General features: G+C 44.8%; 6 protein-coding genes across 9 annotated transcripts; 3 read left to right on the top strand and 3 right to left on the bottom strand.

Annotated features, from left to right (window-relative positions):
- Nucleotides 1-11,258: 11,258 nt before the first annotated feature.
- TMEM114 (transmembrane protein 114) lies at nucleotides 11,259-27,096 on the bottom strand. The gene is made up of 4 exons (XM_079320797.1): nucleotides 26,890-27,096; nucleotides 25,518-25,598; nucleotides 16,774-16,911; nucleotides 11,259-13,760 (listed from the first exon to the last, which is right to left on the bottom strand). The coding sequence occupies exons 1-4, from the start codon at nucleotides 27,071-27,073 to the stop codon at nucleotides 13,528-13,530; spliced, it is 636 nt and encodes a 211-aa protein (XP_079176923.1). The 5' UTR covers nucleotides 27,074-27,096; the 3' UTR covers nucleotides 11,259-13,527.
- A 5,124-nt stretch (nucleotides 27,097-32,220) lies between these two features.
- METTL22 (methyltransferase 22, Kin17 lysine) lies at nucleotides 32,221-40,956 on the top strand. Of its 2 annotated transcripts, XM_079320792.1 has the most exons (10): nucleotides 32,222-32,524; nucleotides 34,268-34,615; nucleotides 34,936-34,976; nucleotides 35,062-35,206; nucleotides 35,648-35,719; nucleotides 35,815-35,868; nucleotides 36,406-36,486; nucleotides 37,457-37,559; nucleotides 38,328-38,496; nucleotides 40,155-40,956. In XM_079320792.1, exons 1-10 carry the CDS (start codon nucleotides 32,326-32,328, stop codon nucleotides 40,188-40,190), a joined length of 1,248 nt encoding a protein of 415 aa, XP_079176918.1. In that variant the 5' UTR covers nucleotides 32,222-32,325; the 3' UTR covers nucleotides 40,191-40,956. The 2 variants fall into 2 exon arrangements, with proteins under 2 accessions (XP_079176919.1, XP_079176918.1); XM_079320793.1 differs by lacking the exon at nucleotides 36,406-36,486 and having other exon boundaries at nucleotides 32,221-32,524.
- A 3,640-nt stretch (nucleotides 40,957-44,596) lies between these two features.
- On the top strand, nucleotides 44,597-93,127 carry ABAT (4-aminobutyrate aminotransferase). Of its 2 annotated transcripts, none has more exons than XM_079320736.1 (16): nucleotides 44,597-44,707; nucleotides 66,894-67,011; nucleotides 75,321-75,418; nucleotides 76,147-76,176; nucleotides 76,746-76,863; nucleotides 80,702-80,751; nucleotides 83,409-83,489; nucleotides 83,603-83,695; nucleotides 84,068-84,130; nucleotides 84,447-84,510; nucleotides 85,091-85,239; nucleotides 86,399-86,536; nucleotides 87,663-87,830; nucleotides 88,544-88,690; nucleotides 89,671-89,782; nucleotides 90,981-93,127. In XM_079320736.1, the coding sequence occupies exons 2-16, from the start codon at nucleotides 66,942-66,944 to the stop codon at nucleotides 91,100-91,102; spliced, it is 1,503 nt and encodes a 500-aa protein (XP_079176862.1). In that variant the 5' UTR covers nucleotides 44,597-44,707; nucleotides 66,894-66,941; the 3' UTR covers nucleotides 91,103-93,127. The 2 variants fall into 2 exon arrangements, with proteins under 2 accessions (XP_079176862.1, XP_079176863.1); XM_079320737.1 differs by lacking the exon at nucleotides 44,597-44,707 and adding an exon at nucleotides 52,999-53,131.
- Nucleotides 93,128-94,194: 1,067 nt separating this feature from the next.
- Nucleotides 94,195-95,788, bottom strand: TMEM186 (transmembrane protein 186). 2 transcript variants are annotated; one of them, XM_079320795.1, is made up of 2 exons: nucleotides 95,699-95,788; nucleotides 94,195-95,115 (listed from the first exon to the last, which is right to left on the bottom strand). In XM_079320795.1, the coding sequence occupies exons 1-2, from the start codon at nucleotides 95,705-95,707 to the stop codon at nucleotides 94,378-94,380; spliced, it is 747 nt and encodes a 248-aa protein (XP_079176921.1). In that variant the 5' UTR covers nucleotides 95,708-95,788; the 3' UTR covers nucleotides 94,195-94,377. The 2 variants fall into 2 exon arrangements, with proteins under 2 accessions (XP_079176921.1, XP_079176920.1); XM_079320794.1 differs by lacking the exon at nucleotides 95,699-95,788 and adding an exon at nucleotides 95,203-95,295.
- PMM2 (phosphomannomutase 2) lies at nucleotides 95,787-104,795 on the top strand. The gene is made up of 8 exons (XM_079320796.1): nucleotides 95,787-95,868; nucleotides 96,512-96,623; nucleotides 97,461-97,537; nucleotides 98,069-98,160; nucleotides 98,842-98,941; nucleotides 99,403-99,478; nucleotides 100,582-100,697; nucleotides 101,674-104,795. Exons 2-8 carry the CDS (start codon nucleotides 96,527-96,529, stop codon nucleotides 101,776-101,778), a joined length of 663 nt encoding a protein of 220 aa, XP_079176922.1. The 5' UTR covers nucleotides 95,787-95,868; nucleotides 96,512-96,526; the 3' UTR covers nucleotides 101,779-104,795.
- CARHSP1 (calcium regulated heat stable protein 1) lies at nucleotides 103,441-138,478 on the bottom strand. Its single transcript, XM_079320799.1, has 4 exons — nucleotides 138,281-138,478; nucleotides 122,434-122,623; nucleotides 116,673-116,795; nucleotides 103,441-105,088 (listed from the first exon to the last, which is right to left on the bottom strand). Exons 2-4 carry the CDS (start codon nucleotides 122,601-122,603, stop codon nucleotides 104,926-104,928), a joined length of 456 nt encoding a protein of 151 aa, XP_079176925.1. The 5' UTR covers nucleotides 122,604-122,623; nucleotides 138,281-138,478; the 3' UTR covers nucleotides 103,441-104,925.
- Between the last annotated feature and the right edge of the window lie 3,052 nt (nucleotides 138,479-141,530).

Genomic DNA, 141,530 nt, shown 5'->3' with positions numbered 1-141,530 from the left:
ACCAAGGTACCTTCTTCCCACTGGATTCCAGAGGAAAGCCAGACTTTTCCACATCATCCCTGGACCTTCAGAGGAAACTGCACCTTCTCCAGGAGCACTGCTCCAGCTGAACCACATCTGCCCCTGCAGGAGGATGCAGCCACCATGGAATGGGACTGCTGCCACCACCCTGACTGACTGATGGGTGTCAGCTTGGATTCTGACTCTGACAGGGTTGGGATTGTTCTTGTAATACTATATTTGTATTTTAATTTCCCTAGTAAAGAACTGTTATTCCTAATTCCCATATCTTTGCCGGAGAGTCCCTTAATTTCAAAATTATAAAAATAATTTAGAGGGAAGGGGTTTACATTCTCCATTTCAAAGAGAAGTTCCTGCCTTTATTGGCAGACACCTGTCCTTCAAACCAGGACACCCTCTCAGCTCTGCCTGGAGCACTGAAACTTTCAGTTTCCTCCTCTGTGGGTGCTGATGCCTGTTCTAGGGGAGCAGGAAATTCCAGAGACCTGTCATCTCCTTCTCCTGCTGCCATCTCCCCTCCCAGGCTCCTGGGGGCCCTGTCACCCTTTATCTCAGCTTCCTCTCTGATGAAAACCACAGCTGAAGAACCAGACAGGTTCCAGACTTGCCCACAGCAGAATTCTTTCACTTTATTCCCTAGGAAAAGGATGGGGGGAAAGTGGGGAGGCAAGGGTGAGTATGCAGATATGATATAATAGACAGCTACACCAAAGCATGAATAACTCTCCTGCTGGATTTTCTTCCTCATTAATTCCTTTCTCCATGTGGAGTTCAGGTATACTCACACTCCAGGCAAGAATTGTGGTCTCATAAGGGTTGGGCTGAATTAAATGCTCGACTTTGCAGGACTGAGAAATGGATTTTCATTCAAGGACCTCCAAACCTACATGTGTCACATCCATTCACGCCAATAACATCAAAACTGTGATTTACCTTTGTGGAGCCTGAATTCCCATTTACTCATCAGTTTTTCAGGTGCTCACCTTACATCAAAAATTTTCTTCTATTTAGGTATCTCCATGGAAACAAAAACACAGTCCAGAAGCCAGTGTTAGGACAGTGCCGGCCAGACTCTTCCAAATACATCCAATACATTAAATATTTGGCAAATATGGCTGTGCTGATGATGTTAAATCTTTTTGTGGAATCTAGCCATCAATAATAATTCATTACTTCTAAATCAGGACTTAATCTAATGTACAGACTTGGGGACAGTTACATGTCTCTGAGAAGATAAAATAAGATTTTGTAGAGACAAGGGTCAGTGAGATAAAGAATTCCCTCAAATTTTGCAGAGTGGCACTTGGACTGGCTAGAAGTTACATTAATCATTTTTCAGGTTCCCAGTCTTGGCATCACAACTCAAATGTTTTACTTTGATCAGATCCAACATTCAATGAAGGACTCTGCAGACACAGCAAACTTCACCCAACTGCTATTCAAAATAATGCTCAGCCCAGGTCTGCTCAGGATTCAGACCTCAGCCCCACATGACTTGTTCTGGGAGTTGAATGCTGTTTGCAGGGTCTAATCTTACAGCAGGAAAAGCTAAGGTAGAGAATGATACCCTTCTCTGAATGTCACTCTAAACCACTTTTTCCTGCTGCTACATTAAAAAAAAAAATAATAATAAAGGCACATTCTGGAGAATAGTTTGCCTAATTTAACAAAAAACTGTAAGAAAATGTTCCCTTCCCCCAGGATTATGTGAATTGGCTGGAACTACACTGTTCTTGTGAACAACTTGGTAAAGCTCCTGTTACCTTCAGTGGCCTTTGGATCTGATGCTAAGTGAGGCAGCATAAATAGATCAGTATTTGGAGGAAGGTTTAACTGTGCACCATCAATTTCATAGCACCTTTAAGCCAATATTTACAATAGCTAGCATCAAGTGATTCACTACTTAAAAGGCTCCCAAACACACTATTGACAAACCTGCAATTTGCCTTCCATTTCCAAACTCTGGATGGGTGTTTTTGGCATCCCTCCCCCACCTTTTCTTTTAAAATATATATTGACACTTAACTTTTTCAGCACAGAATGTCTATTGATGGAGCCATCAAGACAGCAAACACATTAAACATAAAACAACAGGAAAATAAATAAGACAAAGCTCTAAAAAATATAAAGCTGGACCAATAAGCATGTATGCTGAAGAGCTTTAGGCAACTGGGTCTGCACAGAGACCCTCAAGCTTCCATTTGGACTTTTATAGCAAACAAAACAAAAATAATTTTTGCAATTATACAGACAACAATTTATGGTGTCGGGTAAAGACCAGACTTGGCTTTGGCTCCAACCATCCAGGAGGTTGTTACTCACACAGAAATTGAAGCTGTTCAGAGCTGCCTTGCTAAAAACTTCACCAGCAAAGCTTCTGCAAAGATTCTTGTGCTGTAAAACCAGCTATTACTGGTTTAAATGCTAATTCTGGCTCAGCCAGTGGACAAGGCAAAGCACAGCTCTTCCCTTGCCCAGACTGGACCTGCAGTCAGGCTCAGGAGCCAGAGGGCAGCAGGGCTTTACTGTGCAGCATCTGTGGCTCCCCAAAGCCCCACTTTCTCTGCCTGAGAGGAGAATCTGGCCCCTGGTTTTTGTCAGATTTCTTCCATGTGTTATTTGTGGGAAAGACAAGAGCTGCAGGTCAGGGGCAGGGATCACCCTGAGGGGAGAGCAGGACATCAGCAGACACCTCCCTGGGGCACAGGGGAGCACACACAGCAGGACAGCATGCAGCAGAGTAAAGCTATTTTCTCACAATGCCTGAAGAAGGATGGACATTTTAAATCCTCTGCCTCCAGTTCTGCACTTTGATTCTCCTCTGTGCCTTTTCAGTCCTTCACTCAGCTCGGCAATCTTGAGGCAACAGTTTTGATTGCCAAGCTGTGTGTGTTTTCTCCTTTACAGATCATCCCTGTCTCAGCAGGGTGCAGTGTTACAGCCCAGCCATTTGCTCCAGGAAAGGGTTTCCTTCCCTCTGGCAGTATGATCTGCTCTCATGTTTGTGGATCTGGGCTTATGAAATAAACATTGGTTTTGTAACCTCAGAAACAAAACTCCTTGTTCCTGTGCTGCATGAGGAATTCTGGTCTGATTTTAGGCATCTCAAAGGATTAAGATTATGGCTGAAGGTTGCAGGATATTTTCTTTTTGGAATTTTCTTCATCTCTGTGACACAGGATCTATAGGTTGAGTGTGCAGAGACTCAGCTTCTCCATAGAGCCAGAGAGGTGCAGGTACTTCTGTGTCAGTGCAGGCACTCCCAGGATGGGAATTGCCAGGGCTCAACCCTGCAAAGTTGGCATCTGAGTCCTACTACCTTTAGTGTGGCCCTAGGGAAGGAGAGCAGAACGCTTTTCTCAGATTTTATCTCTTCTGCAGACTGGAGATGCGGGAAAGCATCTGTGAAATAACTGTAATCATCACAAATCAGGGCAGCAGTACCAGGAAAACACAGTGGCATGGGAACCATCCTGCACCACAAACCTGGCAGGAACACAGCTACTCCACACTGGAATGTGTCCCTCAGCTGGGTGGCTGGAGCTGGAGGCAGATGAGTAAACCTGGCTTGGGAATGTACACACAGCACTCCCTTCCAGAACCTGCCACTGAAAGTGCAGACATATTTCCAGTTCTTCACAACTTTTCCCCAAGTTTTCAGCAATTCCCACATTGTCTGAAAATTGCTGATCTTGCTGCAGCCTGACTGGCTAGCAGGGCAGTTCATCCTGTGGCTGGCAGTCCATGGACCTGCAGGTGAAGTGTGGCTTCCTCCTGATCCCAGCTCCATGCACTGCCAGCCACAGGAGGAGCTGCCCTGCTAGCCAGTCAGGCTGCAGCAGGATCTGGTCAGTGCAGCACTCACTGCTGGACTAGAAACACAATAGGAAGACCCAGGGATGGGCAACTATTGTTTTTACTGTGTTGAGTGCTGCAGAAGGTCTGTACTTGATAAATAATTTTCAGACAATATGGGAATTGCTGAAAATTTGGGGAAAAGTCGTGAAGAACTGGAAATATGTCTGCACTTTCAGTGGCAGGTTCTGGGAGGGGGTGCTCAGTGCTACACAGATTATGTGACACAACATAGCTGATAACAAAGCTTTCTTGGAGTGTTATGCTTCTAGAAAAACACCCTTCAACCTACAGTTATGCCAAACTTGCAAACTCTTTATTTCTAAAATCACAGCATAACGCTCCAAAACCCCTTTTGCTGCAAGAGAGAAAAGCTGCAAACCTAAGAACATGCTGCTGCTCCTGCAGTTATATCTGAGCCCTTTGGTCTCAGCCCCCACAGTAACAGCAGGAGCAGGGCATGGTGTCAGTGCTGCAGGGCTTGGGCACCAGTGGGTTCCATGCCTGCCACATTTGGGGCTGTGGAGAGCTGGCAATTCCCACAGGATCTCTGATCCCTGGCTAATGATCTCTCTCTTTTTATACCTTTAAGGGAAAAAAAGAGATGGATGGGGTTTTTCTGCACAGGCAAAGGGAAAGAGCAGCATGTTTGGATGGCCTCTGGTCTGGGGGAAAAGAACTCCCCTTTGGCTTGTGGCACATTTTCCTCCCTTGCCTGGAAAGGCAAACCCTGTCCCAGTGCTGCAGCCTGGAGAGAGGAGCTCTGGATCTCTAGAGTGGAGCAACAGTGACGTGCAGTGGCTGCTGGGGCAAAGCACAGGGCTGGAGCATCCCTGCAGCTGCTCCTCTGCAGAAAATCCCATTCACACCACAGCCACCACTGAGCTGGGCTCCCCACGCCCTGAGAGCTGCTCACAAATCAGTTTGGGGAAGTGCCAAGTTATGATTATCTGCCTTGAAAAGCCCATTTCAAGCACTAATTTGTACTGTATGCTTCTCTCTCATGTAACAGTGCTATTTAGAGGGTAATCACGTTTTAACCTAATTTCCAAATTAGTAGAAAATATTTGTATTGACTTGCAGTGTATGTATGGTTTACAGCTGATAGTGCAGGCTGAAGTCTCTACACAGAATGAAAGAAAATCTGATGAAAATTATTAAATCTCTAAATGATTTATTGAAGGAGTAGTAAAGCCAGTTATTCAGCTTTAGACAGCTGAGTAGGAACACTGCCATTAGAGGTGGTGAAGCACAGAAACTGATTCTGTAAGTCCTGTGTCAAAAAGATAGCAGCTAAGTAAGATTTTGGGGTTGCAGTTGTCACTTTGGAGAGACATGCAGCTTTCTAAGAATCTTTAGTGTTTTAATGCTTGCCATGTCACCCAGATTCCAAAGGAATCTGCAGCTACAAGGGGATTTCCTGTGTGAGAGGTTTGCTCTCTGTGGTTATTTTCTGGACTCCTTGGGGCACTGCTCCCCCAGGCAAACCCAAGAGGACAGGGTTAATCACAGGCTGAGCTGGTCTTTGGGAAGACCAAGGTTTTCCTGTATCCAATTCAATTCTCTTTCCAAATGGGTGAGTAAATGGTTCATCAGGCTTTTGGAGATAAAATGGCAGAGGCAGCTGTAGAAGGAGTGGGTGTGGGAGTTACTACTCCAATAAAGAATGTAGAATTGCTCAGGGAAGGATTGATGAGCTCTGGATGATGTGTAGGAAGAGGCCCTTGAAGTTAGAGAGGGCAGTTTGAATTATAAGACAAGTAGCCCAGTTGTTATGGTGACAGAGGGTCCCCATGCACTGCTATCATTGCCAAGGAGGAGTGAAAGGACTTTCTGGTGAGCAGGAAAGCAGGAAAGTGAGCCCCAGGGATTCTGAAGGACAGAGCTGTGTCCAGGAGAGGCTTGGAAGCAGGACAGTGGTTTTCCTAGTGGATAGCTGCATGGGAAGAGGACTTTTTTTCTCATTTACATTGCTGATGTTCCTGCCTACCCACACAGAGACGCCTGAGGGGGAATAACAAATCCTCTTCTCAGGGAAGCCAGCCCAGCAGAGCTCCCTGCACAGACTTACAGTCCTGTGTCTCTGCACAGCAATGTGACAAGCAAGGGGTCACTAAAGCAGGACCCTAAAGACCCTGCACTGCCCCTTTTTGTTAGCAGCCCATCCAGCAGTGGTGTGGATCAGCTGGATCAGTAACAGCACCTGCCACTGGCAGGTTCATCCAAGGCACAGTCAGGCAGAACAGGATGTTCCTAGATGTGACCAGCAGTGGTGGAGTTCCCTCTGCAGCTGTTTGCAGCTGTAATTGCAGTGGTGCCTCAGGACAGACAGACACTGCTGCCCCAACCCCTCCCTGCTCTGAGGACCCCAAAGGGACTCCAGTGGCTCTGGGTGTGCATGTGGCCAGGGGGCTGGATGACTGAAGGAAAACCTGCCACCAGCTCAGCAAAAAGAAACTCACAGCAGCAAGTGCTGTCACTTGGGTGTTTGTATACATTCCAGTAGGAGCTTGAATAATGAATAGCTGAGTTTGAGTCAAAAAAAGACAAGATTGGGAATGTCATGATTTCCATTGGCTGAGAAAGCAACCATTTATTTCCTTTGTTTTCATTAAATATTGCATTGTTCTTGAGTTCTGAAAAATAAAATGTTTACACTTTTTCACTGCACACTGTATTAAATAGGTGTTTTATCTGTCTGATCACTGAAGGAAACAGATCTGGGCTTCTCAGGGACTTATGTAGAATTTCTCAGTTTTGTCAGAAGTGCCTTGGAAATAATCAAGGTCTTGTCATCCATTAATTTTCCACAGATAAGAAGGAGATACAGCTGCCAAGCCTGCTGGCTACAGCTGTTGCCATGCCTGGAAGGTCCTGTTCATAAGGACAGAAAGACAGACAACTCAAAAGGCTTGCTACTGCAAGTACTAAAAAGTTTGTTCCATCTATGGATGTTGCTTGACAATTATAAAATTCTTTTTTATGATGAGTGTTCTTGTTTGGCTTTTTGGTGGGGTATTTTTGCATAATTAAATGTTTCACTGTATAATACTATTCAAGTGGGAACTGTGGCAATAAAAGGTTTATGATGCCAAAGGATTTTCACAGCACTGATGCAGTCAGTTCCAAAAGGCTGTGAAAACAGAGACTCCTCCACAGTGCAATTTAGTTCAGCCTCTCTGTATGCTACAGGCATTACATAGAACATTAGCTTATAAATATTTGAGAAGGCCAGGTTGGATGGAGAAATATGTTGGCCCCATCAGCAGCCAGATGTGTTGTCCAGAAGCAAAAGCCATTAACAAATGCTCTTCAGCTATTGGCACAGAGATTCTTTCAACACCTAGGGAGCATTACACCGAGAGGATCCCAGCCTTCCATGACTAGTGTTTGCTTTGTCCTTGGCTAAAATGAAAATGGTAAATTATGAGCCAAAAGCTCTTCAGGGAGCTGGTTCACATCCCTTCAACCCCAACCAAGGTGTCTTTCAGCTGTCTTTGAAATGAGGAAACAAGCAGATTACCACCAGCACTAAAGTGCTACTTTTTAATACTTCACTGCTCATCAGCTCTGGTCTGCTCCAAATGGAATATTAAACCAAATAACTTAAACCATGGTGTGAACAGGACCAGGCTGCAGAGATGCTGTGCTGAATAAATGCATTTCAACATCCAAGAGTGGTGGAAGGTGGCTTGGGAGCATAAATACATTTGATTGTGACAGCTTGGCTGATCAGCAGTAACTCATTAACTGGTGAAAACTTGCCTTCCTGAAGTCCCATCTCCCTTTCTTTCTGGCAGTTTTACAAGTGCTAACTTTAGTGCCTTGTCCTCAACATTGATGAAAGGTTCCTGTAAGATCACAGGGATGGGTTTCCTTTGCCTTGGTCACACAGAACAAGAGATTTCAATCTGTCAATGCCACTTCAGTTACAGTGGGGTAGGGCATTGCTTCCCTCATCCTCTCCCTCTAATACCTGCAGATCCTGAACCAACTGCTGCTCATCTGCCTGGGGACCACAGCCCAGGGATGAAGGAATTATCCCCAAAATCTGGTGAGTCAATGATGCACTACAGCAAAGAATTTTTTTTTTTTTTCAGGGGATGCTCTACCCTAGTCATTGGACTTGGAAGAATTACAGCTGTGTCTGAAGAGTCTGTGCAGAGATAACTTCATAGCTCTGAGTGGATAAAGCTGCCACATTGCAAGGAAAGGAAGACTGACTCTCATAAATGTGAGAGGCTAGATTTGGTCTCTCCTGCTGTGACAGTTGTTGCATAGTTTCAAAATTCAGTAATGTTGGGGCATTGCTCAGATCATACTGGGAGCACAACTTCCTGACTTTCTTAAAAAAAAATATATATGGAGAAAGGGTAAAAATTAAGAGCCACAATAAAATGTAGCACATTGTTTCCTCCAAAACTTCTCTTAGATTGTCTGGACCAATCCTGAAGGTCCAATTGTTCAATTCTCAGATAGTTTGTCATATAATGAAAAAAAGCCATGATATAAAACTTTTTTTGGTTTTTTATGGTTTGCATCCCCAGATATTCAATTTGATTAGCTACAGCTAATAATTTCAACATTTATGCCACGAATGTATTAAAAACCTGTGCTGCTGATCTAAATCAAAACATGACCATCATTGGAATAGTTGTATTGCCTAAGAACAGCAGCACAAATACCTTTAAGAATGTTTTGTGTTTAATTTGTTTTTAAAAGGTGATGGTTAACAGCACATTTTCCACACCTGACAGTTTAACTCCAGATGGCCAGCAGCTCAGAGGTGTTGCTGACTGGGGCCCAGCAGCTCCTGGATGAGAATCTCTCATCCTGTGTTTAAAATACAGGCTGTAAAGAGCAGGACAGGCTCCCCTGCTCTTCCAACCATACAAAAATGAGTACAGAATCACAGAGCAGTTTAGATTGGAGACCTTTAATGTCATGAAAGACCTCACAGCCTTTCAGCACCCGTGGTGGCTGTGCCTGCCTGGCTGCCCTGCAGACACAGAATGAGCAGCTCTTCCCAAGCAGAGTTCTCAGTGCAGCCATGAGATGTCAGCACAGACCACTCTTCTGTGCAAAGCCTCCCAGAGAGAAAAGATCTCTCAGTGAGAGAGAGATTCACGGTGATTAGCACCAGTACAAACCCCCAGGATAAACTGAGCACCCAAAATTGGGTGTTACAGGGATACCAGCTGCTGAAAACACCAGCAAAAAGGGAGGGCAAAGTTTGAGTGTCTCATTAGGGTTAAAGCTGATGTGTAAAGCAGAGAAAGCTACTGCAGTAAAACAGCACTATAATGCTTTAGTTACAGGGGAGAAGTGCAATTTTTGCAACTTAACCAGAACACCAATCCAGTAATTAAAGACCCATAACCTAAAGCATGGATAGCTAACACTCCAGGCAGAACCTGGCCTTCAAAGCAGGTTTACCTGAACAGTTTTTCCTGTGAGCTCATTGTTTCTGGGCTGACAGCTGTGCCCCTTTAGAAGCACTGGGGAAACTCTCTTGAGCGTGGTTATATCAACTCTGGAGTCAGCTGGACTCTAACATAAAGCCAGAGCATTTTATTCTAACCTTTTTTGTCCTGATACGGGGTAATAAAGTCTGTTAATATGAAACTTACAGTTAGGAGGCCAGAGGACATGGGGGTTTTTTATTGATATATCTTGGCTAACTAGGCACTGCTTCACTGCAAGGAACTTACAAAAGGAACCAGAATAAAGGGAATATTTATTTATGAAGCAGGCTCAGATTTCTCCAAATTTTGATTTTTTTTTTCTATTTTAAATAGTTGAACCTATTGAATTTCATTTGCAAAACAGTGCAAACAAGTGCTAAAATTGTTTGGTCTCCAACCTGGAATGCTTCTCCATTTGGAAGCAGGAGACTATGAACCACCTGACTGCACAGTCAATCGAGTTGGATTGGTTTTGGTGGCAAGGTTTTGGTGGTGGGAGCTGCAGGGTGGTTTCCAGAAGCTCCCCCAGGACAGAGCCAGCTGTGGCCAAGGCTGAGCCCAGCAGGGCAGGGCAGTGCCTCTGGGGTGGCAGCTTTGGGCCTGGGGCAGAGCAGCTGTGCAAGGGGCAGCCTGAGAGAGCAGAGAGAGTGAGGGCAGCTCTGCAGAGCCCAGCAGGGCAGGAGTGCCCAGGGACAGAGCTGAGGCTCCCTGCTGCTGCTCCCTTGCTGTGCCCATGGGGCTGCTCTGGATGCAGAGATCACCTGGAGCTGTGCAGGACACACAGCAGAGCAGGTGCTGCCCCAAGGGAAGACTGCAGCCCATGGGAAGAGCTCTCACTGGAGAAGCTCATGGCAGACTGTGTCCTTTGGAAAGGACCTTGTGCTGGAGCAGGGGGAGAGTGTGAGCAGCCTATTCCCTGAGGAGGAGGATGTTTCACAGCAATGTATGATGACCAGGCTGAACCCCCATTCTTTGTCCCACTGTGCCATTCAGGGGGCAGGAGGTAGAGAATTGCAGAAAGTTAAGCCTGGAAAGAAGGGAGGGGTAGGGAGAAGGTGTTTCTAAGATTTGGGTTTATTTCTCATTCTCCTACCCTGATTGCTAATAAATTAAACTGGTTTCCTCAAGTTGAGTCTGTTTTGCCCATGACAGTAATTGGTGAGTGACCTCTCCCTGCCCTTATCTTGTCCCAAACTCAGCAGATTTTCTGTCCCTGTCCAGCTGAGGAGGTGTGATAGAGTGACTTTGACAGGCACCTGGCATCCCACAGGACCAGTGGATCAGTGACAACAAATGCTGGGGCTCCTTCAGCTGCAGCAGTGTCCAAAGCAGTGCTGTCCCCCTGGCCATCAGAGGTGGGGACACAGACACTGCTCAGGAGCCAGCCTGGGGACAGCAGACACACTGAATCCTTGAGTTTTCATGTCTCATGACATTCACCAGCATGGCCTCTAATTATCATGTATATGTCCACATTTTTCACACTCCAAGATTCTCCTGTCCTCCTGTGCCACCCCTCAAGGAAGCCCTTGAAGCCCTGCCTGGTGCTGTGTGCACTCTGCCCCCTCACACAGGGATGCTCTGCTCTGCACATCTGTTTTTCCTCACTTTTGATGTGGCAAATTACCAATGAGTTTGCAATTCACCAGAAAGTAATGGGAGCAGCCTCTGTCCTCATCACAATAAAGTATTTTGGGGAAAACACAGCAAAGAATGTTATTAAATGAACATTAATTTCAGTATGAGGAAGAAGCTGATAAGGTCATTTGTTTCAAATTACATCAAGTCCTTTCTAGGATGTTTCTTCTTCCCAGTACAATTTTTCAAAATGTTCAATGCTAATTTGACTATTCCAAACCATCTTTTGTTCTTTGTATTCAGAAGGAATTTCAGAGAAATTCAGGGGTTATGCAAACATTCAGGAGCAGAAAATACTCTTTATTACCATTGTGCCATATATTGCAGGAAGTCAGAATGAGAAATTTAGGAGAGCCATGGAAATGAGAATTGCTCTAATTCAATAACAGATTCATTTGCTTTCTAATTAGATTTGATCACTTCAATATTTTATATTGTAGCAGTGTAAATATCTTTTAAATAGCTATCACATCTGACACAGAAACTCAAAAGCATAATAAAAACAGCAGAATAAATCTGTAGAAAAAGTTAAAGAAAAATAAATATCTTAGTTCTTTCATGTCTTAGTAAATAATTCCCACTATGAGATGTTATATTATTTAATTTTACAGCACTCAAAACCACTTTAAAAGAACACCTGTAATAAATATTCAAAAATAACTCAGATGATATTTTACAGTTACAGCTTACAGTAATATCTGAGTAACATCATACAAATTGCATTATAAACAGTTTCACCAGCACCAAAACAGAGAATTACATTTTACATAATTCACTTAAGCACATGGAATTTCGACTACAAAGGATTTTTTTCTCACACTTCTTACAGAACTGATTTGGTATGCTTTAATTTGGAAAATGTCTCAATTACATGGTCCCAACATAAGGCAACATGGAAAATACCTGAAAACTAAGAATTAAAAAATTATACTGGCTAGTCACAGAATTTCTACTGCTCAGTTCATTCAGGATTTTGAGCCTTATTTAATTCTGATAACAAGCAAGATGTGACAAATAAGGTCTTAGCCCAGGATTCAGAAGCTCTGGTTTCATGTGACCTTGGACAAGTTTCCTGGCTCAGTTCTCCATTCACAACATGGCATTGAATTGCTCCCTTCTGTCTCCAAAGACTGGCAGCTCTCAGGAGCTCCCTTCCACTATTTTTTCATCAAAGAACTGGTACTTTGGGATGAAGATTAGAGCTGAGCTCGGTAAGAGTGGATGTGCAATCTTTAACACAGGACACACTGATGAAATTGTTCTGGTGTTTAACCGAGGTAGGTGAATGATGCCCTTTGTGCTGCTGGAGAATGTCCAAGGGACTTGCCCAACAACAGAGTGCCTGACAGCTCCTGAGTCAGTCCTGCTCTGCAGTGTGCTGAGAGCCTCCAGAATACACATCTAACAGAGATGGAGTGCAGCTCTTACACCATTCAAGTCTCTATTCAGCACAGCAGTCAGGGAGAAATTTGTTCAGTAATTTCAGTGGGCACTGAAGTAAATGTCCTCTTAAATGCTACTAGCCAGAGGAAAAACTAGATTGCTTGGCACCCAAAATGAAATTCATGTGTCCTGCATGTTCAGTTTACTCAGCACTTTCAGCACAAGACAAACATTCTAGCACAAGGCCTGTGCACAAACTTCATGGAAAAGAAGCATCAAAACTGCAAAGTAAAAACTGGGAAATACATCAGATACATTTTCTGCATTGCAGAGTTGAAGAAGCAGCTAGTAATAAGCTGAAGGAGAAAAGTGTGTAGCCTGACCATTGAGAGAGTTGGGCTGTCTCCAGCAGCTAGTGAAAACATCTGGAAAACAGCTGTATCTTTCTCTTGCAGTGCACTCACCACTGCACTGCACTCAGGAACTTCAGCACCACAGCCACTACCATCTGCTGGACTGCAGGATCCTGGAATGGCTTGGGTGGCAAAGGATGTGAAGTGTCATCTAGTTCCAACCACCAGGCCCCTGTCCCAAGTCCCTCTCCAGCTCTCCTGGAGCCCCTTTAGGTGTTGGGAGGGGCTTTAAAGCCAGAGCCTTCTCTTCTGCAGGCTGAACAGCCCCAGCTCTCTCAGTCCATCTCCAGAGCAGAGGTGCTGAGTCCTCTGGAATCTTCATGGCCCCCTCTGGACTCCAACAGGTCCACATCCTTCTTAGAGCTCTCAGAAGAAACCAAAATCGGGCCTGTAAGGTACTGTGAGGCACTTTGCTGAGACAGCAGGAAAGAGGAAACAAAGCAAGAGATCTGCCTTCTTCTAAGCAAGGAATGGAGATGTCTGATGAGCCACCTGCTGAAATTATTCTGGAAATACAAACACTGCAATGCACTTTCTTCTAAGGACACAAGCATTTCCTAATTGACAACACCTGGAATGTTTTACTGATTTACTCCATCTCTGTGTTTTATAACCACCTGTGAGGAAAAAGGCTTGCCACAGCTGACAAGATACTTGGCCTTGCCACTCTTATTACCCTAGTGACCAGATGGACCAAGTAATCTGAATTTTGAGGCTCTGCAGGGCTCTGTTGAAGCAAAGGCACCTGCTGCTCACAAAGCCTGCTCGTGCTGCCGTTTCAGACCCACGACTCTTGCTGCCAGAAGGAACACAGCCCCAGTGAGCACCTCTGCCACAAAGGAGATCCAGACCAGTGCCAGGGACCAGCCAAACCTGATATCGATTTCCACCAGGAGATCCTTGCTCCTCAGGAGGCACACAGCTTCTTGGAAGGCAGCAGCTGAATATGCAATATAGACACTGATCCCTGTCAGGGTAACAAGAGCTGAAAAGAGAAACATGTTCAGCTACTTAGCAGCCACTGAAGAAATTAAAAACAATCAGTTGGAGATGTCTTAGGGCCTCTTTGCCACTCCTTCCTATTCTAGGCCAGATTTACAGATTATCTTTGAAACTTAGCTGAGGTTGGTGAGAGGGAGGTAAAGGCAGGGTTATGTGTGACCACTGAGGGCAATGTGATCCCATTGTTAAAGACTGAATCACAGCATCTAGCCTCCCACGATAAAAATTGACTCCTATTACAGGTACCTAATGCATGTGCATCTCTGTTTTCAGAATTGTATTATAATGTATCCTGATTCCTCACTGCTGAGCACCATGCACAGTTGTCTTCCTGTATGCAAGAAAGCCCCCAGAGACAGATTCTTGTATTTCAGGTCACTGAATTGAGGCTGTTTGCTGAGTATTGTCAGTTTTGAGTCTTTACTGTTAATTTGTTGGTCTTTACTACCACCTTCCACCAAGTGTTGTGCTGTCATGACTATCCATCACTTCCTAACACCTGAGTCAAAGACATCTTTGGGACAGACTTAAATTAATAAAGGGCACTCGAACAAGGAGCCAGATGTTTCCAGAATGAAAGGACTGTTCAAAATGTAGGGAATGGAACATCTGGAACAGGTACACACTACAGCTTGACATCCCAGTCAGTCAAAGGACAGGTACTGACAGAAATTACCCTCTACTGGATCAGCAGTAGGAAAGATCCAGTAAAAAGGCCCCAGATAAAAGGACTGCAGCCCAGGGAAAGTAAATACTGAAACACTTGCAGGATAAAATAGTGTCTTGGTTGATTATGAGGGAGAAAAATTTAGTATAGCTTTCTGTTAAATTGCAGTAAGTCTTGATGAGTCTGCATTTTTGCCAGAAATACACGTTTGATTAGAGGCAAACAAAGACAGAAGAGTATTGGGTTATCTATCACTCCAAATTCATACTCATATTCCCAATTTTAACCATCATATGGTGCCTGTACCTTATCCTAGTCCTCTGCAAGGAGGGGGAAGCAGGAAATTGCTTTGCACCTTTCATCAGCAGAAATAGCAAAGACTGATTTGTTGACATTATCAACAAGGTGCACTGTGATTCCCCTTTCTAAAAAATGGAGAAACATATAGGATGTCCTGACATGTGGAACATAGTTCTGAGGGGTTAAAAAGCCCCACATTTCTGGAACAGCATCTCCAAAGATCTCTTTCTGCTGAGACAGAGCTGTCTAAAGAATACTCAACTTTGTGAATTTGAGTGTCCTACAAAACTGTTCTGTACATCCAGACAGAGCAGGATGGGGGGCTGGTCTCAACCAAAGGCCACCCTGCAGGCTGTTCATGCTCTCCTGGGAAACTGCAGCAGCTGCAACCCCAGAACCTCCCCAGGCATCTCCTGACACTGCCCCTGCTCCATTCCCCTCCTGACACTGTCCCTGCTCCATTCCCTCCTGACACTGCCTGTGCTCCATTCCCTCCTGACACTGCCCCTGCTCCATTCCCTCCTGACACTGCCCCTGCTCCATTCCCCTCCTGACACTGCCTGTGCTCCATTCCCCTCCTGACACTGCCCCTGCTCCATTCCCCTCCTGACACTGCCCCTGCTCCATTCCCCTCCTGACACTGTCCCTGCTCCATTCCCTCCTGACACTGCCCCTGCTCCATTCCCTCCTGACACTGTCCCTGCTCCATTCCCTCCTGACACTGTCCCTGCTCCATTCCCCTCCTGACACTGTCCCTGCTCCATTCCCTCCTGACACTGCCCCTGCTCCATTCCCTCCTGACACTGTCCCTGCTCCATTCCCTCCTGACACTGCCTGTGCTCCATTCCCCTCCTGACACTGTCCCTGCTCCATTCCCTCTTGACACTGTCCCTGCTCCATTCCCTCCTGACACTGCCTCTGTTCATTTCCCCCTGCCTCTGTTTCTTCTCCCTACTTGCAGCCCCAAACAGCTCAGAAAGGCCCCTGCTCCACTCCTCAGTGGGATAATCATGCCTGGCACTTCACAGCTTTTCATTTTTCATTGACTATTTGGAGCAGTTTTCCACCAGCCTTTTCAGTGAATACAGCTTTCTGCTGTTCTGTGGAATTGGAACTTCTTTTCAGGAGACAATCATAATGGGGGATGGTTGGGCTGTGTTAGAGCATTTCAGACTAAAAAGCTCAGGCAAGGCTTTGAGACTGCAGCATTTGCTTCCAGCAATCTCTTAACAATTTCTTCTTAAAAATAGGACTGTATGAGCAGTTGATGAGATCCAATACTGAGGATCCCCTTTTCTGTCAGGAAAAAATTCTGTTTTAAGTTACATTGTGAAACAGCACTGAAAATCTGTTTGGAACAGAAAATGCAGATTTAAACACAGTTTTCAAACTTTGATAGAATGTTTTTAGGGTTTTTAACTCATAAATTACTTTCTAAAATACATTTGGTTTGGATACAGCAAAAAAATAAAAATAAGTGTAAAAGCATTTTACTAGCTTCAAATTGAAATGTTACACTCCAACTAAAATAGCTTTTGGGGGTTTCCTTTTGTAACCCACAGGTTGGGGACATCACTCTGGATCAAAACTAGCAGTTAGGCTAACCCAGGAATTCCTAACAAAACCCTTTGCAGGAGCTCAATGCAAATACCTTTTCAAAAAACATCAGTTTTGTTAATAGTTGCAAAATCTGTGCAACCCTACAATTTAGTAATTCCACAGTCACTTTTCCGCCACCCCATTACCCTGTCTGTAAACAATTTGTGCACCATGCTGAGAAGTTATTAAATCTTTTGTGTTAATGGGCACAGCAAACACAGATTGTTCAAAGGGTGACTCACCCCCCAAGGAGGGATATTTGCCTTTCCTAAGTAGATCTATTCCTCAATCAGGACCCCAGCAGACACCAGGTGAATGAACACCAGCATTATTCTGAAAGCAAATTCCTGCTTGGCTTTTATTCCCTGGGAAACAAAGTGGTGTTTCCCTTCTTTTCCAAAACAGTTAGACCAGGAGTTTGGTTTAGTACCTCCAAAAAGGAAAAGCAGTCCCGTCATTAGGAGCAGCAGGTAAGCCCTGGCAAGAATACTGATGAATCCAGTCATTCCTCCAAAAATCATCAGTATCAGGCTGAGGGGCATCAGGATGACAAATGTCCCATGCATGTCTGAAGAAAAATGAAGAATGTTAATATTTTAACATTTTATTATGGTGTTGGTGGATGTACCAGTAATTATTAAGTGCAGAGCCCCTGATCAGGATCAAAGCCTCATTCTGTGCTGCACAAACAAGAAATTGGACAACCCCTTGGGTTTTCAGTGTAAATCAGCAGGGCAAACATATGGCATGCATGAAAGGGCAACAAACAGAACAAACCCTCACAGGATCACAGCCTGTTTCAAACAGACACCACAGATATAGAGGATATGTCCACACAGATATTTATGAGCAATTAAACTGCTCTCAGCTCTTGAGCCAGCTGCATATCAGGTGATTCTCTGCATACCAGGTAGGCACTGGCAACCTTAATGAAATGCAGCCCTGTTATGTGAATCACCCTGCTCTGCTTGGAGGTGAGACCCAGCCATGGTTTGATTAAAGGTTTCTCTTCTTTCACGTGTCCTCTGCTGCACTGATGTAGCAAATTGTTGACCTTTTCCTTTGCTGCAGCTGACCATCAACTAGAGGGAAATTTTCCCATCCAGCTCTGATTCTCTGTCACTTTTTTCTACAGCAGCTTCACTAAGTGCATTAACCTATCTTGCTTGCTTCCTCCCATGCTAAATGTTTTACATTAGTCTTCCTTGATCCCTATAACATTTTAATAGCTGTGCAAACAGAGGGTTGCTATGTATTTTTTCTTATCACCCTGTTTTTTCCATCATAAACCATTATTGTGTCATTGTTCCCTCTGATACAATCTATCCACAACATTCAATCCAACCCTTTTTTAGAATAATAACCAAAAAATTAATTCCAGTATAAATTTGTTTCACAGCAGAGTAAAGTTGAGTAACTGAGAAAAGAAAATGGAAAAGGTATATTCTGAAGAGGTCTATGTTTCATTGTCTCATTTCATTTCAGAGAGGAACAATATTCCATTAGCTTAGGAAAAGAAATCACTTAAGAGTTCACAGCTGCTGTGTGATCAAATGATCAATTTTTTCAGGTCACTGTAACTGCCCATGGAATTGGATGTGCTGCATCTGCCACTGGCTGAGGATCCAGCTCATCCTCTGCACTGGCACTATAAAGATCAGACATAATTGTGTACATGTCTCTGTTCAGCTCCAGAAGCCTGGAAGGTTAGGAAGGGTCTGCATGGCATCAAGGCAGACATTGTTGATGTCTGTACTTGAGCAGAATGTGGTTTCCAGATATAATTACTTGTTTTGTGTAGCACAGAACATAGTAACAAAACCAAAAAATTGTGACAAATGACAGTTTTGGGAGGTGACCATTTTCTGAGGGTTTTTTTCTGCTTATTTACACTGGTTGTATTTTCCTATTCAATCCCACATATGGCCACATCAGGACCAGCTGATGCTCAGAAATCATGAATTCAACATTCTGCATTGAAGAGAGCACTTTCTCTCTGAGATTCTAAAGCTGAGGACACTCCCTGTGCCTTCCTTCAGCAAAACTGGCCATGGCTGCTGCTCCTGGCTAAAAAACACAGACCAATTCTCAGTGCTGACAGCCAGATCAGTCCTCAGCTCACTGGGAACAAACCAGCATGTCAAAACTGCCTGCAAATCCTGGCTGAATTCCAAGCTGAGAACTGGCCATGGAACTGAGCTCAGGAGTTTTATGTGGTTAGAAGCTGGGGATGTGATGAAACTCAGTGTGACAGGACAGAGACTGGGCACCCAGCTCAGTTCTCATATTCTAGAGAGGCAGCAGCAGCAGGAGTGTGGTATTCAGCCAAATTTGAGCTTGCTGAGGGTTATTTGGTCTCATTTTGGTTATTCCCCACCATTCTGACATCCATGTGTCCTCTTAGCTTTGCTCTTGCGTGTAAAAGGTGAAAAAGCCTTGGGAGGATAAAATCCTGGGAGGAAGCAATGAACATTTGAAAAGTATGAATGTAAGGATGGTGCAGTCTGTCCTCAGACCTGCCTTGCTGAGAGAGAACAAACATGGACAAGTTGGTGGCTGGCTCTCTGCCTTGTGATTTTCCAGGTGTCCCCCACCAGTCCAATCCACTGCTAGCAAACTCCACCCCAGCACAGCAGCACCAACTTGCCATGTCTGTGACTTATCCTGTCATTGTGTGATTTCAGCTGCTGCAACCTGAGCCAGGACATGTGGGTGAGCAAAACACAACTCAGAAGGGAAATTTGTGAAGGAAAGGGAAAAGAAAACCATACCAGACCATCCCTGGGAGTGTCCTAAATTATATAAATGATCTGCAACAGCTGCAATATCAGAATAACTCTGATTTTTATGCCCTCTTCAGTGAAAATACAGGGTTTAGGGATAGCTCAGCTGAAACCCACAAACCCCACTGTGACAGAGCCTTACTTTCCCTACCCACAGCTGGGATCACACTTCTCATTTTTTAAAATCAAATATTTAGTGAATTCTATTTGGTTAAATAGCACTTTTATAATCTCCAGTGTTCTAGCTCAATATCTAATACCCATTTGTACTATGAAATCTGCAACTGCTTGGGAAACTTATTCTAAAATGCTGCCATGGAAACCACTCAGGAATCTGAATTCATGCCATCTGGCATATGATATTATGCCATTATATTCCTTGATTAGAGGAACAGAATTAGTTTATAGAAGAACATGACTTAAAATATCTTTACTGTTTCTGTCTTCAATAATCATCTGTGAAACAAGTTAAAACATTAATTTTGCAGTCATTTAGTGTTTTTTTAGCTTCTGTTGAAATACATAGTTATGCGTTGTGTATTAAACATATAACTGTCTTCATATTGATGAAATTATTCTAGTATTGGAAAAAATACTCACCCTAAATATTTTGCACAAGAAGAGGCATGTGCACTTTCTTGTAAAACAGAATTCAGTTTCCCACATCTGTTTCTCAAGACCTGAGTTCTCTGTTAGTCCAGCATGAAATATCTAATGGCATAATCTTGATAATACTGAAACAAACTCATAAACTTTCTAAAATACTCCCTTTTTTGAAGCAAAAAAGAATCAAGTTGCTTAATTGTAGTCACTGGAGTTTTACATTAACTAGCCAAAGCTCTGTTATCAGAGGTCTGGCCAAGTATCTGTGAGAATGAGATCTGCACTGTGTCCAGAGCTGAGAATTTGGCAGGCATTTCTAAATTATCACCCAACACAGTTGTTGAGGAGCTGTTTGTGAGGGAAATCTGTGGAATGGAATAGAAACACTGAGTGGTGTCAGAATTAACCAAGTGCAAGCCCAGCAGTTTTGTTAATCATCTCCTGTTAACATCCTGGAGCTTAATTGCTTCAAACTAACTTTGGATTTGTTTGCACAGCTTACAATAGCAAATAGTGCCTAGAAATCTGTAATATCACCTCATCAGAAGTACTCCAAATGGCAGTGGTTCAGAAGAGCTTAATTAAGGGCCTGTTTATCTTACCCAGCAGTGACTACACCAGTTAGAAAGACAAAAGCCTCCAGCTGAAACAGAATCCTGGCAGTGGTTAAAACCAATGGGGCTGCTCCAGAAGGACCTGGCAAAGCCAGGAAGAAATAGTGCACAGAGAAAGTCTGACCTGCTTGCTAGGAAAAAAGCAAGGAAACAACTTAGAAAACCAAGGAAAAATTGAAAGAACTCTGTGGCTAAATGTGAGACTCCTGGGCTTGGGCCACAGGGACAGGAAGGCTGGATTCCCTCCTGTTCAGTAGGGAAAAGGGGATGGAGGAGGATTGCTCCCAGAGTTTGGGGTCTGCAGGATGATTAGTCAGGCTCTGGTCTGTGTGTTACACATTTTGGCTTCATGCTTTTCTGAAAAAATCTCTGAGCTAAATAGAAAGACCAATTGCAGATAGCAGAAATAAAATTATGCTAGACCTGGAGCAGTTGGCACTGACAAAACCTCCAGCAGCAGGAATGGGCAGAATGATGAATGTGAGCAATGCAGCATGGCTCAGATTCTGCTGCTGTGGTACCAATGAATCTGAAAACAAGAACATTCATCAGAACTTGCCTTGTTAGGCCTCAGCTGCAGTGGTGCTGAACTTATCTCAGATTTCTGTAAAAATTTACTGCCATATCTGCAGTAAGTACTGGAGCAGATGTTCACTGGCACCTCCCTGAACAGTGCACTGTTGCTCAGACACAGGTCCACACCTACCAGATCAATTAAGCCAGAATTTCTATGTGCATCATTTGGGTCTTAATTCACTTGGCCTCTGAAATGGCTCTTGCTCCAGCCCCAGCTGTTTCCTTCTGGCAGCTTAAAACCAAATGAAAATTAGCAAAGAACTGGAAATCCCTCAGGAAAAAATCTCAGGGATGTCAGGGTGGCTGAAGAATAGAGAATTCTTTATAACATTATAATCTGCAACTCAGTAAAAACGAGCAGCACCACGAGGAGCAGGGTGAAGTGGGAAAGCAGCTGGTGCAGGACTGTTACAGGGTCCACATGCTGTAAGGAAACCAGACAAGTTTATCTGTACTATTAAACTCCTTTTGTTGAGGAAGAAACCAAGGAGGCTGTTACATCAAAACAACTGAGGTATCAGAGCTGCCTCTGCTGCAAAGATTGTTTCCCTGCAGGAAGCACCAACTTGTCTGCAGCCACATGGTTCCAGTTACATTCCTGTCTAAGAAATAAAAAATAAGAATACTCTGGGGAGAATACTTTAAGCAGTTGTGCATGGGCAGCTGCACACACCAGTCTTGATTTCATAACAGGAAAAACAACAAGTGGAAGCCACATCCATTAAGCACTCATTTCTGGATGGGTCAGGAACAGAGGGGAACACTAAAAATGGACTCTGAAAGGAAACCAACCACTGGCCATGCTGCTCAAAACAATTTTTCTGACAAAAGATCAGGATTGCCAGGGGCTCAATCTTACCCTGTAGGCACCTACTGCAGATGGTTTGTGTGTCACACAAACAGTAAGAAAGATCAGCAGTTCCTCTCACATTATTTTTCATAATTCCAGCCTCAGCTCTGCAGTGCTGGTGGGACCCTGCAGAAGCTCAAATGCAAAGGTGAGATTCAAGAGAAATTGTCTGGTTTTGAATATAAATATTTTTCATTTTGCAACGATTACACTGGTGCTGCCTTCAGCTAGATCTGTACTGGTATTTACTCATTATTAACAACATAGGCTTTGGTAAATGGAAAATATTTATATAACAAAAATATCTAAGAGCAACTTTTCACCAGTGTGACATATTAAGGTTTCTTGTTTGGGTTTTTCTTTTCTTTTAAGAAATTCTTTTAGAAAGATGAAGTTTTTTGGGGAAAAGGTTTCAGCTGATTAACCATTTCTACTCAGCAGCTTTCCTCTTTCTTTGTGTGATTTTCAACATCTAGATCTGATTTTGGATGTTACACTCCTGTTGCTGGAAAATGGGAAAGCTGCTCAGAACTCGATGTAGCTGCCTTTGAAGCCAGTGACATCCTTATTTTGTCATTTAGAGAGAGATAGATTCAGCTCACCATGAAAAATGTTGCTCTTGCTGCTTGTCTGCCATTGCTGGCACAGGAGAACACATGGCAAGGCAAAATATCAGAGGTGTCTTTGCTGACAAATTTAAATTCTAAGGGGAATTTTCAGAGGGCTATCTTTAATCCTAGTAGTCACCAAGAGACTCTAATAACTGTCTATATTATATATAACTGTCTAATTATATATAACTTTCATTTTATTCCTGTTTGGGCCAGAGCAAAAGTGTATATCTCCAGTGAAAAAGAGTGTTATTAATGCAGAACTTTCAGAAAAGCTAGTGATGGGCAGTCAAGTGGTATTTTTCTTTAAACAATAGCTGATGTTTTAAAGAAATAAATAACCAGGCCATAATGTAATCTGTAATAGGGTAATATTTTATCCATAGAGGGTTTGAGGGGGAGAGAGGGTATACACTGCATGTTCAGCTGGAGGGAGTGGTAAGAGAAGAAATGGAAGGCTAATTAGAGGAGAGAGTGCTCTGTGTCTAATCCATTAGACATCACTCCTGTGTTGTGAAAATACATCACAGTCCCAGGTTTAACAAGCCCTGGGTAAACTGCCTGGGTAATATTGCTGCTAGCACAGTATTTTAACTCGTGCACCCAATTATTTTAATTTGCCAGGAGCTTGATTTGAAGTGCACAGTAATCCTAAAAGGAATCTGCTGGGACGAATAGGGGAGATATTGGAAATGGGGAGGAAAGGACTGGAGGCTTTTCATTCTCTAATGAAGGGTTTGTCTTCTGGCTGTGCCCAGCTTTTGTTTCTGCTCAGGCCCAGCTCTTTGCTCTCACATACAGACTTTCTCCCATCTCTTTGGCACTCGTGTCTAGGTGAGACATGCCAAGAAATGCATTCAAACTCTGAAAAATGGAGGGTGTGACCCACGTGTTATTAAGTGCCTACATTAGGAGACAGTCCTTTAAAGTCTTTTTAGGAATAATCAGAAAGAAACATGTTTTATGTTGCCAGAGCTCATGCAATTCAGTGCCAACCAAACAGTGAGAAATGCATGTGTACAGCCAGATGGAATGAGATTAAACTCATGTGGCTGTGCCTCACAGACACCTTCACAGGCACACACAGAAAAAAATGTAATTTTTTTTGTAGTAACTGTTTAGAGCTGTGCCATTAACTTGTTTGCCACATATAGCAGCAGGTGAAGAAACTGTTGTAACTAGACTGTAATCCATGATCACAGAAATTCCCTCTAAAATCCTTGTTAAAATGTGTTGCAGATGAAGATGCTTTGCCATGATCTACCTAAATATGATTCAGTAGCCACAGTCAGAAACATTTAAGAGAGAAGTGTAAGGCTGATGTAGAAGGTACTATCTCAGGACCTGATGAATCTAGATGTCACTTAAAAATATCTGTATTTCCTAGAAAGAAGAAGTATGACATGGTACTTTCTATGTTCAGCTGCTACTGCTGAGGATCTGTGGACTCACCACACTGAAACTGCATTGAAGCTGAGCAAAAAAATCAAAAAAGTTGACTCATTAGAGCATTCCAGTCAAATCTAGCAGGTTCTTTCAATTGAAGTATCTTTGATTTCTTCTCTCATCATTTTTAGGCAGACAGACTCTGTCTGTTTATAATAAAATATGCAAGTGTCTTTGCAGACCTGGAGTCTTTTTCCAGGAACATAAAAATAGTACTTGATGTGAAAACAAGAGAAAAAAAACATTCTCCAAGGCCCAGAAGAGTGTGTAAACATAATTATTAATCTAATTTTTATTCATATCCACTATTTTCTTACACTTCATGACTCACAAAGAGCCATCATTTGTTTCCAAGCCAACACCATTTTTATAACCAAAAGAGCATTGCTTTTTTGGTTTTGTTTTGTAATTTAACTGAAGAGCTGCAATCTCTCACCTGAGAAAAATAACAAATGTGCCTTTTGCAAATATGCACACAACCTTTGAAAGGCAAATGGTTTCATTCTGAAATGTTGGACTGTCACCAACAAAACAGTGGAGGTGCCAACACCTAAAACATGATCAGGCAGGTTCAGTAAATGCTGGCCCCTCAAAGGCTCGAGTGGTCCAGCAGAAAATCACTTCCACTGATTTCAGCACCATCGAGCAGCTGCTCTGTTTGGAGCATGGAAGATTAAAGGAAGGGCAATTCCTCTCTGAAAGCACAGAGAGATCTCCTGGGCTGTGAGTCCTGACCTGCTGATGTGTTTCTATGGCTGCTTCAGCAGCTGACTGGGATCTGATTCCTGCTGCACTGCCCAGTGCAGCTGTGGCACAGCCAGCAGCACCAGCACCTCCCAGGCTGTGTGCCACACCTGCAGCTGGACCACGAGATGCTGCTCCAAGCAACTAAACACACTCAAAGCCTCTCTGCAGCCCAGGGAATGGCTGGTTTTGAGGGAGGGAGTTCCATTTTAAGAAACAGGACAAATATATGTGTTCTGCAGGGTCAGGAAGAAGAGGTGAGTAAATAAAATTGCAAAAAGCAAGCCCATACATGAGGGTGTGTGAGGAAAGGACTGTGTCAAATATATGCTGCAAAGGTAGTAAATCGTCTCTTAAGAGATGCCTGTAAGTGTTTGAAAATGTTCAGTTTGGACTTCTTGAAAACATTCTGGCACTGACAAATGAATCTAAAGAAAAATAACTAAATATATTACAAGCTTAATGTTTTTGGACATGATGTTCTTCAAAGACTTTGAACACTGCTTTTGGTCATTGATTTATTTTCTTAAATTCTCATAAATTTAAGTCTTTTATCAGTGTCAGGAATCCCACTGAAATCCTAGGAAAGTAGCTGTTTTAAAGATTAGTTTAAAAGTGTTCTTAAGCATTTTCAGTGATCAGACTCCCTTGAGGTAATTGTGAACACTTTTGCCCTTTTTATTTAACAATTGTGTACGTCCTGTACCATTCCAATCAGAGAGGTTTTGCTCCTGTGGAAGAAATTAGCAGAACTTATCATCAAATAGATGGTTATTTCAACAGTAAACACACTTGAAGACCACATGCAGTGACAGACATTGTACAGATGCAGAGTCAAAACACTTTCTCAGCAAATTCCCCCTCTAAATCAGAAATTATTCCTTGTAAGTTGCCAGGCAGGGAGGGAAGGGTGGATGGAAATATAAAAAAATCCAAACACTACTCACACAAAAGCTGTCTGTGTGAATCGGTGATGTTTGCATTCTCATGCCAGAAGGGGTTTATCAAAGGGTAGCATTCACTCCTCACTGTTAGCAAAAGGGGAAAGACAATGAGGAAAAGATTACACTATTATATCTGTTTGCTATATATATATATATATATATAGGGTTTTTTGCAACTACATGTAATTCATATAATACCAGCTGCTTCTAAAACAGCCATTCCTAGGCAGGGAAGGAAATGAGAGGATTTTTAGCATGCAGCATCAGCTGCTCCCACAGGGCCTGACCACTGGAGTCAACAGGGAAACATCTGCTCATTGCAATGGGGCTCAGTGCACAGCAAAGAGAGAATTCCTGTAGCCTGCTCCTCTCCCTGCTCCTCTGGAAGCAATGTCCTTTCTTGTCTATGGCAGACATTGCTTAGCCCTGGCTTTTAAAAGTGGAATCAAAGCCAAAAGTTAAATGCCTAGCATATAGACTAACTACATGGGGGAAATCCTATATATTGATATATAGGATTATAATAATCTTATATTATGATACATAATAATACTTATATTTAAATTAATTGTATTGTGTATGTAAATAAACTATATAGTGTTTATATTTCAATTCATTATATTATTATTTATCATTTTAATGGCTTTAACCCAGAACTTTCACCCCTTAATTTCCTGAGCCAAATGAAAAGACATCTCCTTGCTTCTAAATGGTTAACGTTTATTAAATTATCTTGAATTAAAAGTTAATGTAAAATTAGGTTACAGTAGCAGAAAATTCGCTCTCCCCATGTCTCCTTCGGCGAGTGACAGGGAGATATCGACAAGGCACTGCCCGTGGGTCCCGGCACGGCCGGGGAGCGCTGATCCCTTGAACCGAGAGAGCCGGAGCTCCGCGGGCAGCGGGCACGGCCCCCGAGCCGGACCCCGCACCCGGATGGACTCCAGCACCCTGATCCCGCATCCCCATCCCCGCATCCCCATCCCTGCATACGCACCGCCAGACCCCCGCAGATGGACCCCGAACCCAGACCCCTGCAGCTGCATCCCCGCAGCCCCACAGCCGGAGCCCGCATCCCTGCACCCGGACCCCGCATCCCTGCATCCAGCCCGGCATCCCTGCACCCGGACCCCACAGCCGAAACTCGCATCCCCACAGCCGAACCCCGCATCCCCGCAGCCGAACCTCGCATCCCCGCAGCCGAACCTCGCATCCCCCCAGCCGGACCCGCATCCCCGCAGCCGGACCCGCATCCCCGCAGCCGGACCCCGCATCCCCCCAGCCGGACCCGCATCCCCGCAGCCGGACCCGCATCCCCGCAGCCGGACCCGCATCCCCGCAGCCGGAGCTCGCTGTCCCGGCCCCGCGCACTCACCGCGGCAGGTCCGCCAGAGCCCCGAGTGCGAGCTGAGCGCGTCCGTGCCGTTCCGGGACGCCTCCAGCTTGGAGGCATCGATGATGTACCAGAAGTCGGTGGCGATGGCCACCACGAGGAAGATGAAGCTCGAAAGTCCCACCAGGGCCACGAAGAGGGAGAGCGCGCCCAAGTTAACCCTCATGGTGCCGCCGCCGCCGCCGCCGCCGCGCCTCGCCCGGCCCCGCTCCGCGCAGGTGGCGCGCCCCGAGCCCCGCCCCGGCTGCTCCGCGCCCCCGGGCGGACCGGGCACCCCGAGGGCGGACCGGGCATCCCCAGAGTAGAACGGGCACCCAGAGGGCGGAGCGGGCACCCAGAGGGCGGAGCGGGCATCTCCAGAGTAGAACGGGCACCCAGAGGGCGGACCGGGCACCCCGAAGCCCCACGGAGCCCCCGCTCACCCCGCTGCCAGCCCCGAGCCCCGCAGGCGTGCGCGGAGCCCCCGCGATGGATCGGGCGCGCCCCACGGGAAGCGACAGCGTGTCACAACCACGGGCGTGGGATCCCGATGGCTCCGGAGCCTCGGGATGGGCTCAGCCCGGAGGGGACAAAGCTCCCGCGCTCCAAACACCACTGTCTTTGAGGGGAGGAAGCATGTGCTGGGGTTTGGGGAACACAGACAGGGTTGGTGTTCCTGCAGCCTGGTATATTTACAAAAGATTCCCTCTTGTTCCGTGCTTTCCAGATGCCGACCTCAAAAGGCCAGTTCTAACCTAATTTGAGTGGGTGTGAGAGAAGGCAGTAGCGTGGCATTTAGAGTGGTATTTACTGCCTGGTGCAGTGATGTCTGTACCCTGCTCGGGATCATTTTCCTGTCAGTGTCACCGAGGCTCCCTTTTTCAGAAACCATAGTTAGGAAGGTGTTCTTGTGTGAGCCCTAAAGCCACATTTCACCCAGCCTCCTGCTCATCTTCAGCCCGCTGAAACCTGTTGAGTAACAAAGTGAATTTCAGTAATAGAACCTTGTTTTCCAACCTCCAGAGAATTTACTCTGGTGTTTTACTGCGTCTCTTCACTGGCATAAAGATACTGTGCAGGTAGGGTCAATGGGGCATCTTGTTTTCTTCCTTGTAATTCACTACAGGCCTTCCAGGGAATTGCTAAGTAACTCTGAGTAATTAAAAAAGTCATTCTCATTTATTTTCTGGCATGGACACTGGGCAGAATGTGACATCATTACCCATCCATGGCAACAAGCTATCGTGAACCAGTAGGGTTTCAGCAGTAGGATCAGTTAAAAGGAACATCTTCCTTGAGACAGAGTGTCTAAATAAACACAGTGATCATCAATACTAGAGACCACATTTTGCTCTGCAAAACTACTGGAAGGCTGGGAACATAATAGTTTTTAGATTCAGGAATACACTGTTAAGCACCTAGAGCATTATTCTGAGCTCTTGCCATCTATTTCTCACATCTCCAAGTTGTGTTTGTAATCTGTGAAAACGCCTCTGTAGTTCCGCACACCAGGCAGCTGCTACTTCCTTTGCAATGTTTGGGTGATACAAAGTTAATGAAGCAAAGTGAAATGTTTTGTTAGACTAACTAAGGCCATGAGACAAAATGAACAAGCCGTGGGGCACCAGTCTGAACTGGGATCCCAAGATTGTCTCTTTTTTTCCAGCTATATGTGCACAGTTACTTGAGAGTTTAAATTAGCTCCATAAATACCATGTCTTAGCCAGAGGTTTTATCAGTTCTCTTCTCATAAATCTGAACCACAGGCACTCATACACCTGAATCATCACTCCCCTGCCACAATCTGCCACTGTCACCCCTCAGTTAAATCCAAGAGAAAGCAGAGTATAAAACTACAGGAACATTTAACCCAGTTGGATACAAGCTGTTAATCAGGTGTTGTATGAGATGCTTATCAGTGATACTCTGTGTCTTGGAGAGGTTTTCTTCTAATCTTGGGGCCCACAATGTTTGTACATATGCTTATTTCTAGAAACATTATTAACATTATTAGCATTATTAAATGATCTAGCCATCAAGATGTGCAAAGGTCCTTGTAGATTCTGTCTAGACTAACTTCACAGTAAACCTAAGTTAGAGCCTGCTAACCTCAGCTCCTTTTTTTTTTACCAGACTCTGGTGACAAACATTTATATCAAGAGTAAATCAAGTCTACATAAAGGTTTCATTTCCACATCAACATGATTGTTTTTAGGCATTCATTCCTTGCTAGGGAACAAAGAATTCCTGCAAAGTCAGAAAACTACAAACATAGTTTAAAAACAATTTAATGAACTCATTGAGAAATGTTTATAATGAAAGGGGAAAGCCAGCAGTACAAATTAGTTTCTCTAGAGACTCAGCTTCAATTTCCTGAGGTCTTAGAATGTTAAACTAGGATCTTTAGCATAAAAGATTCCAAATTTTAATCTAGACTTAGCTTTATGGAGAAGGAACGTTTTGCTTTGCATAGACTAGGTGTTGGCTGCATCTGCTAGTGTCAATCTGCTGCACAGAATAACAAAGATAATTCAGAATATGCTCTCAAATTTGCAGTCAATTATTAGTCCCCAGAGTGTGATGCAGCAAAATTATCAGTCTTCCAGGCTGAGCATGGCAAAGCTTGTGTAAGAAACTTTTACTCTCTCTGTTCTTGCAGGGTTACCTGGGTGCTGGAGGATTCAAAGGGCATTGTGCTCTGGAAATCACCAGCTTTGCTCCCATGGACTTTTCGCAGGTTAAATCCATCTCTAGGGCAGCTCCTTCTCAACTGTTCTGAACCTGTGTTGTTCAGGTGCAGCAGAATCCCACTGAATTCCTTCATTTTCCTCAGTGTTTATTTATTTCACTTCCTCTGCCCTGTCTGTATTTGTGAAGAGGTGACTGCATTACTAGGAGTAGATTTTTTTGTAAACTGGAGAAGGGAAGGATTCCCACAATGTTTACCCACCTGACTGTAGGAAAGGCAACCAGTGCAAGTGTGCACCAATTACTGTAATTGATCACTGCCATGGCAACAAGCACAATCAACACACCTAATTTCATCCACAATCTTTTTCCAGGAAATATCACTTTTTTTTTTCTCCTGGTTTCTTTTTGGAAGCTTTTGTTGTTGTTGTGGGGTTTTTTTGTTGTTGTTTTTTTTGTTTTTGTTTTTGTTTTTGTTTTTGTTTTTTGTGGGCTTTTTGTGTATTTGTTTGTTTTGGGGCTTTTTGGTTTTTTGTTTTGTTTTTTTTTTTTTTTTTAATGGAGAATTAAATTCAAATAGTTTTACCATTCAGCCTTCCAGTAAAGCTAATGGGATTCTGGAGTTTATTGTTCTTTTAAATTTACCACAATTACTTCCCCTGTGGTTCAAAAGAGAAAAGTTGTTAGACAACATACACAATTACAATTTTCAGATTTGCTGCCTTTGGAAATTAGTAATTATTGGCAGTTTGATCTGAGGCTGGGCTATTCCTTCTCAGATTTAATCTTTTCATCATGCACTTGTGCACATCCAGTTTTGAAGAGTCACAACCTGCAATGAATTTTTAAAAAGACTGACCAGTCACAATTCATCTCTGATGAGAGACTACAAGACATACAATGTCCTGACTTTTAGTATTACCTGATCTGCCAAAAAAAACCCCATGGAGTGTCAGCACATGACATTGAATTCAAAGGGGGATTACAGGAAGGACATAGCTGAAATAACCAGCATAGGCAACTTCTTGGTACTTGATCAATGATGAAACAGGCACAATTCATCATTTCAAACAAGCAATTATGCTTTGGCAAAGTTTTCTGGACTGTGAGGCAAATTTAAACAAAGTCCTAGGTCACATGGCTGTGAGGAAGAGAGGAAATGTAACTGAGGTGCATCCTTTAAAAAGAGATACATCTCAGGGATTTGTTGCCAAAGCCCTCTTGTGTGTAGCTCAGAAACTGCAGCTCCCTAAACAATTTTCATTATCACCCACGTTATCACACCTGGAGCCACAGACCTTCTGCACGAGATGTTCCTGCTTTGCCCAAAACGAGATATCAGCATTTCTTTAAAAAGCAATACCAGCAGCTCCATTTCTCATGCAATGCTCCTTTGTGTTTAAAAGTCCCCATGTAATGCAGTTTTTTAGCTACTCTTCTAATTCTACAAAGCCTGTGTACAATAAGTGCCTCTTGCTGCAGACTGGTGAGATTTTGTGACAAATATAATCTGCTTTGCCTGCTTAGCACTCCAGAGCAGTGAGGAACACCCAGCAGAGACACTGCAGTAATAATTTATGTGGCAGTGTATCACCACGGGAAATAAAATAATGTTCTGCTCTTTCACAAGAGCCAGATAAAAGGAGAACAAAGCTCTAAAGCATTTTTTCATATATTCATCCAACAGAATTCCCCACAGAAACTGCAATGAGGTATCTGAGTGGCTTCTGTGTTTTCCACTTCACTGCCACTCAAAACTCTTGACTGTAAAAAAGAGTATTTAATTTTTAATAATTATTTTAATAATTATTTATATTATTAGAATATTATTTATATTAATAAATATTAATGCCTTTGTTGAGGGAGGCAGATGATGAGGAGACATCTAGAAATAGATATAGACAATAATTTACATTCCAGGGCATTCTGACATTATCTGACTAAGGAAGAAACACCTATTTGCCTACGCAGAGGTTTCACACTTTTTTTTTCGTTTGTAGGTTTGGCATGGAATTACAGATGAACCGAGAGGGGGCAAGTGACGCTAAAAACAATTAATAAAAGAAGGCGAGTAGGAAACGCGTGTTGGAACTGCAAGTGGAGCGGGAGCCTCAGCGCTGCTGCCGCTGCCTCTCCCCGCCTGCCCCGCGGCTTTGGGCGCCCGGTAATTCCCAAAAACGGGCGAGCCCCGAGCGCACCGCACCTGAGGCGAGCGGCGGAACGGGCCGGAAGGGGCCGGAAAGAGACGGAAAGAGACGGAATGGGCCGGAAGGATCCGGAAGGGGCGGGAAAGAGCCGCCGGCTCCTCAGCGACAGCGGGGAAACGGTCGGAGCGGAACGGAAGAGGTGGGATCGGAGCGGGGAAACGGGGAGCTGGGATCCGAGGGGAACGGGAGAGGTGGGATCCGAGGGGAACGGGAGAGGTGGGATCGGAGCGGGGAAAATGGGGAGAAGTGGCACCCGAGCGGGGGACGCGGGTCCTGCTGTGGGTTGCCGGGACAGGTTTTACCATGAGACACGGGACAGGCGAGTGCCACCGTGGGGACAGGGACAGGCTGAGCCCCGCTGGGCCCCCGGTCCCGCCAGGAACGGGCAGGATCAGACAGTGTCAGGCTAGCACTAAAAGCTGCCTGTGTTTGGTTTTAGGTTGAACATCCTGATGAGTGACTGGTCTTGGAGCATGGTGGGCCGTGCACCGTCACACCTTCTCAGGAACGATGTGCTGAGGTTCCCTTGGTGAGCAAGACCTGGATGCCTGCGCCAGGAAGAGAATGGGATCGCTCAGCGGCAGCTCTGCACAAGGGGCTGTTTGAGCACTGCAGGGGAGCTCTAGCAGAGAAGCAGATGGATAACCCCACGTTCAGAAGTGACACTGTGCTGTCGGATGTTCACCTGCACTGCCCAAGCAAAAGTCACCTCATGGTACGGCTGAATGCAGTGGGACAGCCAGGTAAGGGATGCTGGCACTGCTGCAGTTGTGCTTCACCTGTACTCAGACCTTTGGGAGGCTGAATCCTCCTCTAAGAGCTTGATAGGAATAGTTACATATTTTATTCCACTTGTAATTAGGGTCGCCTCCTACTCAGTCTTTAGAAAGAAGGTTAGCTGTGTTCTTCCCGTGAAATTAACTCCAGAAATGAAAACTCGTAGAGAGCCCGCCTTAAAAATTAAACTTAAATTGCTTTTTGAGAAAGAGTAACCAAATTAACTCACTCGCAGGTTTAATTTAATGTATTTGTTCATTAAGCAGTAGAGTCAATATAGCACTTTGGGTATCATGATTAAAAATAAGGTTGTGATGATTCTTATACACAAACAAAAGGTGAGAGCCCAGCGTTTTTAAACAGTGTAACAAGTTTAAAATATAAACTATCAGTATATAATTAAATGTTTGTGTGGCTTGCCATGTATTCCAGGGGAGCATGTCAGCTTTCTTTAGGCTTTGTGGTATTTTTCTGGGTTTGATTTTTTTTAGGGAGAGGTGTTTGCTTAAAAAAATATATGAAAACTCAAAATACCAATGGCTTTAACTGACATAGAGTTTGAAGAGTCAAGGCTGTAGAGGAAATGAGTTGGCAAATGCCCCTGGCTGATTGCCAGCTTGTAGGTTGTTATAAATTGTCAAGGGAGCTGACCTTGAAGCTGCTGGCAAAATGTTCTGTACAAAAGTCCTGCTGTGACAGACGTGTTAATTGTTTTTTCAAACTCAGTTATGGCATAAAAAGAGTAACTCCTGCTGCAGCTATTCTGGTGTATGACAATGTGAAAAAATATCAAAATAGGCCTGACAAATAAATTAATAATAATTTTGACCCTGTTCAGGTCAAAACCCAGGTGATTAATGCTGTGGTGGGTCTTCATGCTGTTTGATGTGTTTGCTGTGATTGTGCATGGTGCAGAGAACCTTTCAACAGAAGGAAGTGACAGTGTGTTCCTCCTACTCTGAATGAGCTCTGTCTGGGAAATTCCTGTGATTATTGAGACAAGAATTGGATTGTAGTACAACAGCTTTTATTGCCATAACAATCTACCAGTGCCACTTTGCTGTGTTTTGGGAGAGTTTTAATTTTTAATTAATTTGTCATTGAGAAGAGCTTCAGTCATTTAATCTCCTTGAATAATCAGTTTGAGCCCTTAAAAAAAAAATTACAGAAGTTTCATCTTTGCCTCCTGTGCACTTATTTCTGCTCTTATACACTGAGCCAATTTCAAGGCTTGAAGTTGCTTGAATTCCTAAAGACTTTCAAAGCAGTAAACAAAAATTCAACTTGCATTTTACTACAATGTGCTTTTTTCTTTCAAGATAGGAATCTTAATCAAAATAAATTATTTCTAAGTTATATTAATTCTGCTTTCAACTTAGTTTGAACTTCTGTGAACAAGACTTTTGGAGGATGTAAGAAACATGCCCTCTGCCAATAATTAAAATTGATATTACTAAATCAGATGAATGTGCCCATTGTGGCTGTGCAGATGCTGAGTCAGCCAGTGGACTCTGAAAGTGCTTCATTAATTTCTGCTGACAGGACTTATAACAGAAATAGTTCTTCATAGCAAATAAAACTGTATTTCAAGTTACCTATATCATTTTTTAATACATGTAATGCATACCAAAATTTCATGCATGTCCAAGTTGTGCACAGGTTCTGCCCCATCTGTGTTTAACCTTTCCCCTCACACTGTGTTCTTACAGTGTTCCTGTCATGTTTCAAACTCCTTTGGAGCACAGAAGATTTGGCATCTGGGAAACACGTGAGAGAAATTACCCCAGGAAGAGAACAGCAGTGCAGAAGTGGAGATGAACTGTGTGACAAGGACAGCAGTAACATTAAAAAAGGAGAATTAAATAGTGAAGGAGTAGAAGCTCTGCTAGATGATGATGGAGACCTGGAAGTGGTCAGAAGGCCTCAAAGTGCCTCTGATTTGCAAGCAGAGGATCTTTTGAGGGATATAGTGTGTCCTGTAATTCTGATGAAAGGGAAAGAAGATGCTTTTGAGGATGAAGAGCAGGAGTGCACTTGCAGTGATGTTGTTAAAATAGGTAAATAATCCATTTTTCACTCAGGGAGAAATGTGACAAATACGTATCTGTAAAACAAAAGAAAAATAGGTTTTTTTTGAAATGGAACAATAGTTTGTTAAGTGAAAGAAAATAATGAACATAATACTGTGGTATTGCAAATAAAAATGTACCTTTTTTCTCTGTGTGTTTGGCACCATCTAGCATTGTTCTATAGAGTGAAGAGTATTTAGTTCTGTATTTGAAAGGGAAGCACAGCCTTAGTTTCAAACCTGTCACTGTGGAGCTTGATTTGAACAATTTTGAGGTAATTATTTTCTGCTCTGCTCTCATTTCCACAGAGCACACTATGGCAACCCCCTTAGAAGATGTTGGTAAACAAGTACGTGTTCTGCCTTGTAGTATCTTGATTTTCATGGGATGTGCTTCAGAAGTGACTCAGTTTTAAGTGGCTGCCTTGTCCCCAGGTCTGGCGTGCTGCCTTCCTTCTGGCTGATTACATTCTCTTTAAAAGGGACACGTTCAGGTGCTGCTCTGTGCTGGAGCTTGGAGGAGGCACTGGAATTACCAGTGTTATCATGGGAACAGTTGCCAAGAGAGTTTATTGCACAGGTAAGGCAGTTCTATTCAGTTAAATATTTCCATGAAACTTCCCAAAGCAGTGCTTTCACCCTGGTATTTTCAGACTCATCTGTTCAGTTATAGTTAATAATTTTTTATTAATGCATATCAGTTTGTGTTATTTACTGAAAAATAACAGGAATTTTTCTCAAGAGTTTAAAGCAGGATATGTTGCAGTGGACTCAAGACAGTGTGTCCAGATTAAAATAGGTAGTGTAAGGATCTAACTTCTTTCTTCAAGGGCTGCTCAGAGCTTTGAACTGAAAGACAAAGGGAAGAAGGATACTTGGGAAGCAATCATCAGTGGACAGAGTTGCTCTGAATTTTCCTTAATGTCATGGATTTGAGAGAAACTTTGATTATTAGTCTGAGGCATACATGGCCCATACAGAATATTCCTGTTATTTAATATCATTATAACTTCTTTTTCAGATGTTGGTGAAGATCTCCTGACCATGTGTGAGCAAAATGTTGCATTAAACAAACACCTGATGGAGCCAGGAGGTCAGTGCTGTATGGTCAGATTCTGACTCTTTACTTTAGCCCAGGTGCTGTCTGAAAGGCCATTTGTGACTGATGTGATCTTTCTCCACCCCCAGGAGGGGAAATTAAAGTGAAAGAACTGGATTGGCTGAAAGATGAATTCTGCACTGGTAGGTGCTTTTAATGGGTCATTTTAGATTGGGCTTGATGTTTGGTGTTACATATTCTAAAGCCTCTGTTAGGCCTCAAAGAACATTCTGGTTAATGATAATATTTGATACTGCCAATTGAAAAGGTTTTATGTTTATTAGACTTTCAAATAATGATTCTTTTAATGAAGAATATCTTTTTTAAAGCATGATAAAATAGGAAGATTAATCAAAAGTTATATAAGGATATATCTGGGCTTTTGTTTAAAGGTGTGCTTGCTATAATGTATTGAAAGCTGTCATCTTGCTACAGGATTGTGGATTTTGAAGTGAAAGAAAACTTTTGCCTGCCAGTCAGCCTTGGGAGGGTTGGACATAATACAGAAAGAGCAGAGGACTGGGGGACCTTCAGAAAATGAACAGGGAAGGTTTTGATTTCCCTTGAGGGGTGTGCTCTGTTTATGGAGTAGCAGCTGCCCACAGGAGCCTAGAAGTTCCTTTTCTCCAGTCATTTGAGACATTTAATCATTTACACCAAAACCTTATTCTTTCTTACAGATCCTGAAGCTCCTTATAGCTGGTCTGAAGAAGAGATTGCTGATTTGCTTGATCACTGTTCTGTTATAATGGCAGCTGATGGTAGGGAAATATAAACAGTAAGCTTTTAAATCAAACAATTGAGCATTATGAGTAACAATTTAAATGTACCTAGTTTGCTTTTAAAATCTAATAGGTCAGATCCTTACCTAATTTGCCAAAGCTCTACTTTAAATATTCCTGCCTGCATTTTTCTTTCCTAAGCACTTATATTTACATTCTGAATTAGCAATTATGAGAACAGATATTGCAAGCCAGTAGCTCTTTCTTTTCTTTGGTGTGTTAATTCTTTGTGACTAATTAAATTGCTCAACACAACCACAAGTAACTAAAGAGTCAGAAGAGTTGTGTTGTCCTATCCTTGTCCTGTGTTACATAACTTCTGTGCAAATAGTGATAAGTAGGTCGTTGGACTAGGATTTTCTATAATGTGAATAACAGCTCCAGATGCTGCACTTTCCCATCTATGCCTTTGGATATCACTTTTCAGCTTTTTTTCTTGCTTATGTGAAGGACTACAGCCTAGCTTATCTATGTAGGAAAACCATTGTTTTGATCTATAAATAAAGGAGAATTTGGTTTAGTTATGATATTGAAAGGAGTTGCAAGACTGCTTTCAAGTGAGATCTGGTTATAATGGTAAATTAATTATGGCCTGATGTGGGTTTTTTGTAAGAAAAGAGGCTCTCTACTCTCTCATACCCTGTTTTTTTAGCTTTGTAGTAAGATTATTTCCAGGCTGAAGGAATTCTTGTCAAAGCTTGTAAATTGTCTGACAAATTATTCCCCTCTGATGAGAGAAAGTTTAAAGAAAGCCTGGCATAAGTAGCAGCAGTGATACTCTTACAGGGTCAGCTGTTGCCATTAGAAATGTACTTTGCACTTAGATAAAAAAACAACTTGTTTGACTGGAGTAATCAAACTTAGGCTTGTAGTTGTTTCATAATGGGCACTTAAGTAAATTTTATCCTTAATTATACATAATTAATCTCTTTATCTTGTTTTTTTATAGTGTTCTATGATGATGACCTGACAGATGCCTTGTTCAGAACTCTGTATAGAATCACACACAACTTGAGAAATTCTTGCACTGTTTACTTAGCACTGGAAAAGAGGTATTACCAAGAACTTAATGTAAAAAGCACTAAACACTTTATGTGTTTTAATTAAAGCTTGACTTCTGATTTTCATTGTATCAGATGATCACAGGCTACAGTATATGCTCAGGACAAGCATATATGCTTAATTTTTATCAATTCAGAATTTGAGTTTAAAAAGTTTGCCTTCTGTTGTCCTTCCTTTGCCTCACCTGAGATAACCTCTGTGCAACTAAGAATAAATAGGTGGCTAGATTGATGTAGTCTATAATGCCTGACAACATTTGCTATGTGGTTTTGAAGTCACAGGGTGGAAGGCAGTGGTTTAGAATTAGGGTATTTATTTCCCAGCTTGAGTGACTCCAGAACAGTTTTTCTTGTTTGCTTTCAAGGAATCAATGACTGTTTTAAGTAGTTGTGTATTGGAGTCCATTCATAAGCTGATACACAAATAGGCTTTGCTTAAATCTCTATAGAGAGATGTAGGCAGTAATTCTTCCTGTGCTTTGTTGCCAGGTGCTTGTCCAGGAAGCCAAGCCAATGATTCTGTTGTGGCAAAGTGCCCTAAAATCAATAGAAAGTTTCATCCAAGAGTAATTGTGTATTGATGCTGACATAACATCTTTTCTGCTTTTCAGAAATGGGGGGTGTACATTTTTTTGGCTTCTTTTGGAGGGAGATAATTATGCTGAGAAGATCCATTTTTCCTTAGCTGAGGGAAGTTAACACACCTATTTAAGATGCCAGTGTAAGAGAGATATTCTGAATGAAATACTCTTTTGCCAGGCTGAATTTCACTTTAAGACATATGGATATTACATGTGAAGCCTACACTCATTTTAGAAATACTCTAAATGATTTGGAGAATCTCCAAGATGGAAAAATGAAATATACAGTGGAGCCCATTAAGCTTGATTTCTGCCAGTTCCTTGTTTATGAACGAATCGAGCAGTTGGTAAGTGGCATTCATGAAAATAAATGTAATGTGTCAGGCCAATCATCTCAAATTAGTTATCAGCTGTTTATGTAACATGAAGGAAGAACAGGAGAATAAACACTACCTTTTATTTCCATTTAGCTTTTTTGATTTAAAATGATCCTTGCTTGTACTTACATAACCTGTACTAGATTGACATGTCCTGGTTTTGGCTGGGACAGAATTGATTTTCTGTCACCAGCAGTAAAGTGGCTGAAATTGCACTCAGTTCTTCAAAGGGTAAGAGACTTTTACTTTGTAAAATGCCATTTTTGTGATTGAACTGGAAAATGGGAAATTTATTATCTTGTGGGAGAGCTTTCATTTCAGGTTTTTAGTAATTCCTTTTCCAGTTCAGAGTTCAGGAAATAATCTAATATCTGTGAAGAAGACAATTAGCTATAAACTTCTGTTATTGAGAAACATGTCAGACGTAGTATTTCTGATTATCTAATTACCTCTCAAGCACTTATGGTTCTCTTTCTCCATTTTTTTCCAAATTATCTACTCTTAGGAATATTATGCTGGGTAACTAACAGTTAACAGACTTCTAGAACAATCCAGTCTAATTAATCTTTTAGAGGAGTTGCAAATCTTGTTCTGGATTGCAAGTCTGGTACCAAGAAATGATGATGTTGTAGTCAACATACTGTGTGAATGCATAGTGAGATGACAGGGGCCACAGTTAGTTCATGAGACTGATTTATTTTACTTAATGCTGATAACCTTCAGGCATAAAACACGTGTAAAACTTGTTTAAATGTTTTACAAGGACACCTGGATTATAGATAAATATGTAAACTCATTCCCTGGCTGCTTTGAGGAAGGCCACTGATCCTCAAAATCTATCTATTTTTCAAATGCCTGTGTTTTTATTTATCATTAAGTATATTGCTACATTTGAAAGATCTCATGGTGAAAAGTATGTGATAATTTGCTTAATTATCCTCTGTGGAGCAGACAAGGCATGTATTAATATATTCTAAAGAAATGAAGTGATTAAGGATTTTTCATCCTTAGTGTCTGGCAGATTGAAAAAGGGATGTGTGTTTGTGTATGCTGTGCATTTGTGAGACACTGATTCCTCAGTAAATTATTTCTTCAGCTGTTTTATTTACCAGCATTATTGGAACCATTTGTCAACACAGGCTAAGAAAAATAGCAAGATTATCAGTGAAAATACTGCAGAAGATCATGCAGATCAGTGAAATGACAGAATCACAGAATATTCTGAGTTGGAAGTGACCCACAAGGACAATTAAATCCAATTCTTAAGTGAAGGGTCTCATACAGGAATCCAGCCCACAACCCTGGCATTACTAGCACCATGCTCTGACTAACTAATTTCAAACTATTTTAAAACAAATTACTTTATACTAAATGTACATTATTTTTTAAATCTTGCTACAAGAATGAAGCAATCATCTATAGTGCTCTGTTTCAAAGATAATTTCCTAATTGTCCCAGGAGATTACAGACATGGATTTGCTATCCATCCATCCATGGATACTATCTATAGATGGAGGTATATAGGGTATGTCTTAAAATATGTCTTACAGTCAGCATGTTGAACTTTTTCATAATTGCAACCTACTGATGTGAGAAAATACCTGTATGTATTTTTTCTGCTCCTGCAGGAATTGTGGAAGGTCATGGCTGAACACCTAACATGACAGGCCCATGAGAAAAGAGATCTTTACCTAAGGAGAAGGGCTGTTTTGATGTTCTGTTAAGGATCTTCATCCCAAGAAAAGTGGAATTGTGTTCTCAGAAAGTATTGCAATGCTGTTTTGCTTTACTTTTTTGGTTTTGGCACTTTGTTTCTTGGACTTGTGCACTTGGACATGATTTCTTTGATGTTTCAGAGTGCCTGCTGGATGCCAGACAGTGCCAGTGACACGTGGGTCACTTTGGGATTGATGACTTCACTTTCAGAGACTGGCAAAGAAGTATTTAACCTTTTCCATGTGGCTGATTTGCAGATGTCATGCATTTCCCTGTTTAGTTTACACAAAATGGGCATTGTTCTCAGTCTAACCCCAGTTCCACACATTATTTATGGACACTTGTGAAACAATGTTATGGGCAAGACTTGTTTGTCATGAATTAAATTTTATTTAAGAGATTTGTTTATGAAACTTGGCCCTTAATTCTCAGTTTGTCCTATATAAATTAAATCACTCTAGTTTAGGGCCACTGTCTGAATTGAAAGGAGACAAGATGCATTTTGTTTGAGGCTCTGAAAATACTCCACAGAGCTTTTGGAGTATAGGAGGTTAACCCTATATTGTCCTGCAGGAATTTTAAGCTATTCTGTCCTAGGCAGGTTGAGGATAAGAAGGTACCACATAAAGGAAGATGTTAATCCAACAATTCCCAATCTAGTGTTTATTGGTTTGTTATATAATGTTACTAACTTTGGTAGATTCAACTATTTTTTAATGTAGCTGCTTATTTCAGTAATGATTTTTTGAAGGCTGTACAAGAATGAGTTTGAGCTGATGTGAAGTAGTGTGGGCAGTTGGGGAATCCCATGGTTTTTTTCACACAGGATTTCTCAAAGTTATCTCAAATTATCAACAGCTAATTCACCTGCAAATCCTTCATTTCTGTGAGAGAAGAGAAAGTAGGGACTTAAATTAAAACCTTTGAATATTTCTATTCAGCTGTGGAGGTGAAGTTTTCGCTTGGAAAACTGACTTTCTCTTAAGAGAAGCAAAGGTGAAACTTTTGAGAGTTGCTTTGTTGTGAACGTCCTGTGTGTCATTTTGCAGTAGAAAAAAGTTAAAGGCACTCCCTTGATGGGATAGGTTCTGTATATTTATCATTGCTGGGTGTTCTCAAGTGTAGGTGGCTATTTGTAGGCCATCCTTGCAGCTCCATCTGCTGTACAACACTTTGAGTCAAAACATTTTACAGTTTGTTCAACACCCTGTTCCTTTCTCGTTTGACAACATTGTATTTTGGAGTAACAGTTTAGGTGGCATGTGTGGTTCTGCACTTCTCACCTAGACTTGCAGATGAAGTTACAGTGGAAATAATCCTGAAAAAAAGATGGTGTTTAATTGCCTACTTTTTGGCAGTAGCTTTAGGAGGCTGCCTCCAGCAGTTTAGGGTTTTCAGGCAACATTCAAGGAAAAAGTGGATGTACCTTGTGTGTGTGTGTGTGAGTGTGTGTGTGAGATGGGGACTTCTCATTCCTGAGAAGATGAGGACTTATATTGCATCTCAAAGTTCTATAGCAGATAACTATCATGAGATTGTTCATTAACTCAACTGTTTGTGGACTTCTACATCCATCACTAACTAGTTCCAGTCCTTTTCCATTTTCACCAGAAGATTAAGCTCTTTGTCCCTGGCAGTTGTATTTCTGGGTTTCATTTTGTTTGTTTTGTTTTTTTCATTCTGGTAAACAACATCTTAAAAATTGTAGATATAATTTTGTGTGTCTGAGCTTTCTACTTGCTGAGCATATTTTGTGTTCCAGTTGTATGTTTTCCCCTTCCATAGTGTTGGTTATAGTAGTTTTGCAATCTGAATTCTATGTTTTTGATTCCCAGGAAACCTAATTGCCAATATAGTTTTCCACTGGATTATTGAGATCAAATCCAGCTGACTCCTGTGCTGCAGTCAGGGCCATCATTGGGAATGTGTTGCTGAATTCCTGTCTGCTTGTTATGGCATGGCAAGGAAAGCTGCCTGTCTCAAACTTGCAGAGATTTTTCAATCTGCAAGTAAATTGAAAATTATTCACTTAATGCTTAGCAACTTGTCTTTAAAGTGCAGTTCACTTCCTGAGTGTGATCATGGTATTTGTAATGTGAACACTTTGGAGGTTCAAGTGAAGTAGGAGGATTTGAAAATGGGCTATTTCTTGCTGCCAGACTGTCACGCCATGACTGACATAGGTCCAGAGGTTTGTGTTCTTTTACAGACTCATCTTGACTCTTTTTGTGTGCCCTTTGCATCTGTGCTGCAAGTTGGTGGATTAACAGAATAAAGCTTCCTCTTGAGAAATAACTGCCTCTCTATGCTGCCAGCAGTGCAGTCAGCTGTGTCAGTACAGCAGATGGCCTCAGAGAAAGTTTCCCCCAGCAGATGGCACATGGAATTTCTTTAACAATACCAGCACTTAAAGGCAGTAACAAAATATCTACATTTATATGTGTGTGTGTTTGTGTTTATTTACACAATGCCCAGGCCAGCCCCACCGGTGTGAGCAAGAAGAGATGCAAAGGAACATCCCTATCTTGGGAGTGTATTCTCTAAGCTTCTTCAGCAAATATTCCAAGGGGATACTCGTCAGATAGTGAGTAAGATATCTAAGATGTTAACAATAATTAGAAGTAACATAATTCCTGCCTCAAAGTTAAGTAAAAATACATGTAATAAATCAGGCAAGAAAGTTGACAGAGAGTTGGACAGAAAATACAATGAAAAAAGTAAATTTCACTGCTCTGTTCTTGTTCTATGGGATATCAGTAGCAGGTTTACATTGTAGGATGATCAGAAGGGGTGCCAGGAAATTATCTGCTCTGTAGTCATCTCAGAACAGAATCATGTTCATCTGAGACTCTTGATAAGTGTTATCAAAGGCTCTCATCGTAGAGATCCTGTATTTCTCCCAGTAATCTGTTCTAGTGCTTCCTTATCCTTTAGGATAAAAATGCCTTACTGCCATTTGAATGGCTACACTGCAGTCTCCCGTGTGATTTTGTACTATTAAATCTTTCTTGCTGGAATAAACTGACAGACATAAGGGTTCTGGGCAGGGTGAGTGGAAATGAGGAGGCGTAGATTGCCTAGCCTCAAGTGGTGTGTGCAGGGACAGAAGGATCCTGTAACACCATCTGCAGATTGATGGTGCTGCAGCACAAAAGAGCAGCTCCGGCCTCTCGGAGCCCATTCCTGCCTTGTGTCCTCTCCAGCCCTCCTGTCTGGTGGCTTTCAGCTGCTGCAGGACTCCCGGGAGCCTTGGGTGGAGGCGCCCGGGCGTGCATCTGCTGTGAATCAGCTCTGTGGAGTCGCCCGGGGCAGGGTGCCTGTGCTGCTCACAGGACGGCATGGAGGGGGAGATTGCAGAGGCTCTTACTGACCTTTTGTAGCCAGGTCTGAGGTTTAGAAGGAAACCGATACTGTGAATGAGATACGGAATTCTGTAGGATGAGAGTCCAGGTGGGGTTCAACATGTTTGCCATAGGTTCTGCTGTGGATGAGATACATAGTAATAGTTATTACTGGGTTGGAGCTTTAAGGACAGCACTGTGTCAACAAATACAACCTTGCTGTGGCTGAACCAAGCAGCAACTGAGCCGAAGGGGCTAATTTGGGATTTAAGCTACTTCAGTCCACTACTGTCTACAACAAAACCGTGATTTGTCCAGGCCAGGCTTAAATGCTGGTGAAGATCAGGGTTTTAAATTTGGACTCTGACATCACACTTGGTTTAATTTGAATTTCTAATAAGAGTTAGAAGACCAAAATACCTTCTCAGCTGCTGCCTCTTCTAAATTCAGTATGTCCCAAGTGGCAGCGGGTAAATACGAGGCAATAAGGAAAGGACAGTGGGTGTCAGTGGAGCTGGACCGGTGCAGGCACGGACCCCCCTCGCAGTTAGGGAAGGGGCTGTGCTGCCCTTGAGGCGGGTACGCGGTGGGGCAGAGAGCAGGGGGACGCGGGGCAGGGGACAGGAGCGCGGGCAGCCCCCGGGCCGAGGGGACAGCCCCGGGCCGAGGGGACAGGAGCGCGGGCAGCCCCCGGGCCGAGGGGACAGGAGCGCGGGCAGCCCCCGGGCCGAGGGGACAGCCCCGGGCCGAGGGGACAGGAGCGCGGGCAGCCCCCGGGCCGAGGGGACAGCCCCGGGCCGAGGGGACAGGAGCGCGGGCAGCCCCCGGGCCGAGGGGACAGGAGCGCGGGCAGCCCCCGGCCAAGGGACCCCGCCGCGCCGACCCCGCTGGCCCCCGCCCCGTGTCCCTGAGGGTCGCCGCGGCCCCGCCCCTCCCGGCGGGGGCGAGCCCCGGCTCGGCTCCCCCATTGGTCGCGGCGGGCGCGGGGCCGCGGGCGGCGGCGCTGATTGGCTGCGGCGCGCGGGGCCGGCGGGAGCGCGGCCGGCCCAGCTCGCTCGGCTCGGCTCGGCTCGGCCCGGCGCGGCCGCCGCAGGACGCGCAGCCCGGCAGCACTGCACCTCCCGGTGAGCGCCCGAGCCGCCCGCTAGCGGGCGGGACTCCCCGCGGGGCCCCGTCCCCATCCCCGCGGTGCCCGCTGGCTGCTGCCCTTCCGCCGGGTCCCCGGCCCGGCGCACCCTGCGGGGAGGGGGGCGGCGCCGGGCCGCGACCGCGAAGCTTCCGCTGGCGGGCGGGGGTCGCGGGGCCGGTGCCGTCCTGCCCGCTCGGGGCCCGGCCGGAGCCCGCGGGGTGTCCCCGGGCACGGCGGAGCGCGGCGCGTTCGCTGCTCCCGCGGGCTCGGGATGCCCCGTGCCCCGGCAGCCGCCCCGGCGGGTGGGCCCGGCACGGAGAGGGGAAGGGAAGCGAGGGCACAGAGCCCGGAGCAAAAGCTGCGTGCGGCGGGGGGGCTCCCCTGGCTGCGATCGCAGGCGGCTGTGGGTGCTGTTGGTGGAGGCCTGGTACAGCCCTTCAGCTGCGCTGTTCAGTTTCCTGCTCTCCTCTGGTGCTGGTGATGCAAAACCCAGCCAATTCCTCATGCTTTGGACTGGTACATCCTTAGCATCACCTCCCTTACCGTGTTAAAGCAGTGTGGGGCTCCTCAGCCAGAGCTTTGCCTCTGCCTAGCTTGGCTTTTGCCTCTTCTGGTGGTTCTCCATCTCTGTTTATGAAATTAACAGAGAAGGAAACGATATGCAGAGAAACTGAACTGCTGTGGGAGATTTCCAAGTAATTTTGTAATCAGTAATGAATGTTCAGGCTTACATATACTGGATTTTGCCCTGCAGTTCAAAGGCACAATTGATGGGTATGGGCTCTTAAAAGGGTCTTTGCTCTTACAGTTTGAAGGGATTTGGTAAAGGATGAAAGCCAACTGCTGTAAAAGGGGGGGGGGGTTAGTAGAGTTATCTTCTGGAAGCTCTACAGTAAGGAAGTTACCTACTGAATCCTGTTATAATCTGGTTATTGTGTTATGAATTGAATTGGCAATTTTGCAGTGCTTGTTGTGTTTTTTCTTTTGTTGTACTTGCCTTTTCTGTAGTGTGAGTGTTGGGCAGATTCTGTCTGGGGGCAGTTTGTCTTCCCTGACTGGAGTTACAAATGCAGACTTGGAGGTCAGTAATTCAAATGCTGGATCACAGCTCACCATACTGAAGCACAGCATATGCAACAAAGGATAATACCTGGATTTTGTGGTGTTTCTCATCCTTAGTGTTTAAAGCATTTCTCAAACATCACTGGTCTGACTGTACAAATAGGGAAGCTGACAGAGGTCCAGGGAAAGAAAGCTGTTATTGCAAGTTACGTGCTGGGTCGCTGATTCTGGGAATCAGTGTTCAGGCTTCTGTTCTGCAGTCTGTGGCTCCTCCTGGACAATCCTGAGCTCAGAGGACAGTGATTCAGAGATCTGCAGATAAATGGAGACCTGAGTCAGTAAGTGTGCAGTGTTATTAAACAAGCTGACCTCTTGTAAAATACGTGTGGAAAAATGCAATAGAAGTGTTTTATTAGTCTTTCATTAGGCCTTTAGTCTTCTGAGGGATGACAGCCTCGGAGGCATACTGTACTGTGAGATGTCTTGTGTGTCCAGACATAAAGTAAACTCAAATAAGTGGATACAATTGGATATTTATGCCCAGAGGCAGTAAGCAAGCACAGCATGCAAATAAACACCAAGCAAATCAGTAGGTGTCCTGCTGGCAGCTGTGCTGTCATTGGGAAAGGAGAATGTCCTGATCTGGATTTTTTTCAGAGGCAGGGAGGAATTCAGATTCTTGCCTGGCATGTGCATGTTCATTCAAACCAGCTCTTGCTGCCCCTGCCAGCAGCTTGGGGGTCTCCAGGTGGTTCCCCTTGCCCTGTCTATGTGGTGTGGTGCTTAACAGCCAGGTTGGAGAGCAATTTATCCAATGCCTTGTGTCCCCCAGTAGCACTGGGCAGCAGCCCAGCTGTGGCTGCCTGTGTGTGCAGGTGCAGCTGCACAGGTGCCACTTCTGCCCTGGGAATGCAGAGTCTTCTCTGGGTTTGTGCTCTGACTGTTGGGCCTGAATTCAACCAGCTGAAATGATGTCATGATGTACCTCTGCTACTGCCTAGCCTCAGAAATTCAGGATTAGGGTTCACAGGATTAGAGTTCACAGCTGCTCTAAGGCCAATTGGATCTGGTTCTTGGCTTCTGAGCTTTGTTTCATGAATTTTAGGATTGAGAGTCCATTCCAGAAACACTGGAATGTGTGTTTTGTGTGTTTTAGTTAGCAATTAAATTCCCTTTCTTTCTTACCCAAGTGAAATCAGCTTTGTGGAAGTGTCAGGGTAGCACTCACTGTTGTATCTCTGTTGTAAAGATACAGCCCAGTTGTATCTTTAAATCTTGCTGGGTTGGCTGTATACCAGAAACTTTAAATCAGATGGGGACTCTTTGAACTTGGATAAATCTCCTTTGCTCTTGGCTTTGCCTTTGGCAGAAGGAGCAGGGAGGAAAAAGGAGTAGATCTTGAGTAATTCTCAGGTTTCATGTAAGACCTTTCTCATCATTACTGTATTCAAATACATTTTTATTCCTCCTTGCATGTTGCACCTTGTCTATTTGTGTGCACGACTTTTGTCCAAGCAGGCTCTTCCAGTAGTGCCTCTTTTTCTTCTGCAGTTCTTTTTAAGCTCTTAAGAGTTTTTCAGGCATATTGATAAGTTTGAATCAAATAGTGAGGTGTCTTATCCCATTTGAAAGAATAAGTAGCATAAAAGAGCTGGGTTCCATCAGAAGGAAAGCAGCTGGTGCTGATGTGTAGGGGGCTGTGAAAGTGCAGGTAAGTATTGCAAAAATGACACATCAGGAGCAGTGAAGCTTAAAAACCAAGAATCCACCACACAGATAATTATCACAGTGGGCCCACTGCCTGTGGAAGGATGGATATGCTTTAAAAGTTATGTAATAGATTTATCTTTCCAGAGGCTGAAAACACCCTGTTCTTCTTACAGATGGATCTGCTTTCAAATTTCTCTTCTTTGTGTACAGAAGAGGCTGCCTTAGGGGTCAGAGCTACTACCAAATGAAACTAGATAATTCTTCCAGCCACTGTTCTGTGGCTTGAAAACCACCTCTGTCCCCTCTTGGTTTTCTGAATGCTCTGATCTGTTTTATCAGATCATGGTCCTGTTGCCTGAAATGACAGCTAAGGTCCAGGAAAACAGAGAAAGTGGTATTTCTTTAGCCATATGGTGTTTGTGCAAAAATAACAGTATTCTGGGGATTTTCCAAAGCATACAAAACCAGAATATTGTTGTGAATTGTTTCTGTGGCTTTCAGTCTCTCTTCTGATCTGTGGGAGTAAGGTTCTGTACTGTAGCCTTGTGTTAGATTTTTTTTTTTTTCCTTTCACAAAATATTTTACTCTTCATTTTCCATATTTAGCAGTACTAGAAATTCAGCAGAAGAATGAGGTAGGAACCTTGCTTATGTGTTGCAGCTCTTGGCTGTGTGGAAGAAGCTTGTCTCTTGCTGTCCAGCAGGGAAAATATTTTTGGAGGGTATGATTTTCTTCTTGAAAAAAAAAAAAGAAAAAAACCTCACCTTTTGCAGCATGAAGTTTAGTTGGAGTATTTTGAATTTTGTGTGTGGCAGCTTCTACGGGTGTAAATTCTGTTGTGGAGATGGATGCATGTCCTAGCAAGGGCTGGACAGTCATGGAGTTATTTTGTGGCACCAGCAAGGAGCTGATCTCATTAAGTGCCTTTGTGAAGGGTTAGGGTTGGGCACCTGCAGTGTCCAGGACACAGGTCTGCCCTAGTGATGAACTCAGCTTTTATAAAATGATAAATCTGTGCTGTCCTCTTGGATGTGAGAAAGCACCAAAGTCGCTCAACTAAAAGTACTGTTAATAAGTGAATGCTGTCAGCTTGAAGAAATGTGAACTTAGTTTTTCACACTTAATTCCCCTTTGTAATGCCTTCTGCCATTATTTCAGTGACCCTCTCTCAGTTTTTATGCAGGAGATATGTGTGTGAATGCTTGTATTGTATCAAACAAAGGCAGTGTGCTGTAGAACTGTGGCAAGGTGCAAGGCACTGTGAGAGCAATAAAACTTCAGACTTGGTGACTTTCCCATTTAAATTTTATGATTTTCCTGAAATGCAACTTGGCATTGGCAGGGAGTATTTACCTTCTTGTGATTCTTGGGAATCTTGGCAGTTTAAACAGTAACATTTATTTCTGCTGGTGTTTCTGGGGGATGTTCTGCAGCTTCCTAAAGAATTCATGTAAAAAGTCAGTATGTCTCAAATACACTCCAGGTGACAAGATGAAGTGCCAAACTTATTGGTTTAGCTGTGTAGCTGTAATTCTGAGAGTAGAAAAAATTTCTAAGCCTACCTCCAGCTTTCCCTTAATTCAAACACTTTAAAATGTTCCTTATTCCAGCAGGAATTTCCCTTACTGTCTCCCAACAAAGTTCAGTTTTAATTTTACAAATGAAAATACATTTCTTTGCAGCTGTTGTGCCCATATATAACTCTGCTATTTTTTTTTCTGCTTTTTTTTTTTTTTCTGTCTTGAAAATTGGCTGGATAACAGCAAAGAAATTGGTCAATCTTTACCTGGCACCTGCTGGAAAACACTAATCCAGTTTAGCCCTGGCCTGCTTGGGTTGTGACAATGTGCCTTTTCCAGGATGGGCAGCTGGCAGAGCCCAAAGGAGGGTGGCTGTTCTGCAGTGCATCCCTGGGATGTGTTCCCAAGCAGAAAGCTGTTCCTTTGCTCAGGAGGGGCTGCTGTTGTGGGAGAAACCTGCACATGCTTCCCTTGGTTCACAGTGCCTTTGTGTTCTGTGCTGGTTCCCTTAGGGTGCCTTTTGCTGGGTCAGAGGAGAGGTTTGGGTTCAGGTTCCCCACAGACATTGCTGTCCCAGCTGTATGGGCCATGTTTGGATGATCCTGGAATCAGGATCAGATCTTCTCTCATGCATTTCCTTTCATCTCTTCTGCCCTCTGCATGTCAGGAGCTCCACATTTCCTCTCTGAGCCTTTCAGCCTGCCTGCAGTGTCAGCGTGATGTGCTCTCCATGCCACTGCTCTTCCCACACACCTTTCCAGCCCTTGTGTTTATGGTGTCTCAGATCTGTTTTAAGAGCTCTTAGTGCTACCTGTCAGCTCTAAAAACAGATGCTTCTGCCTGCAAAACCATTAGAGCCCTGCAGGAGCAGGCAGAGCATCCTCTGTCCTGCTGGCTGGAGGAGCTGCTGGTGGTGAGGAAGCTGATGAGGTGAGCTGGGGGAAGCAGCAGTGGGAGAAGAGAGAAAAGAGAAAAAGTGCTGCCCTGCCCATGGTGCCAGGGGACAGCTCAGCCTGGGCCACACAGCCCACCTGTGGCTGGAATGTTTACAGGAAACCTGGGAAAGTGTTACCCAAGAGTGTGGATTGCCAGCACGAGGTTTCCTTTCTACTTGTTTCTTGGGTATTGAGTTTTATTCAGGGCTTTTTTTTTTTTTTTTTCCCCTTTCCCATTGTAACCTTGGTTTCATCACAGAACAGAACAGTGGGTGTTGGGAAAACACATAAATTAGTGATGATGTTTTTGTGGTGTCCTATTTTTGATGTTTGGCTCAATTTGAAGCATCCAGATGCTATCAGTAAGCCTTGCACTGGACAAAGCACAGGGCAGCAAGTTCCTCATGGAAATTTCTTCTCCAGTGCTGGCTTTGTTACCTGTAGTCTCAATATAAAATCACTCCTCCTTCTTTCCTCCTAGCAAATTAACAACCCTGCAGATTTTTTTTTTTCACAAGAGATATGACCTCTTGCCCTTCCAGGCCTTTTCCTTTCTGAATGAGGTAGTGCAGGAATACAGGCTTCAGAAGCCACTGAGGAAAACAGGAAAAGAAAATTAGTTTGCAGAGGAAGGAAAGAATAATATCACTCATTTGTATTTGTAACTCATCAAGCTCAATTTTGATTAAAGACTTGGAACATCACCACAGCAGCCAATTTTGGCTTCCTCTTTTAGAGAAAGATGAAGTGTGCAGAGGTTCTTGGCAGCTTCTCTTGACAACAAACTCAACTGAAATCAACTCTCATATGTATTAATTGGTCTGGCAATGCTACATAAATGTGCATAAGTAACATAAATATAATGAAAATTAAGTATTTTAAATAAACTTGATATAACCTAATAGCAGTAATATTTTCTGTTTGTATTATGTTTCCTCACAAATTGTCTGTCAGGTTCCTTCTTAAATAATAGGAACCAGCCATCTTGTTCTTCTCTGTTAACTCTTTCCACATCTGTCATGAATTACACATTTTTTGCAAGGTTCTTGGTTCACATTGATATTGTTATGGTCACTGGGAGCAGGATGGAAGGTAGTGAGTTTGTATTGAAGCATTTGTAACAGGTATCACTGTATATCTGATTATATAAATTATTGCCTCAGTGGGAATTAGAGAACATGAGAGGTAAAAAAGCTGTAAAGCAAACCAAACTGCTCTGGGCAGATTTGAGGCATAAGATGCTTTATGGCAACAGGCCACAGGGTAATCCTGCCACAAGAGGCTGTGGCCAGGCTAAGAGCCATGACTTCTCCATCCTTAACAGCTGCATCACATCAGGCAGAGCTGAGCACTCTGACAGGGATGGGATTTACCTGTATGGACCCTGCTGCAGGTGTGAGGGATGGGATTTACCTGTATGGACCCTGCTGCAGGTGTGAGGGATGGGATTTACCTGTATGGACCGAGCTGCAGGTGTGAGGGATGGGATTTACCTGTATGGACTGAGCTGCAGGTGTGAGGGATGGGATTTACCTGTATGGACCCTGCTGCAGGTGTGAGGGATGGGATTTACCTGTGTGCACTGAGCTGCAGGTGTGAGGGATGGGATTTACCTGTATGGACCCTGCTGTAGGTGTGAGGGATGGGATTTACCTGTATGGACCATGCTGCAGGTGTGAGGGATGGGATTTACCTGTATGGACCATGCTGCAGGTGTGAGGGATGGGATTTACCTGTATGGACCGAGCTGCAGGTGTGAGGGATGGGATTTACCTGTATGGACCCTGCTGCAGGTGTGAGGGATGGGATTTACCTGTATGGACCGAGCTGCAGGTGTGAGGGATGGAATTTACCTGTATGGACCCTGCTGCAGGTGTGAGGGATGGGATTTACCTGTATGGACCCTGCTGCAGGTGTGAGGGATGGGATTTACCTGTGTGCACTGAGCTGCAGGTGTGAGGGATGGGATTTACCTGTATGGACCCTGCTGTAGGTGTGAGGGATGGGATTTACCTGTATGGACCATGCTGCAGGTGTGAGGGATGGGATTTACCTGTATGGACCATGCTGCAGGTGTGAGGGATGGGATTTACCTGTATGGACCGAGCTGCAGGTGTGAGGGATGGGATTTACCTGTATGGACCCTGCTGCAGGTGTGAGGGATGGGATTTACCTGTATGGACCGAGCTGCAGGTGTGAGGGATGGAATTTACCTGTATGGACCCTGCTGCAGGTGTGAGGGATGGGATTTACCTGTATGGACCCTGCTGCAGGTGTGAGGGATGGGATTTACCTGTATGGACTGAGCTGCAGGTGTGAGGGATGGCATTTACCTGTATGGACCCTGCTGCAGGTGTGAGGGATGGGATTTACCTGTATGGACCCTGCTGCAGGTGTGAGGGATGGGATTTACCTGTATGGACCCTGCTGCAGGTGTGAGGGATGGGATTTACCTGTATGGACCATGCTGCAGGTGTGAGGGATGGGATTTACCTGTATGGACCCAGCTGTAGGTGTGAGGGATGGGATTTACCTGTATGGACCCTGCTGCAGGTGTGAGGGATGGGATTTACCTGTATGGACCCTGCTGCAGGTGTGAGGGATGGGATTTACCTGTATGGACCATGCTGCAGGTGTGAGGGATGGGATTTACCTGTATCCACTGAGCTGCAGGTGTGATGGATGGGATTTACCTGTATCCACTGAGCTGCAGGTGTGAGGGATGGGATTTACCTGTATGGACCATGCTGCAGGTGTGAGGGATGGGATTTACCTGTATCCACTGAGCTGCAGGTGTGAGGGATGGGATTTACCTGTATGGACCCTGCTGTAGGTGTGAGGGATGGGATTTACCTGTATGGACTATGCTGTAGGTGTGAGGGATGGGATTTACCTGTATGGACTGAGCTGCAGGTGTGAGGGATGGGATTTACCTGTATGGACCATGCTGCAGGTGTGAGGGATGGGATTTACCTGTATTCACTGAGCTGCCACTCACTGTTGTGTTCTCCCCTCTCAGCTCCAGTATAAAGCAAGGCTTGTTTTTGCTCCACAGCTATTGCTGCAATGCAGCTTCCTGGAGAGAGAAATAGGATTACACAATCAGAGTGTGCTGGTGGAGGTAGGAAAGCAGAGGATGAGCTGGGCTCAGATGAACTCCACATTCCTTGTTTGCAGGGTGGTTTTACCAGGTAATGGATCTACAGGGGAGCAGATCTTTGTTCTGTGGTTTGGGCACTGGGTTGGAAGGGGCTGCTGGAATGATGCTTCTGCCTTGGCTGTTGTGAAAAGCTGCTGAAACAAAACATAGAAAGAGCTGGTGTCACAAAGGGAGGGGGTAGAGGCAAGTGGAGACAATGACAAGCAGTGCTGGGGGCTGGATTCATGTTGTAGGGCCTTTGGGAAGGACTTTTCTGATTGCAGCAACAATTTGTGCATTGCAGTAACTATCACTGACAAATCTTGTGCTTTTCTTCTTTTAATAGTCAAATTCAAATGCCATTTCCTTTTAGCAGTAACAGAAGACTGCTTGCCTAATTTCTCATCAGTATTTTTTTTCCCTTAGCCAAGAAGTTGATTGGAAACACCTCTTGTGCCTGATGCAGGCTGTAGGATTCCTGCTATTCATTTATTCATAAAAGTTGGACCATTCCCTGATTGTGCATCAGTTTAGAGTTCGTTGGTTTGCTTCTCTGTAGATTTTGGTGTAGTGGGACTTGGTTCAATCAAAATGGTAGCACTGGCTAATGGGTTCCATGGGTGGGTGATGTTTGAGCAGGGAGCCACCCGTGGTGGCTGCTCAGGAGGGACTTCTTGTTCCTTGCACTGCTTGGTTGTTTCCTTTCACTGGTTTGCTCTGAGCTGAACTTGTGACTCCACTGGACGCTAAGAAGGGTTTGGTGATTTTTCTTCCCCAAACTAAGAATCTCTCTGTGTGGATAGGAGACTGAGTGATGGAAACAGGGGGCAGGAAAGCTAGCTTAAAGTGGGGCTCTTCAGAAAAGGGGCTCAGAATGTGCTACTACCCTGCAAACCCAAGGCTGTTTACATCATTTTGGGATGCAACATATGCATAAAGTATCTTTTTTTTTTTCCCCCAGAAAATATGCAGAGAAAATGAGTTTCCAGAGTGTTCTAATAAATGATGGGAAATGGCTCACAGCTTCACTTTTGTTGTCCAAAACAGAAAAGAGAGGAGAAAGGAGCTGTTTGTTATATCTGGTCAAAATCCACATGCAGCCTTGCATAACTGATCCTCTGCTCTGGCTGGTGAGCAAGATTACCAGGCTTACAGCCACATTCCTCTCATCTCTTGTGAAACTCCAACCTCTGAATATCTTTTATTTATTGTCACTAGTTAACAGCAAAGAAGGAAAAAAAGAGGCAGCTTAAGATGATACTGACACTAACAAAGCATGTGATGTATCCTCTGTGAAGAATTACCTGATTACTGATAAATCCTGCAATTGTATCCATTTGGTGAAACCTTGATTTTATGAAGGAGAAGGGAAATTTGCTGTTATTCTTTTCCTGAGATTCTGTGACAGTGCCCTCTTGAGAGAGGTTACGTACCAGTGAGGGCAGCACTCTGAAGGGAACCACTCACTGTCTCATTGTGCTAATGCTGCTTACTTTTATAAGCTACCCTTAGGAAGATAAACATCTCCCACTAGAAGATTTTGCTAAATAAATAAACAAACAGTTCAACCTAACTACTGGCTTGTTGTTCCATACTGATTGTAGTTATCCTGTGTTTGTTTTTCCACTGTTTATGTAGCCTCTCAACACCACAGTTATACAAGGCATCCTTCATCAGCTTCTTGATTCCAGGTTTCTCTTCTCTTACCCTAGCAAGTAAGCTGGACTTGCTCTACTTGTATTAGAACTTTCAATAAAGATTTGTCCAAATCTTTGTGGAAGTTTTTCCAAAACTGTTCAACACTTAACTACCTAAATGTGGTGCGTAAAATCTCCACTTGGATGTGCCAGAGTGAAGAGCAGCACCTTGTTTCTTGTGGGTGTCAGTGTTACCATGAGAGCTGAGGGTGCAATAGAGATGTTCCCTAGTGAGTTTAGCCATTAGCACACTTAGTAAGGTCCAATTTATCTCCTCAAATTTGTATCCAGGCATTTAGTACCTGTGTGTTAATGCAGCAGATTCATTAGTTCGGTTAAACAGGCAATATTTAAGGAGTAAATAAGCACAGTTCATGCAGTAGCCTTGTGGGTTTTTCCCTAGTGGGTAACTTTCAGGTTTTGATCACCAGACTCTTCCAGTTCCCCGTTTTTCTACCTTGATTTTAATTCAGCAGAGTTCTTTGGCTCATTCCCAACTCTAGTTTTGTGAATGGGCCCAGTGAAGTAAAAGGGACCACTCTAGAAACACATATCTTGCTGAATCAGATTGGCACTAGTTTCCTTCTCCATCTGGAGCCCAAAAATAATGTTCTAAACATACTAGGGAATTTAGTAACAGAGTTTTTTTTAACACTGTGCACATAACTGTGTTTTCTGAACTGTTTTGAAAGCTCCCAAACTGCTGTTCCTTTTTACCTATTGCCTGAATAAACAGAAAATAATAGGGCTTTTGAATAGTAGAATTTCATTGTAATTGTGCTGAATTCCTAAATAATTTTCCCTCTGAATGTGAAGTTTTCATGTTTAATGGTAATTAAAGCAGTTGGCATCTGAAGAGCAGAGGGGGTGACTGCCCTGTCCCTGGGTCAGTGTGAGTTACAGCAGTTACTGATTAGTGAGTAGTGCAGGTGCACTTCAGGTGTGCCCTGCACACATGCAACCTCTGACTTTTCAAGCTCAACATCTGCCCACCAAATGGAATCCCTGCAGTTAGTGGTATTGATTGTGCAGAATTTCACTCTGTTCATCAGCCTTTTAACTTCTTTCACAAAAGAAAACTGCCTCTGTACACGGAGTGGGACATTATTGGATGTGCTAGGGTAGGAAGCAGCCTTCTGGCCAGCCACAAGTTGGAAAGCTGCAGTGTGCTGGCTTTTCCACAAACCAAAGCAATCCCAGTTATCCTTTTTATTTGGTTTTGCCCTTCTTGATAATCTCCTTTGACCAAATAAGATCCTTATCCTACTGTCTGAAAATCACTCGCTCAGATTTTTGTAATTAACTTGGAGTTGACATTTGTATAGTCTTACTTTGCTTTCTTCCAGCTTCATTGAAATATCATTAATATATTTTAAGGTGAACCTAATACTGATATGGCACTCCAGCTTGTGCTATATTCCCTCTCCAAATACAACAAGACCTTAAGGGAGGTGTTGATATCTCTCTTCATGCAGGTTTAGGGTCCTGAGACTCTGCTGTTGAGTCTTGTGGCACTTCTGTTTTTTGAAGGAGGACTAAGACTTGATGCTGAATATACTGCATGCTTTGCTCTCTGCTTTGTGGTACTGATGTGTTTTGTTCCCACTTCTTGCAGATGTGTATGACATTTAGGATTTTGACATCTTGTCTCTACCCTGGAGCTGCTATTTCTGAATACTGAATTCTCCTCAGTCACTGTAACTGTGTTGTTTGAAATGCTCTGTTTTTCTTAACAAAGTGTAGCAGGTGCTTTCTAGGGTGTGAGGCAGGGGTACAGTTTCTTCTGGAGGAATCTGCCATCATTTGCAGTGAAATGCACTGGTAACACAGTAAGCCTTCCAATATTTAACATAAAAACAAATTATCTTTGATACTAACCATGTGCTTTTACTTGGTGTTGTGGACTAGCCTGGCCAGAATCTGGTCCCTGTTTTGCCTTGTGTCATCATTATTTCAGACTGATATTTGTAGCATTGATACAGAGAATATACTAACATTGATTCTACTGAAGCTAGAGATTATTTTCTAGCAGTGAAGGATTGTGTAATGAGTGAAACTTCCTTTGAAACTGAAAATCAGGGCAGAATGTGAACTTAGTGCATCCTTTCCAATGACAGATTGTTCAAATAGATTTCCTTACCACTGTTCTCTTGATTAAAACAAATGCAAGTCCATGGGGGTTTTGTTACATCTCCCACTTTTGTGAGCTGCACATTTTTAATGCATCTAAAATAAATTTTTAATAGTTACTGAAACTATTTCAAATCACTGACATCACTTCTATGTTTTTTGCCCTGCAACAGGACTTAAATAGTCATTGTCATCCTCTTTGTGCATCCAGCCTGCCAGGCAGGGTAATTGTGGGTGTGGAGGGATGAAAGCAGCCATACAGAACAGCAAGAGTTTATGCTCTACCCAGGAAGTGGCAGTTTGGTGTTAAGCCATTTGATGCAAGGGTTAAAGCAAAAGAAATCCATCACAAATAAAAATCTACAGCAGAATTGTTGTCTCTCTGCAGGATGGTTTCCAAGCAGTTGGACACAACATGACTCAGCACGATGATGTTGCCATGTGTAACTTGTTAGCACATGTATAACTTTGCAGCACAAAGTACTTTTCATCTAGCATCATTTTAATGAGTTTAGCCTCTCATCATCCAAGGCAGCACTCAGCAGAGGCAGAAGAACCTCAGTCTTCCTTAGGAGCTATAATCCTGATTATTACTACACTGAATAAGTCTAGTAATAAATCACTGACACAATTAATTGCTCTTGAATTCAGTGTTTTATATATGGTGAGTCTAAGCACCCATAACTTTTCTCAGTCCTTGCCCCTCTGCTTTGTGATGTGTACCTGCATTAACCTTCTGTCTGAATAGGATTGTGGCACTTTCTGTGCTAGATTATCTGGCTGACAGGTTCAGTTTATAGGCACCAGTTTGTTTTAATGACTGGTAACTAGTACACAGTACCAGGCCACTTCACAGTCTGTGTATGTAATTAATAACAGATTATTTTAAATTATGAAGAAGGTGAGGGATGAGGTTCAGATCTTATTTTGAATCAAATCAACTGCTTATTATGAGATCTGTCTTACAAATGACTGTGGTCTGGGCTCCTTTCTTGGCAGTTGCTCACAGTACTCACATGAGATTCCAGGCTACAGTCTCCAGCAAAGGAGAAGGGAGCCAGAACAGGATCAACCACGTTGGATTCTCTTCCTTGTTGGTGTTAGTGACGTTTTGATTGGCAGTTTGTCTGGATGCTGATCAATTGTCCATTTTGTGTAGAAAGGCTCTGGAAAACAACATGGTGACTTTAAAACTTGTACTCCTGCAAAGGGTGTAAATGGGTGTTGTGGGTGCTGGTGTGGATCTGTTGGAGTGTCAATGACCTGGGCCAGGTAGTGTTGGAATGCAGGCACTGCAGAGTGTGTCTGCTCTGCCTGAGTGACTGTCCCTCGCTGTTCCTGTGTTAGCACAGTGACCATCACACCACCCACCCCGACTGAACTGCTGCTGTGGCTGCCCTGAGAGAAGCAAGTGTGGTTCTGCAGGAGCAGCACCAGCTGGAGTCACTCAGTTTCCAGGGACCTTACCTGCCTCCTGTAAGCATCCCATCTTCCATCTTTGTCCCTTGCTGCTGCTGTCTGTCCTTGCCTCTGCCTGCTCAAGCCCTTCCCTGTGCCTGGGAACCAGCAGGACAAGCCTGGGGCTCTCTCTGGCTGCTCCCTCATCACCTCCTCACAGACAGGGTGCAACACCTCAGTCTGAGCCCTGTGCTGAGGAAACATCCTGCCCGAGTGCTGCTGAGCCTGCACACACACTGAGCCTGCAGAGCCTAAAGCAGGAGCCAGCTCGGATCTGGAGCCCGGCTCCCTGCTGCTCTGTAGCCCTGCTGCTGGGGGCACAGCTCCCCCTGCTCTGCCCCAGCCCTTCTAATGCCCTGATCACTGGAGTGGGTAAGTCACCACCTCGCCTGTAATAATTACAGATTTCCTCTGCGATTTTTCACTCGTCGGTTGCCGCAGCAACCGTGCCGTGGCTGTTCCGAAATGCTGTCACAGGGGTTTAAATGTGAAGCGGCTCAGCCTCTGTGCGCTCTGGCGCTTCTTCCCTCTTGCCCCCGGCACCATGGCAGCCTGGCGGGGGCAGCCCGGCCTCGGCCATGGCACCAGGGCTGTTCCTGCATCCCTGTGCCTGGGGATGCTCTGTGGGTATCCACATGCCCCGTTCCCTTCGGCTTCCCATTCGTGCTGCCAGCCTGCTGCCTGCACACCCCCCGAGGGAACGAGCCAAACCAGGGCTATTTGTGACAGTCTGTGCCTGGGTGTCACCCTCAGGATATTTGCAAACCAGAGTAAAAACAAGCGGTTTAGGGGCAAAACCTGTTCTTCAACTTCCGCAATTGTTGGGAACTAAGGAGCCATTTCAAACAACGCAGAATCTGTTTTCAGGAATCTGCCGAGGAGCTTTCGGACGAGCTCGGACATTGCAGAGCCTGATGCTGTCGGGTTTGGGGCGAGCCGCGTGTTGCTCTCTGCTGGCCGTGGCTGAGCACAGGCTGCACTGCCAGCAGCTGGTTGATTAACCTTCATTAAGTGGGGCATCCCCCGAACCGAGCCGCAGCGCAGGGCTGGCTCTGGGTGATGCTGTCCCGCTGCGCGGCTGCTGGAAGGCGCTGGCAGCATGGCATTGCTCACCGGCACGGCCGGCAGCAGCCTGCGCTGAGCAGGGAGCAGCACTTCCACGCCGGGAGCGGCTGCGGGGGGCTCGGGAGCAGCTGCGGTTGGCATCCGAGAGCTGTAAGTGCTGCCAGGGGCTCTGCCGTGTGCCCGCGGGCGGTGGGTGCGCACGGTCCGGCCGCGCTGCGCGCATTGCTGTTCGGGCAGGTGTGTGTGTGTGTGTGTGTGTGTGTGTGTGTGTGTGTGTGTGTGTGTGTGTGTTACCGTGCCCTGCCCTGGATATCATTGTCTGCAAGGATTGCTGCTCCTGCTTTGTTTTCTGGACCCCTTGTAACAAACATCTCCTGCATGGCTCTGCTCTTCCATGTCCTCAGCTGGAATGGGGGTCACCTTGAGAAACCAGAGCTCTCGCCCTGGCTTAAGATGTTTCCCTTGGTTTGGTGCAGGCTGTCTCCAAACGAGCTGTTTTATGTCTCATGACACAGGAAAATAAATTGTGCTTTTATTTGATGCTATTTGTTTTCCTGATCTATGAGCAGGCAGCAGTAAGATGCTAGGAATAAAATCTTACAAGGAATGTAACTGAATTTCCTTGCAAATACCACTTGAGGGTATTTTTGCAATACTTCAGTTTTTTTCAAAACTACATAATGCTTGTGGAGCAACTAATCTGAAGGGCATGGCTGTGCCATAATTTGTTTAATCCATTGTAAGATGGGCTGTTTTGGTCTGGGAAATGTGTGGAAATGAACAGGCATGGTTTGGATATGTTGTTGCCGTCTGCATTTAAAATAATGGATTTAAAATAGGCTTGAAGAGGTGTTTAATGTAGGTTTAAAGAGATGTTTTTATATGTACCTCACTGGTAAAGTTCACTGAAATATCAATGTGCAGATTTCTTCAGGGGGAGCTACTAAGAAATTCCTAAAAAAATTAAATTTTTTACCTAATTTAAGTTTAATTTGGCTTGTTTTTTATCAGCATTTATGTACCATTATGCCATTTATGTAGATATTGTTGACTTTGCCCCTGGAACTTGCCAGATTTCTGGCAGATGCTTTTTCAATTCCATTTTTTCTTTTCCTGAGACAATGTACTTCTTTCATAGGGGAGGATCAGCACATCTCATCCCACCTTAGCTGTGCCAATAGTTCTTGGATCCAAACTGAGCTGCTCAGAAGTTTAGTGGGTCACCTGGATCCTAGTGTGCCATAATCACAACATTCCTACCTGCTCTTACACATTGGTGTAGGGACCAGGAGTCTTTCCTTGGCCCAATATTTTTTGGAGAGAGGGTAAACAGAGACAAGGGCCAAAAGATTTTATTTTAAGAAAAAAGAAAATCATGTATTCATGTCCAGCCACCAAACCCTGCTTAGAGGGCACCTGAGGAGGAGAACCTGGACACATGAGTATAGTGAGATTTTGGACTGTAAATGAGTTTCAAAACTTGATGGAAGGACTGAAACTGTTCTGGCTCCAGTGCTGGTTCAGCCCTGAGCTGAGTGCAGGTGCCATGAAGCAGGTAGGGATTGTCATGTCCTGATGGATACTGGACAGTACTTCCAAGCTGTAGGTGTGGGGTTTTCATCTTGTGCAGTGCAGCCTGGTTTGTGCTTTTGCTGCAGTGCTGACAGCAGACTGGCTTGAATGCCAGCTGCATATGGAGGGAGAGAAGGGAGCTGTGCAAAAAAAACAGTGTTATGCTTTTGTGTGCAGTATTTGCTGTTTTGTCAAGGCTTGAAGGACAAAACCAGTGTCTCCATTTCTTTTATTCTGAAGACTCATGGGACTGTCCAACGCTGTTGGTGTCAATAAATAAATAGGCAACGCTGAAAAACTGACACTTGAGCTTTACTTGTAACTATGACAACTGTGTCCTTGACAACTTAAGTACAATCATGGAGTTTTCAATTACATCCTGTTCTGCACAAAGCCATTAAGATTATTAGAGGCATAAACAGCCTGTCAGCTTGTGAAGTGGTTTTTGGCAAAATGCATGTAGGTGGTTTCCATGTTTGCATGTGCAGGTCTGTTCCTGGTGTTCCTGGTGGGAATTGCCCTGGTGAGCTCTGCAGGCACAGACTCACCAGGCCTGGGCACAGCCACACTTTGCTCTTCCTGCAAAGCTGCTGCCCATGAATTGAGCCACATTTCAAAGCACTCAGGGCTCTCTTTTGGCTGGGTCCTGCAGAGCCAGCACCCCTCTTTCAGAGTGTCCATCTCTGCCCTGACCCTGCTGTGTGGGCTCCATGGAACCACCTTCACTTTTGGAGTACTAGGCTGTAGCTTTTGGTTGACCAAGGTGGGGAGCAGCTTCTCTTTCCTTGCTGTGCCTTCTCATCAGGATGTGCCAGGTACTGCTCTTCTCAAAGCTGAGGTTTCCAGCTCTAGTTTGTGCTGGGTTTGTATAGACACAATGAAGAAATCTAATGCCAGCCTCTTATGAACACTAGATGTAAATTTTCTTGCAGCTTGCTCTTAACAGGACTTTCCAATTCTATTATATTTCATTTGAGAAAACCTTTGCCTAGCTATGACTAAATTTGTAAATTCTTGATGTTATTCTCACAGACTTCTCATGCAAATGCTGTTTTAAGTTAATCCAAATTTGTTTCAGAACTATACTTTAGGATAAAACCCCAGCAGAAGTAGAAGGATCTATTGTGTTTCATTGTGTGTACTCAGGCCTTCATAAATGCATAGTCTATGCTGAACTCCTAACTCTGCTCCTGGGACCAAATGAACTGCAGTTAAATACATCAATATGCTGCCAGGCCTCTTTATTTACATTGTTGTTTACTACATTTAAATGGCTAAAGCAGCAAGTCAGGATTTCTAACGTCACCCTGTGCTCTGTCAATAACTAGTGAACTCATTCAGTTGTTTCCTGCTTTGATCTGCTGGATGTGGACTCCCCAAAGGAGAATGGGGCTGTGCATTTTCAAATAGTAAGTGCTGTGTTCTTTGGGTCTTTTTAGCAGATACCATGATAACATGGCATTGCCTGATTCTTCCTCAAATACAGACTAAGGAGGGACATTATTTTTTTTAACAGGTGACAGCCTTTACTGTCTTCTGCCTTGCCCATACTTATATTTCTTTGTGAAATTGTGGGGCTATTCCAGACTCTGGGATCTCCTTGGGTTGTTCATAGAGGTAAAATACCTGAGCTAAATCACCTGTGTGATTAAAAATGCTTGTTCATGAGCACTACAAACCAGGAAATTTATGCCACTTTAACAAGTCTGAGATGGACCTGGGTCCTGCCTGACTTCAACCTTGTCCTTTTTAATCTCAGGGACCACAGCTGACTTGGTTCCTCAATTTGCAGTTCCTTCTTCTGTTAAGAGGCAGGTGCAGAAGGAGCAGTGTCAAAGGATGCTGAACTGTGAAATAACCTTGGAGGGAGTCCCTCCAAGCTGGCTGTGCCAGCTCACCTGGGGGTGCCAGGGCAGGCTGGCTGTGGGAAGGGAGGGTTGGCATTTGGGCACAGTGCTGCTGCCCTGAGCTGTGAGAGAGGGACAGTGTGTGAGCCTAGTGCTGGTTCACATCCAGGTGGATCCATGCAAACAGGACTAAGAGAGAGTTAGAGATGCTTGAAATTTCATAATTAGCACTTAGCATGACTTTACTCTTGCTGTGCAGCCTAGAAAAGACAAGCAAAGGAAAACCTTGCCTTTAGGTCCCTCCCTGCTCCCCAGCTCCCTAAATCCACTTTTTGGAAGACTTGTGAAGTAATTGCCCAATGCAGCTTGTGCTGCTGTTTCTAAACCACTTAATTGTTCCTGGTTAAATGGGTTTGGAGCAGCTGAGGGATAGATGAATGTGCCCCCATGAATTTCAAACAGGTCTTTGGCAGAGTTGCAAGAAAGAGATGGAAATTTGCAGAGCTGACTTCTCCCAAATTTTGCAGAGCTGGCTTCTCCCAAATTTTGCAGAGCTGACTTGTCCTCCCACCCTGCTGGGTCTCAGTTTTGCCTTTACCTTTGCAGCTCCCCAGAGGATGTTTTCCATGACGATGTCATGCTGCATTAGCTTCTCTGCTAGGGAGTGAGGTTGCTGCACAAACTCCTAGTTTGTCTGTTTTCACTCTGGTTGCTGGATCAAGACCCCTCTTTCTGAAACTTTTTCCCCCCCTAGAATTACAATTTTGTTTGCTCATGGAAACAATATTTCTTTCTGTGTTCCCAGTAGGCTGCTGCTGCTGAATGACTGTTGTCATTCATGTGGCTAATTGTGTCTGTCAGAAATTTACCTGCTACTGTTTAAAAAAAATACATCCAGTTTCACAGCATGCATTTAAAAATCCTTATCCTTATGTTCTATGTATGTAATATACTGGACTGAGCTTCCTCTTTGAAAATGAAAGTAATTTGTCTTACTAGAAAAATGTGGCTGTGACTTAAACACATGCAGTGGCAAACACAGTTTATGTAATGCAAAATTACAGACAAAATTATGCAAATGTATTTGGAAAATGAAGGTACTGAGATTCACTTCAGAATAGCAGTTCTGTGGAGTCATCTGCACTCACAGCCTGTTCCAGCTCAGACAGTTGCCAGTAGAGGAAAAATGTTTAGGGAAGATTTATGAATCTTTTTCTGGAAAGGTATGACATTTTCGAGGTCTGATGGTCCTTGCCATCCCCTCTGCTGTCAGAGGTCTGAAATGGGTGGCTGTTCTGCCTGGTTTTTGGGAATGTGTGTGTGCAGTGGCTCTGGAGCAGCGCTGGTGATGGAGCGTGGCACCGCTGCAGCTCTGGCACGTGCAGGAGAGCTGATCCCTGCTGGATTGCAAACTCTGCTGCTGCTTCAGTGCTGCATCAGGCTGGGCCGGTGGGAATCCATCAGGAGACGGGCTGTGGAGGCAAAATTCAATTGGTTATTGTGATAACCAAATAATGTGTGCTTGGACTATGATAGCAATCACATCAGCTGATCTCCTGTGAGAGCCTGTGTGCATAATGGAGATGGAAAAGATGCTGGGTTTAGTTATTCTCACATGTGATATTACATGATTTATTCTGACTCTGGACTAGAAAATGGTAAAACTTTTTATATAAGAACTGTCAAGGAAAATTAGGGCTAAGCTACTTTATTTTTAAGCCTCATGCAGTAATTTTTTTTCTACGAGTAGTTCAGAAAGCCAATATCATTTCCAATTATATTTTTCAGCCTCTAATGAATACTGTAGTTTAGCTATTAAAGGACTCGAGATAAACAGTAAATATAATTAGAAATAAATAACATTCTGGAAGCAGACATGGGTTGGGTTCACCTAGGGAAGGAAGAAGGGAAACCTGGACACTGGGCACAGCCATGGGGTGTGACTGGAAGTGTGTTTGATTTGTATGTGAAGAGGCATCTCATCCTTGTGGAGAAGGAAAGTTGGGCAGCTGGCAGCAAAACCCCCGTGGGAGATGACTGAAGGGCATGAGAACTTGGTGGGTTGTTTTTAACAGCTTCCCAAAGGCTCTGAAAAAGTAATACTTTGCAGAGGAAACTTATGGAGGGAATTGGGGATTGGAGAATTATAGACCAGACAAACAGCTCTGAGCAGAGGACATCAATTGGGGTGCTGGGCATTTTCTTACTGACTTAGACTGGCACTTGCTTTTTGTTAGAAGGTGGTCATGGGATAAAAAATCCATGTGTTGGGATATTTCTTCACACATTGATTATGCAAAAGCTAGCACAAGAAGAGAAAGCTGAGAGAGAAAACAATGAATGAATTAATCTTGTCTTATAAGTGAAATTACTCTTTTCTGAAAACAAAATTAAGTGGTTCCCTCTGCACTTGTGACCCAAAGCCTTAGGAAGCTAATCTTGTTTTTCCAGTGTGTGCACATGTGTTGTGCAAGTGTTTGCTCACCTTGGCACATTGCAAACTACCTTGAATTTTAACTTGAAATAAGTAAAACCAAGTGCTGTGTCAGTAGTCTGGGGAGGCACAGGGGATTGGTTTTGTTCTTGAGTCTTAATAGGTCAATGAATTTATAAATCTCTGTAGGCAAGAAGTTTTTCGTGTTCTTTTGTGTATTTCAAAAAAGCTCAAGCATGAAGGAGAACAAATAGTATTTTATATAAAGACAATACAGAAACAAAATTTCTGATATTTTACTTCTGGGCAAGAGATACTTGCTATCAAGGTGGAAGTGGTTAAGGTACTTCCATGCATCTGGTAATGAACATCTGCTGGCATGTTTTATTGATGGCATAGGATTGATGGAAGCTGTAAACTGTGATCTCTTTCTGCTGGAAGGTCAGCTCTACTCTGAGTGTATTTGTTAAATAGAATTTTTTCCAAGTTTATGGGTAATAGTGACATTTTGTTTGGACTGCAAGCCTCGGTCCACTGCTGCTCCATGATCTGCATCCAGCAAGGTGCAAATGCCAGGCCATGATGATGAGTGTGAAGTTTGAATTTAACCTGTGTCCTGGATAATATTTCATGGACCTGTTTTATCTATTCCTGACTTCCAGCCACACTTTCTGCACAAATGATCAAGAGTGAAAAGGGAGTCATGTAATCTTTCATGCTCCTTGACTTTGCAAGGTCATTTATATGTAACCAGCTGAGGTAGAACCATGGAGTGGCTGAGGCTGGGAGGGAGCTGAGGGGTGTCTGGTCCAGCTTTAAGCTCAAGCTGTGACACCTAAGTGTCACTAAGTCTGCTCTGCACCATTTGGCTTGTGGATATCTCCTGCATGGTGATTCCGTGCCTTCTCTGGGCAGCCTGCCTGGGGTTTTCCTGTGTTTAGGTGGAGCTCAGATTGTTCTAGTTCATGCCCATTGCCTCTTATCCCATCACTTCTCATCTGAGAAGCCCCTGTCTTCTTTGGTCCCTCCCATCAAAGTATTCACTACACATTGATGGGATGCAACCTGAATCTAATTCATGCTGGACAATCTCAGTTCTCACATTCTCTCTTCACTGACTTGTGATAAATAGGTAAAAACCTGTTTTTTCAGGGGATTGAGTTTCTTTTATTCCCTAATGCTTGTCCTATTGTCTTTTGTATTAGATGAGATTTTTCTCATAAACTTAAATCAAAAACAACAGCTTTGGCTTGAGAAACTGACTAGAAGCCACTTTTTAAAATTTCAACATCATCTATATATACAGAGAAAGTAGAGAGGAAGAGCAAGGGAAAGTAGGTATTGACCTTTACCCTGCTGAAGCTGGGCCATACAGCTTTAGCCTGGAAGTCATTTGCCTTAACAAAACCAAGCAAGAATTAGATGGGCTCAGTCCTGAGGCTGCTCTGAACATCAGCATTAATTCATCAAACCATGCTCTCAGTGTCTTTAGATGGAAATTAATGGAAGGGGGAGTTGAAATGAAGAGCACAGTAATAGTGGCTGCATCTCTAGGAACATGAATAAGTGTTTGCTTTTCTTTTTTTCTTTCTTTTTTTTTTTTTTCCCCAGAACAAGAAAGAAATCTCCCAAGATTGAGTCTTTTTCAGTAAAGATAAAATGGCGTCAATGTTGCTTAGTCGACAGCTGACCTGTTGTCTGCAGCAAAACTCCAGACTTCTGGTATTTGGTAAGTGTTTCCTTGAATTTTCCTGCTTCATGTTTGGTATTTCCTTGCACTTTCCTGCTTTGTGTTTGGTGTTAATCTTGTGCTGGTGGGCAGAAGTCTGATTTGAACATTGCTGGAGTTTGTCCTGTGCTGTTGAGTCTTTCAAGACTTGAGGAATATAATGTTCTGCATCTAAGATAATGATGCAGTTGTAGTCCAAAGTGGACCAGAATTATAGTCCAAAGTATATCTGATTTTTTTTTTTTTCATTCTTCAAACAAGGATGTATCAAGTTAATAATTTGCCCTGTAGATATGCTAACTGAAGTAAAGCTGTTTAGCCCTTGGAACTAACTCTGCCTTTACTTGCTGGCACTACATATTGCAGAGATGAGGCAATCATCCATCAAAATGAGCTGGGTTTTCTCTTTGTGCTGTGTAGCACAACCTTGCCCATCTTCCCTTGTGTTTTGTGTGACTGGCATGAAGATGGGACCCTCACCAGTGTTGTGCGTTTCTGCCTTGAGTGAGCTCTAGTGTGAAATAAAAACCTACCACATGACATCAAGCTACTTTCTCCTAAGTGAATGGCAAGTTTTTGCTTGGCCCTGGCTTGAAATATAGTGTGTGTATGTGTATATTGAACCTGCAGTCTCTGTGAAATAAATATAAAAACTAAATTCCTGTTGGCTGTGTTGGACAAAGCTGTGTGGAATCTTAAGATCATCCATTCCATATAATGTTACACTAAATACAGTAAGGCTAAGTGGCTTTTTTTTTGTGACTGAGTAAATGTTAGTGTTTCTCCTGTCCTTCCACCCTCCTTCTGCAGTGCCACTGTGCCCCTTCTGCCACTGCCAGCATAAACCAAGCACTCCCTTCCATTTGCTCAGAAACTTAAACATCATTGATTTCCTTTTAAATAATACACTTCAGGGAGCAACTGACCTTTGACTAAAGAACACCAAGTCTGGTCTTATAACTATTAGAAAGTATTAGGTCAGTGTTTCAGTGCAGGATGCTCTTTTGTTTATGGGAGTGACTCACTGATTGTCCACCCTGGGCAGGAGCAGGGAGTGTTCGGTCCATGGGCAATTGACAGTGCTTCCAGCAAGCAGGGCTGTTAGCTGTCAGTCCTTTGAGCTCATCTGTCACCTCAGCAGCAATTAATGCTCCCCATCCTTCCCAGTGTCCTGCACAACTCCATGCTGCTTCCTAAACACAGAGGTGCAGGTGCACAAACTCCTCTTCCTTTCTCACCATCAGTGAGGGAGTGTAGATCCTGATAAGAGAGGAAACTCTGGACTCCATTAATCCATCCTTCCTTCCAGGAAACTTCCAAGCCTGCTAAAATACTGAAGCCAATAATAGAGTGCCTTGGCTGCAGGTTGTGTCAGAGACCCATGGCCTCTGTATCTGAATGCTTTGTGTGAGTGAGCAGAGATCAGGAGTGATGGAGAAAAGGAGGAGCTGTGTCCTGTGCACTGCTGCCTCACAGACCAGGCTGGAGGCTCTGCTGGCTGTACTAAAGCTGGAGCTCCAGGCCATTTTCCTGGGCCCCAGCTCAGGGTGCAGTGCTGCTGGGCTCTGTGGTTCTTAGGGCACTGCTGAGGGTGATGCCCAGGAGTGTTCTGCTCCAGAGTGCTCACCTCCAAGGTATTTTTGAGCACTCAGCTTCAGAGCTTTACAGGCTAAAAAAGAGACTTACATTGCTCCCACAGAAATCCTGCAGTGCCATTTGAGCTGATGCTTGCTTTTTTTTTTTTTTTTTTAATGGATAATGAAATGACAGGGTTGCCAAGGGGGGATGGAGGTGGAGAGGAGGGAATAGATTGCCTCTTGGTAGGTCTTTGTGTCTGTAGGCTGTCATGTTTCAGTTGTATGTGTGCATTAAGCAAATCATCCTGTTCATCTTGAATCTATGACAAATTTATTTACACACAGAGATTTTTTTTATCCTGGACTATTTCTCTAGTTGGAAAATCTTTGTTACTTAACCATTGCATACTGTTCTCCTTACTCACACAATGCTAAACCCTGGCAAGCAAACCAGAAAGGGAAAATGAAAACCATTTAAGTTGAACAAAATGCAAAAGCTAAGCAACACTCATGACAGTAATATGCAACTTAAATCTTACCCTAAAATGTAAGTATCATGCCTTCCTTGAAAATAAGCCTTTAATCAAGTATGCTTTTGTTTTCTTTCTCTGTTTGATCTGCCTGATAGTTTGCCTTCAAAGATAAAGTTCACTGTAATTTGAAGGGTGGCAGAATGACAATAGAGTGAGTAACTAACCTAATCTTCCTTTTACAAAGCCTCCTGCATTGTGCTGTCCATGGGTGTCAGCCAGGCAGGGCCAGGAGAGGCACTGATGGTGGAGAAATGAGGGTGTATGAACTGAGTTCTGCTGCTGCTGTCAGCCTGGTGTGCTGCAAGTTGGTCACAGCTGGCATTGTGCCTGTAAATGTTTATTCCCTTTGTGCCACCCCTGGTTGTATCAGCTGGGCACTGCAGCAGGAGGGCTGTTCTGGCTCCATGCTTTGGAGGCAGTTGGTTGTTGGCTGGTGGGGCAGTTCCATAGCTATGAGGACAGGCTGGCACTCAGAAATGTAGTTCAGTTTCCTGCTGATTACCCAGAGGGCTTGAATTTGTCTTTGAATCCTGCACTGAAAGCATGGCAGAATGTCAGGCTGCTGCCTGGAGGTAGCATCAGTTTGCATTAGTGCACACCCATGCCCTTCTAGGATGCTGATCTGTTCTGCAGATTCTGCAGCCTCCCCAGGCAATTTGCTTATTGCTGAGCTGGCCTTACCTTTAAAACTTTTTCCTAATATTTAGCCTAAGTTTCACAACAGGAAAAAAATCAAGTCCTTACTATTTGTCCTGCCCTCAAAGGACCTGGAGGCTGAATGTTTATTTTTTTCTTTGCAACAGCCTTTTATGTGTTTGATAACTATTGCCTCCCCCAAGACCTCGTATTTTTTTCTCTGCTGAATATTGTTTGAGTCTCTCTCTCAATTTTTTCCTCCAGAGTCTGTGCCTTTCCATTGCAGTGCACGAGGTAGACTAGCACTTGTTGAGGCTGTACCTCACCTATCTTAGCAAGTTTCCTGTCTCTCTGGAGAGGATAATAATGTTCAGCATGTGGCAGTAAAGTCTGAGAGATATTCATACTAGTTATTGACTTGTCCCCATCACAGTAACCACAAAGAGGCTGGAAAGCCATGAAAATGATTTATTCTCAGTCACACTTTTTTCTCCAGTATTGATCTTTGCTAAGACTTTTTACTTATATTATTTGGTTTGTACATGAAGAACCTCCCTAGGGAAATCAGAGAGAACAGCCTGGATTTGTGTGAGGGTGTGTGGCAGAAGCAGAGAACAATCCCCTTCTTGGGACTGTGAGACCTCAGCTTGAGGTCAGCTTCAACTGCAGCCCTGGAAACTGGAGTGCAACTTTTCCTGCTTGAGGAACCTTTGCTTTGCTGTCTGATCAAACACTTTCACAAAAACTGAGCTGTATAAACAATCACAGAAAGCCTGTTTTTGTAAACAGGCACTGGTACAAGGCAGAGTCCAAGCTGGGAGTGCTGTTCTCAGTTCCTTGAGTGAACATTATGTTCCTATCTAGTTTTCTTGTTTGTTCTGTGCCACAAAGGGTGGCTGTAGCAATGCTGGCTCTTTTCCCACCTGGGTGTTCCTTGTGGTTGGTTGTTCACCTCCAGAGGTGTCCTGATGAGCTCTGTAGCTGTTGGACTGTTGAAAGAGGGAAAATGTTAAAACTGGTTTAGATTACAAGAACTACCAGTGATTGGATGCTCCTGTAACTCTCCTGAGGAATTGATTTGGGATGATGCTGGGATGGTGAAGGGGAACTTCTCTTGTTCTTTCTTAGAGGAGTTTCCAGCTCTTTATGGCCTGTGTGGTATTAGTTTTTTTCTTCATCTTTGGAGAATCCAAAGTGTGTATGTGGGAGTGCTGAAACACAGACAATCTCATGTGGAAGAGCTGCTGATCTTGCAGCATAAGCACTCTAAATAGCAATCTCAGTTTTCACAATGTTATGCAATAGTGATGTTCATTTCCCAAACATCTCTAGCTAGCCTGGCCTTTTGCCATTCCCTTTCAGGATCTGTTAGTAACAGATTCTACTTGTAACACATACAAGAGGACTCGGAGGAAATCACAGTCCTCCTACTTTTGGCTGTCAGGGCATCCATGCTCTGAAAATTCTGTCTGGAAGGTGTTTGATCAGCACTGTGGAGGGGAGGTTTAAGGCATGCAAGGGATGCTGCCTGTCTGGTGCAGGGCAGCAGTGATGTGGCAATGGCATGTGTCTCCCTGGGGCTGCAGAGCTTTCCCTCTGCACCCCTGCACAGCAAGGCACATGTGATTGAGAGCTCTGGTATCCAGCATGGACTCACTCCTTTTCCTTGGAATTGTTCCTCTGCTCATGACACCAGTGTCCTTTCACTGGAGTTTCTCCCAGGCAATATCCAGTGGCACACTCAGTAACTGTGTTATTGTGAGTGTTATTTTTGGTCAAACACATGAGAGGTTCAAGCTCTTTCTGGCCCTGCCTTGATTGTAGCTCTGTTATCAGAGATAAGCACTCAGCACAGACCTGCCAGCAGTGGTGCTCTTTGTGACTACCAGCATCACCAAATTAGCAGGGTGAAGTTATATTAATTATGTTGCTATGGCAATGTGGTATTTTGTTAGAATTGCTGACTGGGACTCCTGGTGAGCAGTGGGGGCAGCGCAGGGAAGCAAAGTTGGGAAATGAGCTTTTCTGCCTGCTAGCAAGTGATGACATCCTGTTGGATGAAAAGGAAGGATGTGATAATTTGCTGATGTTATTCAAGTGCTTAGAAAGATGATGTGTGATGAGAGCTTTGAGAGTCTGCAAGAAAACTAGAATTTAACTTCTTATGCCCATCGTCTTTAAATGGGATGGGTAGAAAATTCTGTGCAAATTGTTCACCCTATGTGCTGTCTGAAATGAAGTTCATTAACAGTACCTATGCTTATGTTTTGACTTTTGCCATGATAAAAAGAGACAGCTTTTTTTACCAGAGGAAAAAAGGGTGCTGCTCTTGGTCATGTTAGCTAAATGTAATTTAAGAGCTTTCTTTAGAGAAGGACACTTGGTCAGAGCCCATTAGATCTATACAATTCTAAGATGAGAGCTGAGATTATGTAATTTGTTCCTGTTCTTAAGATAATATAACAAAATCCCCTTTTTCTAAGGCAGTTTGTTCAGATGTCAACAGAAAATCAAGGGATTACCTTCTATTACAAAGTTAATGCTGTGAGTTCACTGAAGGATCAGCCACCAGGGATTCTCACTTCTTGCAAATACCTTACTTGGTCATAGTGAGAATCTCAGTTTTTATCTGTCCTATCTCTGCTGTCTTTTTGGGAGGCAAAAACCCTGACTTGGGCCTGCAAATGTCTACAACTCCTAAATATCAAGTTGGAGTAGCCTGAATTGCATTGTGTCTTGAGGGTTTCTATTGCAGGGTAAGTTGATATTAAACAGTCAAACAGGAAAAATTTGGGCTGAGCAGCAAAGCTCATTGAGTGCCTTCAAGACAGAAATGCCAGCTGAGCAGAGCCTGCTGCAGTTTCCCAGGGGATGAAGCACTACAGTGAGTGACCTGATTTATTTGCATTTTCTTGCACCATTAGGAGACTGTGGTGCTGATGCTGGGGGGAAGCAAGGGAGACAGAGCATGGCCTGAAATCCTCCTCCAGGCTAAACAAAGCAGGTATTGATGCAGCCATCCATCATCCTGTCCAAGTGCCTGGAAAAGCCTTTGCAGGAGAGCAGCCACATCCTGGGGCTGTGCTGTGAGCAGAGCCACAGGCACTGGGGAGCAGGAGGCAACACCCGTGTCCTGCTGTTCCTTGGGACCTGGAGAACAAAGCACTGCAGGGGGTGTGGAGAGAGGGGTGGAGAAAGCCAGGGGTGCCCAGGCAGGGGTGCCCAGGCTGCTTTGGCTGGGCTCTGACATCCTCTGTGCCTTTGCAGAGTGGCCTGAGCTCCTGCAGAGCAAGGGCAGTGGTGAGGCTGTGTGAAGGGATGGGGGGCACAGGGTCTCTGGAAGCAGGGCACCAGGAGAGTGAGGACTGTGCAAGCAGGTTATAGCTCACCTGTCTTAAATCTGCAGCTGTGTCAAACAATTCCAAGTATGATGCTGGATTTCCACGTTTCCTGTTAGTCCCAAAATGTCCTGTAAGCTCTGTGCCTCTTGGTGCTTCCCCCCTTTGGCATAGAAAATAGCACCCAGAGGGGTGCCTGGGGGGAGGGAGAGAAGGGGACATTGGAGAAGCAGAAATGTTTGCAGATGGTTTGGTGGAATCTCCATTGGGGTTGGAGTGGGTGCACGAGGGCTTTAGTTTGGTCTCTTCCTTTTTTAGACTTGTGAGTGTGTCTACTAAACCTGCAGCCCTATTGCCTATGAATTGTGGAGATTTTGATTTTTTTTATATGCAGCAGCTTTTTCTCCCTCAGTGGAGCAGTTGCCATGCAGTCTCCAATTTATAGGAATGCTAAACAGAACGACACAAAAATGGTGTTGCTGTAACAAAACCTATTAATAGCTTTGCAGAGAGGCACTGACGCATCTGAATTAAAGCTGGGGAGAATAATCATCTTTGCAGACTAAGTTTTCCCAAGATGAGCAGTGACTTTAAGTGCTCAAAGATGCTTTCAAAGTGCTGTGATTTTCCAGATACTTTCTTGAAATCAGGTTTGCTTGGGCAGACACAAGCTGAGGCAAATGTCTTAAGTCACTGTTGGAAATTTCAGCTGAATGTCTGTGCTCAGAGCACTGCTGAGCAGTATCACAGGATACCTTCTGTTTTCCTTGATAAATATTTGGCTTATTTAACAACTGTTACTTCCAAAAACAAAGCATTTTCAGTACATTGCTGGAGCAGAGCTCTGGCAGTGAGTGTGGGATGGATGGAAGTGCAGAGGGGCTGGTGCTGCTGGGGTTTCTGGTGGCAGTGCTGCCCCACAGGGATTTCTGTGTGTTTGACTGCTGGCCTGCCTGCCCTGGCATCTCCCTCCCTGTGCCAAGCTGAGGTGCAGTTTATTGTTTTAGCACCTGGCAGCACAGCCCTGGCACAGCAGGATGTGGTGAGTGGTACCTTCAGACCCTGCTGCTCCAAGTGCCCCAGGCAAGAGCTGCTGTTGCCTGACTTCCCATGCTGAGCCTGCCTCTGAGCTAAGGACCTTCATTTTGGGCCATCCAAAAATGCACAGAATCACAGGTATTAAAAATAAGTTATGTCCTCTTCTTTCAGGTCTAAGTGCAATACCCCCTAGTTAAGAGGATTAAGATCAGTTTTTTATTGACACCGTGCTGGTTAGAGGCTTACAGGTGCTCCATGACAAAAATTTAATTGCCAAAAATGTGGGTTTAGTTCAACATGTAACCACAGTGTGCAGAGCAAGCTCACAGACTCTTGTTGGTCACCTTGGTAGAGCTTTGGTGTCTGTACTTCCTGTTTTTGCAAATGTATAATCCCTGTATTATCCCATAATCCCCTTGATGGAATATGTATATATTTGGAATATGTGCTTACCAGAACTGTCTCTATCATATGAAGTTTGCCTAAACCCTGTGTTTTAAAACAGTTATTTCAGAAAGGGAAGCAGAGCCTGTTATTGGTGAAGCACAGGAGATTTTTGCCTTTTTGTTTCCATTAAGGTGTCAAGTTTATTAGGATTCCCTGCACATGTGGATAAAATCAGTAAGATCAGAAGGAAAATTGGCACTCAGATTTCAGAGCATCAGTGCAGAATGCTGGTTTCATGTGAGACAAGGCCATTTGCCTTTCTGAGACAAATCTTTCTCAAAGAGTGTTTTTTGAGCTATTGAAAAACATCACACTGGATTTTTCCTATGGACTTTATCAGGCCTTTTGGTTATTACTGTAACTAAACCATCTCTGTGTAGGAGTGGGGAACTTATGGCAAAGGCTTGCATAGGGCATAATAGACAGACTCAACAAAAGAGATGCAGAGAGATGTGCTGTCAATCCTCCTGTTCTTTACAGGAGGATTTCCCTCTGTTTCTCTAGGGTTGCCATGTCATTTCCCTTGGAATTTTTTGGTTTTGTATTTTTTTAAGCCACCTCACTGGTATTGGTTTTATTTTAAGACTGGTCAAAGATGAGATACATAGTTCATTTCAGACAGTTCAATGTAATTGGTCTCATCTGTCAAGTGTTCTCAGTCAGGCAAGGTATGGATGTATCTTCTGAGGGGAGAGCACAGAAAATATGGTCAGTACTCAGGTTTTCATTATTTCTTACAGGACACAGGTATATCAGTCAAGCTGCAGCTAAAATTGACGTGGATTTTGATTATGATGGACCTCTGATGAAGACAGAAGTTCCTGGACCACGATCTAGAGTAAGTTTCCAAAGTATAGTAACTTACCTTTTTTTATCTTTAGCTGTGTCTAACTTGCCAGAAAACAGCTTTCATTTCAAACCTTAAATATGATACAAATAAACATAATTCCATAATATCAGGAGGTTGAGAATGAAAAGCTCATGAGTGAAATGTCCCTCTCTGAGAGGCAGATCTGAATCTCAACTGCCAAGTTCCCATGTGGAATAATTCAGAGCAAAAGAGCACCATTTTAATGAATTTTAAATGAAGCAAGAGTTTTAATTTTCTGGATGTTGTTTTACTCTGGCAGAGTCAGCACTTGTGCATGTGGTGGGTTTTTGGTTTTTGTAAGGTTTTTTTGTTGTTCTTAATAAAAAGGAGTTGTCTTTCTAGAACCAATGTACCAATATCCCTTCTATGTGACTCTGGCTTCTCTTATTTTCTGATTTCTCTCTTGTTTTCTCAGTTCAGTTGGTCAATATAGAAGAGGCAGCTTTCCCTTTTTGGAGATTTACAGTTAAACTGTGTTTGCAGCCCGTTTAGCTCTGCATGCCACAGGTCATAGTTTTGACTGTAATATTTGCAAGATGCACCATGAAAGTTCCTGTGGCAGGTAGAGTTGCCTGGTAAGCACACAGGAGTACAAAGTTTGCATATGATTTATGGGATCATAAAAAAGGAGCATACATTCTCCATCACAATTTGCTAATTACACACCTGAGACTCTGACATTTGTTTTTCTGCAGGAATTAATGAAGAAGCTGAATGGCATTCAGGTAATTTGTCAATTTTTCTCTATTTTGGGGGGTGTTAATACTTTGAATTCAGAACTTGTTTTAAAATCCTGGTTTGTATGTTTATGCCACAGGGAAAAGTGAAACTGGCTCTTTGTTTCCATGCTGAATACATTGTGTGTGGTTTATATGTGCATTTGAATAAAATCTTTTGTAATATATTTTGAATAGTGCAGGATTAGCTTGCTAGCATCAGGGGATTTTATTTCAACATATGTGTTTAAACTGTGTTTAACAAAGAACTTCAGAGTTGTTACAGAATGGCAATGAAAAGGTGTATTAGGGCTTGAGTGTGTCAGCCTAAGTTCATATTGCCTTCCTAAGATGAGCAATTTCTCCAAGTCTGGGCTTCATTTCTGTAGAAAAAGTAAAGACTTGTCCTTTTAACAGTTGTTACAAAAATAGCTGTACAGTTATTCCCATGCAATGAATATAATGTCTTTTTATCCTAGCACTAGATATTTTTATCCAATTTTGCTATATAACCATTAGTTGCACCTGCCTACATACTGCCACTTTTTAAAGCACTAATTGTTTTTTTTTCCTTGAAGAATGCAGAAGCTGTGCACTTCTTTTGCAATTATGAAGAGAGCAGAGGGAACTACCTCGTAGATGTAGATGGCAATCGTATGTTGGATCTCTACTCTCAGATTTCTTCCATCCCAATAGGTGGGAGTTGGTTTTTTTTTTTTTTTTGTTTATTCTCAATCTGTCATTTTCTTTTCTCAGCCCCTACCAGGGAAGTTGATTAATATAATAAAAACAGAGATGACATAATGAACACCTTGTTGTGATCAGGGACAGCTCAGTGCTGTGTACTGTGTGGTGGTGGGTTTGGATAGCTGAAGGAACTACAAATTCAATACCTAAAGCTCTCTTGAAGTGCACAGTGGTGCCAGGAAGAAGCTCTAATCTCCATTTAAGTATGCAAGCTCCACAATTCAGGTTGTCTTTGTTGGCTTGGATTTGTGACTTTGTGATTCTGTTACAGTATGTTACTGTTTAAAACATTAACAACCGTGATGTAGACATTTCAACATGAAATTATACTCTTCAGTTAACATTTCTGTCTCCAAAAAGTGGGGGGAAAAAGGAGTGGGCCATGTGGACTGCAGCAGGATGCAAGAAGCCCAGCAGTGAGCAGTGGTGCTGACTGGAAGCAAAGGTGGCAGCTCATTTGTGGGAGGGAGCAGACAGAGCCTGGCAGGTGCCTGGGGGGGTCAGCTGATGAATTTGGGGAGCCTTTCAAGCAGGAGCAAGGCAGAAATGTGAGCCCCACCTCATAGGCATACAGGTTTCAGTAGGACTTCAGTCCAGTTTGTTTGCTCCTCATCCATGGTTCCTCTCAGCTGCTTAAAAATACATTCTGCAGGAGCAAAAAGAGCAGAAGTGCTGGAGTAATTTAAAAGGTGGGTCTTGTGCTATGGATAGAAACTGTGACTCAAAATCATCCCTACAGGCCTCCTTTGCTGGGAAACAAAATGTGATGATATTCAGGTTGTTAACAAATGTTTGGTCTCTAAGACCTTGTGACTGTGATGGATCTTCTTTGCAGACAGTGTTGTTGCTGTCCTGCAGCACTCAGTGTCATCATTCCTGCAATGTCTTTACCTTATTCCCAACACAAGTTCTCACTGTTTTGTATTTTTCAGGCTGCACTGAGGGAACTTGGCCACTGCTCATGTGGAAATAGGGGTGAGACACAGGAGCACAATGCTTGTATGCCAGTGAGCTTGGATTTTAGGTTTCTAGGGAAGGAGATGCATTAAGTGTTCATGGCTTCCCATTCTTCACACAAGAAATTGATTTGGAGAAACAAGTCTTGGTCATGTAGTCAAATGCACACTCCAAAGTGTGAAAGTCAGTGCATGCTCCTGAATGAAGTTGTGCAGACAGTGCACTGAGGCTTTCTGACATTCTGGTGCTGGATGGTGCAAGCATTGCTCTTTTAATATAGTTTTGTGTATAAAATATTGAAGTATAATGGAGGAAATATTTTCTTAGTGGGCAGAAATGGACAGGGGCTCTGCAGTTTACTTTCTCTGGTTGATTGAAAGTGGTGACATAAGACAAGACTGCAGTGCAGTGCCTGACCCTCCTAAGCCATGTAATTCCTCCTTCACACGAGGCAATGCCTGAAGACAAACTGGGTTTTATCCCAGGGAACACATTCCTCAGTCCTAAAGGAACTACAGTACAGTGCTTCTTGCACCTTCTCAGACAATGGCTCTAGGATGTGCAGGAACAGAGTAAATGGAAATTTAATACTTACAGGCTGACCTAAGTCTAACACACAAAATTAATTTATATGTTTCAGTTGTACTGAATGACAAGATTATCTGAAGCTGCCCAGGTTACTAGTAATGTCCCTCTTGGTGACAGAGCTAGGGCCTGGACTGGGAGAGCAAAACAAGATCACAAGGTGCTTGTTAGTCATCTGTGCTTATCTCTCTGCAAGTAAATCCAATAAAACCTTTTATGAATCTGTCAAGACTCCCCAAGATTTAATAATGATCTGTTACACTAGAATATATTTATCAGCAAAGGTTGAGAAGTAATAAGTGCCTGCGTGGAGAGATAAGAAATAAAGTATAAAAAACCTCTGGGCAAAGATGCTCTGGGCTGTCTCTTGCCAAAAAACAAAAATTAAAATAGTGTTTTACCACACTTTTTTGGGCAGTTGTGCAGCACAGCAGTCCTTTCATCCTGCATCCTGTCTATAATAGAGTTAGAAACCCCATGGAGCCAAATGCAAGAGGGGTGTTATTGACATGTTTGCCAGCAAACATCCTGGAATAGCTGATGAAACAATGTGTTTTTCAGTGCTGGGAAGGCCTGTTTTGTTTGGGGAGATGCAGAGAGGTGTAGTTTGATATTATTGACAGCAGCCTGCTGCTCAGTTCAAATGAATCCCTGGGCTTTCTCCATGTCATTATTTTTGCAGGCTGTAGTTGTTTTTCCTTCTGCAGACAGGCACACTCATGAGCCTGGAGGACATGTCCGTTCCTGTCACACTGATCCAGGCACACAGCAAGAGTGATGGAGCAGGTGCCCTTCCCTAGAGCCAGCTCAGTCACCTCTGAGAGCAGATCTGTGACACTGCAAGCCCTTAGTGATGGCACTGAAACGAGTGGGTGCCTGTTTGCCATGTCTACCACAGTTATATAATGGCTCTTCAAGCACTTAGTTCTTCCTGATGTTAGTTCCTGGCTGTGAACCCACATACCAGCTGAGCTTCTGCCACACCAGCTGACTCTCACAGCAGTGGGGCTTTGAGGAGCCTCTCTCCTTCCCCTGGAGCCCCTCTGAGGAGGCACAAGGGTGAGGGAGTGTTAGGAGGAAGAGCAGAGCACTGGCCTGAAGTGAAAACTGTAGGAGAGAGACTGTGTGGGTGCAAAAGGGCAAATCAGGGGTAATAGAAATCTGTGTTATGTAAGAGAATGGTATGTCTTATACCATGGCATTCACATATGCTAACACCAGCAACAGGATTACAAGTTCTTACAAGCAACACCAGAATTGATCCTTGAGATTCCTAAACAATAGTAGTTGTGCTTTGGAGATTTCTAAAGCACTTGCTTTACTCTCCAAGGGCTCTCAGTGGCAGCCCCAGGTGCAGTTCTCAAGGACACAGCTCTCAATGTGTCATTCCCTCAGCAGCTCTTCCCATGGCAGCAGATGCCATGCAGATTTAGTTGTTCTGTGTCCCAAATAGCCTCTATTATTATATTCATAATAATTTTAACAGATTTATCAGCATGACACGCCACTAAAACAATATGGATATTCTCTTGTTTTCAGCTAAAATATTCAAAACTGAATTTATAATTGATTTGTTAACACAGTTGCCTAATGCTCCATTGCTCAAACAGGATAATCAGGTCTGTTGTGGTTCCACTGCAATGGGGATTCAGAAGCACAATAAGCTTTTGTAACAAAATTACCATGGTCTGACTTCTTGAGCAGTAGGGAAGATGAGGTCTCCAACTGTTTCTACAAGGAAATTTAGAAGATGATGTTAATCTCTGGCATTGGCATTTCATACATTAGAGATCAGGCTTTAAATGAAATTTCTGGCCTCCTTCGAAGATGTTTGGGTTTTTTTAAACAGCAGATAAATTGATTTTCCTTGTAAGCAAGCAAGTTATCCTGTAGACCATCAATGGGTATAAATTAAGCACATTCATTGTTTTAAAACTGAAGCTTAGTTTCTTAGTAAGAAGGATAAATTGTTGCATTTTTTTCAAGCAAAACTTTGTCAAAGTAAGGAAATGGGTGTGCCACAGCTCCCAACAACAGTGCTGTACCCAGACAGGCTGCAGAAGGATAAAGAGCCCAGAGGTTTGTCCTACTTCAAAAGAAGTCCTGTTATTAGTAGTTAAAAATACACAAATTACACAGAAACAGTCAAGCATTAAGTTATGGTTATTCTCTAGATTATGCTTTGCATTACTTCATTGTAACCAGATAAAAAGAACTGTTTTCTTTCTTTGTTCTCTTTAATTAGGTTACAGCCATCCCTCTCTGATAAAGCTTTTACAGCAGCCACAGAACCTGGTAAGTGAATTAGAACATGAAGTACATGAAGGAGTTCTCTCTCTCCTTGTTGTGGGTTGTCTCTTTTTTCTTAGACTGATAGTGACTGCTAATGATTCAATTCAATCTATGATAGGATCTGCTTACTTTACTTCTAGATGAAAAGAGCTTGGTAGTGTTTAAGAAGACACCAAAACCTCTGGAAAGTTTTACAAAAAGTAAACAATTGGGTAGTGCAAGCACTTGGTATATTTGCAGCCACATTTAAATCAGAGTTCAAACATACTGTCTCAAATTAACCATTTTAATAATGTTTTCTGAAGATTTTTTTAAGCCTGAAAGCAAGCCCAAAACCTTGAGAGAGAATACAGTATCTTGGACATGGTGCCTTACATCTGGAATGCTGTGGGAGGTTGAGAGGCTTTTTTGACTGATTCCCATCTCCTGGGTGCACTCTAGCAGGGCAAAGAAATGCAGATATTTTTGTTCCTTGTAGTGATTTCCTTTATGGAGTACTCATGTCTTCAGGTGAGAAATTCTGCTTTTCCCAGGACTAAAATACTTCAAGTTAAAAAAAAAATAAAAAAAAATCTATCAACCAAACAAGCAAGCAACAAAATACCAGGACTAGAAATGCTGGAGTTGTCAAAGGCAGATCAGGATATTTTGGAATACTTATGAATACTTACATTAACTCATAAAGATGATTTCTGAGAATAATATCTTCACTATAATGCAGCAGTAGGCAAAGTCAGATTTCAAAAAGAAAATAAAAAAGAACAAACAAAAATCCCAAAGCCATTTAAAAATTCAAAAAGCCCTGTTGCTGGTGGCAGTGCTGATTTGCCCACTGGGGAGGGGGAGGTGACACTCCTGGAAGCCTGCAGTGAAGGAACTCCTCCAAAGTCCTGCACAAGTGGCACAACTTAGTGTTAGCAAAGGGATTGGTGTTTTTCTGAGGGACTTTTTATTTGTCTGTAATGCTCCACTCCATAGTCAGCTGTCAACACAGAGTGTACATCTGTTTATTTGAGCCCACAGCAGCTTGATGTCAATGTTCTATTTTTCTCACTTCTGGGTATCTCATTAACTACAAAAGAAAAATACACTTTTCTGCTTAATGGGAAATGTTGTCAATTGACTGTGACAGCCCATAATCAAATTCACAACAAATTTGTAGTCTTCTCTTTTTAACTTGATGTGAAAATTTACTTCTGAACATGAGATAAAAAGTCAAGCGAGATTTCTCATAGCTACTGAACAAAAATTTTGTGTTAACCTGTCATTAGCATCCTTGCTTAGGTTTTCTTTTAAACTTGAGTCTGTTGAAACAGTGTTTTGGAAGTAGGACTCTTAAACAATTTACAAAGTTCTAGCTCATCCAGTGTTCTGTCTAGTGTGATACTTGGTTTTCCATAGGAATCCTGATGAAATGTCCTTACAGGTACAGTGTGACCACTTACACCTCCTGCTGTGCCTCACATCTTGCAGTGAATGAGTATTTGTGTTGAGGAGAAGGACTGAAGGATGCTGATAAATGTGCAAGCTTCAGCTGCAATGAAAATTATGAGTGTTTTGGGGAAGGCTGTGTGTCACCTCTGGGGACCTATTGAGACTTAACTTATCAAAGCTCAGCCTTTAATTTCAGCCATTACTTGTTCAACAAGAAAAGCAACAAACAAAAGAAAAGGGCAAATAAAGCTGCTTGGCAGTTGACAAATTTATTAAGCTTGTCCTTCCCTAAGAAAATTTAATTTAAAATAAAGAGTAGCATGGTATGAATCAAATAAGATTACCCACAAAGACTAAGAGCAGCAATGAATCAATCTTAATCCATGACACAATTTAAATTAATTGCAGAAATGTGACATTCATCTCCATTAGTGGAGTGGGAAGGCTGAGGGGCTTCTTCTAGAGCTGCTCCCTAGAAATCCCTGTGTGGGCTGCAGGCTGCTGTTCCCTCACACCAAAATTACCTTTCCCAAAGGTGTGACTCCTGATGTGGCCAGTTCACAGCACCACTGAAGGAAGGGACCTCAGGTGGTCTCTTGGCCAACCTCCTGCTCCAAGATGGGCTGTGAGATGAGAGCAGGTGCTCAGGGCTCTGTCTGGGCCCTTGAAGACCTCCAGAAGAGCAGCCTGTCTCACTGCTTCACTGTTCTCTTCCTGCAAAACCTTTTCCCTATACCCAAATCAGTACTTCTCATGCTTTGATCCATGCCCATGGCTCCTCATCTTCCCTTGAAGAGCCTGGCTCCACCTTCCCAGTGTTCCAAAATGGTCTGTCTTGAAGCTCAGTAGGGATGAAAATGCTGCTGTCCTAACTGAATTTAGCTACTCAAACTGAAAGCCAGTAATAAAGATTTTAAAGCATATTTCCTGTGTGTAAGGAAAATGCAGATTGAGCAGCTAAAATGGCAATATTGAAGAGGAGATGTCAGTTAGCATGAGTTATGATGCACCTCTCCTAAGGTGTCCTGCAAGAATAAAGTACTAAGGATTAGACAGAAAAACATATGCTAAGGCAGGAATAGTAGTCCCTAGCTGAAAACTACTTGTGCCATGATGCAGACTTCTGCCTGGTATTTATAATTGGAATAAAATTGAACTGCTTTGATATCAGCATATTTTCCATGTGATAGTAAGACCTAACAATTCCTCTTTCTTTGTTGTTGTAGAGCACTTTCATCAACAGACCTGCCCTAGGGATTTTACCTCCAGAGAACTTTACAGAAAAACTGAAGGAGTCTTTGCTATCAGTGAGTTTGAGATACCCATGGACTGATCACTGTTATTACCATCACTGTTATTATCACTTTGCACCATACTTGTGTTCAGTATTTCAAGAGTAATTTTCTGTCTTTGCTGACAGGTGGCTCCTAAGGGTTTGTCACAGGTGATGACCATGTCTTGTGGATCCTGCTCTAATGAAAATGCCTTTAAAGCCATATTCATGTGGTACAGAGTAAGTAAAAAATTAAGATATTTTTGCAGGTTTAGATGTACAAATGGTTAGCTATTCATAATCAGATTTTTTACTGCAAAACAAAGGGAAGCTTGGAGGTTGTCTTGCTCATGATGTTCTTTATATTCAGTCTAGTATAAAATGTTTATTAAAATGTCTTTATCTAAGTTTTTACTTTATGTTGACACAACTTTAGAAGTTATAAAGGAAAGGAAATAAAGAAAATGCAAATTGTAGTCAGCATGTGAGCCATGGTCAGGGTCTTCCTTGACTCCAGTGTTAATACCAGCATTACTGGTTTGTGGTTCAGCCATAAATGCACTGGTTACAACTACAGGAACACTCATGTTGGGTTGTTTGGGTTTTTTGCAGAACAAGGAGAGGGGCCATAATAATGTCACAAAAGAAGAGCTGGAATCTTGCATGATTAACCAGGTAACATTGGTTCTTTGCCACAGCTACAGATGTACCACTGATTTGGGCTTGGAAGGGAAGAAGAGTTTGGTTTGCTCCATGTGAAGTGGAATCTGGGCTTTGTACATTTAGGAGATGGTGAAATACAAACTGCTCCCACCAATATCAGGGGTCACCAGCAATGCATGGGGTGCAGCACAGGGGAGGTGTCTGGGGTGAGCAGTGTACCTGTTGAAGGGCAGGTTGTTACAGCTTGTGGCAGCTGCTGGAAGAGGGGCTGAGGGGGCAGTGAGGGGCTGTGAGCCCCTTGCTGACCCCATGTGTGCTCTGCTTGCAGCCCCCTGGCTGTCCTGACTACGCCATGCTCTCCTTCATGGGCGGCTTCCACGGCAGGACCCTGGGTAAGCTCCCCTGCCCCCACTCACTCTGCTCTTCTTAGTGCAGGGGAGAAGTCAGGCTTCATCAAGGTTTGCCTGGGAAGCACCACCAGCACTGGAATGGTTGAGGGACAGTAGGAATTGATTTTATGTTTTTTTGGAAAGTTCTTTTCAGACAGGCTCTTATTTTCATTCTGAATCCTGTCTGTCTCCTGGGGTAAAATCACCATAAACATGCTGTCACTCACTTTTACTAGGTGATATCAGCTCAGTCCCTGTTCTAAGCATGTTACCTGAGAGTGCTGTAACTGTGAGCTTTGTGAGAGTTGTCTTAGGAGGGATGAAACCCACCTTGTCTGAGCAACCTGTCAGACTGACAGAGATTCTGCTCTTCTGGAATAGTGCATGTGGAAACTGATGCTTAAAATCTACAGCAATCCGTTTAAACCTGATTAAATCCAATTACCCAGTATTTCAGAAGACAGTAAAAACACAGGGCAGTTAAGAGAATTCTACAGTCAGGCCATTTTTCACCTTTTGGTAGCTTTTTTCTTGCATTGTTCCTAGATGGGTATTATTTTAATTTTTCCCTCTCTGGGCTTAGGTTGCTTAGCTACAACTCACTCTAAAGCAATTCACAAACTGGACATTCCCTCACTGGACTGGCCTATTGCTCCATTTCCAAGGCTAAAGTATCCCCTGGAAGACTTTGTGAAGGAGAATCAACAGGAAGAAGCTCGTTGTTTAGAGGAGGTAAAAAATTCCCTGGCAGCTTTCTGTTGTTTTTGATTTGAAATAATGAATAGTGTTGGTAGGATTAGTGCTTTTCACTAAAAGAATGTTTTCAGGGATTGGAACAGGCTGTGATTGGACCAGCATTCACTGTTGTTTACAGTCAGACCTTTCTCCCTGCCAGCTTACTGGGAATACAGGGCTGCATGAGTGAAACCAAAGAGAAATTTCACCCTCAGAACTTGATTGTATCACAGTGAATTCATTTGCCAGTTCTTGCCAAAGGGCCATGGGCTAAGAGAGAGCACAGTGTGGATAACCCTCTCTGCAGAGAGAACCTCAACAGTATTCCAGCCTTTCCAGCTTTTCCATGGCAGCCTCTGGCACAAAGCTGTGATTGTGCAGGGATGGACCTGTGAGTCCACTCAGCCAAACGTGCCTCTCACAGAAAGCACAGCAAATGGCTTCCCTGGGGCTGCTCCAGGGTAGCTTGGGTGGGAGAAATGCAATGCTGGAAGCCATTATTTTAAAAACAAACAAACAAACCAAAAAGCCAAACGTTTTCTTAGCAAGTGTGTGCTTGGCTAACTGGCTCCCTTTGGAAACCATTGCTCGTGCAGCCTGCAGGGGCTGAGGGCTCTGAGGGGGATTTCAGACACAAACACACCATTAATTGCAGCAACTGGCACTAGGGGGATAATGAGAATTATCTGTCAGCCCCTTACAACAATAGGATTTCTGCACTATTTAATCTGATTAATTTTAATATATGGGAAGTGGGTGACTGGAAAAAGTGAATTTTCCAGATTACCTTTTCTAATGCATTAGCGGAGTTTTGTTTTCTGACAGAAAATCTATCCCCTTCCATATCACTTAGGTGGAATGACAGCTGTGGCACAGTGAGCTGCAGTGGTGCTCAGCACCAGCTGGCTAGAGCTTTCACAACACTGTAAATAAATGTGCAAGTGGTTACAGTGTGATTAGGACATTAAACCCATTCAGGAATAAGAAAACAGTGTTAAATGCTGGATGAACCACTTGTTAATCCTTTGTGCCTCCTGGTACCTTTGTAGCCAGGAATATCCATGCAATGTTGAAGTTCTGATGAGGTTTAACCTAGCTGGGAGGAAATGTACAAATGCTGTGGAAGGAGAATGTCCCATAAGTGTTTGATTCACAGGTGGAAGACCTGATTGTGAAGTACAGGAAAAAGAAGAAGATTGTGGCTGGAATCATTGTGGAGCCAATACAGTCAGAGGGTGGGGACAATCATGCTTCAGATGACTTCTTCAGAAAGCTGAGAGATATTGCCAGAAAGGTAATGAAGCATTTCTCTGGGCACTCAGTGCTGGCTGAAACATGCACCCACATTGTGGGTGTCCCCAGGCTCTTGGAGGGTTTCACAGGCTTCCTTAGTTATGTACCACATACAAGCAATCCCTGCTCTCTTCCATTTGATTCACACCTAAAGGCTTCCTCTGTCCAATAAATTATCTTCTAATTTCAAAGTGAGAGAGAAATTACTCTGTGATTCATTAGCTATGAATTTTGCAGGTGTGTTTTTTAACTGATAATGCTAGTTGGTTAAGGAGGTTCCATTTCTGAAGAAGCAGGTTATGAAAAGTATAAATTTTTAATGAGATTTTTTAAATTGAAAAAAAAAGCTGGAGCACAACTTGAGTCCAGCCATAGTGGTCATGTTCCAATAAAACAATGAAAAAGACAGATGTCTTTGTATTTGGAATGCAAAGTTACATATTCAGAAGGTATGACCCTCTGTAATACTCCATGGTTTTTTTGACCCTCAGAACATCTGTGTGCTGAAGAGATGCTGTCAAAAGTACCTACCCATTGTTTTTAAATACAGTATTGTGATATAGATTGCTCTCCCTATCAAAAGTTTGGACAAAATAGTCCTTCATATAAAAACCCCACGCTGCCAGCTCCCATGAACAGCTCTTTCAGCAGAGCTGTCCAAAAATGCAGCTTTTCACGCCCCCTAAAGTGACCAGCTCATGCTGCTGGCACTGCCTCTGTGCCACATAATGCCCAACTCCAGCTGGGGGCAGAGAATTCATATTTCAAACAAACAAAGCCCCTAGAAATGACACTCTGCTTCCATCAGGGGTTTGAAAATGCCATCTCTGCTCCTTCCAGATGTTTTCAGGTATCCTCTAGAAATGCTCAAGACTATATAAAAACATGTACTTGATGAGTATGGGTAGAAAACAAGTTTCTAGTACCTTCCTGAAAAAACAGCTGAATTTTTAACAGTGAAATCTGACACATGAGTGCTTTGGTGGGGGGTTGAGGGGGGAGGTTGGGGCAGTGAAGGGAGAGGAAGGAGAGGTGATGCTGTGATTGGCTTGGTATGTTCACTAAGGGAGTGTTTCTGGCTGGGGAAGGAGGGCTGACATTCCCTGCTCCTGTGTCTGTCTCTGCAGCATGGCTGTGCTTTCCTGGTGGATGAGGTGCAGACAGGAGGTGGCTGCACAGGAAAATTCTGGGCACACGAGCACTGGGGCCTGGATGACCCAGCTGATGTGGTAACATTCAGTAAGAAGATGATGACAGGAGGATTTTTCCACAAAGAGGAGTTCAGGCCAAATGCTGTAAGATTTTTAATGAAACTTGAACTCTGTGCTAGTTGGTGACCCCCTGAGGAGTGACTGTAAAATCCATGGCAGGGACAAGGTGCAGGTTCAGCTGGATGGGGCTGCTGTTTTACAGAAACTTGCAGTGTGCTCACACAGTTTTCAGCACCACTTTTATTCCAGTTGTTGACAGTCACCAAGGTCATAAAGCTGGTGGTGGTGAGAGGAGAACTGGGTTCAGCCTAATGGAATAAACCTTCAGTACAAAATCAAACCACAAACGGACACCTTCTCCTGTAGGACAGCTTGGGAATTTCAGAGCTTGTATGTCAGCATTACAGATTCTGTCAGCAAGATTTCTTCTTTGCATTAATGACATTTTAGATGTAATAAGCAAAAAAGAAAAAGTCAAATTAAGGGGAAGAACATAAGGCCTTATGTAAAAGCCTGTATAGATGATGGTGATTTCCTGTCATCTGTAGCTGTGTTTCAATGAGATGTCAGAGTAGCAAGGCAGAGTGCACTAAATGAGAAGCATGGAGTAATCACCCTGTGTTCAGCTCAGCAATGGGGTTTTGCTTCATAACATAAAAAAGGGGGGTTGGTGAGATGAGTGCATGCCTTTTCATACACCACATGTTTGCACTGCCAGTGTGATGCTTTGCTTTTCCTAATTTATAGTGACTTGCCTGTTAACACATTCCACAGCTCTTTTTCCACTCTTTCCCCAGCCCTACCGGATTTTTAACACCTGGCTTGGAGATCCATCCAAAAACCTTATGCTTGCTGAAGTCATTAAGGTTATTAAAACAGAAGACCTTCTAAACAATGCAACTCATGCTGGGAAAGCACTGCTGACTGGGCTGCTGGATTTGCAGGTAAACATCTGGAAGGATTGTAGATAAGGAGAAATTTGCTGCTGAACTAGGATCTGATCTCATCCAGTTTAAACACTTGGACTGAGGAACTCCAGCTGGGGTCTAGACCATTATAATAACTTCAACACAGGTCTAAATAAATGTGTCCCATTTGGAATTGAAGTAAACTTTCTTTTACTGACTTGAAAATGCTGAGTTTATATAGCTTAATCCAATAAAAAGGGTGAGCCTCAAAAATATCTGAAGGTATGTACTGCAGCTAATTAAATTGCTTTGTTAGAAGGTTTTGTTACCATAAGCAGCTGGTATTTCCTTGTCCTAAAGTTCTTTTTAAAGGAAGGTGTTTTCATATTTTGTTTCAATTCTGCTGGGCTGTTGAAATAAGAAAATTTTATCTTTCCCTCCCATGTTTAAGGGAAATTCCTTACAGCTTCTACTGTGTAGCTCTACAGACAGGCATTTAAGGACAGGCTTGCAGGTGCTCACTTCCCAAAAGCATTTTGCATAGAATAACCCCAAACACAGTCTCTGCTCTCTCCACACCTTTAAGACATAGCAGGCAGGAGAACAGAAAATACTGTGATCTAATACTTTGGAGGGCCAGAATCCAACTAGTCCTCTCCAAAAGATGAGGATTGTGATTGAGAGGAAGTGATGCAGATGCTACTGGCAAGTGCAGGGTAAGAATGAGCTGGTTTCTAGCCCCAGTGTAGGTGGTTTATGCTCAGGTTTCCACTGTAGATGTAAATAAGGTGTTTATGCTCATTCCAAAGGATATTTTACTTGTCCCAGCTGATGGGATTCATTCTCCCTCCCTGCTTTGTGCTGGGCTCTGTGGCTGAGCAGGACACAGGCCATGCTACACTCCAGCAGAGCGAGGAGGCAGCAGGGTTTCCACCTGGCAGAGCCAGGCTGTCACCAGGTGTCCTCTGTTGCAGCACCTGCCATCTGCTTGTCTCTTGTCTCTCCTCTCTCTGCAGGCTCGTTACCCCCATCTCATCAGCAGAGTGAGAGGAAGAGGAACATTCTGTTCGTTTGACACTCCAAATGATGCAACTAGAAACAAGTTAATTACAATAGCCAGAAACAAAGGTAAGAAACTCAGTGTGTGTGGATGAGCTTCATGTGACAAACATGAAGTAGCATTCACATGTGTAGGCAATGCTTCACATTTTCCTTTTCATATTGTGTATGAGTATTTCAGCATCAGAGGACAGCAGTGAAATGGCAAAGTTGGATTTAGACTTTTCTGAAAATACTTATTGTCAGAGACCTCAGAGCAGCTTCTTGCATGGTGTGTACATTTACCAGGTGCCCATGGACATGTTTACTTCTAGAAACAGGAAAGTTAATGTTGCTCAGGAAAACACAGGGAGAAGAACTACGAGTTCTATAAACACATAATTCCTATACCTAGGAATACCTAATGATGAAATACAAGTGCCTAAAATGAGCACAGATCTACAGTGACAGCCCTCTTTTCCCACAGAACTGTTACCAGCAGCAGACAGGCCTAGGTATCAAGAGGGGAACCTTGGGATCCAAACCCAACATTATTTGAATTTAACTGTGTAGGCCGTGTGCTTGCTGCTGTCTGTTTTTGCTGTTACTCCTATCTCTTGAAAGAAGCAGGCAGGGTGCATCTAAACTGTGGTGAAACCAAAATTTTAGAGTGTAAAAGACACTACCTTTTGTTCTTGGAAAGTAAGCCAGCAGGGAGAGAAGGCAAGTGGTTTGTTTCAGGGTAAAGCAAGGCTCTGAGGCAGGGTAAGCTCATCTTAGTAATATGGGTTCTCATTGCTCAAACATTTCCAGGAATTGATTTTAGGCTAAAATGTGCATTTAAAGCACTGCAGGGAGAGGTTTGCAGGCACTAAGACATTTTAACTTCTTGTCATTAAAAACAAATTAGTTTAAAAACCAATGCAAAGAAACCTCCTGTGTCTTCTTGTGGCAACAAAAATACTTGACCAGGAGAGTACTGCAGCTCTGAAATCTCAGATGCTGTTCAAGCTCTGTGCTAGATGGATTCTTTCCATTGTTGTCAGGATTAGTCCCAATACTCCAGGTGTTTTATAGAACAGCTCCAGCACCCACAGTGTTCTTCTAAGCTTCTGTGAAGCTTGAGGCCATTCACACCACAATGTGCTGTATTGTGGTGTGGCTAGCAGGATCTGGGAGCTTCTGTTGGCCCTCCACAGTGAGGGTATCCTCATTCAGACACCTGCATTTTTCTGGAGATTTGGCCAAGATGGAAATGTCTAGAGGACCTATTCTGTTCTCATTTCAGGTGTTGTTCTGGGAGGCTGTGGAGACAGATCCATCCGTTTTCGTCCGACGCTGATCTTCAAGGATCACCACGCACACCTCTTCCTGAACATTTTCAGTGACATCTTAGCAAACTTCAAGTAAAAAGCAGTTCCCTTGCACTGAACAGCTGATTATGAAATTAGTTTGCATTAATTCATGTCCTCTCTACTTACAAGCTAAGTGTAAAGTCATAAACTGAGGTTTGTGTTCTGTCTGTAATCCTGCCCAAGGCAAGCTGCTCATGCACATGCGCCCCAGGCAGAGCATTGGCACTGGTCACCAGCAGGTACCTGCAGCTGTCCCTCACTGTGCATTCCCTAGAAAATGTGGCCTGGTGCATTCCCTAGAACCTCCTGCTTCTGGCCTGGGCCATGTTAACTGCAGAGTCCTCCCTACAGCCATCTCCCTGACTCTCTGAGCAGGACCTGGTACAGTCAGTTTCCACAGGTGGCCCTGGCAGATCTGCCACACACCTGTCACACAGAGTGCCGTTCTAACGGCAGCTGGAATAAAATCAGTGTTTCAAGGAAAGCTCTGCTTTCCACCACTGCCAAGCACAGTATTTACAGAATAATTTCCAGCTTTATTCCCTCGAGTACAGGCATCTGCCACACCAACTGCATCAGGGCTCCATCAGCTCTGCCCAGCCTGCACTCCCTGCTTCACAGGGCACTGATGTCCCCAGCCACACCTGCAGCGCTGCAGGTGGCACTGAAGCCCTTGTCCTCTTGTCCTCATCATGGATGGGTTTTAAAACTTTTGACTTCTCTTACAAGCAGACTTGTACAGAGAAAACTCCACCCTGAAGTATATAATTTGACAAAGCTTAGAGAACCGTGCAAAGCACATTCTTCCACTTCTGCCAGCAGTCTAGAATGACTCCATTTTAGCATTTGCCCAGAAGACACAATAGCCATGAATTTGTCTATTATAACTTCTACACAAATACTTGAGGTATTTTGTAAAATTAAAGCAGAAATGCCATTATCTGGTATCAGAGCCACTACACTGAAGGCCTAGTCCTAACTGCACATTTACAATGCAAAGTAATTCTATTTTTGTTCTAATAGTATATTCTAAGTCATCCATACTTCAGAGATCTTCTAGAAAGCCACAGGATCAAAAAAAAAAAATGTCAACAGTTCATTAATTTGTTTCTCTTCAGAGAATTGTTTTGGATGTCTCTTTACTGTTTGCTGAAGGCTGACTTGAACTAGATCTGGTGCCTTTCTTTTTCTTTTCCTTGGTGAGCATCTGGATTTTGTTTACTAAGTTTAGCTTTTTGTTGTGCACCAAATAACAGGGACCACAATAGACTTTTACAGTTGCCCTTTCAGGACCTGACCACAATTTTTAAATACATAAGAGACAGAGAAGTTAAAAGACTTACATGTTTAATACAGCAACCAAAATGTGAAAAGGTTCCTTACCTGCTTTGAGAAGTGTTAATCATGGTTTTCCCATTTTAAAGTAATATTGGGAAACTCAAGCACAGTCACTTCTGCCAGCTTAAACCCAGTGGGATTTCTGTAAACCTCTGCAGAAAGCAGAATTCTGGTGCCAGCTGGGCAGAACCTGAGCAGGTTTTTGAACAGAGGTTGTAGAAATCTGGGGAAAGGACTGGTAAAAATTGGTGTTCAACAAAACTTCATTGTCATCGCTGTCCTTGTAGGCGTGTTATCAGCAAAAGGAAAGTCAAACCAAGAACTGCATTTGACTGCATTTTGGGAATTAGTTTGTTCAACATATCAGTGCAGTAGTTTTAGTGAATGTCTCTAGCAAGTCTTGTACTTTTACAGAAGCAAAGGTCCAGTAATTTGAAGTCTTACCACATCTTCACTTTTATTATGACTACTCTAGGTGTTTTTATAATTTTTACTGACACTCAGTAACTGTATAATTGTGTACAACATGTTGATGAAATTGTTAGAGAATACATAGAAAGCACTGCAGCTGAAGCATATAAAGTTAATATTGTTTACAGCATACTGTGGACAGTGCCAAATAAATGTTTAAACAAATACTTAAGTACACTTCATGGTGTAACTAGTAACTGTACACAGATTCATAACAAATGACATCAATCATGTGTAATCAATATTCTTAAATAAAATATTTATAATTGAACTTCTCCAGGGCTTTTCATTTTACACCCAGTACATGCCTAAACTGAGCCATTAGTGTACATTAAATACATTCTGATAAACTTCCAAAATCACACTGTACCTGTACAGCCCACTGTATTTTGCTACCATGGTGTTTATGCCAAGGAATATTTGGATTTCTTTTGATGTTGCTGTGCTACACAGTGTCAGCCAAAACTCACAGAACCCCATCAGGAAAAGTTCAGCACAAGAAATAGTAATTCAGGGTTACTCTGTGCACTTAAATGGCAATTTTACTTAACTGCCTTTGCTGATCTGCCAAGAAACAGAGGTTTCACTTCACTTGAGGAAGAAATAAGAAAAGAGCACTCCAGATCACTGGTGAGTCAGTTTATTTGCCAGTTTCAAATGAAGGTAGAACTAAAAGAGGGGTGTAAGGAATTCTCTTGCTTCTGACAATTCAAAAAATGTGTTACATGTTAGAAATGATAGGTTTGGTTCTTTCTTGTGTTTAAATTCCTCATTTCTACTGAAGTTTTGGAAAAGGAGCAATCATATGAGTACCATGGAGTAACACCACAATCCTTCATGGAGACAGGTGCTGCTTTTCCCATTCCACTGAAGAATGGCAATTTCTGTAAGAGAAATACTGTCCCACCCTTTAACCTAGCAGCTGAGCTGCCATTTCTTGCAGGACTCACCCTTGTTTTGCCCAGTTCCACTCCCATCCTGGAGGACCCTCCTGAGGCCAGTTCATCCCACACACCTCCCCAGTTCCCTCAACTGCATTAACATGTGAGCATGTCCCTCTCTACACTACATGGATGTACCAGACCAGTTTTGATTTCCAGAGGCTTCCTAGCCAACCTGAAATCAGCTAAAAGAAACACTGAGTTTGAAGTGAGGATGCTCTGGCAGCTCCTGCATTTCATTTCAAGAGCTTTTTCACATTTCCTAACAACCAGAGGCCAACTGAAACAAAAGCCAAGGTCAGCCCCAGATTTTGGCCTCTTACAGCACATTTCAAGGACAGTTCAGGCTTGGAATGCTGTGACATTACTGAACCCAACATGGAACAGACACTCCTCACACCACACACAAGCTGCAAGACCTTTAATCCAGTGGGCTGTGTTTTACCACTGTGACTTTCTACACTGGGTGCACTTACAGCAGGCTTTGCACAGGAAAAGGACAGAGATGTGTGGTTTGGTACTTAAACCTCATGGAACAATAAGCACACTGAACATGAAACATGGAAAATCATGATCTGTGTCACACAAATTCTCCAAATATTTGAGTAAATTTCTCTCTGTCTACAATCTGGCCATACTTAATTGTAAAATACAAAGTATCTGTACTGTTATACCGTTTGAACTGGTGAAGCAGCTCATTCTTGCTATCACCAACTTCATCCAAAGTCACCACTGTCTCTATGGGACAATAAATATCATTACGTCTTCCCCAAAATGTCAAGTGGGCCACTCTGACAGTTTGTCCCGTTTCACTTAAGTAGATTAATCCAATAATTCTTCTGAAAAAGTAGCTCATGCCATACAACATTGCTCCAGCAAAGACAGCAATGCCAGTTGTATAGAAGAGGATATTCTGAGACACCTGGTCCTGCAGGTAGAGGTAGCAGATGGGAGGCAGCATGATCACGGAGGTGGCAGTCTGCAACAGCTTCAGTCTCGACAGCACCCTGCAGTATTTTATCCCCGGGAACCTGTAGACCAGTTTGAACTCTTCTGTGCTCCCATCCACAGCCTTCTGTTGGAGCACAGCCGCAGGGGCCGAGTGGGACAGACACACGGACAGCCCTCGTGGCGTCCTTTGGTAATTACTGACACCATGAACTCGCCGGGCTGGTGACTGCAGACACTCCCACGAGCCAAAAATCCGGGGCAGGCCGGCATCCTCCCTTCTCCACGACCTTGTCCAGAGCTCCTTCTGCAGACATCTCCCAAAAGCTGGTGCCGTGCAGACTTTAGTCCTAACTGTGCAGAGCCAAGCCTGTAAGGCAAGAGTCCCACAGATCATCATTTGAGTCATCTTCAAAACCCAATCACTGAGATCAGCGTTGGTCCCTCGGGCACCTACAGACAGCAAAGCACAAGCCCCAGCTCGCTGTAACCTTAAACCAGTGTTCTGACAGGAAACTGGTGCTTGTGCTCGCATCTCTCCCAGCAGATCGAGAGGGAAAATTTTGTTCACACAAAGTGAGTTAATCAGTGAGCCTTGCACACCCCCCTGTCTCTCGCCGTCCGAGCAATGGAACAGAGAAAGCTGCCAAATCGGCGACTCGTTGAATAACCCCTTGAACAGCAATTTTAGGGAAACAGAAAAGGAAAGTGGAGAAAGCACGGTAAAGGGGAGGAGAGCACGCCAGGCCGAAGGCGGGAGCAGAGGCTGGGAAGGCGCAGAACTGAGGGGAAAAGGCAGGAAGGGAAACTCCGCGCTGTGCCCGCCATGCTGCAACACGCGTCTGTGCAGGACCCGGCACCGACCGGGCCGGACGGGATGGAAAAAGGGAAGGGGAAGGAGAGAAGAAGATAGGGAAATGGGGAACAGCCCGCCCGGCAACCCCAGCGCTCACCGCCGCCATGGCCCCGCCGCCTCAGCGCGGCTGCGCCCCGGCCCGCGCGGCCCGCCGGGAGGAGCGGCCCAGCCCCGCCCCGCCCGCCCCGGCGGCTGCAGCCATGGCCCCCGCCGCCCGCCGCGCTCTGCCTGTTCGACGTGGACGGCACCCTGACAGCCCCGCGCCAGGCGAGTGCGGGACGGGGCTGCGACTGCGGGACGGGGTTGCGAGCCGCGGGGAGCGGGCGGACCGCACACGGGCCGGTCGCACACGGGCCGGTCGCACACCGGGCCGGTCGCACACCGGGCCGGTCGCACACCGGGCCGGTCGCACACGGGCCGGTCGCACACCGGGCCGGTCGCTCACCGGGCCGGTCGCACACGGGCCGGTCGCACACCGGGCCGGTCGCACACCGGGCCGGTCGCACACGGGCCGGTCGCACACCGGGCCGGTCGCTCACCGGGCCGGTCGCACACGGGCCGGTCGCACACCGGGCCGGTCGCACACGGGCCGGTCGCACACCGGGCCGGTCGCACACGGGCCGGTCGCTCACCGGGCCGGTCGCACACGGGCCGGTCGCACACGGGCCGGTCGCACACCGGGCCGGTCGCACACGGGCCGGTCGCACACCGGGCCGGTCGCTCACCGGGCCGGTCGCTCACCGCGTCCCGCCCGCGGGCTCCGCCGTGTGCCGCCGGCCGCGGGCTCTGCGGGCGCGCTTAGCACATTTACCGCTGCTTAAAGAGCCCTCGGTGCCGGCGTTTGTGCCGGTTGCTGCGGCACGGAGGCGCTGGGCTCTGGTAAATCTGACGGCTGTGTTTCGGACCGCAGAGAATCTCGGCGGAGATGGCGGCGTTCGTGCAGCGGCTGCGGCTGAAGGTGAAGGTGGGAGTGGTGGGCGGCTCGGACCTGGCCAAGATCCGCGAGCAGCTGGGCGAGGACGGTAAGGCCGGGCTGATGCAATCCCGGCGCGGGCAGGTTGAAGGTTGAACCCCCTTCATCCCCCTCTTCCCTCGCCTCCCTTTAATTCTTCCTGGTGGTGCTGTGGTGCGCTCCGGCTGTGGGGCGCTACTAATCAGTGTTTGGTACCTCGATATTGAATTAAGAGATGGTCGCTAATGGTGAAATCCTGCCTCGGTGACAGAACCCTGGGAGGGTTGCAGTGTGTGACATACACATGTGGGCTGCTTAGCTAGACAGCACGTCCCTCGAGGACCTGATGTTGTTCACTGTGGGGTTGTGGTGCAGTGATGGACTCTTTGGCCTTTATTCTCAATGATCTTTATTTAATTGATGCCGCTGACAGCCTCCTGTATTGCCAGACAGCTCGGTTTGTTTGCCTTCCAAGTGGTCCCCAGTAAACCATATCATCTTGTGTTGTGCTGAGATTCACAGCTCCCAGACGTCTGCTGAAATTAGTGACATTGAGGAAACAAGCCTAAAAGGGCAGTGTTTGACTTGCTCCTAGCCAGGCCATGTACCAAGTCTTTGTAGTATTTGAGGTGTTTGTTCTTCTTTACACTTAAAGCAGAGTCACATACCTCCAAGTAAAACCACAGGTATGTCAAACAAATTATTTCGTGTGATCTGAGGTGTGCATTAATCATTGTGAGAATTTGAACTAGCATTAATCTTGTGCTTGACACTATAATGAAAACATGAAACTTTCATGCTTTAGGAGATAATGTTTGCTGTATTTTAATCTGTTTCACATTTGAGATAATTCTGCATTAAGCATATAGGGGAATTGATGAGTTACTGTCTTTTTGCTTGTTTGCAGTGATTGAAAACTATGACTATGTGTTTGCAGAAAATGGCCTGGTAGCATACAAAGATGGGAAGTTCTTGAGCAAGCAGGTACGTGTGATGTTTCCAATAGTGGGAAAAAGAAATTTTCTAAACAAGATTTTGATTTATTTGTACAGTGTAGTCCTATGTAATCACCCTTCCAAAGACCAAAATTACTGCTGCTTTCATTAGTCCTGTTAATGGATCATTCATTTGGCTTGTAATGTTTAGCATAAGTAATGGAGAGTAAACATTTAAAAGAGTTCCTGAGTTTACTGCAGGAACAAGCTCCATTTCTTCATGCTTGGCTATAGCCAAATGCATCTTTTTGTTTAGGACTGCTGTCTGTGGCACACAGTTTCCTTCAGAAGTAGGAATCATATTAAAGGACAGTTTGGTGTTATAAAATGAACAGAAAGAGAAATGAGAGCCTTTAGTTAGTACCATGTGAGCATCAGCTGATGTTACTGATTGAAGGCATGTTTGTTTCTCTGTGGCATTAACCATGCCTCTGATTATCCAGTATCTGTGTTTTCCTTGTGACTTGCTTTTAGAATCTCAGATTCTGGACCCTTGGTTGAATGGTGTTTGTTTTGTTAGAGCATTCAGGGCCACCTGGGTGAGGACATCCTTCAAGATGTCATCAACTACTGCCTGAGTTACATTGCAAAGATTAAACTTCCAAAGAAGAGGTATGTGCACACAGACATCAATGTGGCCATGTTCTCCATGGGGGATGTAAATCTCAGCTGAGGCTGCTCTGCAAAAAAATGAGTAATTTCTGCTTAGGGAAGAGCACTATGTGACTAAAACAGAGCTCCATCCTTGCATATAAAGACAAGTTCCCAGCTGGAGCACAGGGTTTGAAATGTTGATTCAGCACTTCATGTCAGAGGGAAGGAGATTCAGTTTTGAAGTAGGAGTGTTCCTTTGCCATGTTTGGAATTCAGCAGCATGGTGTTTGTTCCAGAGATGAGAAGTGCAGCCAGGCCAGCTGTGTGTGATGTGTGAGGTGCAGCTCCAGACACTGCAATGTGTGGTGTGAGGCAGGGCAGGACACTGCCCACATTGCAGTGAATTTTGCAGCTTCACCCCAAAACTGAGAGGCTGTCAGGCTCTGAGGGTGATGGGATGCTCCAGTCACACTTGTTAAACTAATCCATACTTTCACAAGCCAGTAAGGATGATGTTGAGGTTGCCAGATTCAAAGTCCAAAAGACTTACTGGTGCCAGAGGTATCTGCATGTTTGAGGTTATGCATACAATGAGACAGCTGATTCCTTTTAGAATTAAATGGAAATTTTTTGAGATATTTAGTGTTTTGAACAATTTTCTCATCTTTTTTTCTGTCTTGCAAATCAATTCCCTTGCAGAGGCACTTTCATTGAGTTCCGAAATGGGATGTTAAACGTGTCCCCCATTGGAAGAAGCTGCAGCCAGGAAGAACGACTTGAGTTCTATGAACTTGATAAAGTGAGTTACAGCTCTTGAAAATGCCCAGCACTTCTGGAGGAGGCAGTTATGGCCAGGTTATGATTTTTAAAAACTTCTATGATTTGCAATTTTTTTCAGTTGAATCCTTTCTATGTGTTTTAACTGATTTCCTCATTCAGACCTCAGGCAGTAGACAATGTTTTTTGGGATTTTTTTGGAATAGCAAAGGTTACTTGCAGAAGAGTGGGTTTGGCTCATGTTTTTAATCCAATATCCAGGGTACTGAACATCTTGCTTCTAGACATGGGGTTTGAAAAAAACCCTGTCCTAGGTAAAACCATACTTTATTTGTGTCATCTATAGTGTAACCAGCCTGAGTCCATTCAAGTCAATAAAGCCATTCTTTTTTAGAGGTGTTTTTGGGTTATCTTTTCATTGGTGAATCAACACAGCATGTAACTGATGTTTGGTTTTGTTTCCTTTTTTTTTTTTCTTAACAGAAGGAGCATATAAGAGAGAAATTTGTAGCTGATCTACAAAGAGAATTTGCAGGCAAAGGCCTTACATTTTCTATAGGTAATACTTTAAAAGAATGTAATTTAAAACATCAATAATTTAAATTTCATTTAAGTCATATTCTCTTATGGCTGTGACATCCCATCTCATTTTTGTGATAGGTCTCTGGAATGGTTGCAGGCAAGACTGAGCCTCCTTTTCCTCTCAGGCTTTTATTGAGACATTTTAATTGAAATCCATCAACAAAGAGAACTTCATTTCTTGTCATCAGTTCATTGTCCTTTAATGTCAGTTGTGTGACTGATTCTGCTCATTTTGGAGGATATTAGATGCTTTGGATTAGTCAGACTTGTTTCTGTGAATCAGTTTTGATCAGAACTACTCCCTCAGTGCTGTTTCAGTTGCCCTGGGTTCTTTAACTATACCTGCATTGTGTGGGAGGAAGGAAAGAATCCAAAAGCAAGTGCAACCATAATAATAGGGAATTATCTTTGATGCATTTTTCTTTTTCACCCTCTCTCCTAATATATTATCACACTCCTCTGCCTTTTATTATTTTTTTAGAATTGCAAAGTATTGTTGGCATTAGTGCTGAAGCACTAAGGCAAAAGTGACCTGTAGTGCAGCTCTCCTCTCTCTTTGTGTTATAACCTTTTGGACACCTGCTTCAGCTGGGAATCATGCTCTTAGGTGTTGGTGAAGGCCAAGGGCTCAGAATTGGAAGAGCTGTTGTCCTGTTAGCATGTGCTGAAAGAGCTGATTTCTTCTTTCCTACTCTGAAAGCCTTGGGAATTCTTCTGCCTATGATTTTATGGCTGTACATACATCAGTGGCTGTGTACATTTGTGTCCTTCTTTTCTAAAAGTGAAGAGGTTAAATGTAATTCTTTTTAAAAGGTTCATTTGGATAGCAGTGAGTATTTGGGAAGATGCTCAGACTTTGTTGAATGGATAAATGATCTCTGAATCACAGTTGTAATAACTGATACCCTATAAAACACTTTCTGTATTTGCAGACTTTAGGTCCAGGGTCTCACAAAATTTCTGTGTCTTTTCCAAAGCTCCCTCTGCCTAAAATCTTACCCAGTTTAGGTTTATTTTCACTTATTCTACCTTCAGAAATACATTCTTAAATGAAACAAGTTTTGTTCCTCTCTCTCCTAGGAGGGCAGATAAGCATTGATGTGTTCCCAGATGGCTGGGATAAAAGGTACTGCTTAGGAATTGTTGCCAAGGATGGATACAAGACTATTTATTTCTTTGGAGACAAGACCATGCCAGTGAGTACATTAATTTGATATATTATTTTGAGAACTGTTATAATCACACCTCAAGGACTGTAGGTTCTAACCTTATAACCTTAGTCCTGACAAGAGCTGAGTCAGGATATAAACATGTCCATGTTTACCAGCTGGGAAGTTTTCCTTCTGTTTCCTGAACTGAACAGAGGTTGTTTTAAATTTGAACTTCTCCAATTCTGTTAAACACCTGGGTGACATGAATGTGTGAAACTGATTGTCCTGCTTGGTCAGTGTAGATTGATTCTTCTTGTTGGCTGGTGTTTATTAAACATGTTTATTTCCTGTCTTATTTAACACTGTGCCTTTGCTCACTGCTCTGTCTCCACTCTGGGGAACTGAGCAGTCCCTTGTCCTTCAGCATGGGGCAGAGCTCTGCAGGGCAATTCTGAACAGAGAACAATCTCTGAACAGAGAACTGACAAGAGCTGGTGAGGGCACTGGCAAGCACAAGGACTTGCTTGAAATTAAAGCTGTCTGAATATGGCCAAGGGACAGTGTCAGGCTAAGTTTTATAAGAAAAGACTTAGTTTTATAACAACCCACAGTTATAAAACTCTTAAGGACTTTATACATTTTAAAAGATGAAGTTTTATAAGAAAAAGGCTTGAAATTAAAGTTTCCCCCCCAGCATCAGCTGCAAAAGTGATCACCTGTCCCTCTGGCACAGAGCTTACAGACAGTTCATTTGAAACCCTCTAAGTGGCAGTGCAGCGTTTCCAGAGAGCTGAAGCACTAAGAGCTGATGCTGTGAAAGCAGTGTGGCAATCAGGAATTTGGGAATGAAGCTATGGATTTGGGGGATCATCTGTGCTCATACAGCACAGTGCTGGTGTTTACTGAGCCTGTTCACTGCAGACCCTTGCAAAAAGTTCATCTTTCTCTGTTTCCCTTCATGTGTCCCTTTTTGTGAACGTGCTTTATGTTAAACTAAAATAAATCCTCTTCTGCTTTCCAGGGAGGGAATGACTATGAAATTTTCACAGACTCCAGGACAGAAGGCCACAGTGTCACATCCCCACAGGATACAAGAAGAATCTGTGAAGAGCTCTTTTTTAAATAAAAGACTTTCAGAATTAACACTTCCAAGACAGTTAAAACAGCAAAATAACTTGAAACATCATCTTGATACTGTATTGGTTTTTTTTGTAATTGGTCATGAATAGCAGGTGCTCTGCAGGTCAGTCATTACTGAAGGGAAATGTTTTAATTGAAGACCTCTTCCTGACTGGGGGAACACAGCAAAACTCATTTAGCACCATCTTTTCAGTTCCCAGTTGCATAAGTACATTGTTTTCTTTTTGCTTGGTTGTGGGGTTTGGGTTGGATTATATTTTGGGTTGGTTTTTAAGATACCTGTAAACTTCCTTAACTATTATGATTTAGGGAGGGAAGGGAGGCATAATCTGCCTCTAGTTGATTCATGGTCTCAAATTGGCCTGCAAGTCTTAATCCCTAGTTTTTTATACTGAGTCTGTTTTTTAAAAGATGCAGTTTTTGGGTTTTTTTTAAATACTTAACTTGTTCTATATTATTTAACATGAATTATAAGACAGTTGGGATTTTCTTGTCTAAAACTGGAAAATGAGTAGTAGGGAAAGGTTTTCTTCCTTCCTGGGGTTGGGAAGATGGCACTGAACCAGAAGTCCCTGACTGCCATCCCTGGGAATTCTGGACCAGCTGGTGCCAAAATTCCCTCCTCAGGATGGACATGGTGCCAAGGCACAGTCAGGTCATGATACAGTCTTGCAGACAAAATCTATGAAGCCATTTGTAAAAATTAATTAAAATAACTTCAGCACATTAGCAAAATATATTTCTGCTACTTCCTGATCATTTTTTGAGATTCCTGGTTAAGGCATTAAGGGTAGGTAAGATTTTTCATGCTACAGAAATGACCTAAATTATGTTTGTATTGAAATTCAAAACAATGCCTGATACTCTGTGTAACTGTTAATATTGCTTTTCTCATCTGGCATTGGGAAAATCTTGAGCATGAACGGTTTGATTTAGTAAAGGAGAATAAAATCTGATTTTATCATGAAAAAATACTATTTCAGTTTGTCATTTTGGTAAATAAAATACTTAAAGCAGACTTGTTGCATGCTGTCTGAACAAAGAAATGAGTAATTTGAATCTTTCCAGTTCCAGGTTCATGGGCTACTTGAGCAGTAAAAAAGCAGAGAATAGAATCTTTGTGTACCACCCAAAATCCCCAAATGAGCTTACAAAAAAAAAGGAGGGGGAGCTGCAATACACATCATACACCAAGTGTTTTTTCTTCTAGCACACTTCTTCCCCAGCTCATTGCTGTTTTAATGGGAGTGTCTCAGGAGCCATCCCTGGTGTAGAGTGCTCTTCAAGGACAGACAGTTCCAGGGCTGCTGTGCTGTGTTCTCATGTCCCTGATGGCCTGGCTGTTTCACTGCAGGCTGGTTGCTGTGTTGGCAGGAAGTTACCAGTGCAAAGTATCCTGTGCAGAACCAAAGCCAGGTTTGTTTTCAGCCCCAGAGAAACATTCCTGGCTGCTTTATCTTGGGAGTCTCCTCTGACATGCCCTGGCCTTACTATTTCCTAATTATTCTGGTAACTGCAGTCAGTGGATGTGAAAACATTTCCTTAAATCAGACTTGGATGTCACTGCACAGGGGTGCATGTGCAGGCACCTGCATTGTTCTCTTTAAAGCTGATCTTCAGCACCAGCTACCCAGGCAGCAGACTGGAAACAGTAAAGCACTGAAAATGTTGCATTTATTGTAAAGAAAGCAGGGAGTGATATTCCAACAAGCTGCACAGTGATAAACCCACCACTACCAAGGCTTATGGGTCATAAAAAACAAAAGCAAACCCAAACCCCACTACACCATGGTGTAACACAGGTACAGCTAAGGAAAAACAAGCCAGCACAGCAGTTCCTGACCCCACATCACCCCTGGGAACAGAGCAGCTGCTGTGAAAGGCTCAGGACAGGTCCTGACAGTGAGCACCTCTTGGTGAAGCTCCAAATACACAGCTGAAGCTTCTGTTCTATACAACTAATGAGAGTTCTGCCTTTTTTTTTTAAATTTTATTTGCAAAGTCAATAAAAATCCACTGTTAGGAACAGAACAGAGAAAAATGCTTCATTTGAAAAAAAAAACCCAAAACAACGTGGTAGCAAACAGGAAAAAACCAATTTAGTAGCACTACAAGTACATGAAGAGTCTGGGGAAGGGTGGCCCTACCACATCCTACCAAGCAAGTTTGCCAGGGAAACAGATGCAGAATCTACTTCACCAAGCCAGCTGAGCCTGCTGAGTGCCACACAGGATCCAATGCACAGGCACCTGGGCAGCACACACCTGTGTGCAGCAGTGCAGGTGTGCTGCCTGCCCGTGGCACAGCTGTATGCAGTCTAGAAGGCAAATCTTCAGCTTTATCAAAATCCAGACACAGTCAGAGCCTATGAACTATCTACTACTCTACATTTTCTACCACTTACCTTGAAGCAAATTTAAATTTGGGATGGATTTTTTTTAATACTGGCCTATAAAATCTGTTGCTAATCAACCATCAAGGCACCTAAGTAAATTCACAAACAAGCCCAGCTTTACCAGTACAACACAGTTTCCACACCTGTGCAGCCACAGCAGTTGCAGTGGTGCACCTGATGGGCACTGGAGCATAACCACCTGAAGGAGATTTTCCAGATTGTGGCAGCTGCTCTGTTTGTGAACTTCCTTCCATGAGGAAAACAGCTCAGCAATGAACACTCTGTCTGTGAGGCTGAGCATTCAGGCACTGTTAGCAGCAATAAAGGTGCTGCAGCTCTAGAAGGGCAGCCCAAGGGAACACGGGGCTCACACAACACCCAGGGCTCAGAGTTGTGCTTGACCATCTGCACTGGAAAAGCACTCCCTGAAACCTCTCCCCCTTCCCTGGGCATTTCCTGGAATCAGTTCACAAGACAAAAGAAAACCCAAACCTCCCCTCCTCCACCAAGCACACAAACTAGGTCTCTTTAAATACATTTCTTGTAAACACATTACGCTAGATTTTTTTCATTAGCATTTGAATTGCCTTTTTTTTTTTTTTTTTCTTTTTTAACCAGGCCAGCTGTAAAAAAATGGTAATTTGGGCCTGCTTCTGCTTTATTGACAATGCAGTATTTCCTCACACACAGTATTCTGCAGCCAGGTCCAGAGGCCAGCAGGCTGCTCCAGGGGACAGCTCAGGAGCTGATGACATGCCCTGACCAGGTCTCGTGCTTGGTGCCAGGGGCCAGGTGGGTGATCACCACCTCCACTGCCTGCAGCTTCTCGTTCTTGGGGGGGATGGTGCACATCTTGTAGGTGACCTCGTCGCCTGCCACAGGAACGTACTCGCCTTCAATGCTGTGGGGGGAAGCTCCAGTTAGTCATGGATCACAGAAACTCTCTGCTGCAGATATCTGACATTTTTATCATCATTGTTATCTTAGGTGCTCAAAGGACTTTGGGGATTTTATAGAGCCTGTCATCTGTCAGAGTCTGAGGTTGATTTTGGTTGTCTTGCAGTGAAATATTATGAAAATACTATAAACACCACCATCATCCTAAAGAAATCAACCAACCACAAGAAGCACAAAATAAAACCCAATAAAAACCACAAAAATCCCCACTCTAATCTGCTTTAGAGAACACTCAGGCGAGCCCAGGCTGGGACTGAGAGCTGTGCACCAGCACATCACTTGCAGCAGCACTAGAGGGCAGGGCTGCCACTGGCTGCCACCTACTCTGGGGATATAGTTTGTAAACTAAAGACAATTATCTCTTTTTGGTTGGTTTTTCCCCCCTTCTCACTTAAGCTTCTGAACTTTCAGTTTGGGTTTTTTTTTTTTTCCTTTTTTTTCTTAAAAGGAATTGTACCACATAGTGGCAGTATTTTACCTTTAGGTTACTCCACCATAACACAGTTTGTAGAATGAAATAATAAAGGAGCCCCAGTGAGATACGGTATCAAATATTTCAAAATTACTTGCTGTGAAAAAAGAGAGTTCTGCTATCCTGATGTGCTAGCCTGCAGAAACACTCACCCAGCACTCAGGGGGATTTCCAGAAGACTCCTGGAACACTCCTGAGTAATGCTGGGGATGCTGGAAGAGCTGCACTGTGCATTTGCTACTGCAGGTGTGTCTGTGTTTGGAATCAGTGGGAGATGGCCAAAGGGCTTCACCTTCTGTTCAGAACAAGGTGCTGATGAAACAGAGGACTGCAAACAGCCCTCCTCACCTCCACCCCTGTGCCTGAGACCAGAGCTTTGCAATAAAAATCCCAGCATGTGCTAGTGAGCACTGGCAGAGATTCCTGCCTCCTGCACTGCCATCAGGCTCTGACAGCACAGAAGATGGCACTTCACCTTTCTTTAAAGAAAGAGCCCATGCTCAGCTTCCCCTGGCCTGGCAGCCTGGGCTCTACATCTCTCATTGATGGTTTTCAGTGTTTCTCAGCAGATTCTGCATTTGGAAACAGATCAACACTAATAACAAATTCTACTGAATGCCTAATTGCTGTGACTTGCTTGTGAATTCCTCTTACACTGGAGGTAAAATTTGGGTCCAGAAAAGAAAATAAAAGTGGTCTAGGCCAGAAGTTTGTTGTGCAGCACTGAATTTGGCATTTGCCTTCTCTAACAGCACATGCTCACCCCACCCAGGAATTTTACCCCATGTTTCTGTTAACAGCAGGGATCTCTGATTTTAGCAGTGCCCTTTATGTCCCCTCTCATTTTGTGACCCATTATTCTTAATGCTTTTCTATTGCAGGAAAGACTGGCAGGACTGATAGGAGGTGGATACACTGGCCCCTACTGCCAGTTCTAACCTCACACCAGAGTTTGCTTCTCCTCACAGCTCTGCAAAACATCTCCAGCTTCATCTCCAGCACTGCCTTCCCCCTTTGAGGGCTCCTGGGTGACTCCTGCTCTGCAAGTGCTGCTCAGGGAGCTGCAGCCAGGCTGTGGTGAGGAGGAGCAGCCCATAACCAGGAGCAGGACAGGGAAACCAGCCATGTACAAGGGAAGCTAAAAATTACCCCCAAATCAAGATTTCTCCCATGGGAAATTCAGAAGAAAAGTCATTGTTTGCTAACTGATTGCATCAACGTGATATTGAAAATGCTTCTGTATCTAAATCTGAATCTAAAACCTGCTATGAGGAGTTAAAGGCAGTTCCAAGGCTCATGGCTTAAAATGCATGTCCTTCAAACTTTATTCCCTGGAAATGCCTCTGCTCCAGAGCTGCCTGTGACTGTGGCAATCAGACCCAGGAGGGCACGTCCTAAGCTGAACCCTCCAGAGCAGTGCTTGGGAAAATGGGAGCAAATTGAAGGCAGAAGAAATATTTACAGAAAAATCAAGATAAAGCCTCCTTCATCAGACCTGACAGCCCTTTCCAACCCACACAGGCTGATCTGACTGACCTTTATTTGCTTCCAAAGCCTCCAGGCCATCCTGTCAGCCCAGCCCAGCATCTCACTGGACAGGCTCTGCTCAGGCTCCCACATCTGACCTTTGCTGTGCCTGTCCTCTCCACTTACTGCTCCATTCATGCCCCACTTCCCCCAGCTCCAGCAGGTTCAAGATGCTCTCAGATGTGAAGGGATTTGCACACTCAACCCTTACTGTCCTTCCAGGAGCAGAAAATCACCTTTTCTAGTCCCAAAGGAATCTGCCACCAAAGAGCCAGAAGTTTACCCTGACTTTGAAACAGCAGATTTGCAGCAAGAATTTACTGGAACCTGATGATGGGACATAAGGACCCAAGAAGAGACACAGGAAAGGGTTGAAAGAGTCAAACCACAAGTGAAAATAGGAATGGCACATCAAAAAAAAAGGGCATCATCTTTCCTACTGAAACCTCTTGAATCTTGAAGAACCTTGAGCCTTTGTTACAAAAATAAATAAATAAATAAATAGATTAGCTAAAACCCACTAAAACTAAAGCAGGATTTCCCCTTGGTGCTCCAGCCATGCCCTGCAGGGAGCAGGAACACTGCACAGCCACCAAACCCAATGGATGCCCTGCCCAGGAAGGGATCTCAGGTTTGGCTGAAACATCTTTTTTTTTTTTTTTTTTTTTTTTTTTAAACAAACAGGAATATTACATGTTTTTTAAAACCTCCTGTAAAACAGGATAAGCCAGGGTTAACAAAATAAACATTTGAATTCTGCAGAAGTAGGTAAATGTGGTGAATGCAAAAGGGAAGTGGATTTGCAGTCTCCTGAAGCACCAGTACAAACAAGTTTTAAGCTCCTGAAAAATGGAGATAAAGTAGGGACTACTTGAATAGTCAAAATCAAGTAAGAAGTACAGCTTAAGCATTAAAAAAGATGGGTGTTTTGTTAGGGTATGTTTTGTTTAAAATTGAAATATGAATATGTAGCTGGACAGGTTCTGGTGAGATGTGTGCTGCAGGTACACTGGTAACAAAGTGATTTTGGTGTTCCAAGAAATAAGCCCAAGTGAATGAATACACACACAGAACATGGCACACACTGCAGCCAGGGGAGCAGAAGCCAAGGCCAGACTGCAGGACACACTCAGCTGGCACTGACAGCCACCACATCATCTGCCCTTGGTGCTGACTGGGGCTCTGCCTATGCAGCCCTGGTCTGCCATGGAAAAATAAAAAAATAACAAAAATATTTGTTGACCCACATTTCTCATGCTGAATCATGAGGTTAAATACTCATGTTCCTTCTGCTGAGCAGATCAGATTATCCCCAGACTGTGCAGAGCCCTGAGCATTACCCAGAGCAGACAGGTGCACTTTTCTCTGCTAGAGAGCATTTCTTGCAGGGCTGAGCATTATGCTGACAGCATCAGATCCTTTCTTGGTTTCATTACTTATCCAAGCTGACACTACAAGTGACTGGAGCTTGTGATAAAACCTCATTCAACCCCAGCATGGCTTCATCTGATCCCTACTTTGTTCTTTGCTCACTTGTTGAGTTGGCCCTACCCCACCAAGGCACAGCTGTGTATAAAGGTTGTGGCCACACAAACATCTCCAATTCCATTTTCTGCTTTGGCCTTTAAACTTTCCTCCCACGGATCAGATATTCTTTTGTCCCCTGCAGATTTGTGATCACAGTTATCCTTGGTGCCTAACAAATGTGAGATCATTAGCTCACTGCCCCCATGAAAAGCAAGAGGACAAAGGTCCTGGCCTCAGCCTGAACAGACCTGTGGGTGAACAGTGTCCCCTGGGCAGTGCTTGCCACCAAAAGCTGCTTCTGGGACAGACAGACTTACTCCAGCCCTGCTGTCACTACAGGTGATGCTTGAAACAAACACCATCCAGACTGTGCAGTGCTTCTGGTGGCACCCAGAAAATACAACGTGATGGCACTCAAGGTGATGAGATGGTGGCACTGGAGGCAGAGCCCTACACAGAGCTGGGGGAAGATCCTCCAGCAGGAAGCAATTGCCTTAAGCACTGGGCAGGAAACAAACTGGAAAAGATCAGAAAGAGTAAACAGAGTTCTTGGAACAGACTCAGCCTCCAACAGACATTCTGTGAACAATGAAAGTTACCCGGAAAATTTGGTAAAGGAAGTCAAGTGTGGACTTTTTGATGTTACATATTGATTAAATAATTTTAGACCTGTATTTTTTTACTTTCACACTACATATATATTAAATGTTGATCTAGAGGAATGTGGAGGTTTCTACTGCTATTGGAGTACACTTTCAATTCAAAATAATGAATATCTGCATACCCAGGAATCTTAAGACACTTCAACAACTTCAAATTCAAGCTAAAAATAGGAAATGCTTCCCTGATAGAGTGAGACACAATAGAGTGAGTTTTAGATTATCCAGCAACTCCCATTTCCCAGCTCAGTGCCAGTCTGGTATGGTGGAGCATTTTATCCTGCACTATTTTTAGGGAACAGGGAGGTTATTAGGAAATTACCTAAATAAGGAATGTTCTAGTTCTTCCTTCTCACAGCTGCTATTCATATTACAGGGCTCTGGTTAAACCTCCTGGGACAAAGCCAACATCACGTGGAAACATTTTTGAGCAAGGGTTTCAGTGAATTCCAAGCCTTGCTGGTCCCCAAGCCTGCCATGGGTGACACCATGGAGCACTTCCATGGGCAGTGGGCTCTGTGACCTCCTGGGAAAGCTCATTTGAAAGCTCAACACTTGTCTGAGAAGCCTGAGGTTTTTTAGCAGCAAGGTACAAGAGAGAATGAACCATTGTGAGTCACTAATCCCAAGTGCCCTGCCATGCCCTGTGCACCCAACAGCAAAGCCATCAGTGACCTGATGGAGCTGGCAGCAGCAGGGCTGCCCTCCCCACCAGCCACACTTGTGGCAGTCAGTACAATATCCAAGGTCTCTGCTCCAGCACTGCCCTGGTCCCTGTGCTGCTGCAGAGGAAATTTCCAGGAGCTGCACTTCTCTCCTGGTTCAGTGGATGCACCATCCTCTGACCCAGTTCTCCACTGAGCCATGGTGTTTGAATGCCCTGAATACCCAGGGATAGTTGTGGCTCCACATCTACTTCCAGCAGCTGATTCAAGCCCAGGCAGCACAGCACACCCCGTGAGGAACAGCAGAGAGCTTCCCAAGGATGCCTGTGTGGGCTCAAAGACAAAGGAGACACCTGCTCCTGCACAGTCCTGCCACAGTCCCAGCCAGTGGGTGCATCTGGAAAGCCAAGGCCAGGGCAGCCTCACCCTGTGCTCACTGAGCACTGAGCCCATCCTGCAGTGCCCCTGCCTGGCTGATGGAGAGCCAGCCCTGCTCTCACCTACTGCAGCTTGTATCATCTAGGGGAAGACTCTGGCAAGACTCACCTACAGCAATGAACCGCAGCAACCTGATTCTCTGCATGCACCACTGCAAAGTGACTTTTCTGAGCCAACTGGGGGGGTGGAGAACCCTAAGGAAAAAGATTATCCATGTTCTATTTGTTTCCAAACCCCTCTTGAGAAAGGTCTGGAATTCTGCTGCCTCTCCTTCCTGCCCCATATAATCTCCTTATTTCAGACACTTCACCCTGCAGCACAGCATCAGAAAGGGAGCACATCAGGAAGGATGTGTGCTGTCCAAAGCATGTAAGCCATCCAGCATTTTGAAGGCAATCAGAAAGCTGAGATTTGGCTTCCCAGTATCCCCAGAGCAGTGGGCTGCAGTCAGCAGGAATGTTTTAATGGTAGTTCATGGGAAAGCCAGAGAAGTTCATTCTCTCAGCTCAGAATCAGCTCTCATATAATTTAGAATTATGAGGTAATTTCCAACCCATATTGTTCCACTCCAGCAGAGGAGCAGCACCAGAGAGAAGCCAGGAGATGTGGCATCAATGCTTTGCACCAAACAGTGATCTGGCAGAAAATCAGAGGAAAGGAAGGAGCATGAAAGATGATCTCTCCATGGACACAAACAGCTCAGAGCCAGCTCCTCAGTGCACAGGGACACAGCTGGGCTCACAGGTAAGCACAGCAGGCTCAGGTGCTGTGTGTCAGTGTCCCTGGGGAAGCACAGCCTCCTCTCCAGAGCCATCATCACCCATGGTCAGGAATGCAGCCTGAAGGACAGCCTGCAGGCCTCTCTGCAATGCAGCATTTTCCCCTTCAGAGCCAAGGGCTGGCAAACTGCAGAAAACCCACAAGCACTACACGTTTTTTCTCTCTCATTAAATATGCTGCTTTTGCAAAATAAAATCTTTAAAAAAAACAAGAGTGTGGTCATTCATCCATCACTGCTCTCTGGTGAGCCACCTCCTTCCTTGCCCTTGCAGGCACACAGGCTTCAGGCCAAATCCTAGATAAATGCAAAAGCCTGGAGCACAAACCCATCTCCATGTGTGCCCACTCCCAAATGCACTGGGGAGGCAAACAGGAGAGCAAAGCTCTGTCACTGCTGCTGTACCACCACCAGCAGTTTGGTGATGGTGGATCATCTTACAGGCTGGTGGAAATGAAAGCATTAACAGTTGTCATTTTGCTATTAAAAATGTAATTATGGGCTTCTTAAAAATTTCACTCCAGGCAAATGAATTTGCCTTTGCTTCCTGCTTTCCAAAGATGTTATCTGGAATTACTATCTCAGCAACTCCTCTGCCTCCATGCTTGCCAGCTAGGGGTTTGTATTCACTACAGGAAGCACATTTTGTGTTTGTTCTAGAGAGGGGTGAAGTATGAATCTGAGAAAAACAAAACCTTATCACCCCAAGGAGCCCTGACATTTCCCCAGCACAGCTATTTATCCCAAGCTGAGAGCTGCCTGCAGCACGAGGAAGCAGGACTCACTTGTACCCAATCAGTTAGAAAGGAGAAGTGGCTCCAAGTGTCATCAAACACCAAAACAAATCATCTCTGCAGCCTTCAGAGCCACTCATTAGAACAAAGCCAGGCAGAGAAAAGCAATTTCAGCAGCTGTGCTGCCATGCAGGCAGGCAGAGCAGAGCTCCTGAGGGGCAGCAGGGGCAGTGGGGGCTCTGCAGCTGGGCAGGGATAACCCCAAACACAGACCAGGCTGCAGAGCAGGACCTGAGTGCTGCTGGGGATGAGCTGGCATGAGCCAGCAGTGTGCCCTGGGGGCAGCAGCACCAGTGGGACCCCGGGGTGCACAGGGCAGAGTGTGGCCAGCAGGTCAGGGAGGGGACCCTGCCCTCTGCTCAGCCCCAGGGATGCACATCTGCAGGGCTGTGCCCAGCTCTGGCTCCTCAGCACTGGAACCAGGAGCTCCCAGAGAGAACCCAGCAGAGGCCACAGAGATGGGGAGGGGTCTGCAGCATCTCTTCTGAGGAGAAACTGCAGGAGCTGGGCCTGTTTAGTCCAGAGAAGACTGAGAGGGGATCTCATTGGATTTAATTATCTTGAGAGGATGCCAGACTCTCAACAGGACAAGGAGCAATGGCCATAAAGCAAAGCACAAGAGGTTCCACTCCATCATTTATGTCAAAGGTGAGTGGAACAGGCTGCCCAGGGAGGGGATGAACTCTCCCTCTCTGGAGCCATCCCAAACCCACCTGGATGCATTCCTGTGAAACCTGATCTAGGTGACCCTGCCTTGGCAGGGCATTGTTCTAGATGATCTCCAGAGGTTCCTTCCTAAACTAACAATTCTCTCATCCCATATTTCAACCCACATCTCACAAGTCCAACACAATAAAGCAGCTTTTTTGCAGGTTCCACTAATAAAACATGTACATGGCCAAATTTGTGCAGAGATACTCAGAAAATTTTGCAGGCATCAAGTGAAGCTTTTGAATGCCACATACATTTGACTTTATTTTTGGGTTAATGCTCACTTAAGAAAGGAAATGCCACCCTAAGTGTTATTATCTTACAAAAAATAAAGAAGCAAACAGGAAACAAACATCCCATCTTATGGAAGACATTTTCACTAAGGTTTAACCTCACAGCTCCTCAAAGCATAGGGAAGAAAATAATTTAATTCCTCCAATTAAAGGTTGATATTGAAAATCATAATAATCTGCAAGATAGGCAGCTGGTCCTAATGCTTAAAACCCTCACTAATCATCACAGCTTAGTGATGAGCACAGAGGAGCAGTCTATCTCAGCAAATCCAAACTGGCATAACTGGCATAACCATTTTATCCAAGTTCCTGAAATCCCAGCTTTTTGGAAGAATTCAGGAAAACAATCTGCTTTCATTTCATGAGTAGATGCCTATACCACACTGAGACAGTGAACAGACTAACATCTCTCTCACATTCAGATTTAACTGGATAAATAGGTGCAAAAAAACCCACTTGATAAGCATAAGGAGGATCTCAAAACTCACACTGTGCAAACCAGAGCCACTGGAGTCCCCTGAGCCACAGGCAGGTTACAGAATGCTGCCACAAAAAGCAATTCCAGTTAATAAAGAGCAATCCATCAAATTGACTGTGAAATAAACTGAAATGAAAGGCATTACTAATTTGTCCTTCCAGTGTTGCCTTGCATCAGAATTAAGGCAGTGATACCATCACCCTCCAGCACTAAAAGCTGTTTCCAACAACTCAAATATATCTAAGTAATTAAAGAACACAATGTGCTGAAACCTTCAGTATTTCAATAATAGCACTTTTCACTAACAGGTTGAGGCAGAAACATCAGCTATTTTTGAACTGAAGCTCTGAGACAGTACCTACATGTGAAACATTTAAGAGTGGCCTATTCCTGGTACTACAGGAAAAGTGCTGTTGGCTTCAAGAGAACAGAATTGACCCAGAGAAGCTGTAAAAACACAGAACACTTCAGTCCTACACAATCCACAGGAACTAACCTTGCTAAGATGTTTCTGAAAGAGCAAGGAAGAGATTCTTTGAGCACATGGTTTCTACAAGAAGGGCATGGTTTGCCTGCTGTGCAGGGAGGGGAGTGAAGGTCCATGCTGGAATCCAAGTCAGGCAAGCAGCAGGAAGGGCTCAGAGCCAGGTGTGCTCATGGCAGGGAGAGATCCAGGGAGCCAGTGCATTTTTTTTGCTGACCATGGCTTGGGAAAAGCCAATGCCAGGAAGGCACAGGAGCCTCCCAGCAGTGGACAGGAGATCCCTCCAACCTGCTCCTGCTGCACTGCAGGGACAGCACAGCATTCTGCAGCAGGGCACATGGAGCTGAGTGAGCTCTGCTGAGAGCACCACTGAAATGACACAGCTGAGAACAGAGAGCCAGGCTGTGAGCTGGGCTGTGAGCTGGGCTCAGGCTCAGCCTGGGGGAGCAGAGAAGCTCCTGTGCCAGCAGCACAAACACACTGAAAGCACCTCCAGAAGTGTGGCTGGCCACCAGCTTTTCCAGCCTTGGTGGCTCATTCCCTGGTGCTTTGGGAAGGAGGCAGTGGGGCACAGCAGATTGAGGGCATGGTAGCCCAAATATAGCTGAAATATTGATGGCTCCCAGCCAGAGCAGTTTGGGAGCAGCTGGGATCAATCCACCAACAGCACAGCCCACGAGAGGGGACTCCTGTCACAGGGGCCTCCAATGAGCACCAAAACTCACAGCACACAAAGTTATTTTGGTAATCTCATTTGGGACTTCAGCACAGGAGACATATGGGAGTGTTAAACAGGGAAACAGAAAAACCATCACTGGAGTTGCTACTGACTGCAGGGGAATTGAGGGCAGGAGCACCTTGTGCACACAGAATCACATCCTGGGTTTGGGCCAAGACAGAAAGATGTGTTGGGCCATAGGATAGGAACCTGAAAGAGCAGTTCACATTTTGTGCAGGCAAACAAAATAGCAACCCCAACCAAAAAGTAATCTACATAGTTTTAAAAGGAATAATTCCACATAACTGAAGAAAATTTTACTGAACTAATTGGAAGAGAAAATGTACTGGGAAAAAAACAGGACCAAAAATAGACAGTTCTTTAAAAGGAATTCATTAGAAGGCTGAAAATTCATGTTTCTGCAAGAAGGCTGTTGTAACTAAACCCCTGCTGATCAGTAACTGTATAGGTCAGACTAGATGTTCACAGTTAAATTTTTTTAATTGTGACATAGGAAATGCTATTTTTAAGTTATTCGGGAAATGAGGAGAAATAGTGCATTCACATTATACAAAAAAGAGATATTAAATGACATTTCCTTGGGTTGAACACAAGTCAGACCACTGAGCCTATTTGCACCCATGAGCCCAATAAACCTTTGGGTTGTCAGTGCCCATGGTGCAGTAACATTCCAGGAACTTGGAGGAAAGCCAAGTGCTCCTTCTCCAAGGACAAGCTGCACACACAACCAGGAAAGACAGCTGGGGCAATGAGAGTAGGTTTGGTAAGACTTTTGTTGACTTACCACAGGATAACCACTCTGAACAACAAATAAGGATTACACAGCTTCAATACTGTGAACAACAGGTAAAATAAAACTGCTGATAGGTCTAGAAGAGGTTACAGGAGAATAAACATTGAGCAGTCTGAGCACACACACCCTCAGAGACCAACACCCCAAATGCTGGTCAACATCTCAACCTAGGAACAAATATTAAAATGTGCCATGAAACCCTGCAGATTAGCCAAGCCATAAACAGGAGGGCAGGGCAGACATGGGCTGTGCTGGCATTCCTGGGCAGGGCCTGGCCAGTGGGATGTGCTGCTCTGCAGCCAAACCAGGAGCCAGGGATGCAGCACGGCTGGGAATGCCAGCCTGGGTCTGGGGCTGCTCCCAACACTGACTCTGCAGAGGATGCTGAGGTCACAGCAGGTAAGCAACTCTGCAAAGATGGGGATAAAGGGCTAATGTGATTATGGGATGTACAGGAAGAGAAACAGAGCAGAGCTGGAGGAGATTGTACTTCCTTACACTGAAGGCGTGTGTACAGTGTATAGTCTAAAAAATGTAAATTCTTCAGTCTCTTTTCCAAGTATGCTGCAAAGACTGGCTTAGACTGGAGAAAAACTCTCAGCAAGGGACTTAAAAAGCTTTATCAGCTTAGTTTATCAAAAGGTAAATTCAGAGGAGGTGGTTCTCAGTGTGTTCAGGACAAAAAGGGCAGAGCTACTAATGAACCTTTTAACAGAGAAAGCTTTAACTATAAACTGCTCACAACCTAAGCTAGATAAATTCAAGGAAGTAATAAAGTGTGACTTTTTTCAACAGTAAAGGCAACTAACCTTTAGTTTAATAATGGTACAAGCAGTGCAAAGTAAAAGTAATGAATTTTTGGTGTTATAAATCTTTACATTAAAACTAGACACTACATGGAATATTTACTTCAGGTGAATGCAAGTTTCTGGGTCTGGGCAAAACTCATAGCTTATTCTAGGGGATTTAAGTATCATCTTCTAGTTTTTAACTTTACAGATTTATAATAACACAGGAAAACAACTGCATAATCTAATGCTGGCAGTAACATCTGCACAACTCCTTTGCTGGAGTTAGGGTGACAGATGATATAAGCCAGTCTGGTGTGTGACACACAGGTGAGGCAGGCAGAGCAGAGTGCATCCCCGTGGGCACAGAGGCAGAACTCACTCAGAGATGTGCACGAAGATGTCGGGGCCCCCGTCGGCGGGGGTGATGAAGCCGTGGCCCTTGGAGCGGCAGAAGCACTTGCAGACCCCTCTGTAGACGGGACCCTCGGAGGCGCGCACCGTGCTGCAGGACAGGCACAGGGACACGGGCTGGGCACGGGGACAGGCACAGGGACACGGGCACAGGGACACGGGCACAGGGACACGGGCTGGGCACGGGGACACGGGCACAGGGACACGGGCTGGGCACAGGGACAGGCACAGGGACACGGGCTGGGCATGGGGACACGGGCACAGGGACACGGGCTGGGCACAGGGACAGGCACAGGGACACGGGCTGAGCACGGGGACACGGGCACAGGGACACGGGCTGGGCACAGGGACAGGCACAGGGACACGGGCTGGGCACGGGGACACGGGCACAGGGACACGGGCTGGGCACAGGGACAGGCACAGGGACACGGGCTGGGCATGGGGACACGGCACAGGGACACAGGCACAGGGACACGGGCACAGGGACATGGGCTGGGCACAGGGACAGGCACAGGGACACGGGCTGGGCACGGGGACAGGCACAGGGACACGGGCTGGGCATGGGGACACGGCACAGGGACACAGGCACAGGGACACGGGCACAGGGACACGGGCTGGGCACAGGGACAGGCACAGGGACACGGGCTGGGCATGGGGACACGGCACAGGGACACGGGCTGGGCACAGGGACACGGCACAGGGACACGGGCTGGGCACGGGGACACGGGCACAGGGACATGGGCACAGGGACACGGCACAGGGACACGGGCTGGGCATGGGGACACGGACACAGGGACACGGGCACAGGGACAGGGACACAGGCTGGGCACAGGGACACAGGCATAGGAACACGGCACAGGGACAGGGGGACATGGGCTGGGCACACTGCAGGGCATCAGGCACACAGCACAGGCACGGGGACAAGGGCTGGGCACGAGGACATGGCACAGGTACACGGGCTGGGCACAGGGACACAGGCACAGGGACATGGGCTGGGCACAGGGACATGGGCTGGGCACGGGGACACGGCACAGGGACACGGGCACAGGGACACGGGCTGGGCATGGGGACACGGGCTGGGCATGGGGACACGGGCACAGGGACACGGGCACAGGGACACGGGCTGGGCACAGGGACACAGACACAGGGACACGGGCTGGGCACGGGAACACAGCACATGGACACGGGCTGGGCACAGGGACACTCAGGCTGGGCACACTGCAGGGCCACCAGGCACACAGCACAGGCACAGGGGCCAGGCACTCCCTCCCAGCCAGCACACTGCTCTGCAGCAGCTTCTCTGCACTTCCTTCACACACTGCCCTGCATTGTCACACACTGCACTGTCACACACTGCTCTGCACTGTCACACACTGCCCTGCACTGTCACACACTGCATTGTCACACACTGCCCTGCATTGTCACACACTGCCCTGCACTGTCACACACTGCACTGTCACACACTGCACTGTCACACACTGCCCTGCACTGTCACACACTGCACTGTCACACACTGCACTGTCACACACTGCCCTGCACTGTCACACACTGCCCTGCATTGTCACACACTGCATTGTCACACACTGCCCTGCACTGTCACACACTGCCCTGCATTGTCACACACTGCCCTGCACTGTCACACACTGCCCTGCACTGTCACACACTGCACTGTCACACACTGCACTGTCACACACTGCCCTGCACTGTCACACACTGCACTGTCACACGCTGCACTGTCACACACTGCTCTGCACTGTCACACACTGCCCTGTCACATACTGCCCTGCACTGTCACACACTGCTCTGCACTGTCACACACTGCACTGCACTGTCACACACTGCACTGTCACATACTGCCCTGCACTGTCACACACTGCACTGTCACACACTGCCCTGCACTGTCACACACTGCCCTGCACTGTCACACACTGCACTGTCACACACTGCACTGTCACACACTGCTCTGCACTGTCACACACTGCCCTGCACTGTCACACACTGCCCTGCCCTGTCACACACTGCCCTGCACTGTCACACACTGCTCTGCACTGTCACACGCTGCACTGTCACACACTGCATTGTCACACACTGCTCTGCACTGTCACACGCTGCACTGTCACACACTGCCCTGCACTGTCACACACTGCACTGTCACACGCTGCACTGTCACACGCTGCACTGTCACACACTGCCCTGCACTGTCACACACTGCACTGTCACACACTGCCCTGCACTGTCACACACTGCATTGTCACACACTGCTCTGCACTGTCACACACTGCCCTGCACTGTCACACACTGCACTGTCACACACTGCCCTGCACTGTCACACACTGCCCTGCACTCCCTTCATATCCTGCTCTTGTTCTGCTTGGCACCTTTGGAAGGGACACAGAGGTGGAGGTGATGTTTGCTAGCACTGTAAGGCATCAGTTGCCAGCTTGAATTACAGAATCATGAGGTTGGAAGAGACCTTCAAGATCATCAAGTGCAATCCATGCCTTAACACCTGAAATAAACCATGGCACCCAATGCCAGATCCAGCCTTTCCTGAACACATCCAGGGATGGTGACTCCACCTGGGCAGACCATTCCAGTACTTTATCACTCTTTCAGTGAAAATCTTTTCCCTAATATCCAACCTATATCTCCCCTGGTGCAGCTTGAGACTGTGTCCTCTGGTTCTGTCAGTGCTGCCTGGAGAAAGAGACCAACCCCACCTGAGCACAGCCAGGTTCAGGGAGTTGTAAAGCGTGATAAGGTCAATTCAACTGCTCCATCACTGTGCCAAATCTTCCTCCAGACACCACACTGAAAACTGTGTGGTTAAATCCTCTTCTCCATCAAATTCACTGAGTACAACTTCCAGGGATCCAAATTCACTCAAACATTTCCATTAATGAAAACCAACTGGTTTAGACATATTATGGGGTTTAGTCTGAGCACTGCTAGATCATAACCTTCTTCATGCCAGGAATATCCAGTAGGCTCCATGTTAGAAGAGGATTTTTGCAATTCTTCAAACACAATGACCATTGGTTACATGCATCATAGCAACTTGGACATCACTGTCCCAAATGTTTAAATTTTACTGGAGTCTAAATAAAATATATTTTTTCATGGTAACAGCTTTGTTCCTTAAATCAAACTAACAATAAAGAAATGCACTTGAAAGTGCTAAAGAAATAAATCTTCATTAAATCACTTCATTTCCAGCTCTATAAAGCTGTCAACACACCTGACCTCAAAAGTGCTTGTTACACAGAAAAGCACTCACTGTCCTAAACAAGCTATTAAAGTTCAATTGCATCTTTCAAAGAGATAAAGGCACTGTGGAGGATGAGGCCCCCCACTTCTAGGGAACCAAAACTAAATAATAACACTGAATAATAAGCCACTGCCTGTCAAATTCATCTCTTTATACAACTGCACACCTAGAGCTCCTCTTGTTTAAAGAGGACACATACACAAAAAATTCAGAGCTATTTTGGTTTTCAGGGCAAACAAATACAGCAAGATTCCTACACTAATTAATGATTAAAGAACTATGGAAGCCAAATAACAAATTCTTTCTTTTTGTAAGAACCAAACTAAGATTAACAGCTGAAAAGATTTTACAAAGAGTTCATTATTAACACAGCACTGAAACAAGCTAGCTTGGACTTGCTTTGCAAGGGCAACCTCAATTATTAAGTCAATTATATTCCTTTTTAGCAATCTGCTTCCATCAGGAAGTTCAGGGCATTTGAAGCCTTTTGGAACTGACAACATACAAACTTTTCTTCTGCTCCTCTTCTGCCTCATTTTGAATTCAGAAGTAATAATACAAAGCATCAGTGAGTCTGTTATTATTTAAATCCACATGAATAACTCTGGAAGAGAAGAGCAGGATAACACTGCAAGAAGCAAAAGGGGAAAAGCACAGCAAGCAGAGCAAGTGGCCCAAAACAGGCTGGTGTGGGGCTGAGATCTTACTGCATTCATTCAGCCCTGCCAGACCTGCCTAACCCAGAAATAAAAGGCTGGGGAAGAAGCTTCACATTATTCACTCTGAGGTGAACAAAAAAACCTACATTGCCTTCTTCAGGTCATCCCTCACTGGGAAATCTCTGCAGTGGCCAAACCTGGCCACACCAGCCTCTGCTGCTGCTCTGGGAGGGATTCCCTTTGCACAGGTACTAACTGCACCACGGGGCCCCAGGAGAGCCCAGGGAAAGCCAGCTCTGCTCTAAGATCACTACCTCAAATAACTACAGAAAGCAGCAAATATTACCTTATTTCATGGAAAATCTGATAGAGAAAACCTTAGAGAAACAGACCAGGGGTCACACCCTGATAACCAGCATATTCTTTAGCAAGTCTATTTGAGAAATCTTAAGATGAAGATATGAAAGTTGAATAAGAAAAGGAAGCAAGGAAACATTTTTCTCTGAAAAGTGATGGAGTATCTCTAAAACGTAATCTTGATGGGGTTAGCACAGGTGTCAGGAGTAAAAAAGTACAAGTTCCAGTGAGGTCTGGCCCAGTGCTTCAGGGGCAGTGAGAAAAGAGACCATGCCAAAAAAAAAACCCTGGATCTGAAAAGGAAACACCAACAGGAACTGGTCCTGGAAGCCACAAGCCAATGTCTCAGAAGCAAAGTCTCAGACAAGGAACTCTGCTTTGAAAAACCTTGGTGTGTTCTCCTCTCTCTGTAAAACTCTTCTGTTAAAGAGCCAAGAGACTCTGAACTCCCTTTGTTAAAGCAGAGCATTGAAAAACCACAGGACATTTGGACTAAAAGTCTAAAGACATCAGAACTTCTTAGAGAGAAGTAACACAGCAAAGCATCTTCAGATACAAGCACCCCTGCACCCCAGAGCTCCCTTTGCTGTGCTGTGGCTGTGTCCATGTCCATGGCAGCAGGATCCCCAGCACTCAGGAACCTCAGCACTCACTCACACTCACTCAGAATGCCCAGCACTCATTCAGAGCCCCCAGAACTCACTCACACTCACTCAGGATCCCCAGCACTCACTGACACTCACTCAGGATGCCCAACACTCACTGATACTCTATCAGAATGCTCATTACCCACTCACACTTACTCAGGATCCCCAGCACTCACTCACACTCACTCAGGATCCCCAGCACTCACTCACACTCACTCAGGATCCCCAGCACACACTGATACTCACTCAGGATGCCCAGCACACACTGATACTCACTCAGGATGCCCAGCACACACTCAGGATCCCCAGCACACACTGATACTCACTCAGGATGCCCAGCACTCACTGATACTCTATCAGAATGCTCATTACCCACTCACACTTACTCAGGATCCCCAGCACTCACTCAGAATCCCCAGCACTCACTCACACTCACTCAGGATGCCCAGCACACACTGATACTCACTCAGGATGCCCAGCACACACTCAGGATCCCCAGCACACACTGATACTCACTCAGGATGCCCAGCACTCACTCAGGATCCCCAGCACACACTGATACTCACTCAAAATGCCCAGCACTCACACACACCCAGGACCTCCAGCACTCACTCAGGATCCCAGCACCCACCCAGGACCCCCAGCTCTCACCCAGGACACTCAGCTCTCACTCAGGACCCCCTGCACTCAACTCAGGACCCCCAGCTCTCACTCAGGACCCCCAGCACCCACCCAGGACCCCCATCTCTCACCCAGGACCCCCAGCACCCACCCAGGACCCCCACGGCCCCCACTCACGCCGAGAAGGTCCTGGTGCGGCGGGTGGGCAGGGGGCTGGGGATCAGGTAGCCCCTCATGGGCGAGGGCGAGCGCTCCCGCGGCCGGCGGCTCTCGGGCAGGTGCAGCGAGCCGGGCGAGGGCGGCGAGGCGGGGCACTGCGAGGAGGAGGAGGAGGGCTCAGAGGACATCCCCGAGGCCTGAGAGGAGCCTGCAGGGAGGGAGAGAGCAGATTTAGCCCGAATGGGAATTGTCATAAAAGTCCCCGGGACTCGCAGAGCTGATTTTGTAAGAGCGTGAGTCACTTCCTGCAGACGAACACACGGACACGCTCCCACCAGCAGCTCTGTATCGGCGAGCTCCTGGTTTGTACACTTTATTTATTTGTAAATGTCACAGTTTTGTCAGCTGTGCGAGGAAGCTCCACTGCAAACAGATTACTCCACAGCTGATGGGTTTGCTCACTCCAGCCTCACTCACAGGCTCTGGAGGCTGAGCCCAGCTCTTGGTCCTGGTGTGCCCCACACACCTCCCAGGCGGATGGGCTGTGACCACAGGCAGCACAGAGCAGCTCCTGCGCTGCTCACACACACACATTGCAAGAAAAAAGCCCTCGAAGAAGAAATGCTGAGATGAAGCTGCACCTCCACTGCTGCAGGTTGGTTTTGCTGTGTGATCACCACAATGACTCTGCTGCTGCTGCTCACTTATTAACACAGCTCTGTCAGCTCTTAACACCTTCAGCTTGGCTGTGAGAGGAGAATCAGAGCAGAGCTCCTTAATTCCAGGCTGGGCCAGCTGATTTACTCTGCCTGGGGCAGGAGCACAGCCCAAGCTGGGGTTCAGTGGCACTGGGGACATCTGGCAGAGCCAGCAATCCCCTTTGGAGCTCTGAGTCTGCCACAACCTCCCAGCTAGGAGGATAACAGTCCACATCATCTCCATTCAGACCCTCAGCAGCCTCAGGTTTGCTCTTGTTCAGGTCCTGCAGCAGAGGAGGGAGAAGATCCCTTCCCAGCACACCAACAGCAATGCATCTTATCACACAACAAGCAGAACTCCATGCAAAGAACAGGATCAGAAACAGCAGCACTTCCACTCACACAAGTGCATGGCTTAGAGCAGCAGTGTGGAAATAAGAGGAAATAATCGGCACTGCTCTGATATTACTATGCAAGTCCCCATCCACACCAAAAGGGGAAGGTGATGTGCAAAAATAACCAATAACCCACAACAGTCTTACTTAAGAAGACTAAAAATATCTGATTATCTGGGTGAGTTAGCAAAAAATGTGGCGATCTGAGTCAAGAAAATATCATGAAGGCAAGAAAAGCTGCCTTTAAGGCCAATAGTTTAATTGAACTGAAATCTCTCATATCCATTATACACCCTCCTCTTGACACCCACACTCCCCAGCCCATGAATTATGGAGTGGATCCCTCACATGACATTTGAGAGATGCAGCCTTCTTGTCAATGACAAATCCATATTATTTCTTCCTGAAAATAAAGACTAAAATTAAAAAGGCTTCTTAAGAATGAAGTCACCAGGGAACAAAGGCTTTTGTCTTTAATTGCTCAGGGTGCTCAGGAGATAGAAGTGAATAGTCAGTCATACTCCCTCCTCTACCAGCTTGAGCTTTCCTCACTGTTCTCAAGAACAGCTCAGCTGAGGACAAAACCCCAGCTTTGGGGATGGCATTTCAAATATGGATGGTATCTGTCACCCATGAGCTAATGCCCTGCCCAGTGTCACAGAACAGTGCCCAGCTCAGACCAAGACGATAACAACAAAGGGTTGGATTTTCCAGACTTCCTCCTTCTCAAAACAGACTTGCTGTACTGGCTGGTACAGAGGAAGCCTCAATTTACTAAAGACCTCTCCTTTGGACTGCTTGCTTTCAAGGAATGTGTTTAACACAGCAGAACCATAGCCCTAGTAAGTCACAGGAAAAATCAGAGCAAACAATTAAAACCTCATTCTGATAACTCAGCACACACAGGCTGTTTGGCCTCTGCAAAGTGAAAATGCAGCTTTCAGAATCACATGCTTTCTCTCCTCATCTAAATATAAACCACTTGTCAGGTGACAAGCAGAATGCAGAGTATTCACCCATCTACTGCAATACAACCACAGAGTTCTTCCTGTCCCCCTCCTCAAACAAGGCTAGAGAGGCAGGAGAATTTTCCCTCCTTTCTTTAAAACACAGATGAACCACAAAAATATTTACAAATTAAAAAGACTAAATTGAGTTAGAAGTGTGCTACCACATGCTATTGTTCCCATTTATGTTATTGTGGTGCCCTCTGCTCCATAAACACAAAATAAAGCAGTGGTGTAGAACATTCAGTACCATTTCACAAACACCCTTTTTGTTCTCTGCCCACGGCAAAGGCAGGTGAATAGGCTGGACTCTCATCACTTCTATTGAATGAGCCCTGCATTGTGCTCAGAGCTGGGTGAGAGCTGGCCCAGACATGGAGCTGGCCCAAACACACAGCTGGAGGCAGCCAGGCAGGCACACCTGATTCACTCCCAGCACAGCACAGGGATGCTGTCCCCAGTCTGTATGGATGCTATGATGCATCACTGACTCATCCCAGCCTCTTGGGCTTCTCTGACAGTTGCAAAAATCAGCCCCAGTGAGAAGGATTGGAGCCTGAAGGACCAAGTTTCACCATGTGTGCACAGCAGCACATGGTAAATGTCACAGCTCCTGCCTCCCACCACCCTCAGCAGAAGATCAGCTCATCTGGACCTTTACAAAGACCAAGGTGCAGCTGGGCTGCTTCAGTTCTTGCTGGTTGGCCACTTGTTGACGGTGCTCAGGCAGGGATTAGCTCATTTCCCTTAGCAGCCCTCCTGCAGGAGCAGACACTCCCCCCAGGGCAGCTGCAGACACTCGGAGGCTGGGCAGTGTTGACACAGGAAGCCTTCAGCAAAAACTCAAAACAAAACAAAACCCACACCCTGGCCCTCTCAGCCACCTCCTCACAAATGCTTTGTCTTCCTAAAGCAGCTACCAGCAGCCTTCAGAGATGTTTTCCAGATGTTATGCTGGTTCTGAACTGACTCCCTGTAAATCAAGAATCACCCCCAGGATGTGGATGGCTGCTACCAGCCCTTCCTCAGCACCCACTGATTCCTTCCTCTCTTTTTGACTCTGACTAGCTGAACAAACCCACTCTCCTGAATCTCTCAGAAGCCCCCTACATCACCCAGCCCACTTCCATCAGGTTTTCCCCTGTCCCTCCAGCCCATTCTCCTCTCTCTTGGCCATGGCAAGGGCAGCATCCCTGGGTACCAACCCCAGGCAGCCACCCCGAGCTGCCAGGAGCATCCATCCATCCATCCATCCATCCATCCATCCATCCATCCATCCCCCTGCACCTCCTGAAGGCAGCCAGCACTGCAGAAAGCAGCAGTGTGAGATCCCAGCCAGGCCAGAGAGCAGCACAGCACAGACAGGATCTCTGTGCTGCCTGAGCCAGCAAAACGTGCCTGCAGGGATTTACAGAATGAATGCAGCATGACGTACCCTGCTGACGTCTGCAGCTCTTCAGGAAACTCCAGCCACGTGCCACATCACCCTGAAATCTCCCCATATTTCAACATGCATCATTTATCTTTCTCCAATGTGAGTTTAAAAAAAAATGTTTATGTTTAGGAATGCACTGTACTGGAATATAAATAAAATTAATTATAGTAGCATCATGGAAACAATAGATTAATTTAACATTTCAAGGCAAAACTATCTTATTTTTTTACCATACTTTTTTTAGAAAAATTGGCCAATGTGTGCAGAAAGAGACCCTAAAATGTCATCTGTAACAAGTGTTACAAAGCACCTGTAGCAAGTGAACTACAAAGAGCACAATACATGCAGGAGAAATTTCTGAAATTCTCCATGAAAAATAACTTTAAAAGCTATTGAAGTAATAAGGTTGGGGGTATATAAATGCCATCATAATTTCTCTATATATCTATATATCCTATTTCTCATAAAGTCTGCCCCATAGGAATACCCTAAAAATAGCAGGCTTGGGGAAGTTATCCTTTCTGATGAGCACAACACTATCACAGAAATCTTGTCTGACTTTTAATTAGTGTAAATGCCTGGGGATGGCAGGGTGACAGAGCCCATGAAATCTCTCTATCTATGAATGGTTTCTCTTTCACATCACAGACTGCAACTCCTCCAGTGAGCAGGCACAGAGCTCATCCCCAGGGAATGTTGCTCTGCATCCTTCAGTGTTCCAGCATGGAGAAAATGCTCTTTCTGACCTCCTAAGTATAGAAATGGCCCTGTGTGGAGGAGCTGCCTTCAGATGGTACCACAGTGATCCGTGAGCAGGACAGCACTGCCAACATTTGCCTGGAAAACAGGATTTTTCTCAAAGACAGAACAAAGCTCCCCAAGAGCAGCTGCTTTCAGATGCAGGTTCTGCAAGTTCTCTTTCCTTTCAATCTCTGAAAGGAATCTGAAAAGTATGTCTAAAAGACAGCTGAAAATCTGTTTGTTTTCTGGGCTTTTCCTGGATTTAGAAACAACACCATAAACTCCTCTTACTTTTATCTTTTAATTTTCATTTTCAAACATCCTGGCGTCCAGATGTATTCTGTACATTTATTTCCTTCTCTAAGGAAGCTGTGCAGACAAACCCCTCACCTGCTCTTCTGCTGACACCTGGAAAACCTCTCAGCAAGAAAATCCACAGCCCCTTGCTCCCATCTACTGAGAGAGTAAAGGCACCAGGAGTCCCTGCTCCCTCTCTGAGGTGCCTGAGCACCTGCCTGGAGCCCTTTCCAAAGCCCTTCCTGGCAGAGCAGGAGCCCAGCAGGGTGAGCCTCCCAGCACTGCCCTGCACCACAGAGTGAAGCCCTTACAAAACACAGTTATGAAACTCTGAGCTTCCCCTTGCAGCTCAGACTGCATGACTAACTCCCCACAATCAACCCTGCTAGCTCAATCAGCACTGAAACTCAGAGGAGTTGCAACACGTGTGTGACATGTCACAGAGGATGATGGTGTAAACATGGGGCTCTTGGAGGCTGCAGAGGAGTGCCCACACACTGCAGGGATTTGTCTGTTAGTGGAGACCAAGCATTGCCCAACCATGTCCTGTTAAAGCCTAATTGTAAGGTAAACAAAATTCCTATAGCTTGTTTCAGCATACAAATTAATTTGGATTGAAAGAGGGTTTAGTTTACAAACAGCAGCAGCAATTTCCATCAATCTCAGCACTGAGCACTTTGTCCCCAGATGCTGGGGGTGCCCTTCTGCTCCTGCAGTGAGCAGAGTCTGTGTCTGAAGGAATTGCTGTCTGGGCAGCACAAGCCCACCCTGCACAGCAGAGACCACTGAGAGGGAATTCAGTCATTAGCAGCCTATACAGCACTTTGATAGAGATGAGGACTTCCTGCAGTCCATATTTTCCACTGTTCATGACAGCTGATAGGTGCACTTGAAAAACAAAAAAAATGTTTGGGTGAAGGAACTGAGTGGTTAGTCAGGTCAAATACTTGTTTCAGCTGGTTTAGGATTATACTGAAGGATATATGGTGATACCCTGTGGCTCATTTTATCAAAAACACAGAGGAACCAGGATCCTCTCTCACAGAAATCTAGTATTTGCCATGATTGGTGATTCACAAACTTGTTCCTCCAGACTGCCTGGAGCAGAGCTAGCCAGGTCCCCCACAGGTGAGGAGGCTGTAACCAGGTGTGCTGTCAGCTGCCATGGGGACAGCAGGCACCAGGGCTTGCTCAGTGTGCACAACCACATGGGAAGGACCAGGTGCCCTCCTGCCTCTTGTGAAAAAGTGCTTCAGTGGCAGCAGAACACTCCAGCAGCCAGTGGTGAGGTAACTTCCTCAGGACAGGGCTGGGAATGGCAGGGAGCTGTCCCAAAACCAGCACACCTTCCCTCACACTCTCTCACAGCAGTCCAAGCCTTCAATTTGCTCATAAAACCTCACCTACCCAACTCCTTTTGTTTAAAAACAGACTGCAAGAGTGGAACACTCTCTGAGTTTCCCTGAAACTGCAAGCCTGGACAGGCAGTGACGGGTTCCAGACAAGCACTGGGAGCTCTTCCCAGGCAAGGATGAAGATGATGGTTGAAGATGATGGTGGTAATTTGGTGCAAGTGTTGCCCAGTGACTTCAGTTGCTGTGCACTTGTAGGGGGGTTCTCACCTGGGCAGGACACCACACCTGTCACCAACCAGGCAGGTGGATGGGCTCTCACACCTATCCCTGTGCAGCACATCCAGAGGCACAGAGCCAGCACCAGCCTGGGCTGAGGTACCCAGCATCCTGCCTTGCATTTAGTCTGCCAGCTGCTTTCTGTGTGAGCTGCCAGCTCCTGTGGCAGCAGGGACACTGTGGATGAAGCAGAATCCCTTTCAGGGCCTCCCTGGAAAATCGTCCCTTGGATAAGAAATTGCTTCCTTACAGTGACTCATGCTAGAAATATCTCACCCCCTCTGTAGACCCCTGCATTATCTTTTAGTGCTCTAACTGACCCTTTTCTTCCTATAAATAATTGTTACTTTCACCTAAAACCTTTAAGTAGTTGGATAGTTTTTCAGTCTTTAATATTATTGGTCCATTTTCTAAGGCACCCAACCCTATAAAAACCCCTTTGATATTCTGTGTACTCAGACTGCTGCTGGACTCTTTCATGGACAGAAATAAAGTTGCCTGCAGAACCTCTGTGCAGCTTTCCCAGAATCTCTTAGCTGGCTGAGAAGGTGCTGCAAGCAGAAGATGATCTCACAAAAGAGCTGATAGCCTGAGCTTTAGGCATTGCTCGTATCTTGTGGCTGAAGTCTGCCTGAAGCAGCCAGGAGAAGCTGTTCCACCTGGGCTTGTTGTGGCAGCCTGGGGCAAAACCCAAGCCCCAGCAGCAGGGACACCCTGGCCCTGCACTGCCCAGCTGCTCCCAAAGCCACTGCCAGTGCCAGGACCTGAGCAGAAACACAGACCCCAGCTCCCAAAACCCAGCTCTAATCCAGTCCAATCCAACCCAATCCAACCCAATCCAACACAATCCAACCCAATCCAACCCCATCCAACCCAACCCAACATAATCCAACCCAACCCAATCCAGCACAACCCAACCCAATCCAATCCAACCCAACCCAATCCAGCACAACCCAACCCAATCCAATACAACCCAACCCAACCCAACACAACCCAATCCAACACAACCCAACACAACCCAACACAACTCAACACAACCCAATCCAATCCAATACAACCCAACACAACCCAATCCAACACAACCCAATCCAACACAACCCAATCCAATCCAACCCAACCCAACCCAATCCAGTCCAACCCAACCCAATCCAATACAACCCAACCCAACACAACCCAATCCAACACAATCCAACACAACCCAACACAACCCAACACAACCCAATCCAATCCAACCCAATCCAACATAACCCAATCCAGTCCCATCCCTGCAGCCAAGGACACAACAGGTCACCTCCAGGAGCAAGTGTCCCCAGCCTTCACACAGCTGGGATAAGGGTACAGGGAAGTATGAAGGGAGATCACAAAGGACCCTTGCAGTAAAACTGGGGAGCATCAGAATGACTTTTTTTGATCCAGCACTGATAGCCAGGTATGGCTGCTAGGTCAGAGTTAAATATGAGTGCACAGTGCTCTCTCAACACCTTTCCTGCATTCCCATTTAAAAAAATGGCAAACTAAAGGTTACATAGTATATTTAATTACCTCCTATAAGATTTTTCAGGCCCTTCCTGAGTTCATATAATCTTTTAACCTCTGCAGGATCTTGTGGCAAGGAGTCCCAAAGCTTAAGTGTCTATGAAAAAGAACCTCCACTCCTTTTAGTGGACAGTGAGGAGAGGCCCTTTCTACAGGGAAATTAAGAAAGGACAGTGAGACCAAAAGGAAACAGCAAATTAGAAATTGAGAAGGAAAGGAAAAGGAATATGTAAATAAACAAATGGGAAAAACCATTAGCTTAGAGGAGCACACAAGAAAGGGTGTACAGACTTATTCATAAATCAAACATTAATTTTTTTAACAGAAGTGACATAAGGAGGGTAGAGAGCAGGAAGAGTTACAAGCTGTTTCTGGTGTTCTTGCCCCCTGCCCTCCCTAAAATTTCCAAGTACAAATGAAAAACCTTATGCCCTTTTAAACAAAGCACTCCTCAATTTGTCATTTGAATGGCTGCCAGGCTCTTTCTTAGACAATAAACCCTACTAGTATCAAATATTTCTGAAGATTTGGCTTTGTCAACAAGCTAGCTGGTTTGGGCCAGAAAGCAGATATTATCTCCTCAATGTTTATGGTCCCCAGCACAGAACTCCAGGCTCCTGCTGCCTTCATCACTCCTCCATCAGCCAGGGCTGGGAACTCTGCTCTGGGATAGCAGAGGCAGCACTTCATATGTCTCATCCTAGACTTGTTAACATGCTCAGTCACAGTGAGCTGATGTATTCCCCTGATAAAATACAATATATGGCTGAAAAGGGAACTTTCTGTCCCTTCCAGTGCTTGCTCTGCAGCTTTGGAACCCAGCTCCTCCTTCAGGGCTTTTGCAAGTCTGAAGCTTCCCCTCTGCCATTGCTCCCATGCTGGAGCATCCCCTGTGAATTTATTCCAGGATTTATTTCATTTGGCAGAAAATATTTATACCAAAACATGAAAATCTCTCATGTGTCTTGTGTCTAAGCACCTTAAGGCTCATCTACAAGGCAAATGGGTTATACAGTGTCATACTATTATAAAGAAGTTATACATATGTAAATCCCTACAGACTTTTCAAAAGTTCTCCCCTTTTCAGCCTCCTCTCCCATCACAAAACTTCAGGCACAACTGTGGTTAAGTTTTTTCATGTGCAACTTTGAGCCTTTTAAGGCTACTGAAATCCCCTGAAATATTTATGTGGCTCAAGTGTTACTCAGAACAATTAGTTCACTGTGTTTCCTCCCTAATCAACATTTTCAATAGGGGAAAACAGTTCACATTACAGAGATCTATAACCATGGAAATTTATGAGGCATAAATGTATTGGCAAAGAAAAAAAATAAATCCTCTGAGGGTATTTCATCTGCCAGCATTCCAGCAAGATGCAGCTGGCAGGGTACAAAGTCAAAAAACACCCCAAAAATAACTTGATCCTCACACCAGTTCTGTGAGACACCCAGAGACCCCAGATGCCCTTTGGGACAGGCCAGGCTCTGCTTTCTGGTTACCCCAATGCACAATCTCACTGCCTGGCACTCTCTGTGCATATTTTTAAGCATGCCAGGCTAGTAACTTGAGTCTGTTTCAAGTAGATCACTCAGAAATCAATTAAACTAAAGGTATGTGACAGAGACAGAATCATGAACCTACATCTGTGGCAATTAATGACCAAAAGATATAAAATTGACTGAAATAATTTAAGAAACAGAAAATGCTCTGCATCTGATGGGATAATAGACTTAAATTCTAATGGAGAAATTTAAAAAAAAAATTACATATATATTTTTAAAGATTACTGGCCCACTTAACAATTGCATTTCTGTTTTTTCTTCTCTCCATTACCATCCCTCAACACAATTTCCAATACATCCCTCCCTGCTGTACACAGATTTGTGTTTGTGACCCTGAGACCCCTCTCAGTGTCCTCATGCTCCAGCAGGAGGCAAGTCCTCCATCAACACCATTAGTCAAACTGATGGTTATCTCTTAATTCTCAAGCTGAAATTGCCTTAATATGTTTAACTGGTGCCTGTAGGGTAAGAACTACATAAATAATGTGTTGCACAGGTTTGGCTTTTCTTACAGAACCAAACAACTTGTGGAACAGAGAATATGTAAGCAAGCATAGATAACCAAACTCCTTGTCCAAACAGAAAATGTTGTATTTTACCTTACAGACCTGCTCAATGCTGGCATCCCCACTGCCAGCTGCTGCTTTACAGAGGTCTGGGTGATTTATTTCACTGACAGGCAGTTCTACAAGTGCAGTCAGAGCTGGGATGCATCCAGAGCACAGCCCACAGCCTACAGGGACACCAGCCACCCCAAAAACCACCCCAAACCCCCTGGCTGCTACATCTGTACAAACCCTCCATCACATCCTCCCATAAGGCAGCTTGGAAAACACCACTGGTGATGCACTTTAAACTTCTAGGAAAAAAGTTATTCCTGAGTCTCAAAAATGCTCACAGTACCCCTGGTCCAGCCAGCCTACACAGGCAACACATGGTTCAGGCCAGCTAGTGAGGAAATGGACCTGTGGGGAGAGAGACTGCCCTCCCTGATTATCATGTGTGCACAAACCAGTCTTTCTGGCTCAGCACATCCCAGCCACCCTGTGCTCACAGCCAGTCAAATGCAGGAGGAGTCACTGTGTGCTGCAAAACCACAGTGCCAGCACGGGCACGTGTACAGGGCAACATTTCTGCCCCTGACACATCAACAAAACCATTCACTGTGCTGTGACTTCCAGAGCCACGGCCCCAGCCTGTGCTGAGCACACAGAGCTGTCCAGAACCACAGGCTCTGCTTGTGGCTGCTCTGTGAGTGCTCAAAAGCCAGCACAGGGCACAGCAAGGGAACAGGCAGCTCAAGACTTTCAGGCAAGGTAAAAATCAAATGTTAGAGTTGAAAAAAAAAAAACAGGCAAGTCTTGAGGCATGCAAGTTTTTCAGGTATAAAACTAAGCCTCCATATAGAAGCACGTGTTTAATAGAAAATTGTACTGAGTGTGTGTTAGAGCAATCACTACCTCCAAAAACTGCATCTATTCAAGTGCAATCACAGAGGGGATGGGACACACAAGCAGAGCAAACACTGCAGACAGGAACAGCACTGAGCCTTTATCAAAGATTGTTTTGATTCAATTTACCTGTTTAGCCACATGCTAATAGCTCCATGACCTTATGAAGCTGGGCCAGGCCCACTCCCAAGAGAGATTTGAGAAAAACAAAGACAGGGATATGTTTAACAGTGCCTTTGTTATTTTTATGTAGAGCAATATTTTGTGTGAAACCCGGTGTTGCACAGCTAAGAATCCTCAGGGTGTGCCTGCCCCAGGAACAAGCCCCAAGTCCAGAACAAGTCATGCCATGGTACTGCACACCTTGTGGGTTCACCCAGCTCCTGGTGGCCAGCAGACCCCAGACTGAGAGAGATCCTCCTCAGCATCCATGCCAGGCAATGCAGCCACAATAAAATGTTTAAGAACAAATCTGATTAGAATCCCAGACCTCAGCTGTACCTGTCTGGTGGGTGTCCAGCAAAACCACTTTTGTCCCCATGAGGCTTTGTAAGTGCTGAGACAGCTCTGTCCTACCTTTGTTTCTTATTTTATTCCTCTGGGATGTTTTTCAGGTGAGGTTTGTCTACCTGAAAAGCCTGAGGGATGGAAGTGAGCATGGAAAAAACAGATAGTGGGACAGCAGCACAGTGACATCAGGATATTGGGATGCTGCTGGCAGTGCCTGGGCACCAGCTCTGCCACACTCAGCTTGGACTGGGCTCCAGCACTGAGTCTCTGTCCTGAAGTCACTGCTGCCATGGGTAAAAGACACTGCAGTGTATCCCACATCCCCAGGGACAGAGACCATTTTTGTCTAAGCCTGGTACAGGGAGAAAAGAAAAAAATTAATGTAAAAAAATAATGTATGAGAAAACAGTGGAACTGCACAAATATTTAAATATATTACTTTCTCCTCCTAGTGTTCTAAACATTGGTTATACATTGGAGAATAATTTCTAGGACTAACACAGTTCCCAGGATAGGGAAAAAATACCCTTCTCCACAGAAAAAAAAAAAAAAGAGCATGTTTATTCAGAAACTGAAACCTATGTAAGATTCAAACACCCTTTCTGGAACACCATATAGCACAAAATCCATATTCACTCTATTTACTGTCTCTCCCCTACGAGTAAAATGAAAAACCCACTACTTTAAATAGTTTGAAATAACTTCAAGAACTCCTCCTACAGCCTCCATCACAAAGAGGTTATCACCATATTTAATAGTTCTCATTGCTAGATTTTCTTTGAATATTGGAGAAAATAAAATCAGTCTTCACAGCTGAGTAAATGTTGCCTTTCCTTGCCTAGGTCAGCAGAGCTCCTGTTCTGGACCTGCCCCTGCACAGACAGGCACTGCCTTGATGAGCTGAGGAGATCCAAATAATGTACTTAATGTGTATTTACACTGCAGTAACAGGTATAAATTTTGTAAACAGGAAATTCTTTGACGACACTTTCTGGCAGTTTCATTTATCCTTTTAAGTAATTGTCAAGAAGTTGCAATCACTACCATGGCTTCCTTCTATCACGTAACTGATTTAACTGAAAACAAGCAAATGCCTTTGACCAGCCTTCTGAAATCATATCAGGAAGGGAAAGCCAGCAGACAACAAGCACTGAGAAGGCAGGAGCTCATAAAGCAACACAGTCCATTTTGCCAGAGGGCCTCCATCAGCCTGACTGGCTGTACAATGTAAACAAACCAAACATTAAACCAGGACTGACATAAAAAGAATATTCCTCCCCCCACTGGGCAGGCAAGATTAAATGTTTATTTCCTGGACATAGTCTACTCTCTGTCTGGGCATTCTCTTAAATAGCAAGTGGCAAAGAATTTGAAACCTTGGGAAAAGCAGTGTTTCTGGAAAACTTTAAAGATGCAGAGTCATGCCTGAAGGAACTCGGTGGGATTCATGGCAGAGAATTCACCATTCCTCCCACCCTGGCCAAAACCAGCACTGAGAGCACAAGGTGAGAACCACATGGGCTGGAAACCTCCTTATCCCAACAGTCCACTGGATAAAGAGTCTTTTGGAAGCAGTCCCACTCCAATTCTCAGCAATTTATGCTTTGGTTTTGCTGCTAGTGATGAAGATCTGCAATTGCAGCAGGCAGTGTGTCTCCAGGGCAGCCTGTCCTCAGCATGATGTGACAAGTGCTTGGCAGGACAGGCCCTTTGCTAGAGCTCTGCCAGCACGGTGTGGAGTTCTGCCCATGCTGGCCATGCTCCTCTGGGCCTCGTGGCTGTGGCACCATCAGCACCCTGGCCAGCCTGGCTTCCCCCCAGCTCCCAGGCACTGCCCAGGAATTTGGCCCAGCCAAAGTCACACCAGCACCAGCTCCCTCCTCGGGATCAGCCTTAGCTCCTAATGCTCCATCCCTTCCCCAGTCATGTGCTGCTCATGGGGCATGGCAAAGGACCAGCAAGGTTTAATATTCCAGAGAAGCCACCAGGTCAAGGTTCTCTGTTTTCCCTGGTCCTGCACAAAGCACTCTGTGATCAGATCAGGCGTGGAGCCATCGGGGTAGGGAACACGTGGTGCACACAGGCGTGCCTGCTTTTTCCAGAGGAAGGTAATAGAGCCCTCCCTAGCAGTTCCCAACCCTTGGGATTTAGCTGCAGGTTGTTTGGCTCTCTCTGTGCCCTCACCCCTCTGCTATCTGGTCACAGCCAGGTTTACCTTCCCAAACCCCAGTGCTGGACAAGGAGTGTGATCACAGGCCACCAGTTATTGCCCAAACAGCTGGGCAAGCACCCAAAGACCAAATTCATAACTGCTGTCCTTGAAACACTCTAGTATTTGAACATCTGTCAAGACCTTGACCCTATCACCAGCTCCTCCCTGAAGAAATACACAATTCAAGACGAGCAGAGCCTAACAAACCATGGATCAAATATTTAATGTTCATATTCTTTAGACTTCTATTCAGTTTCCACATTGCATTAATAATGCAAGAACCTCGATGTGAGTGTCATTACGCCCAAGACAATTGTTATTTTTTAAAGATTTGATAGGTGACTTTATGACATATCTGTCTACATATATATATCTATATATATTCATATTTTAAATAGCCCCCCCCCAAAAAAAGCTGCTGTGCAAACCAATGGCAAATGAAGAGCTAGCAAAGCTGTGAGATCAATCGGCAGGATTGCAGCACCGGAGGAAGCTCAGGCTGCAGCTGGTTTCCCTGAAGCAGGAGGGATTCCAGGCTGAAGTCAGGTCCATTAGTGAGGTCAGGCTCCCGGGCAGCACCCACGCCTCACTCGCCCGAGGCACCCCAGCCAAGCCTGGGCAGATGCGGTTTGACTCACACGGCATTTTACAGCTTCCCTCGGGGGGGCAGACACCAGAAACACCGCTTAGGTGTGCTCCACATGCCCCAAAAATGACAGAAACCAAAGAGTGTCTTCTGCACGGCGCAGAGACAAAGAAAGAACACTTCTGTTCCTCAAGAAGGGGACGGCGCTCCGGGGTGTCACCTCCTGTCGCAGGGGATCCGATCCCACCTCTGCATCTTCTGTGAAAAGGGGAGGGGAAAAGCGAGATCCCGGCAGAAAGTGATCTCGCTGCTGCCTGTTTACAAAGGCAAGAGGCATCTGCTTGTTCTGAGTGAGCGGGGAGCGCTGCCCGGGGCCGGGGCTGTCCCTGCGGACGGGGGCTCATCGCGGCCGCCAGGGCGCGGACAGACAGACAGACACACGGACAGACACACGGACAGTCTGGAAGCGCTGCCTCGCCGCCGAGCGGCACAGCCGGGGCACGGAGCGGAGCGAGCCCCAGGTTTTTATGTTTCCTGCACCCCCAGCCCCCGAGCGAAAGCAGCCGCAATCAGTGCGGCAGGGCAGGAAACAAAGATCGCTGATCTGCCCTGGGAGTTGCCTCAAAAACGAGGAAAAGACACGGCGAGAGAAGGAAGCAGAACAATTGCCTCTGCCCCGCTCAGAGAAAAGGCAAAGCACTTAGTCAGATGAACACTTTCTATATTTCATTTTATCTGGACTGTACTGGGGAGTGACACAACATGCAAACTCAAGTCAGCCGTCTGCACCTTTCTTTACAGTGTTTCAGCTGTTTTGGTTTTTGTTTGTTTGTTTTGATTTTTTTGTTTGGGTATTTTTGTTTTGTTTTGGGTTTTGTTTTGGTTTTTTTTTTTTTTTTTTTTTTTTTTTTTTTTTTTTTTTTTTTGGTTGGTTGGTTTTCCACATCAACCTGTTGCAAAAATCAGGATTTGAGTTTTTAAAACTGTTGTGCAGAAAGAAAAACATTTCATTCCTATTTTTGTTCCTCCTAAAGGCTGCCACCCCTCTGCTGTGCACAGTGCTGTTCCCAGCCTCCTTGCCCCCAAGAGGTGAAAGCTGCCAGCCCCAGGGGAGGGATGTGATCCCCACTCATCCTTCCCCTAGATGCTGGTGGAGTTTACACTTTTCAAGCTGAATTCTTCGCCTTAGTCTCTGCCAGAAACCTCCAGATGAGGGGCAGATTAACCAACAACTCTCAACACAAGACAGAATATTTATCAACCTAGACTTGAACAGTTACAATATCAATGAATGTTGCTAATGCTCATCCCCATTAGTCTTTCCCAAGTTTCAAGCAGTTAGTATCAACCCCTGCCAGATCTACTTCACGCCCAGCAATTTAAAAAGGGCTTTTACAGAAACTTGAGACAAAAAGGTGCAATAAGTAACTTCAGCATTCATCCTAAAGACACCCCAGCCACAATAAAAGAAACCCCAACTCCTTCTGCACCCCACAGCCCACTCAGAGTGAAATGGAAGCAGGAGAAGGATTTATTTACTTCTGTCACTGTCAGGCTTGGCACAGCCTGCTGGTCCTATCACCTAGAAAGAACCCCCCACACCACATTTCCTCCCAGGAACCACATTTGGTGTGGTGCACAAACAGGGCTTGGCAGTTTGTTGTAAGGGAGCTCTACTGGCAGCAGATGCAGTCATGTTCATGGTAGGTTTAACTCCTTAACTGAGTATAAATCCTGCATTCACCCGAAGGACAGCACCACCCAGGAATACACAGTTGCAAGAGAAGACAGAAGGCAGCATTACCTGGCCAACTTCAAATCACTTGCAGATAAACATTTCTGTAAGTAAAGGAGGGGATGGTGCTGGCCAAAATATTTACAACCCTGGGCAAAGCACAGAGGCAGAAGCTCAGGGTGCAGGTGCAGCTGCAGGCAGCAGCAGGTGCCCAGAGCATGGGGACAGAGCAGCAGCACAAGCACACACCTGGTTATGTCACAGTGGGTGTCTCAGCACACTGGGGCCGTGGGACGAGCTCCTGCCTCAGCTCTGCCCCTGCTAAGGGCCACTGGCAGGAAACTGTTTTCTCTCCTTTACACCCCCACGTAGAATGTGAAAATAAACCCATTGTCAGAGAACAGGCTCATCTTTCCTACACTTTCTTTGGCACACACAGCTTTTTTTTTCTGTATACACCCAAAGTCTTCATATGAGTTGTGGCTTTTTTTTAACTTTTTTTTTTAATATATATACGTATGTTAGTTAAGCCTCTTTAGATTTAACGTGATAATAAGATATATTTGTGAAAGCCCAAGCCCTCTGCAGTTACACTCACAGGCCCTGCTATCTTCCATTATTAATAATCAACAGAAGGAAAGAAACTCTGTTTGCCAAACATAAGATAATAATCAGAAAGTAAAGGTTAAGAACAGCAGTCAAAAAACCCCTTTTGACCTCACAAAAATTACGACTAGGAGAGTCATGTCAAAGCAGCCTGAAAGTTTTCTGACACTCTCTAAGAAATCAAATCTTGTACCACAAAATATTTTGCAAACATTTCTCAGAAGTAGCTCAACACTGCCAGCAAAAACAGCATCAGAAAAGAACTCCACATCCCCTCCTTGAAAGCCAAATTCAGAGGAGCAGATCCAAAAATCAGCCTCGGAGGCTCCTTTACAAGAGCAAAAGTGACACGCACACACATCCAAGGGAACACGCAGAAAGGGTTGCTCCCCCCATGTTTCGCTTTCCCCTTTTCCTGAGAGAAGCGCTGACTGTAAGAGCGGGCAGCTCACTTACAGCCACAGTCTCTAACGAGGCTCCGAGTTCTGCAGAGCCCCTCTGAGCAACCAGTCCTTTCTCTTCCCAGTGGCTGAACGCTCTCGTTCAGCACTCTTTGTCTCGCTCTCATCTCTAAAACAAGCCATTCCCCGACTAACAATGCCACATCCCCAGCCCCAAAGCGCAAGAGAAAGGCGAAAGTGTTAAAAAACCGAAACAAACAAACAAAACAAAACGAGAGAAACTGGCCCTCATCTCCGAAGCGGAATAAATCCAGCGCCCCGGAGGAGCAGAACGCGGCGGCAGACACCTCAAGGGGACTCCCCGAGGGGGCGAGGAACCAACCTCCCAAAGGATGCTCGCTGTGACCCCACGGCAGAGACCCCGCTCACCTGGGCTGGGCTGGGCTGGGCTGGGCTGGACGGGCTGGCGGCCCCGCTCCCCGCGCTGGTGTGGGGCTGTGCCGGGGAGGGGAAGGGAGGGGAGGGGAGAGAAGGGGAGGGGAGGGCCGGGGAGCCCCGCTCCGCCCCGCTCCGGCCCCGGGAGCCCCGCTCCGCCCCGCTGTGCCCCTCTCCGTCTCCCGCTCCGCTCCGCGCTCGGCCAACAGCGCCGCGACTGGTCCGGGATGCTGCGGCCCCGAGCGCGCCGGCCCGAAAACGAAACCACAACAGCGCGGGAATTAAGGCAAGAATGGCATGGCCTGAGAGCTCAGTAGAACCGGGCGAAGCTATAGGTGAATAATCCTGGTAAATGCTCCCGATGGTTGCGGTGGGGACGCGGAGCGCGGCTGCGGTGTGCGCTGCCGAGAGCACACGCGTGGGCTCCGTACTGCTGTCGTTTGGATGTGCTTGGCATCCCCTGCACGAGCAGAGCTGTCACACAGGGCCTGGGGACAGCAGGACCAGTCCAGGTTAATGGCCACAGACTTTACTGGGACACAAAATTTGCTGAGAGACCTTGGGACAAAGAGCGCTGCCTTCATCCACCATCCAGTTTTAGCAATGCTCCCATTCGTGCATGATTTCCCTAGCTGATAATAACCCGCAGTATTTTAAAAGGATGGTTTTACAAAGCAAGCTTAGAAAGTGAATCCGTTCTAGTTCTTTTCCACTTGTTGATACCAGACAAAGCATGCTCTCATATCATTACAAAGGTGACATATGGAGACAGGTGACATCAGGAGACAGATGTATACACTCCTTTATCCAGCCATAATCACACAAAAAATAGCACAGAATAATTTGTGATAAAACTACCACACACAGATCTTAGCAGGGCAATTTTTTTCATGAGGAAAAACAAACAGAAGACCCATAACGCAGTGAGTTTGATCTGAGACAGGGCATCTAGAACAGGTCTCACAATATGCAACAACCAGCTTCCTGTGTCAACCACATGGTTGTCTTCTAAAGCACTTTACCTCTCCATCCCATTCTGTTCCACACAAGATCTCACCTCTTTCTAAGATACAGTTACAGGACCGATTACTTCTTTTGTTTAAAATATTAATTAAAGCTACAATTAAATATTTATTCCTGGAAAATTTTTCTTCTGTGTTTTGTGTCCCGAAATTTCCTTTTTTTCGAGGTGGAGGAGGATGAAGGCACTGCACAAGTGAGCACTGTTCAAAGCAGTGTCCCCAGTCAGTTTGGGATTGGAGTTGTGCTTTCCTCGAGGGTTCAGCACTCCTGAATCGTCCCTCTTGCTTCCCTCTCTGCTTCCCAGGCAGGAATGCACAGCCCGTGGGAGATCCATGGCAATGGATGCCCACAGCCTCAGGCTGGTTTTCAACAGCAGATGGGGGTTTGAGGGACCCCCTGTGAGTGTGTGTGTGTGTGTGTGTGTACCCCCAGGTAAGAAATGGGATTTTGCCTACCTCTTCTTCTCAACAGCTGCTGGAGACAGGAGAGGTTCCAGCTTCCCCCAAACTCCAACTTGTCTCCCTCCCCTTCTCCTTTCTCTCAGAACAATGACTGAGAGCAGTGAATTATTTCCAGCCCACGTGCCTACCTTGCTCCTTCTGTCCCGGGTGTGGGGTGGCCAGCGGTAGGGCAGCTCCTTCCCAGGATGCAGGCAGGGCTGGGAATGTTCCCTGCAGCCAGAGCTGCTGGGCTGGGCCAGCAAGGAGCACCTCACAGCTGGGAGGAGGGCAGGAGGAGGTCCAGAGCTCGCCTGCCTCTCCTTTCCTGCTTGCTCAGACACAGCTCTGGGCTGTGTCTCACCTCCCTCAGCAGTCCTGACAGAGGAAAAAAAAAAAAAACCAACAAACCAGAAG

Source organism: Erithacus rubecula, assembly GCF_903797595.1.
Source record: "Erithacus rubecula genome assembly, chromosome: 17".
In the NCBI taxonomy this organism is placed as follows: domain Eukaryota; kingdom Metazoa; phylum Chordata; class Aves; order Passeriformes; family Muscicapidae; genus Erithacus; species Erithacus rubecula.
This window is presented reverse-complemented; position numbering and strand designations above follow the sequence as displayed.

Excerpts from the sequence above, each read along its gene's own strand:
- TMEM114 (XM_079320797.1), bottom strand. The coding sequence starts at position 27,073 with ATGAGGGTTAACTTGGGCGCGCTCTCCCTCTTCGTGGCCCTGGTGGGA. Across the intron at positions 25,599-26,889 it reads GCTCTGGCGGACCTGCCGCG|TGAGGAGTGAATGCTACCCT; the intron begins GTGAGTGCGCGG and ends TTTTGCTAACAG. Across the intron at positions 16,912-25,517 it reads TTCACACAGACAGCTTTTGT|ACATGCATGGGACATTTGTC; the intron begins GTGAGTAGTGTT and ends ATTTTTCTTCAG.
- METTL22 (XM_079320792.1), top strand. The coding sequence starts at position 32,326 with ATGCCTGCGCCAGGAAGAGAATGGGATCGCTCAGCGGCAGCTCTGCAC. Across the intron at positions 35,869-36,405 it reads GAAAGATGAATTCTGCACTG|ATCCTGAAGCTCCTTATAGC; the intron begins GTAGGTGCTTTT and ends TCTTTCTTACAG. Across the intron at positions 36,487-37,456 it reads TGTTATAATGGCAGCTGATG|TGTTCTATGATGATGACCTG; the intron begins GTAGGGAAATAT and ends GTTTTTTTATAG.
- ABAT (XM_079320736.1), top strand. The coding sequence starts at position 66,942 with ATGGCGTCAATGTTGCTTAGTCGACAGCTGACCTGTTGTCTGCAGCAA. Across the intron at positions 83,696-84,067 it reads CCATATTCATGTGGTACAGA|AACAAGGAGAGGGGCCATAA; the intron begins GTAAGTAAAAAA and ends GGTTTTTTGCAG. Across the intron at positions 84,511-85,090 it reads CTTCCACGGCAGGACCCTGG|GTTGCTTAGCTACAACTCAC; the intron begins GTAAGCTCCCCT and ends CTCTGGGCTTAG.
- TMEM186 (XM_079320794.1), bottom strand. The coding sequence starts at position 95,280 with ATGCGAGCACAAGCACCAGTTTCCTGTCAGAACACTGGTTTAAGGTTA. Across the intron at positions 95,116-95,202 it reads GGGCTTGTGCTTTGCTGTCT|GCTTGGCTCTGCACAGTTAG; the intron begins GTAGGTGCCCGA and ends CTTGCCTTACAG.
- PMM2 (XM_079320796.1), top strand. The coding sequence starts at position 96,527 with ATGGCGGCGTTCGTGCAGCGGCTGCGGCTGAAGGTGAAGGTGGGAGTG. Across the intron at positions 97,538-98,068 it reads GGAAGTTCTTGAGCAAGCAG|AGCATTCAGGGCCACCTGGG; the intron begins GTACGTGTGATG and ends TTGTTTTGTTAG. Across the intron at positions 99,479-100,581 it reads AGGCCTTACATTTTCTATAG|GAGGGCAGATAAGCATTGAT; the intron begins GTAATACTTTAA and ends TCTCTCTCCTAG.
- CARHSP1 (XM_079320799.1), bottom strand. The coding sequence starts at position 122,603 with ATGTCCTCTGAGCCCTCCTCCTCCTCCTCGCAGTGCCCCGCCTCGCCG. Across the intron at positions 116,796-122,433 it reads CGCACCAGGACCTTCTCGGC|CACGGTGCGCGCCTCCGAGG; the intron begins GTGAGTGGGGGC and ends CCTGTCCTGCAG. Across the intron at positions 105,089-116,672 it reads ATCTTCGTGCACATCTCTGA|CATTGAAGGCGAGTACGTTC; the intron begins GTGAGTTCTGCC and ends TTCCCCCCACAG.